Source organism: Crotalus tigris, unplaced genomic scaffold (genome assembly GCF_016545835.1).
Source record: "Crotalus tigris isolate CLP2741 ecotype Arizona unplaced genomic scaffold, ASM1654583v1 scf7180000020245.1906669, whole genome shotgun sequence".
NCBI classification, from domain to species: Eukaryota; Metazoa; Chordata; class Lepidosauria; order Squamata; family Viperidae; genus Crotalus; species Crotalus tigris.
The window spans coordinates 1,447,121-1,584,691 of NW_024097926.1; the positions used below are offsets into that span (position 1 = coordinate 1,447,121).

At 47.5% G+C, this 137,571-nt stretch overlaps 9 protein-coding genes and 1 long non-coding RNA gene across 23 annotated transcripts in view; 7 read left to right on the forward strand and 3 right to left on the reverse strand.

Moving 5' to 3' along the window:
• Positions 1-602: 602 nt before the first annotated feature.
• On the forward strand, positions 603-2,173 carry LOC120318504. The gene is made up of 2 exons (XR_005559527.1): positions 603-745; positions 1,699-2,173. It is a non-coding gene; the product is annotated as an uncharacterized LOC120318504 (long non-coding RNA).
• A 1,515-nt stretch (positions 2,174-3,688) lies between these two features.
• Positions 3,689-12,589, reverse strand: DRAP1 (DR1 associated protein 1). 2 transcript variants are annotated; one of them, XM_039366198.1, is made up of 7 exons: positions 12,433-12,589; positions 6,866-6,938; positions 5,980-6,073; positions 4,991-5,110; positions 4,751-4,841; positions 4,263-4,348; positions 3,689-3,885 (listed from the first exon to the last, which is right to left on the reverse strand). In XM_039366198.1, the coding sequence occupies exons 1-7, from the start codon at positions 12,472-12,474 to the stop codon at positions 3,735-3,737; spliced, it is 657 nt and encodes a 218-aa protein (XP_039222132.1). In that variant the 5' UTR covers positions 12,475-12,589; the 3' UTR covers positions 3,689-3,734. The 2 variants fall into 2 exon arrangements, with proteins under 2 accessions (XP_039222132.1, XP_039222131.1); XM_039366197.1 differs by lacking the exon at positions 12,433-12,589 and adding an exon at positions 8,809-9,319.
• A 1,502-nt stretch (positions 12,590-14,091) lies between these two features.
• CUNH11orf68 (chromosome unknown C11orf68 homolog) lies at positions 14,092-17,530 on the forward strand. Of its 3 annotated transcripts, none has more exons than XM_039366201.1 (2): positions 14,092-14,524; positions 16,136-17,530. In XM_039366201.1, the coding sequence occupies exon 2, from the start codon at positions 16,151-16,153 to the stop codon at positions 16,886-16,888; it is 738 nt and encodes a 245-aa protein (XP_039222135.1). In that variant the 5' UTR covers positions 14,092-14,524; positions 16,136-16,150; the 3' UTR covers positions 16,889-17,530. The 3 variants fall into 3 exon arrangements, with proteins under 3 accessions (XP_039222135.1, XP_039222134.1, XP_039222133.1); XM_039366200.1 differs by lacking the exon at positions 14,092-14,524 and adding an exon at positions 14,758-15,028; XM_039366199.1 differs by lacking the exon at positions 14,092-14,524 and adding an exon at positions 15,035-15,265.
• A 2,639-nt stretch (positions 17,531-20,169) lies between these two features.
• RELA (RELA proto-oncogene, NF-kB subunit) lies at positions 20,170-36,574 on the reverse strand. 2 transcript variants are annotated; one of them, XM_039366131.1, is made up of 11 exons: positions 36,283-36,574; positions 31,095-31,136; positions 27,400-27,551; positions 26,921-27,069; positions 26,708-26,799; positions 26,428-26,559; positions 25,634-25,738; positions 23,768-23,980; positions 22,795-22,875; positions 21,983-22,150; positions 20,170-21,091 (listed from the first exon to the last, which is right to left on the reverse strand). In XM_039366131.1, the coding sequence occupies exons 1-11, from the start codon at positions 36,335-36,337 to the stop codon at positions 20,496-20,498; spliced, it is 1,785 nt and encodes a 594-aa protein (XP_039222065.1). In that variant the 5' UTR covers positions 36,338-36,574; the 3' UTR covers positions 20,170-20,495. The 2 variants fall into 2 exon arrangements, with proteins under 2 accessions (XP_039222065.1, XP_039222066.1); XM_039366132.1 differs by having other exon boundaries at positions 22,076-22,150; positions 36,283-36,573.
• Positions 36,575-36,679: 105 nt separating this feature from the next.
• KAT5 (lysine acetyltransferase 5) lies at positions 36,680-49,462 on the forward strand. Of its 4 annotated transcripts, none has more exons than XM_039366134.1 (15): positions 36,680-36,858; positions 37,802-38,014; positions 38,107-38,173; positions 38,940-39,008; positions 40,515-40,651; positions 41,001-41,171; positions 44,018-44,098; positions 44,895-44,969; positions 45,078-45,329; positions 46,026-46,115; positions 46,344-46,484; positions 47,176-47,269; positions 47,847-48,006; positions 48,474-48,555; positions 48,670-49,462. In XM_039366134.1, the coding sequence occupies exons 1-15, from the start codon at positions 36,850-36,852 to the stop codon at positions 48,802-48,804; spliced, it is 1,776 nt and encodes a 591-aa protein (XP_039222068.1). In that variant the 5' UTR covers positions 36,680-36,849; the 3' UTR covers positions 48,805-49,462. The 4 variants fall into 4 exon arrangements, with proteins under 4 accessions (XP_039222068.1, XP_039222070.1, XP_039222069.1 ...); XM_039366135.1 differs by having other exon boundaries at positions 36,681-36,858; positions 45,081-45,329; XM_039366136.1 differs by lacking the exon at positions 41,001-41,171.
• Positions 49,463-50,407: 945 nt separating this feature from the next.
• Positions 50,408-59,912, reverse strand: AP5B1 (adaptor related protein complex 5 subunit beta 1). Of its 7 annotated transcripts, none has more exons than XR_005559518.1 (7): positions 59,856-59,912; positions 58,557-58,717; positions 55,440-58,022; positions 52,930-53,071; positions 52,221-52,333; positions 51,751-51,870; positions 50,408-50,554 (listed from the first exon to the last, which is right to left on the reverse strand). XR_005559518.1 is itself a non-coding variant. In XM_039366129.1 (4 exons), the coding sequence occupies exons 2-3, from the start codon at positions 58,707-58,709 to the stop codon at positions 55,455-55,457; spliced, it is 2,721 nt and encodes a 906-aa protein (XP_039222063.1). In that variant the 5' UTR covers positions 58,710-58,717; positions 59,856-59,912; the 3' UTR covers positions 50,408-50,554; positions 55,440-55,454. The 7 variants fall into 7 exon arrangements, 2 of the variants coding, with proteins under 2 accessions (XP_039222063.1, XP_039222064.1); XR_005559520.1 differs by lacking the exon at positions 59,856-59,912 and adding an exon at positions 59,809-59,841; XR_005559519.1 differs by lacking the exon at positions 59,856-59,912 and adding an exon at positions 59,170-59,585.
• Positions 59,913-75,290: 15,378 nt separating this feature from the next.
• Positions 75,291-89,233, forward strand: OVOL1 (ovo like transcriptional repressor 1). The gene is made up of 4 exons (XM_039366283.1): positions 75,291-76,213; positions 84,461-84,651; positions 85,399-85,585; positions 87,467-89,233. Exons 1-4 carry the CDS (start codon positions 76,117-76,119, stop codon positions 87,772-87,774), a joined length of 783 nt encoding a protein of 260 aa, XP_039222217.1. The 5' UTR covers positions 75,291-76,116; the 3' UTR covers positions 87,775-89,233.
• Positions 89,234-98,170: 8,937 nt separating this feature from the next.
• LOC120318539 (solute carrier family 22 member 6-A-like) lies at positions 98,171-110,942 on the forward strand. The gene is made up of 10 exons (XM_039366264.1): positions 98,171-99,191; positions 101,065-101,168; positions 101,884-102,038; positions 103,004-103,172; positions 103,757-103,880; positions 104,485-104,600; positions 106,347-106,561; positions 107,896-108,004; positions 109,208-109,411; positions 109,916-110,942. The coding sequence occupies exons 1-10, from the start codon at positions 98,796-98,798 to the stop codon at positions 110,010-110,012; spliced, it is 1,689 nt and encodes a 562-aa protein (XP_039222198.1). The 5' UTR covers positions 98,171-98,795; the 3' UTR covers positions 110,013-110,942.
• Positions 110,943-112,608: 1,666 nt separating this feature from the next.
• LOC120318545 (solute carrier family 22 member 6-A-like) lies at positions 112,609-123,249 on the forward strand. Its single transcript, XM_039366285.1, has 10 exons — positions 112,609-114,176; positions 115,241-115,344; positions 115,731-115,885; positions 116,161-116,329; positions 117,341-117,464; positions 118,118-118,233; positions 119,076-119,290; positions 120,878-120,986; positions 121,206-121,409; positions 122,295-123,249. The coding sequence occupies exons 1-10, from the start codon at positions 113,799-113,801 to the stop codon at positions 122,383-122,385; spliced, it is 1,665 nt and encodes a 554-aa protein (XP_039222219.1). The 5' UTR covers positions 112,609-113,798; the 3' UTR covers positions 122,386-123,249.
• A 3,989-nt stretch (positions 123,250-127,238) lies between these two features.
• The window catches only part of LOC120318500, a 21,793-nt gene continuing 11,460 nt past the window's right edge, over positions 127,239-137,571 (forward strand). The window contains exons 1-10 of the mRNA XM_039366195.1: positions 127,239-128,147; positions 128,621-128,724; positions 129,766-129,920; positions 130,777-130,945; positions 131,182-131,305; positions 132,777-132,892; positions 133,659-133,873; positions 134,130-134,238; positions 134,644-134,974; positions 136,813-136,951. Coding sequence (XP_039222129.1) covers positions 127,743-128,147; positions 128,621-128,724; positions 129,766-129,920; positions 130,777-130,945; positions 131,182-131,305; positions 132,777-132,892; positions 133,659-133,873; positions 134,130-134,238; positions 134,644-134,974; positions 136,813-136,951 — 1,867 coding nt within the window. The 5' untranslated portion in view covers positions 127,239-127,742. The remainder of the gene's footprint in view (positions 128,148-128,620; positions 128,725-129,765; positions 129,921-130,776; positions 130,946-131,181; positions 131,306-132,776; positions 132,893-133,658; positions 133,874-134,129; positions 134,239-134,643; positions 134,975-136,812; positions 136,952-137,571) is intronic.

Below are 137,571 nucleotides of genomic sequence, written 5' to 3' on the forward strand. Positions count from 1 at the left end.
TAAGGGAAAGACTATCTTTAGTGACCTGTGGTATCGGCGTCCTTTTAAATAACACACCGTTGAGATATTACAGCCACCGCTGGCCGTTTTACTTCTAAAGAATACACGCCAAGGTTAAAATTACCACAGGTGCTCCCCTTACTCCGCGAGAATAGGCTATTAAATTAGCTAAATAACCCACGCTCCCCTCCGTATCTTACAACGTAGAAAAGTCTCAGAATTACCTCAAAAGCTCAAAAGGCCCTGCCCGGCCTCGAGCTCGAGGACTTGGGCCGCGGGAGCGCCGGAGAGAGACATTTTTGCCCCCCCCCGGCGCCCCGCAGCATCGTCTCTTTTGAGGAAAAAAGGACGCGGTAGCGGCGTCTGCTGCCTAAGCAGCGCGCTCGCTTTTCTTTCTGCTCTCAGCCTTTGAGGAGCCCGCCGACTTTTTAAATGCCCCCGCCTCTCGGAGAGGAGAGAGGCCTCTCAGCCAATCCGAGCGACGGGTTTTCGCAGCAGCCAATCACGGTCGAAGCTGGCGCGGAGAAGAGAACTCGACAGGAGGTCCCTGGGCGGCCCCTGGCGGGACAGGGAGCGCGCTCGCGCTCCTGCGCACGCGCACACAGTGGGCGCGCGCCGCTGTTTTTCTCTCCCCCCCCCCGCCAACCTCGCAATCCGGGCCCGGCCGCGGCTCCCGGAGCGGTTGCCATGGAAACGGCGGCGCGCGAGGCGTCTCATCACGGCCAGGTGGGCCGAAGCTGCTCAGGTGAGGTTGGCGGTTGCGACGTTGTGTGTCAGTGTGTGTGTAATGCCTTCTCCTATCCAGGCATAAACCCGCAGCCGGTTGTGAACTGAACGTGGTCATACAAGTCCTGCGGAGGTGATAAGAAGCCCAATACCAAGAAACAAAGCAGTCAGAAGAGAAACAATATATTAGCAATACAATCTGATGCAAGACAAAAGGGATGCCTTCCTTCAAAAATAAAATTTGTTGAGAATGAACTTGGAACAGGCTGTGTGTTTTTCCTGATTTTAGTTTTAAGCTAGTTTCCAGCAATGACTGGCTCTTTTGTACACCAGCAGAAACATGCCCAAAGGAAAGAATGTAGAAACCATCAAAGGCGTATTTTTAAAAATATTAAATACCAACATATATTTGGGGCACTGCTTTCATTAGTATCCATCTAGGAGAATAGATTATGCAGAAAAAAAGCTTTTTGCATTCAGAGCATAACCTCAGATCTTACTTTCATTTTTTTTCCTTCCTAAATATTAAACAGTTTGATCTCTGGTTTTATCTTTAAAAAAGTAGCTACTACTTTGCTGATGCAGAGGAGACAGTCATCTTACAATCTACGCTTGTTATTAGTGGCAAGGTAGGTAACGGAAGCAAATTATCAGGGCAAACACTGAAGGGATTTCTGGAGCGGATCCTGCTACTTCGGAACTGTAAAAGCAGCAGCTAACATCTGCTAAAGTGTTTATGCGCTGAAGGGGAACCACAGCTTCCGAAAAAGGCATGCAGTGAGTAAGCAAAGTTGGAGGTGTAAAACTAGGCTGTCTTCTAATTGATTTCCCTTCTTATGAAAAATTAGTGCAGGGCAGGTTAATATTTTGGAAGTAAGCCGGTTTAAAAGTTGCTGACTTCTCTTGTTTTACAGTGAAGCAGCTGCTCAATTGGTGATGCCCTGCTAAAGCCCTGCGTTTCTTTCCTTGCAGCTTTTTGCCTTGTGACATGCAGAGGTCTGTGCAATGAGGAGAGGCCAGTCACAGAAAACATCCCTTGGGAATCCACAGTTGTCTCCGTCCCGTGCTCGGAGTACCAAGGTCTCCTGCAAGTGCCCGTAGGTCATCGTCTCCACTGAACAGGAGAAGGGATCCACCAGCCAACTGGGCGAAGATATCAAGGAGAGGTAGATCAAGAAAGCGATACAGTTATTGCAATAATCCGTGAGGGATATAATAAAATGTTGCAGCTTTCCTTCAAGGACTTTGCTTAGAAGATCTAAATAATATTATGATTGATATTTATATGTATTTGTATGTAAGGGTGTAGGTATATGCATATGTACATAGCATGTTTATATGTGAGTTATGCATGTATTACACTTTTGAGAGGCAGAAAACAAATTAATTTTTAACGTGCCATTGTGCTCACAGTAAAAAAATGACAATAAAGATTATCTTATCTGGACATGGCTTTTTAAGATATTTTTTTTTGGGTAGAATATACACTCCAGGTAGTCCTTGACTTACAACCGTTCATTTAGTGACCGTTCAAAGTTGCCAAAGCACTGAAAAAGGTAACACAACCGTTTTTCACACTTAGGACCATTGCAGCATCCCCAAGATCACATAATCAAAATTTAGACACTTGGCAACTGACTCATATTTATGACGGTCACAGCATACCGGGGGAGTCACACAATTCCCTTTTGTAACCTTCCGACAAGCAAAGTCAGACTCACTTAACAGCCATGTTTCTAACTTAACAACTGTAGTGATTCACTTAAAACTGTGGCAAGAGAGGTTGTAAAAGGGGGACAAATTCACTTAACAACTGTCTTGCTTAGCCACAGAGATTTTGGGTTCAGCTGTGTCGTCCCTGACCAAGCCCCCTTTTATTTTCCTCCACCTCTAAAAATAACCAGAAAAAAAAAATCATTTTTGCTCAGGATCAAACCCCGGCTCTGCTTGCTCTCAAGATGTAATTTTACTATTTTACAACCATATAAAACTAAGAGGATGAGGAGCTCACTAAAAGAGCTGCTACATGGTGGCCATCTTGTCTCGCGGTTGCTAAGCAAATCCGGCTTACTCCATTGATTTTCCTGTGAAGGCCGCAAATGGCGGTCACAAGATCCAGGGATGCTATAACTGTGTTAAATTACATGCTGATAGCCAATCAGCAAATTTGTTTTTAAAATAGCTTACTTTTTCTGACCGCTTTTTCTGGAGGTCAGGAAAAAGCCCGGCTTGCAAAAAAAGGGGTCAATGAAAGCTGTATTTGTAGTTTTAATCCGGCCGATTTCTTTCTGCCCGTGTGGTTTAACGTCGGTTGCAAAGCCAGCCGGTTGGGTAAGTTGATGACTCAGTGTGTTTGTGAACGTGGCAAAGGGGGCTGAACCACAAAGCAGGTTGAACGTGTTGTGCTAATGGAGTCGTTACTCCCTAACTTGTTGGGAAAAACATCTCCAATTTTACGTTGGCTCGAATTGTTGATTAAAAAGAGAGTAGGCCCATTAGAACAGCTGTAGTATAGACAGTCCTCGACTTACAACTGGCTAATCACAATGGCATGGAAAAAAAGGGGCTTGTGACATTAACACCCACTGCAGTATTTCCAGGGTCACATGATCAAAATTCAGACGCTTGGCAACTGATTCATACTTATGACGGTCGCAGCGTCCCGGGATCTCCTTTTGCGACCTTCTGACAGGCAAAGTCAATGGGGAAGTCAGGCTCGCTTAACAACCGTGTAGCGATTCACTTAACAATGGTGGCAAGAAAGGTCGTAAAATGGAGCAAACGTCACACTCGGCAAACAGAAATTTTGGCCTCAATGGTGGCCGTAAACCTCTAATTCCTCCTGCCATTCCCAGGTGTGTGAAAAAAAAAAAGAACCCATGATCACCTCTTGAAGACTTTTCTCTTTTTTAATAAATTTAAGAACAGCCCCTTTCAAACCCGCTAGGATCCCCTCCCGCCCACCCCCCTCCCACCCCGAATGGCAGCAGTGAAAACGGAACTGGGTGTTAAGAGTCATAGTCTTCCTCTTCACCTGCCTGCACCGGCGCCAGGGATGCGGGCAGAAGTGCAATTGGGACTGTTCCTGTTGGAGCCGGTACGGGCAAGGGGACAGCGGATACGGGAGGGGGTGTAAAATGTAGATAGGGTGCAGGGGGTCTGTGGGAAGGAGAGAAAAAGAGAGAAGAATCAGCCATGTTTTAGGCGCCACCCGCCGAAAAATCAAGATACTCGTCCCTGTGGGATTAAGTTAAAAGAGCCATTTGGTCTAGTGGAGAAGGCCCGTGGTTAGAAAGTGGGAGACTGTGAATTCTAGTCCTATTTTAGCCATGAAAGCCAGCTGGGTGGCTTTGGGCCAGACACCAGGAGACTGTGAATTCTAGTCACACCTGAGGGATGAAAGCTGGCTGAGTGACTTTGGGCCAATCACCAGGAGACGGTGAGTTCTAGTCCTGAATTAGTCAGGAAAGCCAGCTAGGGGACATTGGACCAATCAGCAAGCGACTGAGAAAAAAAATGAGAAAAATGTTAATTACGAAGAGAGATGTGTAGCCGGTTGTGTAGAGGGGATCGTCTGCATAGCTTCCTCTTCTCCGTTGCTTTCGCTGTCTTCTGAATCGTCCTGTAAAAAAAAAGAACAGAACAAAACAGAATAGCAGAGTTGGAAGAGACCTTCAAGGTCTTCTAGTCCAACCCCCTCTATACAGGTAGTCCTCGACTTACACAAGTCATAAAAGGGCCAAATTTGAAGACCCCCGCTTTACAACACAGGATACATTTTATCAATGGCGAGAAAAACAAGAGAGAGAAAGGAGTTTAACACGTATTAGTAAGCTAAATTTTGGAACCCAGGCAACATATTGCGGATAAAATATGAAGGATTTGTGATTATAAAAAATTAATAAAATCTGGTTATAAAAATAACAATAATAATAATAATAATAATAATAATAATAATAATAATAATAAAGTCTTCAGTTTTATTACACAGATTCTGCTCTTCCACGCTTTGCTGCCAACTTACATCCTGCTCTGAGTCTGTGCCAGATTGCTTGGCATCTTTTCCTTTGCCCGCTGTGCCGCCGTTCCTTCGTCCACTGCCAGCTTTCCGTCCCCTGCCGCAGAAGAGGGGAAAAAAAAAGTTTTATTAAAAAAGGTGGACAAAAACAGGTAGTCCTCGACTTACGACCACAACGGAGCCCCAAATTTCTGTTGTTAACTGAGACATTTCACGATTTCCCTTGCCTTGATTTTCGCCACCTACCTGCGAGAAACCTTCTCCCCTTCCAGGTGGTTGTCCTCGGCGTCGCCTTGCATGTCGGGGACGGAAGCCACGAGATCCTTCAGGAAGTCAAACTGCTGCTCCTGTTCTATGCATTGTTTCCTGCAAAATTCACAAGGTCGCATTACCCGGATTTGGCCCACCCAAGCTGGCAAGGTTGAGAAAGGAGGACTATGCTTTTTAAATCTGCAGAGATCTGCTTCCCATTTTGGAGGAGGGCAAGGGGCTTGTGGCACCCCCCAGGAAGCCATCCGTTATCAGTGAACAGTGAATTCCAAATGATTTATGTATTATGTATTTCTAATGACAGGCAGTCCTCAACGTACGACCACAATTTGAGCCCAAAGTTTCTGTCGCTAAGCGAGGCGGTTGTTACAGTGAATTCTGCCCCAGTTTTGCCCCATTCTTGCCACAGCTGTTAAATGAATAACTGCAGTTGCTAAATGAGTCACACGGCCATTCCTGTTGCCTGTGCTTGTCAGACGCTCACAAAAGGGGGTCGTGTGACCCCCCCAGGGGCATTGCGACCGTCATAAATACGAGTCAGCGGCCAAACCTTTCCATTTTGACCATGTGAGCCCGGGAACGCTGCAGCAGTGGCGTGAAAAAGGGTCTGAAATTTTGATCACCCGATCGCGGGGATGCTGTAAATGTAATAACGGCCGTTAAGTCATTTTTTCCTCCAGGCCGATCCCATCATCCCCAGCCAACAGAGGTTGGAGAGGGCCCATGGTTAGCCTGTACTTAATTCTGGAGAAAAATAATATATGTTGCCTTGTTCTACAACCAACCAGTGCCCTTCCCTTTGAAGCCTCAGATAGGATTCTAGTCCTCATGGTTACAAAGAAGGGAGACCCCTGATAGTTCAGTCCCTTGGCGCTCAGCAAGGCCTACAACGATGGCAGTTGCTCTGACGAGCGAGGGGGCATCTGTTCCTAAAAAGAGAGGGGATCTGCAGCCGACATACTCACAGGTGAGACGTTGTCATCGTTTTGGCGTTCCTGGACTGGGTGACGTGACAGGCGGTCTTCAGCAGCGACTCCAGGAACAGCTCTAGCGCCCGCGCTGCAGCCCAGAGTTAAGGGGGACAGCAAGACCGACCCCATTCCCTCCTCCAGTCAAGGCAGACGGTTTTCATACCATCTTTACCAACTAGGTAACATCACCAGTACGGGAAGGGAGTGGGGTTTGCTGTCTACAAACACTGATGATGTTACCTAGTTGGGTCAGGAAACGTCTGCAGGAAAACCACCCACCTCAGAGAGCCCCAAGGACCCCACAATCCTCCTGCTCCTCTCTCCCCTACAGACCCCACTCCCTTCTGCCACTGATGATGCTACCTAGTTGGATAATGAAAATTTAGAAAAAAAACAACAACCAAGCTCAGACAGCAGAAAAGACCCCACAGTTGGAGACCGCCTCCTCCTCCTTCTCCCTTCCTTGAACATCCCACTCTCTTCTAACACTGATGATGTTACCTAGTTGGGTCATGAAATGTCCTCAAGAAAACCACCGAGCTCAGAGAGCCCCAAGGACCCTACAGTCCTCCTCCCTTCTGCAACCCCAAGCACTGATGATGTTACCTAGCTGGGTCATGAAACGTCTGCAGGAAAAGCACCAAACTCAGAGCATCAACGACCCCCACAGTCCTTTTCCTCCTTCTCCTCGTCCTCTTCCTCAAACTCCCCTCCCTTCCAGCACTGATGATGTTACCTAGTTGGATGGCGAAACGTCTGCAGGAAAACCACCAAGGACCCCCCCCCCAGTCCTAGAATGTCTGCAGTTCCAGAACACAGAAGACCTCCTGCTACCCCCATCACTCCCCCCATCCACCCCACAGGACTGCAAAGAGGATACAAATGATCACTGGGACTGCAGCGGCCACTTTGCCAATTTCTTCATCCGTCTGCATGATCTTCTTGATCCGAGCCTTTAAAATGGGGGGGGGGGGGAGAAAGAGGAATGGGGAGACGAGAGAGAAATGTTTTATTAACTGGTTCTATAATAAACAAGCTTCGAAATAGGTCAAGTACAGGTAGCCCTAGACTTCCAATTTGTTTAGCAACCGTTCAGAGTTCCAACGGCACTGAAAAACAGTGACTTAGGACCCCTTTTTCACACTTACGACCGTTGCAGCCTCCCCAGGGTCAGGTGATCAAAATTCAGACGCTTGGCAACTGACTCATACTTATGACGGTTGCAGTGTCCCGGGATCCCCTTTTGTGAGCTTCTGACAAGCAAAGTCGACGGGGGAAGGCAGATTCACTTAACAACCGTGTTGCTAACTGAACAAATGCCAGAACCGTGGCAAGGAAAGTCGGGAAATGGGGCAAAACTCAGTTAACGACGGTCTCCCTTAGTCGCAGAAAGGTTGCGGGTCAATTGCGGTCGTAAGCCGAGGACTGCGTGTGTGCACAACGAGGGAAAGACGAACGGATTCTCACAGTGGAAGAACGGATGATCAAGAGGATGGAGACACGTGAGATGGCAAATTGGACTTTAATTAAAAAGAGAAGAAACTTAATTTAAGTTTTCCTTTCTACTTGAAAAATGGCTTCTGGCTTTTTGTCCTTGAGACTGAAAAATAAAAGAAAAATAGATGAAACTCTTGTTTTGAGGTTATGATGACCAGAATGACTGGGTTGTTATAGAAATGGTTTCAAGAGCGAGAAATATAAAGCAGAGGTTCAAGGCTATGCCCTGAGGAAAAAAATAAAAGGAAAGTCACTCTTTTTTTCTTCTTCTTCATCTCCCTTCTCCCTTCTTTCTCTTCCCTGGCTTCGGTTTCTATTTCTATTTAATCTCATAATAAACTTTTTTGTTCTTTTTAAAGCGCATTTTTCAGCCCTGCCAACCAGCTGTTTTGAATCAGCGGATTCCTGTTTTAACATCTTCGCTGTGCTCAAAATTGGAAACCCCGGGTACAACGGGCAACAATAAAGCCCATTACAGTTACTCCTCGACTTACGACGACAATTCAGCCCAAAATTTCTATTGTTCAGTGAGACATTTGTTAACTGCGTTTTGCCCCACTTGACAACCTTTCTGGCTGCCGTTGTTATGCGAATCACTGCAGTGGTTAAATTAGTAACCTGGTTGTTAAGTGAATTGGGCTTCCCCATTGATTTGGCTTCTCCAAGGGTCATAAAAGGGGATTACAAGACTCCAGGACGCTGCAACTGTCATAACTGCGAAGCGTCCGAATTTTGATCATGTGACCACGGGGATGCTGCAACGACCGTAAGTCTGAAAAAGTATCCCCAGTTACTTTTTTCGGTACCGCTGTACCTTCGAACGGTCATTAAACGAACCGTTGCCAAGTTGAGGACTACCGAGAATATTTCTATTTATTTAATAAGAAATCAAACAAAATAAGGATGACAAACTCTCCCCCAAAGAGTGATTTATGTCCAATCTGGCCATTATTTAGCCTTCTGTCCCCAAACCCACAGAAATAAAAGATCTATTTTCCATTTACAAGGTAACCGGGCTCAGCAGTTGCTAAGAGATACTTTCTTTAAACAAAAAGGAATTGTCATTTATTCACATAGTTAGTGGCCAAAATTGTGGAAATCTTTTGGGAAAAGTGTATTTTTGAGGTTTGATGGCTAATAACACCACTTTTTTTGGAGCAACACTATAAAATTATATATCAATGGAAAGATAATTTAATCAAGAATGTAATGCAATAACTTTTAGGAAGGATTTGCTGTTAGAATAGCAGTTACAAAGAAGAAAAGTGAAACATGCAGAAAAAAGCGAGATATACAAAAATGATCACCATGTCAGTTAATACTTACAGTAACATGGGTTTTAGCCCAGTTTACTCCTTTCAAGCTTGGTTTGACAGATATAGGTGGCTTTTTTCGTGGAATTCTAGATTTTAGGCCAAATTCCTGCAGCCTGCGCCGAACAGTCCTTGCACTCAGCTTCACACTGCATTGCGCCATTTCATCCTGTATACACCCCGATGATTTTCCTCTGTCTCGTAGGCACAGCCTCTTAATTCTTCTATCGTCCTTTGCTGTTGTGCACCTTTTCCTGCCTTTGCCAGTGTGGTTTTGTAGTGACTGAGTCTTCTTATACCTCTTCAAAAACTTAGAAATGCCACCTTTGGTTATGTTCCCACCCATTTTTCTACTAATTTCTTTGTAGCTGTAGCCTTGTTCGCTTAATAATACTATTTTACATCGCTTGCTGGGCGACCAGTCAGCTCTTTGCACCATGGCTTTAATTTTATGACGTTTTGCAAGCTCGCTAATGGAAAGAATACAAAAAAACCCCCCACAACTTGATAGCGATCACATCACACACTGACAAATGTCCTCCGCTCAGCTGCAATGCAATACGGGACATCGATAACCGAATCCTACTGTGATCTGATTGGCTCATCGGCAAAACAAGAGGACACCCGATTGGCTCTCTAAACACCCATGCTCATTGGCTAACGTCAGATGAAGGAAAGCTACCTGAGATCAACCTAAGCAAGTTGTGCTTCCTTTTTCTGGTTCTTTGGCTGTAACTTTTCACAGAATACAGATAATTGAACAAACTTTGTTGCATTACATGCTTGATTAAATGATCTTTCCGTTGCTATATAACTTTATGGTACTGCTCCCCCCCAAAAGTGGTGTTATTAGCCATCAAACCTCACAAATACACTTTTCCTGAAAGGTTTCCACAATTTTGGCCACTACTGTATGGAATAAAGCAGAAAAGCTGGCACACCAGGAGAGAATACAGATAGTCCTCGATTTACAGCAATTCATTTAGTGACCGTTCGAGCTTACGACAGCAGCGAAAAACGCGACTTACAACCAATTTCCACAATTATGAGCATTGCAGCATCGTGATCAAAATTTGGACGTGGAACTGGCTCCTATTTATGACGGTGTGCAGGGTCCCGGGGGTCACGTAACCCCCTTTTGCGACCTTATGACAAGCAAAATCCAGGGCGGGGGGGGGGAAAGCTGGATTCACTTAACAACCACGTGACTAACTTAACGACTGCAATTGATTCATTTAACAACGGTGGCCAGGAAAGGTTGCAAAATGGGAGGAAATTCACTTAACAAATGTCTCACTTAGCCACAGAAATTTTGGGCTCAGTTGTGGTCGTGTGTTGAGGACAACCAGAAGAAAAATCCGTGCGGGTTGCCTTTTCCAAAATAAAAAGCATTTTTGATACCACGATGACCTGGATGACGGAGAATCTTCCTAGACATCAACTAGATAGAAGGGAAAAAAATCTTTTTACACCTTCAGAAAACAGAGGTATAAAAGCTAGTATTGGAATTAAAATGCAACCAGGTTGTTTACAGATCCTGCAAATGTATTTATTTTAAGGTGAGTGTAAACGAAGAAAGATGGACAAACATAAAGAGAAAAAAACCAGGTTGTATTAAGGAGAGCCAAGTGCTCTCCGAAAGGCCCATGGCTTAACCTAGGTTTGTTGACTTAACCACACGTCGGTGGATGGCACAAGGCACTCTGACACGAACCACAATTTACACACCGAATGTTTAACTCGGCGTAACAGCTAAGCCACCAATGAACTACATTATGGCCCAATTCAGACGAAGCCCAAGCGATTGAAGTTCCCGTAGTAAACCAGAGCTAAAACAAACCATAGTTTAATACACACCCATAATAACATCCTAAGGATGGGAAATAAGGTTTTCCAATAAAATGGAAAATGAGGTTCCCCCCCTTTAAGCTACTGGAAATAAAAACACAATGAGTCGTAATACAGGTAGTCCTCAATTTACGACCACAATTGAGCCGAAAATTTCTCTTGCTAAGCAAAACAGTTATTAGGTGAGTTTTGCTCCCATTTTACGGCCTTTCTTGCTACAGTTGTTAAGGGAAATCACCGCAGTTGTTCAGTTAGTGACACCGTCGTTAAGTGAATCCAGATTCCCCACTGACTTTGTTTGTCAGAAGGTTGCAAACATGACCCCGGGGCGAGTCAGTAGCCAAACATTTGACTTTTGACCACGTGATGCTACAAAGGTCGCAAGGGCGAAAAACGGTCACGTCACTTTTTTCAGTGCCATTGTAAGTTCGAACGGTCACTAAATGAATTGTCATAAGTTGAGGATTAATGGTAGCCTGACCGGGATCAGCAACAAACAAGAAACAGCAATCGTGCGGTAGAAGGATTACTAAAAACATCAGCATTATCCAATGGGAAAGAATTCAAAGGTACCGTAACACCAAAATATATTTAGTGTCCTAATAGGTAGCAAAATAAAAAAAAAAGATTATTATAGGCAGGGACAGTGAAGAAGACAGCCTAAGTAAGGTGAACATTATCAAAATAATTTGAGACTTTAAATGGCGCTGGACCATAATCCTTATAATCTCTACCTGCCATCGCAGGGTGCAACGCCCATAATCCCCAGCCAGGCTGATCGATTCTACTGCTGTCTAGGAAATGACAGGGGTTACCCAAAAACAGCACATCGGGAAGGCGATGTGCTATCCTGAAGCCATAAACCATAGTTTACCTACCAGGGCAAGACAGCCAATAAACCAAGTTAAGGATTCGCCAGAGGTGGAAAGACCCTTTATGGGGGCAGTGAATGCTCAGCTTGGACCCTGGAGGAAGGGGGGCAAGGGGTGTCTCCCCCCCCATTGCAAAAGAGTCTCCAACATCTGTTTCTGCGAGGGGGGGCAGCTTAGAAAACCCAGAGGCAAGGAACAGCTGTTGCAGCAGGGATAGTTGCAAGACAGGGATGAGGAGGGCAGAAGAGGGGGAGGGGGCTGGCTTTCATGACCCCCCCCAGGAAGCGCAATGGGGAAGGGGCCCATCACTCCACAGAAGTGGAGGTGGGGGCGAAGGAAACCCTGCGGAGGAGGGGGGAGAGTTCCTGGATCCGCTGCAAAAAAAGGAGCACGACAGAAAGAGGGACAGGGGCCGCAAAAAAGGGGGAGGGGGTACCAAAGGGGGGGGAGGCATCTGCAAGAGGGGAAAAAGGGGCTTGCAAAAGGAGGAGGGGGCGGTAGCAGAGGAGGGGGGGCTCGCGAAAGGAGGGCTGCAAAGCGGGAGTGGACGGGGGTCCCCAAAGAAGGAAGGGGTGGCAAAGGAGGGTCCTTTAAAAGGGGGCTCCAAAAGGAGGAGGAAGGGGGTCCCCAAAGGAGGAGGGGGTCGCCAAGGGGGGGGGAGAAAGGGGAGCTTTAAAAGGAGGAGGGGGCTGCCCAAGGAGAGGAGAGAGTTTGCAAAGGGGGTTAGGGGGCTGCAAAGCGGCGGAGGGCGCTCCCTAAGGAGGAGAGGGTCTCCCCGGTTGCAATCAAGCCCCCTCCCCTCGTTTTATCCTTCCCCCTTCCCCTCCGGGGAGAGGGGGGGCGCCCAGCCCGCCCGGGGCGCCCCAGCTGGGCTAGGGGGGTGCAATTGCGTCCCGGGGGCGGGATCGGGCTCTCACCGGGGGGAAGCGCGCGTTGTACTTCTTCTTCTTGCTCGGCATCTCGCCCGTCGCGCCGGCTGCAGCAGCAGCAGCAGCGGCCGCTCCGCCCGGGCCTGTCGCGAGCCCCGCACCGGACGAGGCTCCAGCAGCGGCGGCGGCCTGGGAGGAGCCGGCCGCCCCCGCGCGGTCCTAGCGCCGCCCACCTCCCTCCTCCTCCTCCTCCATCCGCAGCAAGGCGGCCTGGAAGGGCCTCCGTTCATCTGCAGACCCGGACGAGGGCAAAGGTTAGGGTGGGTAGGAGAGAACGCGTCCTCTAAGCATGTGCAGAGGGCCCTGGGGTGCAAGCCGCTGGAAACCTCTAACCTTGCCCAAGCTGGCCCGAAGAACAGAACTGGAAGGGACCTGGGAGGTCAACTTGGTCCAAACAGAAGGGGTGGATGCTCCAACGTGGGAAGTTTTTAAGAAGAGACTGGACAGCCATTTGTCTGAAATGGTATAGGGTCTCCTGCCTGAGCAGGGGGTTGGACTAGGTGATCTCCAAGGTCCTTTCCAGCTCTGTTCTATTCTACTTCAAGATCCCTTCTAACATTATTATTATTATTATTATTATTATTATTATTATTATTATTATTATTATTATTATTATTATTATTATTATTGATCATCGCACAGTCAGCCAGATGTTCAGACTGGATTTGGCATTTTGTCTACCTATCCTTACCCAGGACCTGGGATAGGCAGATGTGGATGTTTGATGGTATTACAGATATCGTCGCAGGATGGAAGCAGTTCCTAGTAAGGCCGCCTTTTGCAATTGACTAATAGTGAATTTGTTGTTGTTGTTATTATTATTATTCCTATGCTCAAGCAGGAGACCCTATAGCAGTGGTAGGCAACCTTGGCTCTTTTATGGATTTCAACTCCCAGAATTCCTGAGCCAGCCTGGCTCGGCTTGGAAACCTCTCCCTTTTCCCTCAGCATGGCTAGCTCAGGAATTCTGGGAGTTGAAGTCCATGAGTCATAAAAGAGCCAAGGTTACCTACCCCTGCCCTATACCATTCCAGAAAAGTGGCTGTCCAGTCTCTTCTTAAAAGCCTCCACTGATGGAGCACCTACAACTTCTGGAGGCAAGCGGTTCCACTGCTTAACATAATAACAAAATTGGAAGGGACCTTGGAGGTCTTATGGTCCAACCCCCTGCTCAAGCAGGAGACTTTACCATTTGAAACAAATGGCTGTCCAGTCTCATTTTGAAAATCTCCAGGGATGGAGCATCCACAACTTCCGGAGGGAAACTGTCCCACTGTTTAATTGTTCTTATTGTCAGAAAATTCCTCCTTAGTTCTGGGTTGCTTCTCTCCTTGATTAGTCTCCATCAGTTGATTCTTGTCTTGCCTTCAGCTGCTTTGGAGAATAGGTTTTGAGAAATGTTGGTTTTGTACAAGAGGAGTAACTTGGTTGTTGGAGTAAAGCTTGGTTGGGTCTTTGCAGTCCTTTGAGTTGGTTTGAGCTTTGATCCAACCTTGCAAATTTAAGATAGGAGGACTTCAACTCCCAGGATTCCACAGCCAGCCTGCTCTAAGATGGGTGTACTTCAACTCCCAGAATTCCCCAGCTAGAGTGCTTTAAGATGCGTGGACTTCAACACCCAGAATTCTCCAGCCAGCATGCCTTATGATTGATGGACTTCAACTGCCAGAATTTTCCAGCCAGCATGCCAAATGTGAAATATTGTGACTTACAGATGTTTATATTAATTACACATAACCTTGATGGTTCAGCAATCATTCCATAACTGGAACATATCCCAAACCATGCTATTTTCATCCTTTGTTTCATATCTTCCCTTTCTATTTCTTTTATGGCTTGGGTGAAGCTATTGTGTGAAGCTAAGGTAGAGAGAATGTGCTATTGTCATAGAATTGTCCGATTTACATTTTATTTATATAGTATTTATATTTTTACTCCTTTATTTCAGGAAGATATGTTATATCGCCTTTTGCTGGCTGCGGAGAAGAAAGAAAGAAGGAATTGTTACATAGATTTTAACCGATATATTTTGTTTTCAAGAGCTGAGACCAGCATTTTCCAACCATAGCAACTTTAAGAGGTGTGACCAGGGAATTCTGGGAGTTTAACCTATTTCTTAAAGTTACTATAGTAGGGAAACATTGAGTTTCATCAGCCTGAACTTGGCTCTTCCGCCACTTCCGTTTCACAACGGAAGTGCCTCCCACTCCATGTGGAAACACATGGATGGATGCGTGGGCTGAGCTATTGGGCGTGTCAAATCCTAGAGCGGCGGCGCTCCACGCGCCCATAGAGAAATGGCGACCAAAATGGCAGCGACTGGCTTGACGGGCCTTCTTCCCGTTCTTTCATGTCTCGGCCGAAGTGGATAATTCTTAAATATGCAAAATTCATAATGAGAAGCATAAACAAAGTAATGCTGAGGCCAAATAGAAGGAATAAAAATAGAGGCAAAGTAGGGCGAGGCGGCTTACTCCGCCGCATTTCAGTTCCTTAGGCCTTCCGGTCCATCACTATTTTGGTCCCCCGTCCACTTCCGGGGTGTGCGCGTTCGTTCTTCCGTTGGCCCGGGGCCGTTGTGACGGTAACGGGGGACGGGATTGTGGAAGACTAAACTGGAGGGCGGGTTTGGGGTACAGGTGGGGGGGGGTTGACCCCCGTTATTCGGTTCCCCTCCCTCCCTGGGCCGGCCTGAAAATGGGAAGGGGTGTATAGAAATGGGTCCTCACGAATGGCGGCCGTCGTAATCCCGCAGGCTCGGTAATTTTGCCCTCCCGCCGTGGAGTCTCCTGCCTGCTTTGCTTCACCACAGCCTTGCAAGGTAGGACGGTGCCATCCCCGTCCTTGCTGTAGTTTTATTTTTATATGACTTTTCTCGTGCAAGAGGGCGAAGGGGGCTTGTCTGAGGGAGCAGAGATGAGGGAAGATTGATATTTTCATGTTTTGAAACGCTGTTTAAAAGACTTAATGTGTTCCCCAAGCTGGTGAGGCGTTATTACGATTATAACCGGTGGTTAGTATATTATAGCATTTAATACTTTAACAATGTATTAAATACATTAAGCCTCCCAACAATAATACTAATGCCTAAAGCAGGGGTCTTCAAACTTGGCCCTTTTATGGCTTGTGGACTTCAACTCCCAGAATTCCTCAGCCAGCTATTAAAATTAAGAGGATTTAAGAATGATCTATATATCCTAAAACTCTCGTTCCCATTCACTTGAATGACACCCATTTTTCTGCATTGTTTACCCCCTTCAAAAGGTTTTACAACAATTTTCTGCCAATAGGTGTCTTCTTGATATTTTGGAACTGCGGTTTTCATAATTCCAGCCTTTAAGTCTAGTTCCTAGGCTTTTTTTAAAATTGCTCCTCCTACAGTTTCTGTAATTAAGTATTATAGACCCTTGTGAGTTGCCCAGCAATTTTGAACAACTTAAATCTAAGCCCAATTACAGATGGATCTTGGCCATGAATGCAACTTTTAAGATGATTCCCTTGGGAGTGTTCTTAAGGGAAGAGTAAATGGGGAAAGTAATCTCAGGATTAAACCTGGCTTACAATAGGAGTGTACAGAGTGCTGTGGAAACCCAGGTTAAGCTGAAAAGACCAAGTGCCCATTTAGACTTGGCTCCCAGCGGTGGCCTGAAGTGGGTTGATCCCTTTCTGATTTTAACATTTTCCCCATCAGGTGCCTTGCCAAACCATGGCTAGCCAGCATGACGAGACTGGGAAGGATGGGTGTTTTGCCAGTGAGGATTTGGCTGCCGAAGCCATGGCCGCAGACATGGATTCCTGGGTGGTCTTTGACGCCCGCAAGACCCCCAAAGCTGAATTTGAGGAATGGCTCCAGACCTACCAACCATCCCGCGTCTCTCGCTATGGAAACCCGGAGTGCAACACCGAGCCGGTGGGCTGGATTGCCATCTACAGCCCCAGCTTTTCTCCAGAAGCTGGCGATGTCATAGGGCTGCAGGAGGACTGGGAACACTTACAGCTGAGCGGGCGCCACGTGACTTTTGAGTCGATCAAGGAACTGGCCCTTAACCGGCGGGTCCTGACCGGGAAGTGGCTGATGCACCTGGACAGTGGCTTCAAAGTGGACCACGCCTGGTGTGGCATCGCCCGGGCAGTCCTGGAAGGGCGAATCAGGGTGGCCAAAGTCAGCCCCTGCTGCCCCGACTCGGATCGCAAACACGTGATCTGCGTGTACACAGACGATTTCACCAACGAAGAGCAAGTGCTGATGGCCGATTCCGTGATCCGGACCACAGGGGTCAAGTGCCTGTTATCCTACAAGCCTGATGCTTACACCTATCTGGGCATTTACCGCGACAACCGTTGGCATCTCTGCCCCACCATTTACGAAAGCAGGTTTGATCTGGAATGCGTCCCTCGGCGCTCCCGTATCACGAACAAGGTGAGCAACAGCGAAGTGACTTAAAACTCCCGTTCTTGAGCGTGTTAACGCTCCCACACTAAGACTGGGGACGACACAATCCCACCGTGCAATGTTGACTCTCTTTTTCTCAGAGGTGGTAGATTTGCCCAACCGCAGGCGGGCTGGATCAAAGCTTGCCTCGATGGCATTTCTGCCTCCATCATGGGGCTGTTAGTTCTGGCTGAGAAGCTTAAAACCCCATTTTTCTGACAACTACGAGTGGACCTCTGCATTTACCATTTGAACCACTAAACTGTGTGCACTGCACAACCTTGTGCGAGCCGATCGGCTTCGGAACTGTCTTTTTATTGCAGCAAGAGCCCAACAGATAATCCCTACCAATCTTTTCCTGCAAAATGGCTCGCCAGCAGTACAAAGAAGTAATTGGCTGCGGTGTCCAATTTCTGGTATCTAGGAAGGTGTTTGGGAAGCGCGGGGGGGGGGGGAGATATCAAAATCCAAATGCAGCATCAGAGGGAAAAATAGTACTAAGTTTTGACGGATGCGTGAAGTGGAAAAACGCTAGGCAAGAGGTAGGCTAAATATTTCTTTCCATCTTTGCTCAGAAGTAATTGAATTTTATTTTTGTGATTCTTGGCTGTGCTCACCTGTAAACTAAACTGAAAATAAAAGGCATTTTCCCCACCCCTCCCTCTGAGAGTTTACTTTTGAAATTTATAGATGAAAAGCACCTTTAAGTTGAACCCAGGTTGCGAAAGGTTTGGGGAAGTTCTCAACGCTTTTGAGTGTCGGAAAGTAAAGCTCTTTGGCTGTTCCAGGAGCAGAGGGAACAAAGAGGCCCTAATGTTTTGCATGGAGGGAACATAATGCTTTCCTGAATTTAGCTTTTAACGGCCTGAAGAGGGTAAAAACTGAAATGTTAAAGTGGAAATCAGGTCCCTTTGACTATCGCAGCTCTGCTATAGTAAGCAAGTAAGCTCTAGAGTTTAGCAACCGTAGCAACTTTTAAGATGGGTGGGCCTCAACTCCCAGAATTCCCCAGCCAGCATGCTTTAAGAGGGATGGGCCTCAACTCCCAGAATTCCCCAGCCAGCATGCTTTAAGAGGGATGGGCCTCAACTCCCAGAATTCCCCAGCCAGCATGCTTTAAGAGGGATGGGCCTCAACTCCCAGAATTCCCTAGCCAGCATGCTTTAAGAAGGGTGGACTTCTACTCCCAGAATTCCCCAGCCAGCATGGGGAGTTCTGGGAGTTGTGGTCCATGGATAGTGGCGGAAGAATTCTTTCCTGCCACAGTTAAATGAATTGCTGCAGTTATAAGTAACACGGTGAAGTGACTCTGCCTTCCCCATTGATTTTGCTTGTCAGAAGATCGCAAAAGGGGATCACACGATCCCCGGAGACTGCAAGCATCATAAATCCAGGCCAGTTGCCATTGTCTAAATTCTGATCCCACAACCACAAGGATGAAATAATGGTTGTAAGTGTAACAGTCTTAACTCACTTTTGTCAGTGTTCTTGTCATTCCGGCCACTGAACTAACCGTTGTCAATCAAGAACTACCTGTAAAACCTTGGAGAACCCCCAAAACACACACCTTACTACACAGCAGTGCTGAGGCTTTAGTTTATTAGAACCTGCTACAGTGAGGAGAAAACAAAACGAGTACGGTCAATTTACATTACCAAAACAAACAAACAAAGAAACGCATTAAAGTAACAGCAGGTTAACTATGTTTTAAACATCCACTCCCGCTTTAAAAAAAAAGAATAGTTGCATAGTACAAAAAGAAATAAGGCAGCAGGGTTGTGATGCAGCTCCCTTCTTTGCACCCTGCAGGAGTGGTGTGTGGGATGCCATCAGAATCCACACAACGAAGGGGAGGTGTAGGTTGTTCCTCTCCATTTGGCTTAAACGGACGAACTTTGCCACTCTCCTAACTGGGTTTTTGCTCAAGCCAGAAAGCAGGCAGGAAAAAAAAAAAGCCGCTTATCCTTTTGGGGTGCCAGCTGCATTCACACAACGCCCTCTATACCTCAGATATTTTGAGGCTTCGGGTGTTGTGTTCACCCAGCCAGCACGGTTAGTAGAAGCGTTGACACTTCTACAAAGCCAGATTCCCGTTAATCGAACTCAGTGCATTATTACGTGAACGAAGTCCCTTTAATTTTTTTTAGGGTGCCTGAACATCAGCCAGCCGTTCCTTCTGTGTCCTCTTCCATTGTCTGCTCTAGTCTTGTGGCTGATCTAAGGAACACACAATCAAGCAGGCCTGCTCCTCCCAACACACAGTTGCAAAGCCCAACAAGGACCATTTCAGGATTCTTGTGCCTTTGTTTAAAAACATCACATCCCGCTCTGGGGGGAGATTCCAGCATTTAGTTCGGCCCGTCAGAAAAGCTGCGACAGCATTTTTAAGGCGCAAAACGAGTCTGTGTACAAAAAGGCACCCCGATCAAAGTTCCCGTGCCTTGCCAAAAACAACGGGCATTGTGTCAGTCCTATACAGGTAGTCCTCAACTTATGACCACAGTTGAGCCCAAAATGTCTGTTCAGTGAAACATTTCTTAAGTGAGTTTTGTCCCATTTTTCTTGCCAAGGATCACTCCAGTTGTTCACTTAGTAACACGACTGTGAAGCGAACTCGGCTTCCCCATCGACTTTGCTCGTCCGAAGGTCGCAAAAGGGGGAAATCACGTGGCCCTGGGAGACACCACGACCGTCGTAACTCTGAGTCAGGTGCCAAGCACCCAAATCTTGGATCGCGTGACCTTAGGCCAGTGATGGAGAACCTTTTAGAGACCGAGTGCCCAAACTGCAACCTAAAACCCACTTAGGCATCGTCGGGTGCCGGGTGGATGTGGCCCATTGGGTGGGTGTGACCCATTGGGTGGGTGTGGCTGTGGTGGTAACAGCAGACTGAGTGGGACTTAAAAGTTCAATCAATCAATTCCAACTTTGCAAGATTGAAATTGACTGATTGATTGAACCTTTTTTTTTTTTTGCACACGGCGGAGGCCTAAAGCAAAAAGGTTTTACAAAACCCAGCTGAAGGCCTAGGACTGGGGCGACAACGCGCGTGCCCACAGAGAGGGCTCTGAGTGCTGCCTCTGGCACCCGTGCCGTAGGTTCGCCATCACTGCTTTAGGGGAATGCCGCAACGGTCATAATGTGAAAAATGGCCATACGTTTACTTTTTTTCCCAGTGCCGTTGTAACTTCGGACGGTCCCAAAGCGAACGGTTGTAAACCGAGGACTGCCTGTATGGTGATTTCTGCCTCATTAAAGGCAAGGGAATTATTACAAGGTTGTTTTTTTTTTTTAAAAAAAAGGGGGGGGGGGGCAACGTGGGCCAGCTGAGTAGGAAAAGGGGCAAGCGGGGGACAAGAAGTCGGATCCTCTTTTGTTTTTAAACCCGCAGTATTTAAAAAAATGTCTTCAGCTCCCCAAAAAGAAGGCATACGGGGGTTTTGGGGGTGACCCAGAACATCTCATCCAATTTGCAGAGGCCTAGCCCACCCCCACCGCCTTTGAAGGCTGACCCTTCCCACCACGTCCCCAAGAATAGCCGGAAGCGCGCCCCTGTACGCTGAAGAGTGCACTTGCGAGTCTCCAATCAGCCAGACCAAGCGGGCCACCTCTGGGATCCTTACGAGTTGAGAATCGAGTTCAAATCCAGGTCAACCATGGACGAAAAGCTGTCCTCGGTGGGAAGGGTCCCCAAGAGGCCATTGAGGAAGCTGTTGTCGGTCGAACCGGCGGGGCCCCCACCGTCCCCGGCGGGCTCCCCGCCCGCCCTCCGCTGGCTGACCAAGCGAGTGATGGATTCTGGGTAGGTTAGCAGAGTCGCCTGGTGGTCCCCCGGCAGCGGCATGGGGCCGGCTCCTTCGTTGAGCAGCTGCCGGAACTCGGTGGTGTTGATGCTCTCCAGGCTGCTGTAGGGGGCGTCATCCAAAAGGCCCCCCAGGGGATCCCCACCTTCGAAGTGGAGGTGCAGGAAGGCGTCGGCGATGCTGCTTTCGGTGTCCATGGAGGAGGGCGGTGCCTGTGGGGAGACGCCCAGGCACGACAGGTCCTCCATGTTGACGGTGCTGAAGCCGGAGGTGGCAGCGGAGGCCGCCGGAGGCGGCGGGGTGGAGTGGCTGGACCCGACAAAGAAGCCAGCAGGAGGCTGAGCCAGGATTTGTGGCTTTTGAATCGGGCGCAGAGGTGACTGGCTTGATGCGCCTAGAAAGGCTGGCATGCCTGGAGGAAGAAGCAAAGCATGGCTTACTTAGGAATTTGGGCTGTGGTCAAAGCGAATGAGAAGCTACAGGGGCTTTCTTCAAAACTGGAGACTGTTGGAGAGTTTCGAATCCTACATGAGCGACGGCTGAAATTTGCTCACTGTGCCTAAAGCGGAGAACTGACCCATCTCGGAAACCAGGCCCATTTGGGTCTTTCCGTCCCCAGCAAGAAAAGAGAACTGGAATCAAGCAAGGAGAGAAAGGGGGGGGGGAAGAGAGGGAAAGAAAGAAAGAAAGAGAAAGAAAGAAAGAAAGAAAGAAAGAGAAAGAAAAAGAAAGAAAGAAAGAAAGAAAGAAAGAAAGAAAGAAAGAAAGAGAATACAGAATAATAGAGTTGGAAGGGACCTTGGAGGTCTTCTAGTCCAACCCCTGCTCAAGCTGGAGACCCTTACTGAATAACAAGAGGTGGAAGGGACCTTGGAGGTCTTGTAGTCCAACCCCTGCTCATGCAGGAGACCCTACACCATTCCAGACAATTGGCTGTCCAATCTCTTCTTAAAAAAACCTCCAGCGATGGAGCACCCACAACTTCTGGTGGCAAGCCATTCCACCGATCAATTGTTCTCATTGCTAAAAGGGAGTGGGGATTGCCCCTCCTAGCACTGATAATGTTCCCTAGTTGGGTCATGAAACGTCCGCAAGGAAACAATCCAGCTCAGAGAGCCCCAAGGACCCCACAATCCTCCTCTTTTTCCTTTTCTTCCTCAAAGCCCCCTCCCTACTAACACTGACGACGTTCCCTAGTTGGGTCATGAAACGTCTGCAAGAAAACCACCCAGCTTCAGAGAGCACCAAGGGACCCTACGGTTCAACCCCTTAGCTACAAATATTCTCTTGTACAGTTGCATACTTCCACCCAAATGCGGGTTTTCAACGTCTTCCGAATCCTTCCAGACCTCTCTCGGCGGTGTCCGAAAATATTTGGGAACGAGGTGGAACTCACCACCGGTATTAGGCCGGCCTGCTCCGTGTTTTGGAACGGCAATGCGGCGTGGAGACTGTGCTTCTGTGGTTCCTACTGTTGAGGAAAGAAAACAACGGGCTTAAACCGTGAATGTCGGCTTCAGAAATGCTGACCTTTAAAAATAAGCCTGTTTTGGTGGTTTTGAAAGGAAAACCACCGTTCCCTTTGAGTTGGGCTGAAAGGGCAAACATCTGGACTGCTTCACGGCCTCCGTTTTCCTGTCTCCTTTTAGCTCTGTTTCTAAACCTGGGGTGTCCAGCTTTGGCAATTGTTCAGACTGGTGGACTCCAGTTCCCAGAATTCCCCAGCCTGCACCAGCATCCCCTGGCGATTGGTCTAAATCACTCAGCTGGCTGGGGAATTCTGGGAGTTGAAGTCCACAAGTTGCTGAGGTTGGACATCCCTGTTCTAAACCTTTATTTTAACAGAATAACAGCCTTTTTGATCACATTACTCCTGAAATCAATGAGATCCTTACGTCTCATCAAGGTCCCATCCATGACTTTATTTGCCTGACATACTAGACCAGGTCTGAGTTGATGGGCATTGTAGTCCAAACCCCCTGAAGGATATCCTCCTCACCTGCCTAGCCCCAACCAAATCCAAGAGGCTTTCCCCACTTCCCAGGTTAGCTCTTTCAAATGGAGTTGACCCCCCCTTCTCTCTCTTTCTTTCTTTAAACGTTGCCAACTTTTTACCTGCAAAAGGTGTTTTCTGTACAAAGTTCTTGAACGTGCCCAGTGTTCTTTTGCGCTTCTCCTCGATTCGATGGAAATCGCCTGCCAAAGGGAAGAAGTGGGGGGGAGAGTCAGTTTAGATAGACTAGGATATTATTTTGTTTATTATGCCTTTATTATTTTCAGAACTGACTTAAAGCACCTAATGTTCCTTCCTCTTTTTCTCCCAACGACAACAACCCTGTGAGGTGGGTCAGACCCAGACTGGCTGGCCCAAGGTCCACCAGCTGACTTTCATGCCAGGGATGGGACTAGAATTCACCGTCTCCTGGTGATTGGCCCAAAGTCACCCAGCTGGTTTTCATGCCTAAGGCAGGACTAGAACTCACAGTCTCCTGGTGATTGGCCCTAAATCACTCAGCTGGCTTTCATGTCTAAGGCGGGACTAGAACTCACCATCTCCTGGTAATTGGCTTTCATGTGTAAGGCGGGACTAGAACTCACCATCTCCTGGTAATTGGCCCAAGGTCACTCAGCTGGCTTTCATGCCTAAGGCAGGACTAGAACTCACCATCTCCTGGTGATTGGCCCTCAATTAACTGGCTTTCAGACCTAAGATGGGACTAGAACTCACCGTCTCCCGGTGATTAGCCCAAAGGGACAGAACTGACTTCCATGCCTAAGATGGAACTAGAATTCACAGCTTCTGGTTTCCATAACTACTAAACCAACTTATTTTTTATGGATAGAAAAGATTTCCCATAATTATCCTGCACTCAGTAGACACTCAAAGGGTCAACAACCTACTATATATATGCTCGCCGATAAGCCAAGAATATGCCAAAATATACCTCTGAATGGATTGCGCCCAGTTTACACACTCCTCCTATGACACAGCTGTAATATTCCCCCCACCCACCCAAGCTGGCAACAGACTAGAGAGATTTTCCCCTGATCTTCCCAACAGCAAGTAAACATTTTAACGAACGGATACCTTCGTCCGGGAGATAACGGAATTCCATGGAGCCACTAACTTCCTTGTCGGAGGGACGGTGCAGCTGCATCTGGACCGTCACGGGTTCGCGGATGGCCTGGTCCGCGTAGGGCGGGGTCTTGAAGACAATGGCCACTTGCCGGTGGACGTCGGCCTGCGAGAAGGAGCCTTTGGCTTCCCAGGAATCCTTGAAAAAGCGGACTTCGATGTCCTCTGGAGGAAAGAGAAGCAGAGAGGTGGAGAAGCAATGGAAGGGAGGACGCGCCTCTCCCCGGACTGACCAACCGCTTTCAAAACATGATGCCGGGCGTCGGAAAATAAACACGCTCGGGAGAGAGAAAATGGGCAATAAATAAAACCCACATTCTGGAAGTTCCCAAAAGTGGTTCCCCCCCCCCCCGAAAGGCAACTGGGCTTTCTTCGTTTTTCCTTGAAGGCGTTTCGCTTCTCGTCGAAGGAGCTTCTTCCAGTTCTGACTGAATGGTGGAGGGTGGAAGGATCTATATTCCTCGCAGTCATCTGGTCCTTAGTACTCCCTCTGAGCATTGTTGAGGCCACTCGGAGGTTTACCTACGCCAGTGATGGTGCACCGTTTAGAGACCGAGTGCCCAAACTGCAACCCCAAAACCACTTATTTGTCGCTGGGGGCCAGGTGGGCGTGGCTGTGGTGGTCATGGCAGAATGGGTGGGGGTGGCCAAGGTGGGCGTGGTCACCTCGATGTTGCTGGTGGGCAGGGACGCCTGTGGGGGCCGGACACGGTTGGGGGAGATCCAGGGGGTCTCTGGTGGGTGGGACAGTGGGAAAGAGGCTCATCCTGCGGTGGGGAGGCGAGGTGGGGCGGGGGTGCTATTGTCACAGGGCAAGGCGATGCAGGGGCCGGGGAGGCTGACACCGTCGGCCCCCGCACACAGAGGCCAGCGAGCGCATGGGGGCCGACGGTATCCGTCAGCAGCCACAGCCTGCCGGCCTCTCAACCGGCACACTCTAGGGCTCTGCAGCCCGCTGCCAGCAATTCAGAGAAGCTGCCTCTGAGCTCGACGGCTGGCCAATAGCTGAGGAGGGGATGCAGTGGGTCGTGCCCGGGAAAAGAAGAGCATGTGAGGACAGGAGGGAGGGGAGGGGGGAGGGAAACCAGCCGTGCTGGGATGCATCCGGCCACGTGGGACCTCGGTGAGTTAGCGCGCGGCTGGTTGAAGAGGGACGGTTGCCATCTCCGAGGCATGGCGCGCGTGCCCCCAGAGAGGGCTCCGAGTGCCGCCTCTGGCACGAGTGCCATAGGTTTGCCGCCACTGATCTATGCCAAATAACGCAGATGGGTGTAGGGCAGTGGTTCTCAACCTTTCTAATGCCGCGACGCCATAATACAGTTCCCCATGTTGTGGTGACCCCCCAACCACTTATACATCACCGGGTGCCAAGGGCGTGGCCAAAGAAAAGGGGAAAAAAATGGCGGACAGCCTTGTTTGGCGACCCCCGTGAAATGGTCGTTCGACCCCAAATGGGGTCCCGACCCACAGGTGGAGAACCACTGGTGTAGGACCTTCTTGGAACTGCTGAAAGGACCGTTCCACACCCGTTTGCACTACTCAGGTGACCCCGAGGGCCCAGATAAACCTCCAAGGGGCCCCCGACGGCTCTCAGAAGGAACACTAAGGGCCAGATGACTGTGAGGAATCGAAACCCTCCACCACTCAGTCAGAACCGGAAGAAGCTCCTTCGATCAGAAGCGAAACGTCTTCAAGGACAAAGGAAGTCCAGTGGCCTCCCCCCCCAAAAAAGCACCTTTGGGAAAACGGTGGCCTGGATGACGGAGAATCTCCGTAGGACTTTTAAACGTTTCCGAGGGGTGTCGGGAGAAGGCCTACCTTTCTGCACTTTGTCGCAGAGAAGGAAGATTTCGTCTCCCCCCACGCAGGTCCCTGAATTGCGGTTCACACGGCAAATTTTCAGCTCGGCTGTATTGGGCGCACCTGCAGAAAGGTTAAAAAAAAATAAAGGACGGGTTGTTGTTGTTGCGAAGCCGTGTCTGAACTCTCGCGACCCCACGGACAACGTTCCTCCAGGCCTTCCTGTCCTCTGCCATCTTCTGGAGTCCCTTGAAGCTCACGCCTGCTGCTTCAGTGACTCCATCCAGCCACCCCATTCTCTGTCGTCCCCTTCTTCTCTTGCCCTCCATCTTTCCCAGCATCAGGCTCTTCTCCAGTGAGTCCTTCCTTCTCATTAGGGGGCCAAAGGACTTGAGTTTCAGCTTCAGGATCTGGCCTTCTAAAGAACAGTCGGGGTTGATCTCCTCTAGGACCGACCGGTTGGATCACCTTGCAGTCCAGGGGACTCTCAGGAGTCTTCTCCAGCACCAGAGTTCAAAGGCCTCCATTCTTTGGCGCTCGGCTTTTCTTATGATCCAACTTTCACAGCTGTACATTGCAACTGGGAAAACTGTGGCCTTGACTCTACGCACTTTTAAAGGACAGGTAGTCCTCAGCTTACAACCATTCCTTCAGGGGCTCTTCGAAGCGACAACAGCAATGTATAAAAGTGAGTTATGCTTGGTCCTCACACTTATGACTTGCTGGTGGATCTGCCACTCAAGTCTCTTCCCCTAAACCAAGCGACGTCCCCCTCCCCTCCCCCCCGCCCCCCGCTTTTGGCCATCGCTCACGGTTGTCGTAGATTGGTTGGGAGACCACCAGGGGCAGCTGAATCAAGTGCCCCGTGCCCGTATCTCGAATCCAGACCTGGAAGCAGAGTCGGACCGCATTCAGGTCGTAATCTTTCAGCTCCTCCTTCGGCACTGAGGGAGGAAGAGGAGAGAAAAAGGAAAGGAGACCATCAGGAGATTTAGAAGACCATTAAAGAATGAAGCGGTCGGTTACAGTTTTCCACATTTTTACCACAATTACACATACACACACAAACGCAAATGGCTCAGCCTTCCTTACCGCTGAACGGGTTGTTCCCGGTCTCGATCCGCTTGGTCACGGCCTTTTCCAGATCCCGTTTCCGCACGCACTGGATTCCCAGGTTCTGGAAGCTGGGGACAAAGGCAGGCGTGAGTGCGCCACTCGGAAAAGGAAAAGAGACCAAGAGGTGATGTCCTTCCAATTTCTACCTCCCAATTCCCGTGAAAGAAGCGCCAAGCCCCGGGGACGCACCTGTGAATGGAGCGCTCCGGAGACAACTCGGCCTCGTAGTAGCCTTCTTTGCAGTCCTTGCCCACTAGGTCGTGGGGATGAGGCCGATGGGGGGCTTCCTTTGTCACCAGAGAGATCCGGACCCTCCCCGGACCCTGGTAGTTGTGAATCTGGGGGCACAAGAAGGAAAAGACTTGGACGGAGGCCAGGCAAACGGGTCTCAGGGTTGCTCCTCCTCCCTGAAGGAAAGGTTGGGTTTCATGGGGGCGCCTTCGCAAAATGGCTGCCCACCTGAGTGAGCATGTCCAGAGGGAACCTTCCCACCCAGCTGGATAGCAGGAAGGATGCTCACCATCCCCATCTATAGGGCAAACCTGCTATGACATCCCGGTAAGTTTTCACTCGGCCCGGACTGGGTTTTAAAAGCCCCCCGACGCAAAGGCTTCTGGGAAATGGGTGTCTTTCTGGGCAGGTGGGGAAGAGGAGCAGGGAAGGCTGACCTTGATGGTGGGGTGGGTCTTGGTGGTGTCGGTGCTGCGTTCCCCCGGGATGGAGCCGGCCAAGCGGCCCTCGCACTGGTAACGGAAGCGCATGCCACGCTGTTTGGGCTGCTCGATGATCTCCACCATGGGGGCGCTGCTGGGAGCGGGTTCTTGGAGGGAGGGAAGGAGGGAGAGAAGGAAAAGAAGAAGGGAAAGGAGAAAAAGAGCGTGGGAGAGGAGGAAGAGGAGGAGGGAGAAAGGGAAGGGGGAAAAGAAACAGGTAAAAGGAAGGAGAGAGGGAGAAGGGAGAGAAGGAAAGAAAAAAGGAAAGGAAGGAAAAGAATTGAGAAAGTCGGGGAAAAGGGAGAGAGAAGGAGGGAAGGAAGGAAGGGAAAGAAGAAAAAAGGAAGGAAAGGGAAGGAAGAAAAAGAAAGAAAAGGAAGCAAAGAAGAATAGAAAGGAAGGAAGGAAGGAGATGGGAAGGAAGAAAGGAGATGAGGAAGGAAGAAAGGAAGGAAGGAATGGGGAAGGAAGAAAGGAAGGAGGTGGGGAATAAAGGAAGAAAGGAAGGAGATGGGAAAGGAAGAAAGGAAGGAGATGGGGAAGGAAGAAAGAAAGGAAGGAGATGGAGAAGGAAGAAAGGAGATGAGGAAGGAAGGAAGAAAGGAAGGAGATGGGGAAGAAAGGAGATGAGGAAGGAAGGAAGGAGATGGGGAATAAAGGAAGAAAGGAAGGAGATGGGAAGGAAGAAAAAGGAAGGAGATGGGGAAGGAAGAAAGGAGATGAGGAAGGAAGAAAGGAAGGAAGGAATGGGGAAGGAAGAAAGGAAGGAGATGGGGAAGGAAGAAAGGAAGGAAGGAGATGGGGAATAAAGGAAGAAAGGAAGAAAGGAAGGAGATGGGGAAGGAAGAAAGAAAGGAAGGAGATGGGGAAGGAAGAAAGGAGATGAGGAAGGAAGGAAGAAAGGAAGGAGATGGGGAAGAAAGGAAGGAGATGGGGAAGAAAGGAAGGAGATGGGGAAGGAAGAAAAGGGAAGGAGATGGGGAAGGAAGAAAGGAGATGAGGAAGGAAGAAAGGAAGGAAGGAGATGGGGAAGGAAGGAAGGAAGGAGATGGGGAGAAAGGAAGGAAGAAAGGAAATGGGGATGGAGGGTGGAAGGAAGGAAGGATTAATATTGTAGGAGACAACCCCTTTCCCAGGCCAGCACACTGCATGATTCATTTAATAACTACAGCGATCCGCTTAGCAACCGTTGGCAAAAAAAGGTTGTCAAATCGGGTGCAATTCACTCAACCACCTTACTTAGCAACAGAAACGCTGCTGCTTCCGATTGTGCCTGTTAAGTCAAGGACAACTTGTACCGCATTCCCATATACCAGCGGAGTGTCTATTCCATCACAAATCAAATCAATCACAATGATTGAGTTGAAATCAGTGCCTCTGATTCCCCCCATCCCCCCAGGAGGAGGTAGGTAAAAATTGGGAGGGAGGGGAGAAAATGGAGAAAGAAAAACAAACCCAAAGAACAAATTTCCCCTAAGAGATTTAAAAAAAAAAACCACTCTGGTTTGCAAGAGGCCTCCTCCAGTGTCCTTCTCCAGATAGTACACAATGGCACAATTTTCTTAGCAGGCCAGGCCTTGCCTCCTGCTTGACAACGGGGGATTTCCTAAATCCCAACTTTGAGCAATATTGGAATTTTTTTTTTTTTTTGGCCTCTCTTGAATAACCTGCCGCTAAATCACCAGCTCAAGGCCTGGTCTGGCTGCCCTATGCAGCCAGCTCTCCTCCTCTTTGCATTGTTTGGAAGCCAAAAGAGAAAAAGGAAGCATTGAATCACCTGGCCGAAGAAACAAACAAACAAAAAAAAGAGAAACACTCAAAAGCAATCTCCACAAAGGGAAATCCCCGAAGCTGGCTGAATCTACAACCGATGGTCATGAATGAGAGAGGCACAAAACACTTCCTGGCAAGGAGATTCCTCCCCTGCCCGCGACAGTGAAAGAACCGGCGGCTTCTCCATCTCTTTGTAAGCAGAGCTTGGATTAAGTAAGTCACGTCTGAAAGAGGATTTAATTGGCTTTCTTCCCCCTTCCAGGCAGGGGATGGGACTACTGTAAAACCAGTGTTTTGCAACCTGGTCGACGCTAAGGTGGGTGGACTTCCACTCCCAGAATTCCCCAGCCAGCATGCTTTAAGAGGGGTGGACTTCAACTCCCAGAATACCCCAGCCGGCATGGTTTTAAGATTGGGTGGACTTCAACTCCCAGAAGTTTCCCACCAGCTTGCTTTAAGAGGGTGGACTTCAATTCCCAGAATCCCCCAGTCAGCTTGCTTTAAGATGGGCGGACTTCAATTCCCAGAATTCTTCCACCAGCTTGCTTTAAGAGGGGTGGGCTTCAACTCCCAGAATCCCCCAGCCAGCATGCTTTAAAATAAGTGGACCAGCTCCCAAAATCCCCCAGTCAGCTTGCTTTAAAATAAGTGGACCAACTCCCAGAATCCCCCAGTCAGCTTGCTTTAAGATGGGTGGACTTCAACTCCCAGAATCCCCCAGTCAGCTTGCTTTAAAATAAGTGGACCAACTCCCAGAATCCCCCAGTCAGCTTGCTTTAAGAGGAGTGGGCTTCAACTCCCAGAATCCCCCAGTCAGCTTGCTTTAAGATGGGGACTTCAACTCCCTCAACTTAGTGACCGTTCAAAGTTACGACGGCCCTGAAACAGTGACCATTGTTCACACTTACGACCGTTACAGCCTCCCCGCGGTCACGTGCTCAAAATTCAGACGCTTGGCCACTGACTCATATTTATGACGGTCGCAGTGTCAGGTGATCCCCTTTTGCGACCTTCAGACAAGCAAAGTCAAGGGGGAAGTTGGTTTCACTTAACAACCGAGTTATTAACTTAACAACTGCGGTGATTCCATTAACAACTGGGGCAAGAAAAGTCGTAAAATGGGCCAAAGCTCAATGAACAACGGTCTCACTTAGCAACGGAACGTTTGGGCTCAATTGTGGTCGTTAAGTCGGGGCTCAGGAATTCTGGGAGTTGAAGTCCACAGGTCATAAGGGGGGGTGTAATTCCCCCACCCGTTTTAAAACATTGATTAGCTCCAAAACATTGCTTTCTTTTCTATTTAATTAAACTTCTATTTAATTTCCTCCCACCACTACAATTGAGTTCTAATATCCCCACTGAACATGTTCTGAATTGCCATCAAACCCCGAAGCCAACTTTACCCTGGGTTAAACTATCATTTATTTACAATTATGCAAATGTCAGAATTACGCAACAACTGCACATTTTTCCAAAACTAGAAATGCAATGAAACATTTGCGGCTGTGTCCTATCAGCAAGAATGTAAACACAAAAACATTATTATTAAAAATAATCAAATTATATCATTTGTTCCAATGCCGTCCACAAAAAACCCTATCATAAATAGATGTAAAAGATCAAAATCAATCTAGGCACAAGTTTTAAATTCCCGGAGGTTTGCTTTTTAGCAAGGGGCCCCTCCCAACAGGAAAAATCACAATCCCATCGAGCCACATTAAAACCCTTCCAAAAATTCAGTATTTCCTGTCAATTGCTTGTGGTGACTGACATTTCAAGATGTCTTTATATGGATTGGATAATGCATAGGCATTATTTGGAGAAGGGTTTTTTTTAATTATTATTATTTAACAGAACCGTTGGGATGTGCAACTTACCATGAAGACTCCAGCTTGTTGGAAAAAGCAGAGGAAGAAGATCTGAAAGAAACAAAGGGGAAAATAATAGTGTTTTTTTTTATGTTTTGGTTTTGCCACACTTTAAATTTAAATTCAATGGAGGTCCAATCAGCAGGGGCCTAGCTACTTTCCTCCTCCACCCTCCTCCTTCTTAATTCACAGATTGTGAGCTTTCCCCAGCAACCTCTGGGCAGTTTAAATGCAATCTTTATTTAAACCATCATTGGTTGAATTAAGCCAGCATTACTGGGTTTGCAAATCCCAAGCCACCATGAACGGTATTAAATATGGAGCTTTCCATGAGTCCAGAGAGGGTTATTCCTCAGCCAGATTTCAACAAGTCTGAGGGGATAATAAATGAAAGAAATAAAGAAGGACGCTAGTCCTCATGGTTGAAAAGATTCTGGTAGACACCTGGAATGCAGGAATACCTTTTACCGAGACAAACTATCGCTCCATTATTGTTTTTTTTCACAGCTAGCAACCATTGCATTTCTCAACCTGGGTTTAGGTATTGTCAGAACGTTTGCAGGGGAAAAAAAAATCAGCTTTTTTTTTTTTTTTTGCTTTTAGCCATAAAATCCATTCCCTCTGCCCCGTTTCAGGTCACCCTTGACATACAACCCTTTGTTTAGTGACTTGACGTTAACAACAGCACTGAAAAAAGTGACTTAGGACCGTTTTTCACACATACAACCATCACAACAGCATCCCACAGTTATGTGATCCAAATTTGGAAGCATCCTGGGGTCACATGGTCATGTGCAACCGTCCCAGTTAGCTTCCGGTAAGCAAAGTCAATGGGGGGAAAGCTAGATTCGTTTAAAAACCCCGTGCCTCGCTTAACAACCCCAGTGATTTGCTTAACGACAATGGCAGAAAGGTCATAAAACAGGGCAAAATGTACTTAATGGCTGCCTTGCTTAGCAACAGGGCTTGCTACGTCAAGGACTACCTGTGCAGACCACTGAAAAAGGGGATTTTGAAAAGAGAAGCAGAGACGTTGTTGCTGAGCCGAAAAAGGAGGAAGTCGGAGAAAAAATGTCGCTTTCAAATATTTCACAGACTGACAAGCCAGGGTCAGAGGTGAAGGGAAATAATCAACCGTAAGAACTTCAACGGTCTTAAAAGAATGTTTTTTTTTCCCACCAGAGTTGCAGCAAGTTGCTGCCCCAATTAATACTTTTGAAATTTGCTCTTGTTTATTTACTCCTTTGAATGGACTCTACAGAAGATCTAGAGTTGGCTGGGAATTCTGGGAGTTGAAGTCCATCCATTTAAAGCAGGCTGTTGCTGGGAGTTGAACTCCATCTATTAAAGCAGGCTGGCTGGGGAATTCTGGGAGTTGAAGCAGGCTGGCTGGGGAATTCTGGGAGTTGAAGTCCACCCACTTAAAGCAGGCTAGTTGGGGAATTCTGGGAGTTGAACTCCATCTATTAAAGCAGGCTGGCTGGGGAATTCTGGGAGTTGAAGTCCACCCACTTAAAGCAGGCTAGTTGGGGAATTCTGGGAGTTGAACTCCATCTATTAAAGCAGGCTGGCTGGGGAATTCTGGGAGTTGAACTCCATCCATTTAAAGCAGGCTGGCTGGGGAATTCTGGGAGTTGAAGTCCACCCATCTTAAAAGCTCTGGGATTGGTTCAGAAGACTGAGAAGACGACCTTAACGTGGAAATGAAGATGGAGAAGATATTCTGCTGAGGTTTTTCACCCCATCCAAGCATAGGTGAGTATGTTAAACAATCAGAATTGGATTCTTTATCAAAATGTTGGCTTCTGTCAGCAAGCAGGTTCCAGCATTAAAGTCAAGCTAGAGCTCTGGAACCGGATTCCTCAACCCCCCCCCCCCCAAAAAAAACCACTTTTTTTTTTCATTCAGTCTTTTGCATCTCAATTTCTAGCAACAGAAACCCGGAGGAACGTCGGATCTCTTTGCAATGGAGCCAGGGAAGAGAATCAGGGCTTCTTCCTTTTTATCAAGCAGTGTTAAACACAGGTCAAATATCTCCCCAACAGCATTGTTTTTTATCCTTTTGCAAGTTGACTTCTGTCCTTCTCTTTTTAGCAACTGGGGACGAATGACCCAAGGGGGTCACGACCCGTGTAGCCCTTTTCCTCTCCAGGTCCTGGAAATCCTGGAAACTTAACATCCCAACCTGGTTCGAAGTCACCAGCTTCCAAAACAAACTAGGGGATGTTGACATCTTAATTTTGAGCAACTCATTTGCTTTTCTCCCAGCTCCATGTTCTTCCCAGTTCCCCATGTCCTAATCCACGTTTAAGCAGCAACACCCATTCCCCATAGCTCCTTTGAGTTGTGAAATTTCAGCAGACATTGTCGTCTCCGTTGGGGCTGTAACTTGAGGACTAGTATACTTCCAAAGCCTCCCAGTCTGTGTGCAAAACTATTTTCTTTTCATCTCTTTTCTATCTTCTTGATTTTGCATAAAGGTGGACTTTTTAGGCAGAGATTTATGGCACGCTCATTACTTTGATATTACTTAGTTACCAATTTGTTTTATTTCCTGCCTCACCCTATTACTGATGAAAAGATTTGATAGATTTTTTTTATTACAGTCACCAGCTTAGCATTTATGCGCGTTGGGCGAAAACGTCTGTTTTAATCTGGAATTAAAAGCGATCCGTTCGGAGGACAGCATTATCATTTAAATTCCTCGATATTGTTGAATTTTGGCACGGAATCATTGAGAGTCAAGCAGCATGTTTAATTTATTATTATTGCTAGTATTATTATTTTACATGGATTTTAGTGGCAGTTGTGTAGTCAACAGTACAAAACGAATTAAAGAATCATGAATGCTGGCTGATGGGAAAAAAATGGGACAAGATTGCTACTGTAATTTTATAAATATGGACCTACAGATAATGTTCATTATATTTTAAACTATTGTTTTTCTTGAATTATTTTAAGGTATCCAAAGTCACTGAGAATTCAGGTAGCCTCTGAATTAACTAAACAAACATGTTCCAACTTCTTTAGGCATGGTCCTAAAGTTACCGAGAGACACAGCACAAAAGGAGAAAAAGAACAAAATCACACTTATTTGCACACACGTATGAAGTCACAACCCTCAGACCTCACACAGGCCTTGGGAGGAGTAGAACCTCCAAGGTCAGCCACAGTCTATCTGTGACGATAGGTGATTTACACGAAGAACACTTTAGATAGATATAAAGATACACATACCCCTTTTACACGCACATATACATGTATAGACCATAAATGCATGTGTGTCATATAAATAAATGCATGTGTGTCATATAAATAAATATATCGATATACACATATAAATATATTGATATATGCTGTAGATATGTAAACATCCCTGCTTAAAAAAATAAGAGAAAATCAGAGCACAACTTCGCGGAATAATGAAATTCCTAAATAAAAAATCAGGAATAAAAATTTTGGCTCCATGCTTTTATTCACCCATTTGCTCAAGAGCCAGCAGCTTAAAAACCCATTGAAACAGTCCCCCCAAAGTGAAAAAAAAAACACAAGAGATTCAAACAAGGAAATAGCTAAGTACCGGTAAAGTCAGAATCTTTCAAAATGCAACCTGTCAGATGATTTTCCCCCCCCAAGAAGCCACACATCTGGTGCATTTTTTAAAGGCAGACACTAAATGGGTTAAAGCGAGGAGGCATGTGTTGTGTTTTGTGGGTGTGTAAATCACTCAAGCTTGATTTGAGGATATTGTTAACATTTTTTCAAGTGCTGCTTTTCAAAGAGGCACAAAAGGCCGAGTTAAAATAAGAACTTGAGTGTTGTAAAACCGCCTTCTAGGAAAAAACGGAACAGTCTGGAATGGAGAATTCCCACAATTCCTAGCTGCTGTTCCCATTTTTTTCCCCCTCCTAGGAATTCTGGGATTTGCAGTTTCCCAACGCACCTGCACAGCCTCAGTTAAGCACAAAGAACCCAGATTAGGATGGCAAGATAATCTTTTGAAGCGATTGCAAAGGTCAGGGCGAATCAAGAGACCCTTCCAGATGGTCTCATGGGGTCCCTGCCTGGTCTTTCTTTACATCCCCCAGAAAACCCACAATTCGTTTACAACAGTTGCAGCACCCCAGGAGTTGTGTGATGGTCTTTTGCAGACCTTCCCAGCCCAATTTGACAAGCAACATCAACGGGGGGGGGGGGGAATGGCAGACTCACTCAAAGACCCCCATGATCCACTTAACAACCATAGTACAGCCCCCTCCCCAAAAAAGGTTGTAAAATCCAGTGGGACCCTCTTGACAATTGCCTTGCTTAGCATCAGAAATTCTAGCCCCAATTATGGTCCTAAGTGATGTGTACGTGTGTGTGTTTGTGTGTGATGGTGATAATGAACCTGCCCATTCATCTCATCATTTCCTGAGGGGGGGGGAAATAAAGGAGGGGGGGCAAAAAGGAGGAATATAAATGAGGGAGAAAGTGAAAGGGGGCAATTTTTGGGGGAAGGGGGGTCAGAATTTCTAAATAAATAAATGGAAGCCAGCAAGACACTTTCTCTGGTGTAAAGAACAAAGGGGGGGGGGGACTGTAACAAGTTAAGGCCTCATCCAAACTGCAGAACAGGCAGGCCCTCTTTTTTTGGGGGGGGAGGTCTGATTCCCTCCCTCCATCAAGGGAGGGGAGAAAACAAGGTATGGGGAGAGGGGCTAAAAGGAGAAGGGGGTCCCCTCCAGCTCAGACACAAGTGCCTGGGTGGGAGGGGCAAAGCCCCAAAGGGAGAGATGGGGGGCATAGAGAGGGGGAGGAGGGGGGAAAAGGTGGGAAACAGAGGGGGGGAATCCAAAGGAAGGAATGTGGGGGTACGGGGGGGACAGAGGGGGAAATGGGGGGACTCTGAGGGGGGGGCAAAGGGGGGACTCCAGGGGGAGGGATGTTGGGGGACAGAGAGGGGAAACCCCGAGGGAGAGGGGGAAATGGGGGGACTCCAGGGGGAGGGATGTGGGGGGGACAGAGAGGGGGAGAGCCCGAGGGAGAAATGGGGTGACTTCGAGGAAGGGAGAAAAGGGGGGGACTCCAGGGGAGGAATGTGGGGGGGTCAGAGAGGGGGAGAGTCCGAGGGAGGAATGGGGGGCCTCTGAGGGAGGGGGAAAGGCGGGACTCTAAGGGGGGGACAGAGGGGGGAGTCCGGGGGGGGCTCACTCACCCTCCATGGTGGTGGAAGGCAGCGCAGGCGGCATCTGGGGCAGGGGGTCCCCCATGGCGGGCGCGGGAGGGGCCCAGAGGCCTTCGGCAGCCACGCAGCAGCGGCTCGGAGGGCCCGGAGCCCCCCTCGACGCCAGGCCGGCGCTTCCCCGAGGCCCGGGAAGACGGGCCGGGGCTCTGGCCCGGTTCTCTGGGCCGGCGTCGGGCAGAGGGAGCGGAGGCCGCGGCGACGACGGCGACGGCTGCTACAATGTATCCAGCTCAAAGGAAACACCCTGGCCCACGTGACGCGACCGCCTGCTGGGAAAGCCACGCCCACCTCCTGCCCACGCCCCCTATGCAAATCGCGGGGGCGGAGGGCGGGGCGCGAGTTCCTGACCCAGGCATTTTTTTAAAAAAAGCGCCGACGACGGACTGGATCGCGTGTCTTGCTGCCGGGCGGGTTCAGACGATGCGCGGTGGATGAGGAGTCCGCCTCTTCCCCGCGAACGAGTCGGCTTGGGCCGACACGCAAGAGGCCGCTCCGAAATGACCTGAGTCTGCAAGTCGGTTTCGGCTGCTCGTGGGAATGCGGCTGGTAGGTCCGAACGCGGCTGAAAGTCGCGTGCACCAGCTCTTGCGCTGGGCTAGCCCAGGAATGGCGTGCATGCAACCGGGCCGAGTCTCAAGTTGAAAGACTTGCCAGTTTCGCGTATTGTGTGAATGCAGCTTTTTAAAATGCTTAGCTGTGATGCCTCGCCGGTCAACCCGTGTCTCCTCCCTGGGCGTATGAATGCTTTTTGGAGGTTGGGCAGCCACTTGTCTGAAATGGGATAGGGCAGGAGTCTTCAAACTTGGCCCTTTGATGACTTGTGGACTTCAACTCCCAGAATTCCTCAGTCAGCGTGCCTGGCTGAGGAATTCTGGAAGTTGAGGTCCACAAGTCATAAAAGGGCCAAGTTTGAAGACCCCTGGTATAGGGTCTCCTGCTTGAGCAGGGGGTTGGACTAGAAGATCTCCAAGGCCCCTTCCAGCTTTATTCTGATTGAATTGATTGAAATGAGTCCTGTGAAGCAGCCTTTCTTCCTACCGATAAATGATTATTTGGTTTTTTTCATTCTGCAGTCGGATGAAAGCGTCCTGTGCGACCTTGCAAGCTTGCTGCGTTTTTCGCACCCAGACCTCCTTGCAGCTGCAAGGTCAGCCTGGCAACGTCTAACAACCTTCCTGGAATAGCTGCCCACTTTGTCCTCGCAGTTGGCACCTACCCTGGAATAAATCCTTATTTTGTCAATTCTATAACCGCTAGAACGGTGTTTCACGGCCGTGACAATTTTACATTGTGTGGACTTCAACTCCCAGAATTCCCCAGCCAGCCATGCTGCTGACTGGGGAATTCTGGGAGTTCAAGTTTACACAACTTAAAAAAGTGGTCAAGGTTGAGAAACACTGCACTGAGCTCCATTGCAAGAGCCTCAAAACATTTGAACTACCCACATCCGGGTCTCAACTGTACCGGCTGACTTCCGCTTCACTTCCAGGCTCTTCCTGGCGAGCTAGGCTGCTCCTCTCTATGGTACGCCCACTCTTCTACCTCGGCTTCGCCGCGACGTCGCATCATGTTGGGACTCCAGAAACCGGAAGTAGGCCTGAACAGATACCGGAAAAAGTGGTTCCGCTCTCGGGAAGTAGTTTCGGCAGATGCCGGAAGAGAAGGCCCCGGCAAACGGCGAGAGCCTAAGATGGCGGAGGTGGTGAGTGCGGAGCGGAGGGAAGGGGAGAGGAGCCGGGGAGGGTACACCGGGGTGGGGGCCTCGAGCGCCCGCCTAATTTCCCCTTTTTGCAGGAGGAAGTGACCGAAGGGTGTAACCTCCCCGTCTTGCGCCGTAACCAAGAAAACGAGGACGAGTGGCGTGAGTAAGGGGGGGCGGGTTTAAAGAGGGAGAGGCGGGGCTTGAGAAGGGGTGGGGGGGCTTGTGCGGGAGGGCGGGGCCACGTGAAACGGTCCCTTGAGACTACAAATCCCATTCAGACTTTGTTGGAGGAAGGATTTAAAGGGAGGGGGTGACTCTCACTGGAGGGACCCCCAAGATTAGAACCAAGGTAGTGCGGGATAGTGGTGAGAGCACGCTGGACCTCTCTGTTCTTCATTTAAATCCGGGGTCTTCCAACTTGGCCCTTTGATGACTTGTGGACTTCAACTCCCAGAATTCCTCAGTCGGGCATGCTGGCTGGGGAATTCTGGGAGTTGAAGTCCACAAAATCATCAAAGGGCCCAGTTTGAAGTCCCCGGATTTGAATGTATTGGCTGCCCAATTCCAGTGGGAATTGCACAGTACGGGTGCCCCACGACAGTTCATTTAGTGACAACTCGGAGTTTTAAAATCTTCCATCTGTGCGGTTTTAATATTTTAATCATTCTTCTACCTCTTATATCTTTAAGCTGCCCAGAGTCACCTGATAGGGAAGAGGGGCCGCATAAGAAAAAATTAATGAATAAATAAAATACAGGGAGTCCTCAATTTGCAACCACTCGTTCAGTGGCCAATTTTACCTCTTACGCCTGAATTCTTCACATCCTGGTTGTGAAGTGTTTTCTGGGGTACTTCAGAGTTTTGTAAACCTTATCAAGTTTGTTTTCTCTTAAAATAATCTGCTTTCTCTCTTTTCATTTCGCAGCACTGGCTGAAATCCTGAGTGTTAAAGACATCAATGGCCGAAAGCTTTTCTATGTTCACTATATTGATTGTGAGTAAACGAAACAGACGTGGAGCCATTGAATAATTGGGAAGGAAAATATTGCCGCCGTCTTTTCCAGATGGAGATTATAGAAGTGAGCGGAGGGCCCTTAGAATCCTATCCGGACCACGATGAAACTGAAGTTAAGATAATTGTTCAGCCCTCGACTTGTAACTGTTCATTTAGTGACTGAAGTTACAAGGGCACTGAATAAAGTGACTTATGATCGTTTTTCACACTTGTGACCGTTGCAGTGTTCCCCCTGTGGTCACGTGATCAAAATCCAGACGCTCATGACAGTTGTGGTGTCACGTGGTACCCTTTTGGGACCTCCTGACAAGCAAATTCAAAGGGGAAGCCTTGGCTTGTTATCAAGACACCCGTTCCGGTGTCTAGATCGGTCTTCCCCAGTGAGTCCTTCCCCAGACTGCCCCACACATCTGGAGGGCTGGGGATAAATCTGGGCTTTTGCAGTTTGGTCTGTTCTTGGCTATGCGTGTGCTGTTTAGAAAATATTGAGTAGTCACCTGATACGAGAAGCACAGAGAAGATTGAAGAAAGGGGGGGGGAAACCAAGATATTTATGAATGTCTTGCTGGAGGTAGAACTTTTTTTTTATTTTTTATTTTATAACAGTTTCGCCGACGAAAGCTTAGTAACTTCTTATTTATATGCTTGTTTGTATTAAACAGTCTGGCTTATTTTATCCTGGTGTTCGCTTTGAATCTGTTTATATATGTATATTTTCTGCCTTTATTATTTCTACAACTAAGATGACAAACATATCTAATATTCCTTCTTCCTATTTTGCCCGTGACATCAGTCCTGTGGGTTGGGTTGGGCTGAGAGAGAAGGACTGGCCCAAAGTCCCCCAGCTGGCTTTTGTGCCGAAGGTGGGACTAGAACTCCCTGTCTCCTAGTAATTGGCCCAACATCACCTAGCTGGCTTTCATGCTGGACTAGAACTCACCGTCTCCTGGTGATTGGCCCAAAGTCACCCAGTCGGCTTTCATGATTAAGGCAAGGACTAGAACTCACCGTCGCCTGGTTTCGAACCCCTAGAGCAGGGGTTCTCAACCTTTTTAATGCCGCGACCCCCCCCAACTGGTCGTAAGTCGAGGACTACTCAACCGGTCGTAAGTCGAGGACTACTCAACCGGTGCAGCACCGTTTGCAGAATGGGACTTTTGGCGGGCTCAGCAGGGCAGAGACAGCCTGGACAATTCCTATTGGCTTTGTAAAGCCAATAGAATTAGACTCTATTCAAGAGAATCTATTCTATTGGCTTTCAAAAGCCAATAGAATAAAAGCGAGTAGCACAGCTAAGGAAAAGGGGGGAAAAAATGGCGGACTGCGTTGTTTGGCGACCCCCGTGAAATGGTCGTTTGACCCCAAGTGGGGTCCCGACCCACAGGTTGAGAACCGCTGCCCTAGAGTAACCAAACTGGCTCTTGACCACGGCGAGCCTTTTCCTAAAGCAGGACTAAACCTCCGTGTCTTTCCTTCACCTCCCAGTTAACAAGCGGCTGGACGAATGGGTCACTCACGACCGGCTGGACTTAAAGAAGATCCAGTTCCCTAAGAAGGAAGCCAAGACCCCCACCAAGAACGGGCTGCCGGGATCCCGGCCCAGCTCCCCGGAGCGTGACGTGGTACGCCCTGCGGGCCTTTGGGGGGGAGGGCCGAGGTGTTGACGGGAAGGGCACGCTGGGGAGGAGGGTCCTCGGATCACCTTTAGCCATCCCGGGGGCCGAACGTCCATCCCACTTGCCCAGGCTGTAACCAACCCAGGTTAGGGAAGCTTCTGCGATGACGTGAGAATGGGGAAAATGGATAGCATTGATGGATTTCTTCTGCTTTTTCTCCCCCACGCCGAGATCTCGGACTGCAAGTTTGGTCTGGAGATGGAGGGGCCGCCCCATACGCTCTCCCCCCCAGCCCCGAGCAGGACTTGCGTCCTTTCCCCACCTGTTGGTAATGCCCGTCTTCCTCTCTACTCAGAGGAAGACCTTGGATCTACAACCGGCCACTCCATCCAGCGGTAAAACCCTACCCATCCCGGTGCAGATAACCCTCCGTTTTAACCTATCTAAAGAGAGGGAGGCCATCCCTGGCTCGCCCGACCAAGCCCTCTCCTCCAGCTCCTGCGTCCAGCCAAACCATCGTTCCACGGTACAAAAACTGGCGCTCGGCCGCCACGGCTTGTTGCTTTGATGTCTCGTTTTTGCTCGGCCCGCTTCTCAAGAGGCCGCACCAGCTGGGCGGGGTTGAGTTAGGTCTGGGCTGGCAAGGGAGACCTCCAGGGAGGGAGGGGAAGGGTGGCCAGGAGCGTTGTGGCCTTTCCTTCCAAGCCCCCCCCCCCAAAAAAAACACTCTTCCCTCCTGAGTCGAGGCAGGGCAGACCATATCCCACCGTAGAAGAAAACAAGATTTAAAAGAGGCCGGACCTGGCTAAAAGCTTGATATTAAGTTTAAACCGCAACTATGAAAAGCGTTAGACGGTTGTAATAGCTTTAAGCCACCAATGAAAAGGGCTAGACCAGGGCTAGGCAACCTTGGCTCTTTTATGATGGGTGGACTTCAACTCCCAGAATTTCTGAGCCAGCATGGGGGAAACTGTGGCCCCTTCATGACTCATGGACTTCAACTCCCAGAATTCCTGAGCCAGCATGGCTCAGTATGGAAACCTCAATTTCCCCTCAGCATGGCTGGCTCAGGGATTCTAGGGTTGAAGTCCACCAGTCATAAAAGAGCCAAGGTGGCCTAGCCCTGTGTTAAGACAGTTATAATATCTTCAAGCCCCAAATGATATGGTGCTTGACCCCTGATTGAAGAATTAAATTGGTAGTGGCACAAATGGTTAGAATGCAGCCTTGCAGGCTGACTCTGCCCACTGCCAGGAGTTCGATCTTGACGGGCTCAAGGCTGACTCAGCCTTCCGTCCTTCCGAGGTCGGCAAAACGAGAACCCAGACCGTTGAGGGCAAAGATGCCGACTCTGTAAACCGCTTAGAGAGGGCTGTGAAGCAGTAGATAAATCTTAAGTGGTATCACTAATAATAAATAAACTTTATTGTCATTGTATGTGTATACACAGTACACGCATACAACGAGATTTACGTGACACCCAAAGACCAGGGTCAGATGAGGCCTCTAAAAAGGTGTGGAAGATGGTGCCTTTTCCCATTCTGTGCTGAAAACCCTCCGTATTTAGCCCAGTTTGAAACTGGTTTTAACTAGAGAGATTGATGCTTTACCCCTTCTTGGCTCTGTGAGTGAACCCCGGACCAATCGCTCATAAACTTGCAGGATCGTTTTGTGAAAAAACATTAAGGCAGAAGAAGCCATAACTGAATTTCCATCAGCGATAAATAAAGAAGTCGTATTAGAGACGGGGAGACTCCACTTTTAATCCCTTCTCAGCCACAGAGCAGGATTTGGGTCAGCCCTTCCCTCCCAGCCCACCAGTCAGGGGGTGGCTAGATGGAGACGGGGCTGCACTAAGAGGCCGGAGACCCGGATTCAAATCCTGCCCAACCAACGAAGTTCCCTGAATGACTTGGATCCAGTCACACTTCCTTATCCCAAACTGCTTCCCGGTGTTATGGGGGGGGGGGGAAATCTGGCAGGAATCCAAGACGATCTGTGTGCCTCTTGAGCTGCTGAGAGGGAAGCAAATATAATCTGTAGGGCCAGATCCCTCAACCAACATCACGGTTCCCCACCACTCTGACCAGTGGGGTTTAGCGTTGGGGGGTCAAGTAAGGCTTCTGAGTGGGCCTGGTACACCCCTTATTTCTTGAACCAAAGCGTCTGCAACTCTGGAAAGGGTCTCTTGGCCTTGTTTTGAGAAGGAGATGGGTTTACGGGTAGTCCTCGACTTAACGGCCACGGCTTCTGCTGCTGAGACATTTGTTAAGTGAATTTTGCCCCATTTTACCAAGCTTCCTTTCCACGGCTGTTTAAGCGAATCACAGGGGTTCTTAAATGAGCAACCCGGTTGTTAAGTGAATGCCGCTTCCCCACTGAGAAGGTCACAAAAGGAGATCATGTAACCCCGGGACACTGCGACCGTCATAAATACGAGCAGGTCGCCATGTGTCTGGATTTTGATCGTGTGACCGTGGGAACGGTCGTACATGTGAAAAATGGCCACCACTGTTTTCAGTACTGTTCTACCTTTGAACGGTCACCAAAGTGAACGGTGATAAGTCGAGGACTACCTGTATGCTGTATAAAACAGCTTTCCTAAGCCACGACCGATCAATCAAAGTTGGGGTTGTAAAAGGATTGGCTTCTACCAGGAGGGCCAGGGCCCCATCCCTCTTCCTGAAGCTTTAGATCAGGGATCTTGAGACTTGGCCCTTTGATGACTTGTGGACTTCAACTCCCAGAATTCCCCAGCCAACATGGAGACTGAAGAATGCTGGGAATGGAAGCCTACACCTCTTCAAGCAAGCTGGCTGGGGGATTCTGGGAGTGGAAGCCCACCCATGGTAAAGCCTGCTGGCTGGGGAATTCTGGGAGTTGAAGTCCACCCTTCTTAATGCTGCAGAGCGATCCCGCCAATCAAAGGCCTCCTATGACCCCTCTTCTCATCTCCAGCTTCCTTCACCTGGACCAGGGGTAGGCAACCTTGGCTCTTTTATGACTGGTGGATTTCAACTCCCAGAATTCCTGAGCCAGCATGGGGGAAAATTTGGCCCCTTCATGACTGGTGGACTTCAACTCCCAGAATTCCTGAGCCAGCCTGGCTCAGCTTGGAAACCTCTCCCTTTCCCCCTCCGCATGGCTGGCTCAGGAATTCTGGGAGTTGAAGTCCACCAGTCCTAAAAGAGCCAAGGTTGCCTACCCCTGACCTGGACACTAGTTGCAGAGGCTTGGGCTGGCCAACCCATCTCAGGCCAAGTCTCCCCATCTTTTGCAGGCTGGAAAATTGGGGAGGGGGGGAGGAGGAGGAAGAGAAGGAGGAGGAGGCAGGTGGCCCCCCTAGACCTTCTTTGCTTTGGTCTCTTCCAGAAACGGAAAGTGGAGGTGGTCTCTCCAGCAACCCCCATCCCCGTTGTGACCGAGACGACACAGGCCTCGGTTTTTCCCCAGGTAAGTGCACGAAAAGGAACATAGGAAGTCCTTGATTTACGACGGTGACCGAGCCCCGAAATTTCTGCTGCTAAGCAAGATATATTTTTTTTCTTTGGTCAAGCGAGTTTTGCCCCATTTGACGACTTTCTTTGCCATGTTGGCGAAGCGAATCGCCGCAGATGTGAAATTAGTAACCACGGTTGTTAAGTGAATCTTGGCTTCCCCCTCGACTTTGCTGGTCAGAAGGTTGCAAAGGGGGACACGGCAACGGTCCTAAGTAGGAATCAGTTGCCCAGCGTCTGAATTCTGATCACCTGACCGTGGGGAATGCTGCAACGGTCGTAAGCATGAAAAACGGTCGTAAGTCCCTTTTTCCGGGGCCGTTGTAACTTGGAATGGTCACTAAATGATGTGTCGCAAATCGAGGACCGCTTGCTTGGCTGACCGTTTGAAGTTACAACGGCACCGGAAAAAGGGACCTGGGACCGTGTTTCACATTTACGACCGTTGCAGCATTCCCCCGTGGTCACGTGATCAGAATTCAGACGCTTTGGCAACTGGCATTTATTTAGGATAGTCGCAGTGGCCTGGGCTCCTGTGATCCGATTTTGTGGCCAATGGAGAAGTCAGATTCCGTTGAACAACCATGTTACTAACTTCACAGCTCCAGTGATTCACTTAAGAACCGGGGCAGGAAAGTTCGTAAAATGGGGTGTAGCTCAGTTAACAAATATCTCAGCCAGCCAGAGGAATTTGGGGCTCCATCGTGGTCGTAAGCCGAGGACCCCCTTGCAATGCCCTCTCTTTTTTCCAGAATGGCTCCGCCCGCCGAGCTGTGGCTGCCCAGCCGGGCCGGAAGAGAAAATCCAACTGTCTTGGGACAGATGAGGTATACATCAGGGGCGGGAAGCTGGAGGTGCCCATTTTGGGTGCCACCCTGGAGGGGAGCAGGCCTGTCCTCCCATCCCGGACGGTCCCCCCCTTTGATTCTCGCAAGCAGGATTCCCAGGACAGCTCGGACGGGATCCCCTCGGCGCCCCGCATGACGGGCAGCTTGGTCTCCGACCGCAGCCACGATGACATCGTCACCCGCATGAAGAACATCGAATGCATCGAACTGGGGCGCCACCGCCTGAAGCCCTGGTACTTTTCGCCCTACCCGCAGGAGCTCACCGCCCTGCCCGTCGTCTACCTCTGCGAATTCTGCCTTAAGTATGTCAAGAGCCTTAAGTGCCTCCAGCGGCATCTGGTAAGGGCCCTTCCTTCCTCCCCCCCTTCCCCACCAACCCCCCCGATCAAAGGGGTCCCAATCCCTTCTGCAGTCCTTCCTTCAATCAGGTGGAAGACTCGCTCTCCCTTCGTCCCCAGCCCACCCCACTTTGGCCGTCTGTCTCTTAATTCTGGTTTCCTTGCAGTTTTTAAAACCTTCATCTCTATACAGGTAGCCCCTGACCTGCAACAGTTTGTTTAGTGGCCGTTCAAAGTTCCAACATCACTGAAAAAAAAGGGACTTAACAACCGTTTTTCACACGTACGGCCGTTGCAGCATCCCCACAGTCACGAGGTTTACGTTCGGATGCTTGGCAACTGGTTCATATTTATGACGCCTGCAGCATCCTGGGGAAGCCAGAGTCACTTAATAACCGTGTCACTCATTTAACTAAAGGGGCAAGAAATGTTGTAAAATGCAGCCAAACTCACTTCACAAATTTTACACGTAGCAACATAAATTCTGGGCTTTCAATTCTGTTCGTAACTTGAGTACAGCGTGTCGTTTTCATCTTTTAATCCTCCTCCTCGTTTTATAATTTTAAGCGGTCCAGAGTCGCCTTATCAGGTAGATGGGCGGCATAAGAATGATAAATCCATTCAGCTAGTCCTCATCGTGCAAGCGTTCCTCGGTGAGAAAGACATCCCAACTCTTGTGGTTTTTCTTCTCTTGCAGATGAAGTGTGACTTAAGGCATCCGCCAGGCAACGAAATCTACCGCAAAGGAACCATCTCTTTCTTCGAGATTGACGGCAGGAAGAACAAGGCAAGAAAAATATCCTTACCACGGGGGTCTTCACACGTGGCCCTTTGACGACTGGCGGACTTCAGCTCCCAGAATTCCTCAGCCAGGCACGCTATGCTGAGTCAGGAATTCTGGGAACTGAAGTCCACGAGTCATAAAAGGGCCAAGGTTGCCTGCCTTCGCCCCCGAATTTCCTAATTGACCCTAACTTCAACAGTTGGTTCACCCTTTTGTTCTCTCCTTTTCCAGAGTTATTCTCAAAATCTTTGCCTCCTTGCGAAATGCTTCCTGGATCACAAGACCCTCTATTACGACACGGATCCCTTCCTTTTCTACGTCATGACCGAGTACGACAGCAAAGGCTTCCACATCGTCGGCTACTTCTCCAAGGTGCGTCCTGGCTCGGCTCCAAAAATTGGGGGGGGGGTTCCCTAGTTTTTAGGTGATGGAATCCATGCCGAAAAGACAGGGAGGGAGGGGAATTATTTAAGGGGGCAGGAAGGCGGGGATCCTTCAACTCCGCATTGCATTTGGAAGCTGAAGAATGGCTTTGCGGTCCTAAGGGCTAGGAACTTGGATTTAAAGCAAAACTGGAAAGTTAACCAGTGCTAAATTCTGGATGACTGGCGGATGGATGGATTTGTTGATTGATAGCTTGCCTTTATTACTTTTATAATTAACTCAAGGTGGCAAACACACATAAATAACGATAACCCTGTGAGGTGGGTTGGGATGAGAGAGGGACTGGCCCAAAGTCACCCAGCTGGCTTTTATGGCTAAGGTGGGACTAGAACTCAACGTCTCCTGGCGATTGGCCCAAAGTCATCCAGCCGTTTTTCGTGCTTATGGTGGAACTAGAACTCTCGTCTCCTGGCCTTCACCACTAGACTAAACCGGCTAATTTGGCTCCTGATCAAATCGCCAGGACTTTGGAAATAGTCTCTTATTTGAAACTTTTTATACAATAAAAACCCGGGAATTTTGGCTCTCAAGCTGATCTGTGTTTGACCAAAAATCTTGGCAAGCTCGGAACAGGAAGGGCCGAAGCCTCACTCTCCATTTGTTTTGTTCTCCCTTGCAGGAAAAAGAATCCACCGAAGATTATAACGTGGCATGCATTCTGACATTACCCCCTTACCAAAGACGGGGTTACGGCAAGCTGCTGATTGAATTCAGTAAGTGACTTTCCTGTTTTGCAGTAACTATACAGTCATCTTCAATTTAGAAGCATTCGTTTAGTGCCGGGGTCTTCAAACTTGGCCCTTTGATGACTTGTGGACTTCAGCTCCCAGAATTCCTCAGCCAGGCACGCGTGGCTCCCCTCCCCAATACAGGTAGTCCTCCACTTACGACCACAATTGAGCCTGGCATTTCTGTCGTTAAGCGAGATGTTTGTTAAGCAAGCTCTGCCTCCTTTGGCGACCTTTTTCCATCAATGGTTGTTAAGTGAAGCATTGCAGTTGCTAAAGGTTGTTAAGTGAGTCAGGCTTCCTTGTTGATTTTGCTTGTCGGAGGGTCGCAAAAGGGGATCACGTAACCCCCCCCTCCCGTGGACACCGCGACTCGTAAATGTGTCAGTCGCCAAGCGTCTGAATTTTGACCACGTGCAACGCTTGTGTGAAAAATGGTACTGTGCCACTTTTCTCAGTGTCACTAAACGAACTGTTGTAAGTCGAGGACCTTCTGTGCTCCTGGATTGCCTTAAAATCCCAGGCAGTTCTGCCTTAACTTGGTTCCGTCTTTCCCCGCCAGGTTACGAGCTGTCCAAGGTGGAAGGAAAGACGGGCACGCCGGAAAAACCCCTCTCGGATTTGGGGCTGTTGTCGTACCGCAGCTACTGGTCCCAGACCATCCTGGAGATCCTGATGAACCTCAAGCTGGAGAACGGCGAGCGCCCACAGATCACCATCAAGTGAGGGCGAAACCGTAGGAAGGAGGGTTTGAATCCCCAAAAACCGAGAGTGACCTTTGTCGATGGGCATTTTATATATATATATATATATATATATGAGGGCTTCCCACTGACCATTGGCAAATTGTGGTGTTTGGGGGGTAGTTCTGAAATACAGAAGGGAGGGGTTAGACTAGATGACCTCTGTTTAGCCCCTTCCCCCTTTGGGATCTTATTCGTTCTATCTGTTCAGCTGTGTTATTTTTTTTCCCCCCCTTCTGGTTGCGGATTGGGCAAAAAAAAAAAAAAAGCATGTTTTACTTAGCCTTCTCCTGTTTGTAAATGGGAAAAAGAGGGACTTTGCCCCCCAAAATATAAGCAGCAGAATTGCCCAGAGATTCAGATCTCCAGTTTCTTCTAGGTGGGGCAGTTTTTCTTCCGGTTCAGCATCTTAATTCCGTTTTCTCTCTCCCCCCCCCCTTTTCCAGCGAGATCAGCGAAATCACGAGCATCAAAAAAGAAGACGTGATCTCTACGCTTCAATATCTGAATCTCATCAATTATTATAAGGTAAATAAAGGCCTCGCTCCGGAGGCCTTTTATCGTGGTTTGTGGAGAAGCAAGGAAAACGGGCATGGATTGCCCCTTGCCCACTCTTGTCTTTTCTGTTATTCCGTTCTCCAGGGCCAATATATTTTAACGCTCTCCGAGGACATTGTGGACGGGCACGAGCGGGCGATGCTGAAGCGGATTCTGCGCATCGATTCCAAGTGTTTACATTTCACCCCCAAGGACTGGAGTAAAAGGGGGAAGTGGTGATTTCCAAAGCCCAGCCCTTCGAACTGGCAGAGGGGGGCTTCCCCAGACCTCAGTGTACAGCAGGATCAGGATCAGGCCGAGCTCCCACCTGCCCCGGACTCCTAACAGCCCTGCGTGTCCTAGATAGCCTTTTCCAGACGGGACTTGCAAGTCTTCGTGTACAGTCGTTGGAAAGCACAGTCGGATTGTGCTCGCCCTGCTTGGAGATACATACATACATACATACATACATACATACATACATACATACATACATATATATATGTTCAGACATTCCTGAATGCCCTCCATCTTCCTGAGTCCCAGGTTGGGGGGGGGCTGAGGGGTTTCCGTGGGGCTGAGTCCCAGGATGCTCGGGAACAGGAGAGAAGAGCAGATTGTGGGGTGCTCCTTCGGCGTGGCCAGAGAATGGATGCCTTCCAGCAGCTGATTTGGGTAGGGGGGAGATATAGTGCTATGGGGCAGAACCTGGGGGGAGGAGCAAGGCAGGAGCCCTCCCACCCACGTCTCCAGCTCAGAGGAGACGGGGTCTTATGGGCCTCTTCATCCGGGAAAAGCCCGGAGAGCCAAGGAAAGAGACGCAAAACTCTTTGCAAACATCACCCGATGTCTTTGATCAGAATAAATGAACAAAGTTTTTTTTTTTGTAAGTAAGAGACCCCCCTTGTTTTGTGATTATTTCTGTATTTTTTTTTCTTTTCCTTTCTCTTCCCGCTTTTTTTCTTCTCCCTTTTTGTCCTTTCCTCCTGTCCTTCTTTCGTTATTTCTCCATTCATTTTCCTTCGTTTTTTCTCTTCTATTCTTACCTCTCTTCTTTCCTTTGTCCTTTTTTCTTCCTGTTTTTTCTCTTCCTTTTTCTATTCTTACCTCTTCTTTCCTTTGTCCCTTCCTTCCTTTCTTTCTTCCTTACTTTTTCCTTCCTTCCTTCCTTCCTCCCTCTTGGTATGGAAAGCAGGATCCAAAGAAAATGGATTTACAAAGCAGAGTTGTTATTTTTTCTGAACTGCAATGAAAATCTCAAATTTTCAAGGTTTGACCTTACAAAATGAAAAAGCCATGTGGCGATGCTAATTTCTCATAAAAATTTAGGGGTTTTGGCAGCCTCCCTTCCCCCCATTCTGGGCCTGAAAGAGTTGACTCCAGAGCTCAGACCACCGCTAGTTTTGAAATGAAGATTTTATTATCTTTTTAAAATGCTAGCAGCACTAGAAGCACCCAGCTGGCATCAAAAATTTTAAATAGAATCTTTTTCGTCTGCAGTTGGAAAGAAGATGTGCTCAAATCACTTTGGGAATCAAGCCCTTAGAAGCAAAAAAATAAAATAAAAATAAAAACCCTAAAAATAGTTAAAACTCAACCCAAGATTCATGGGAAGCGGCAGTTTTTCCCAGAGGCTGTACAATATTATAAATTGCAAATTTAGTTTGGAAAGAAAATGAGTAAGCTAAGGGTCTTCAAACTTGGCCCCTTTTAGGATTTGTGGACTTCAACTCCCAGAATTCCTCAGCCAGGCATGCTGGCTGAGGAGTTCTGGGAGTTGAAGTCCACAAGTCTTAAAAGGGCCAAGTTTGAAGACCCCTGGAGTAAGCGAAGCGACATTCTTAACGCAGCAAAGAGAGGCCGAAGTTTATTCCGTGTTCTTTTCCACCCAAGTCCTCATTTTAAGTCGGAGCACAACGTATTTTCTCGAGGACCACTTCGGACAATGCTGTGATCTTCCTCACTCCTCCTCCGTCACGGGGGCATGGAGCTGCAAGCAGACCCACACAGAAAAATCAGTGGCCTTACTTAGCTTGGGCCAAAATGCATACAGGTAGTCCTCGACTTAACGACTGTTTTAACCCCTGTGAAGTTCCATCACTGGAAAAAAAAAAAGTGACTTATGACAGTCCTCACATTTACGACCATCACAGCATCCCCTCAAAATTCAGGCATGTGGCAAGAGGCCTCCCAGAGCCTCCTGGTCCACATTGACACATTTTCTCACATTTCTTGCTTCAGCCAGATTTGCTTCACGATCACGACGCAAAAAAATGTCATAAAATGGAGCACGGTTCCCTTAACAACCACATCCTTTAGCAACAGAATTTCTGAGTCAAATTCTGCCGTTAAGTTGAGGACTGCCTGTAATCTTCGGAGCAGGAATGAACTCCTATAATCCTAAAGTAAAAAAACTGAAAATCTAGCAGATGCCCGGTAGACAAACGCCTTCAAACTAAAATCAAGTTTCTAGCTCTCAGTATCACGGCTCATCCTCTGCTGGTTTCCTGCATCCATTTTGTCTCTTCCGGTGTTGTATTTTAAGCGGGTTGCTACCGTTTGCATTACCTATACAAGTCAAAACTGGGGGAAAAAAACAATCCCACGTGGCTTTACGTGGATTGCAAAATCAGTTTTTTCGATTCCGTCTCAATCCCATTTCACAGTTCTGGATCAAACTCCCAGAATTCCTTCAGTCTCCCTGAGACTTCTGGGAGTGGAAGTCCGCTTTGGCTGGAAGGCACCCAGGCTTCATTAAGCTAGCTCAGGGGTAGGCAACCTTGGCTCTTTTATGACTCATGGACTTCAATTCCCAGAATTCCTGAGCCAGCATGGGGGAACTATGGCCCCCTCATGACTCGTGGACTTCAACGCCCAGAATTCCAGAGCCAGCTTGGAAACCTCTCCCTTTCCCCTCAGCGTGGCTGGCTCAGGAATTCTGGGAGTTCAAGTCCACGAGTCATGAAGGGGCCAAAGTTTCCCTCATGCTGGCTCAGGAATTCTGGGAGTTGAAGTCCACGAGTCATAAAAGAGCCAAGGTGGCCTACCCCTGAGCTAGTTCATAGTACCTTCCAGCCAGAGCGGACTTCCACTCCCAGAATTCTCAGGGAGACTGAAGGAATTCTGGGAGTTGTAGTCTGGAGGACTCCCCTCCCTCTCTTGATGACGAAGTCAACCAACACTCACCCCTTGAGCAATCTTAGGCCAAGCAAGAGCCATGAGGATCTCATCACTGTTAGTTGGTGCCTGTTCCAGGTTCCACACGGTCAGGGAATCAAAAGTTGATTTCACACTTACTTCGCGTTCCTGGGTACGGGGGGTGGGGGAGAAAAAGGGGGTGTTGTTGGCAGGGAGCACTGGATCTATTTCTCCACCCTGGCCAAGTATGGAAGTGTGGGCCTCGCGGATAAGCATAGGAATCACAACTAGATGAACTAATTCTATCTTACGGTAAAGCTACATTAAAAGGTTATTGGAAGTTTGAAAGTACAATTTTCCCGCCATCTTCTTTACAGCCTGAGAAACAAGGAAAGGTCCCTTCTGAGACTCTTTTCTCCATCCATTGTGCAGCTGAGGGCTCAGCTGTCTCTTATCTGACTATTCCCGGGCAGTGTCTCTTTGCCTCGTCTTCCCCACACACCATTCCTGGAACAAACCTTCAACGTTAGGTCTAAGTTGGCTTCTTCCAGCACTAATCCGACATATCCTTTGGGAAGACGGCTTTCCTTGCCCTTTAGGCTTCGGCCACGGAAGGACACGGAGGCCTCTCCTGAATGAGGACGGACAGGGAGGAGAGAAACCACTGCGATGAAACTCAAGCAGGGTGCGGCTGCATTCACAAGACCCCTTATTTTTTTCCCATAGCACACTAACCATACAATAATAAAAGAACTGAATCAAAACATCAGTAGCAAACTAGAAATAACAGGCGTACTAATTAAATTACAAAAAACACACGATAGGGTGTTTGTTGTTGTTGTTGCAAAGTCGTGTCCGACCCATCGCAACCCCATGGACCACGTTCCTCCAGGCCTTCCTGTTCTCTACCATCTTCTGGAGTCCATTGAAGCTCACGCCTACTGCTTCAATGACTCCATCCAGCCATCTCATTCTCTGTCGTCCCGTTCTTCTCTTGCCCTCCATCTTTCCCAGCATTAGGCTCTTCTCCAGGGAGTCCTTCCTTCTCATTAGGTGGCCAAAGTCCTTGAGTTTCAACTTCAGGATCTGGCCTTCTAAAGAGCAGTCGGGGTTATTATTAGGTATTATCTTCCTAATTATAATTCTCCAAAATGAAAATCAAGTGGATTCATACTAAACACAAGGATTCAAAAGCTAATAAAGCACAAAAAATAAATCAAGATTAACCTTCATCTGTTCACTGCGTTGTGTGGACACAGCTCCAAGTTGCACCTATAATTTTCACTTCTGGTACTCTTTCACATTCTGCAGGTTAACAAATACTTCTGAAGTGGGGGTGAAACTGATGGTCCAAATCTTGGGGACCCTCCTTTTAAAAAAAAAAAAAATTCTAGGGGTTGGTTTTGAGCCGGGGAGCAGATTCTACAGTGAGACAATTAACATCCCTTGCATCTTATTAAAAAAATGCAATAGGCTGGCAAATGGACAAACACCCCAAATGTCTCAAGAACAAAATTCTGAAACAGTAGGCAAGGATTAAATTTAAAACCTGCATACAAAGGAGAAATTCTCCCACTAACCCAGTTTTTCTCAAGCTTGGCAGATGGAAGATGGGTGAACTTCCAGGTCCCAGAATTTGCTGGCTGGAGCACTCTGGGAGTTGAAGTCCACCCATCTTCCGGCTTGAGAAACCAATTTGAAGACTTCCAGGTCCGATTCACACAACACAATAACCCCAAATTCACAAGGCGGGTTCTCCGAAGGGCTGATGTCCCAGCTCTCATATTGGATAGCACCCTTTCTGTCCTCGGCGACCAGCCAGGCAGAATGGGAATTGTAGTCCCTCTGAATAGCAGCACTGCAGTATTTGAGGGGCTGCCACAAAGAACAGGGGGGTCAATTTATTCTCCAAAGCATCAGAAGGCAAAGACAAGAAACAATGGTTGGAAACTGACCAAAGAGAGAAGCCACCTGGAATTAAGGAGAAACTTCCAGACAGTGAGGACAATTAACCAGTGGAACAGCTTGCCACCAGAAGTTGTGGGTGCTTCATCACGGGAGGCTTTTAAGAAGGGAATCGACACCCATTTGTCTAAAACGGTATATAGGGTCTCCTGCTCGAGCAGGGGGCTGGACTAGAAGACCTCCAAGGTCCCTTCCAGCTCTATTCCGATTCTGAACTGGGGACGAGGGCTTGCAACGCTCTCCAAATCGGAGGGCGCCAGGTTGCAGAAGGCTCCTTCCGGGCATCATTCCGCGCCCTGCGCTGGTCCCCTCCTTGCGCGCAAGGAAGAAGGGAGGGGGGGGGAGGACCGGGGTTCAGGATTGCTTTTGCAGCTTGTTGCGGGTCCGGGCCGGACCTTGCTGCAGCCCGCGTGCCTACCGTCTGGCGCCTCTGGGTCGCGTCGGACGGCGGGCGCAAAGTAGCGCGCCACGGCGGCGGGGCCGTCGTGCTGGATGGAGCAGGGGAGCAGATGCAGCGGCTCCCGGGGCGCGCCCGGCAGCGAAGCCAGCACCAGCCGCGCCGCGCTCGGCTCTTGGGCGGCCATGGCGAGCCTCGCGCGTCTTCCCGCTCTCCGACGGCCCCGCCCCGGCCAGGGATCCACCCCTGGGGGGGAGGGAGGAGGAGATCCTCCCTCGCTCAGGGATCCACCCCCGAGTAGGAGGGTGGGAGCCTTAAGATAACTTAAAGGAGACCCCCTAGCGCTGGAAGGGACCTTGGAGGTCTTCCAGTCCAACCCCCTGCTCAAGCAGGAGACTCTAGACCAGGGGTCTCCAACCGTGGCCACTTTAAGTCTTGTGGACTTCAACTCCCAGAATTCCTCAGCCAGCTTTGCTGGCTGAGGAATTCTGGGAATTGAAGTCCACAAGTCTTAAAGTGGCCACGGTTGGAGACCCCATCTCCCCTAGATCATACTAGACCCATGGCCCATTTTTTTTTCTCTTGAAAACCTCGTGTTGGAGCCTCCACAACTCCTGAAGGGAAGCGGTTCCACTGATTTCTTCTGTCACTCAATCAGATCAATCAATCAGAACAGAGCTGGAAGGGACCTTGGAGGTCCTCCAGTCCGACCCCCCTGCTCAAGCAGGAGACCCTTAAATCAGGGGTAGGCAACCTTGGCTCTTTTATGACTGGTGGACTTCAACTCCCAGAATTCCTGAGCCAGCCACGCTGAGGGGAAAGGGAGAGGTTTCCAAGCTGAGCCAGGCTGGCTCAGGAATTCTGGGAGTTGAAGTCCACCAGTCATAAAAGAGCCAAGGTTGCCTGCCCCGGCCCTAGACCATCCTAGACCCATGGTCCAGGTTTTTTTTCTTGAAAACCTCCAGCGTTGGAGCATCCACAAATTCCTGAAGGGAAGCGGTTCCACTGATCGTTCTGTCAATCAATCAGAATAGAGCTGGAAGGATTAGTCCAGGGGTCTTCAAACTTTGCCCTTTGATGACTTGTGGACTTCAACTCCCAGAAATCTTCACTCAGCATGGTTGTTGGCTCTGCCCCCAGCCAGGGATCCGCCCCTGGGTCAGAGGGAGGAAGAAATCCACCCTCAGAATTCTAGGAGTTGAAGTCCACAGGTCTTAAAATGCCAGAATGCACGGCCTCCCCAAATATATTCTTCTCTCCAATTTTGGGGTTGCAAACGATACATTTTTATTGGGGACATTTCTGAGAATTTTAGAATTCCACCCAAAAGCACGCGAGAGGGACTCCTGTCCCCACCATCCCTCCCTTCACTCACTGGAGTGTTTCAGTGTCAGCCGGCCTTCACCAGACTCTGCAAATAGTGGTTAAGCGAAGGCAGGAGTTTCCAGTTGTCGGTGCGAATGGTCACCCGTGCCGAATCGTCCACACTCCGCACCTGTAGGAGGATGTGATCCCGAGGCGGTAAAGTCAGGGCGATCCTATACTCGTCGGCTTGCTCAGCCAGGATATACCTGCCAAACTGGTCACGCACTAAGCCTTCTAAGGATCGGGGCGGCAGGGGCCACACCGTGAGACTCTCGGCGTGCGCCTCTTTGGCGTTGGGGTGCAGGCACTGCCAGAGCGCATCAAAAAGCTGGCAAAGTTTCTCTGAAGACCAGGCGGGGACTGGCAGGGGGAGGAAAAGATCGGGAAAGGACACCTCCAGGTGTTCTAGCTGACTCCAACGCGTCAATCCGTCTTGCGTTGTATACAGGGCAGAAACGTTCAGCTGGGTTGGGTACGGGCAGCGCGGCTGCAGCGTCAGCCTCACCGTCGGGGATGGCCGATGCGCGGCAAGGCACGGAATGCAGAGTTCGGGCACTGGCTCGTAATGCCGGCTGGTGCAGGAGAACCGAAGCACCACGCAGAGGAGCAGGTCGTAGGGAGATGTGCCAGGCCCCGCGTGGATCAGCCGGTACGCCAATCTGAGCCACGAGGGAGAGCGGGCCGCCAGCAGCCACTGGCAGTGCCCGTCCACCTCCTGCTCGGCGGGAGGAACCACAGGGGTGTCCCCTGTGATCTCGACACGCTGCAGCCTCAAAGGGGCCGGATCCACCGGGTGCACCGTCAATGCAGCCACGAAGCTTTCGCTGTCGGCAACGATGGACGAGGAGAGTGACCGAGTCTTGACGGGAACTACGGGGACCAGCACGGATCTTAATTTTTCACTGGACAGGTTGGTGAGTAGTGTGTAATAAAAGCCAGCCCGGTCTTGGACATCCACATCTGTGTGGCCCAGGGAGATGGCATGCAGGAGGGCTGCCAGCTGGGACAAGGCAGGCGAGGGATGACGCACCATCAGGTTACGGCAAACGCTGAGAAGGATCTGGCCAGAACACCAGTCTCCAAGTTTCCCCGAGGCGACCAGACGAGCTAAGAACTGCATGGTGCTGGCTTGGGGAACTTCGTTCTCCTTCGCCAGCCGGGCTAAAATCTTGAGATGCCAACTCAGGTCTTGCTCTTGCAAGGGGATGCTCACAACAAATTCTTGCAGGGCTTGGGCGAGACTCCTGGCCCAGTGGGACTCATCCGTTCTCCATGTCTCATCCAACAGATTGATGATGTTCGGGGCTAAGGTGCAGTTGCGACGGTAGAGATCCAGCAGGCACCGGGTGAGTTCTGCCATGGGCTGGGCCTGAGAGCCAAAATATTGGGCAAAAATGAAGGCTGCTTGGAAAAAAAGCCGGGTGGCATCCAATCCTCCGTCGCGGGCCACGAGGCCTCCGAGGGCCAGGACGTGCTCCAGGAGGTAACCCGCCCCACGTTCGGCACTGGGCCCCTCGTTCTCCACGCACACGAGGCACAGTAAATTCATCCGGGCCAGGACGGTCCCCTGATCTTGGAAGAACCCTGGAAAAAGACCCGAGGTAGCGCGCGGCGTGAGCAGAACTGGCAGCCGTTCGTCGGTTCCCGAGACCAGCGGCCGGTTTTCGGGGAAGTGCAAAAGGCAATCCAAGTGGAAAAGCTTCACGGCATCTGGGAGGGCCGGGTGCTGCGCCAGCCCCACCAGGTGCCGCAGGAGGAAGGACTCGTCCTCGGCCGTGAAGAGGCTGTCGGTGAAGAGCGATTTCAGCTGCAGGATGGCGTGTTCCAGAGTCACGCTGGACGTGCCGAAGAGACGCGCCAGCTGGGCTTTGAAGATCACCGGCGACTGGGTGCGCACCACGCTCACCGCCTGAGCCAGATGGCACAGAAGGTGGCTCTGTGCCGCGGAGGTGAAGAGATAACTGCTCTCCAGAAGAGCCGAGAGCACCAACTTCAACTCCTTGAGGTCTGCGGCGGACGGTAAGAGGACCAGCTGGTCGAGACCCGCTGGCGAGAGCTTGCCAAGTTCCTTCGTAGCCTCCCACATCAAGTCTCCGTTGCTGGCCAGGAGGTCTCCCAGGCACCCTTCTCCACTCCGGGCCAGGAGGAAGACGGCGTTCCGCAGCGCCACGCTGTACAGCAGGGTGTAGCCCTGGTGGACGCTGGAGACCTCTTGCTGGTGCAGAGACCGCAGGATCTCCAGCCGGTGCAACAGGAACCCCGAGTAGCAGCTTTCGAGTTCTCGCAGGCACTCGCAAGCTGCGGCACGGATAGGCCGTTCGGCGACTCCCCCACGGCTGTCATTCGGGTCGGACACCAGATGGAGCAGTACAGACAGCAGCTCGTGCGAGGTCGGGCAGTCTTCGCCCAGGCTGTCGGTCGCCACCAGGACCGTTTCCGCGGCAAAGAGCAGGGAACACCGGAGGCTGACGTTTTTGGGAGAGAGATTCAGCTGGGCAAAGAGGGAGAGGAGAGAGGCGGCCGCTTCCCGACCCGCCTTGGCATCGGAGCACAGCAGGGTAGGATATTCCAAGAAGAGAGACAGGATGGAGAGCTGCAAGGCGGGAAAAAGAGGGGAAGATGGTGAAGGAATGTGGAGGCAGCCAGAAAATGGTGAGCCTCAATTCTTGAACCTAAGCAGCTTCAAGAGAGGTGGTCTTCAATTCCCCGAATATCCAACTAGCCTGCTTTAATATGGGTGGGCTTCCAACTCCCAGAATCCCCAACTAGCCTGCTTTAAGATGGGTGGTCTTCCACTCCCAGAATTCCCAGCTAACATGCTTTAAGATGGGTGGACTTCAACTCCCAGCTAGTATGTTTTAAAAATGGACTTCCAACTCCCAGAAAACACTAGCCAGCATATTTTAAGATGAGTGGTCTTCAACTCGTAGATTTCCCAGCTAGCATGTTTTAAGATGAGCGGTCTTCAATTCCCAGAATTCCCTAGCTAGTACGCTGACCCAGGGTCTTAATTCCGGGAGCTGAAGTCCACCCTCCTAAAGTTGCTATCTTTTGTAACCGAAAAAGAGGGCGTGTATATATATATATATATATATATATATATATATATATATATATATATATATACCTTGACTGCTTCCCCCAGCCTTTCGCTCCGTAGTTCATTCAACAGGTCAGCCCCAAAGGTGTCTCCGGTCCCGTGGGATAAGAGGAAGGCCGTGGGGGACAGGCGGAAAGCCTCAATGGTGGCAGCCCAGGGCTCTCCCCCTCGTGACCCCATAGCGAAACCTGGGAGAAACACATGAAAAAAATCGGATATTGTTATGCTCAAAGTACCGTCACCAACACAATCAAATTCACCACTACGGATAGTTCTCGATTTACATCCATTCGTTTAGCGACCGAAGTTACAACACCCTGGGGGAAGTGACTTAGGGCTCCTTTTCACACTTAATGACCGTTGCAGCCTCCCCATGGACATACAAACAAAATTCAGATGCTTGGCAACTGACTGGTACTTATGACGGTTGCCATCTCCCCTTGGGCCACTTCTGACAAGCAAGGTCAATGGGGAAGCTGGATTCACTTAACAACCGGGTTACTAACTTAACAACTGCAAGGATTCACATAACAACCGTTTGCCAAAAAGATCGTAACAACGGGGCAACAGTCGCTTGACCACCCCTGTCCCGCTTAGCGACAAACGATAGGCTCAGTGGTGGTCTTAAGTCGAGCACTACCTGTACTCGGTTTTGATCCGATCCAGCCCAATTCGATGCCAGGGTCCCACTCGGGTGGTCTACTGGAGGTCCCTCCCAGCGATGCTGGGTCCTACTTCAGGGGTCTTCAAACTTGGGCCGTTTGATGACTTTTGGACTTCAACTCCCAGAATTCCTCAGCCAGGCACCTGAGGCATTCTGGGAATTGAAGTCCAGAAGTCATCAAAGAGCCAAGTTTGAAGACCCCTGTCCTACTTTAACCCGGTTTCGGATCTGTTTGCAGGGACGATCCACTCAAGGGAGGAAATGGATCGCGGAAGGTCCGCGCATGCGCCCCGCCGGGTTCAGCGGGAGTCAGGGGCGCCCGCGGGCGCCCAAAGCTTCCCAAGCAAAAGCAAACCAGGTTTGGGGACGGCTCAAAGGGGCGATAGGAGGCCCAGGGTGCCTCCCCCCCCGCACCTCCTGGCCCCCTTCCCAAGCCCCCTTCCCGGCTTCAGAGCCATTCCCCGCTTCTCTGGACCTCTCCCAGGCTCGGGGACTCCCCGAGCGCAAATCCGCGCGCCCCGGGGATCTCCAAGCACCGCGCTCGCCCTTGCAATGCAGCGCCCGGCCCGGGAAGACCCCCGAGGCCCGCAGACGCCTCCCGGGAGCCCGATGCACCAAGGCCAGGCTGCTTTGCTCGCCCACCGCCCCTAAAAGCCACGCACCGCCCCGACTTGGCCGCCCCCGTCGCCGCCGGTGCTCGCTTTCCAGCCCGGCGCCGCTTCCGGGTTCCTTTCGTGGCGATCCCGCAGCGGCCGCCAGAGGGCGCGCGAGGAACGAAGAGCCGGCCAAGTCGGATTTGCCCGGCGGGTGTTAATTCGGATTTAAAAAGAACAGAACAGAACAGAACAGAACAAAAAAAAAGAAAGAATAGTGGTTCCCCCCGGCCTCAGTTCCTGCTTGGCTTGCAAAGGCATCGCTTGTGGCAGGAAGGCCGCCCTACTAAACATTAACCCGAGTTTATAAAAAAAGCCAACACAATGCTGGGCTGCATTAACAGAAGGATAGAATCAAGATCACTGAAGTGTTAATACCACTTTACAAGGCCTTGGTGAGGCCACACTTGGAATACGGCATCCAGTTTTGGTCACCGCGATGTAAAATAGATGTTGAGACTCTAGAAAAAGTACAGAGAAGAGCAACAAGGATGATCAGGGGACTGGAGGCTAAAGCATATAAGGAACGGTTGCTGGAATTGGGTATGTCTAGTTTAACGAAGAGAAGGACGAGGGGGGACATGATAGCAGTGTTCCAATATTTGAGGGGCTGCCCCAAAGAAGAGGGAGTCAAGCTATTCTCCAAAGCGCCTGAAGGCAGGAGAAGAAGCAACGGATGGAAACTAATCAAGGAGAGAAGCAACTTAGAACTAAGGAGAAACTTCCTGACAAGTTAGAACAATTAACCAGTGGAACAACCTGCCTCCAGAAGCGGTGAATGCTCCAACCCTGGAAGTTTTTAAAGAAGAGACTGGACAGCCATTAGCCGGTTGCCAAAAGTCTGAATTTTGATCACGTGATCATGGGGATGCTTGCAATGATTTTAAGTAGAAAAATGGCATCACCAGGAGAAGCCAGGGCTAGGAAGGTTAAGAAAGCATTTCGGAAGAGAAGTAACAACTTGCTTTTGTGAGTTTTTGAGAAAACCACACCGACGTGCTGCTCGGTTGCTTTACCTCATATTTCAGGTGGAGTTATATAAATATTAATCAGCAATTTTGCAACCTTGCTTTCCTACAAAAATTAAAGAGCATAATGTATGTATGAAGCTTTCTTTCAGAGTCATTTCTATGCTAGCCTAAAACCTTAATAATCACTTTAATTCATTGGCTTCCCAGTTTGTGTCTTTTTTGAATGCCACGCCTCTGTTTATTTCTCGCTGGCATATTCTGCCATATTTTATTCTGTTTCAGACTTTGCCCATCACATTTCATTACGCAATTTAATGGCTTTGCAACCCAGAAACCGCACATTGCAAACGATTGCTTGTTTAACTGTGGTCTGTCCAATGACCACAACTGGCAGGGTTACCCTAATGTCCTAGACTTGGATGGCAGTCCTTCACTTACAAATGTTAGTTTAGAGCCGGGGGGGGGGGGTCCTTCAAACTTGGCCCTTTTATGACGTGGCTGAGGAATTCTGAGAGTTGAAGTCCACAAGTCATAAAAGGGCCAAGTTTGAAGACCCCTGGTTTAGAGAGTGTTTGAAGTTATAAGGGCACTGAAAACAGGTTAACTTACGGCTGTTCCTCGCACTTACGACCATCCCCACAGTTGCATGATCAAAATTTGGGCGCTTGGCAACTGTTATGTATTTAACAGTTGCATCCTGGGCTCGTGTGATTCCTTTTTCCAGCAGACTTCCGACAAGCAAAGTCAATGGGAGAAGCCGGGTTCGCTTAACGACCTCATGATTCACTTAATGACTGCCGTGATTGGCTTCACAACGGTGGCACACACCAAAAAAAAAAAAAAAGATCGTAAAATCAGACCTGACTTTATACACTTTTTCAAAAAGATGTCTTTGTAGGCCTGCTGGAACGGAAAAGACTCTCCCAGGGCAGCCTGGGCATGTGCAGAGTGCAAACCTCGGCCTGCTAGAGCCAGGACAGCCCTTGTGTGCCTGGGGTTATTGGGAAGGAGGGGGGAGGGTTGAAGCAAGTGAAACGGTTTTGTGAACTGTTAGCAGGCTGTACGCAACGAAACTGCTGCAAGCCACGGCTTGTTCTGTCGTCACCTGCACCCGGGCCCAGGAGGCGTTGCAAGTCAACTTCTCCTTCAGCCGTTGCGCCGGTTTTAATCATCAGCCGGAGCCCGTCTGCCTGGCACAGCTCTTGCGGCAAACGGGACCTTCGCTCCGTGCAAAACGGTTTTCCCAAAAATCTGCATGCAGAACTGAGGCTCGGCTGCACAGATGTTCCCCGTGGCTGGGGAATTCTGGGAGTTGAAGTCCACCCATCTTAAAGCGTTCTGGCTGGGGAATTCTGGGAGCTGAAGTCCACCCGTCTTAAATCAAGCTGGCTGGGGAATTCTGGGACAAGCTGGATTCACTTAACAACTGTGTTATTATCTGAACAACCGCAATAATTCACTTAAATGTGGCAAGAAAAGTCATAGAATGGGGCAAAACTCACTTAACAAATTTCTCACTTAACAACATAAATTTGGGCCTCCATTGTGGTCGTACGTTGGGGACTGCCTGTACTAGTGCCCCATCCACTCAAGCCAGTAAAAGGGCTATCTTCCCACCAGGAATCTTAATTCGGCTTAATTGTGGTCTGTGGAATAAGCTACACCGAGTGAGATTCCTCCAAATCGGAAGCCGCAGAACCAGGTTATATAAACCGCTGGATCTACCCTCTGTGTGAGAGACAGCCAGGAACATTTCTTGTCAGTGACAACTCCACAACACGCAACCCAACTCCTAAATGACTCAGGCTGGCTGAGGACTAAAGGAAAACAACAACACACAAAAGAACACAATCCACCGGAAGACCAAAATATCAAACAAAGCTCCAAGAGATTACGGCAAAGCAAACAAAACTAAACTCCATTTAACCAGGCGTTTCAGCTTAGCAAGTTGCATCAATCTAGCCAGGGTTAGTTTCTGGAGCAAATTACGGTTAAGTAAGTAAGCCACGGGGGAAAGGTACTTTGTGTCCTGAGCTTTGATGGCTTGGCTTACACAACACAGAAAGAGAGTAGCAGTTAGTCAAAGGTTTCTCAACTTTGGCAAGATTTAAGATGGGTGGACTTCAACTCCCAGAATTCCTCAGCCAGCATGCTTTAATACAAGGGTCTTCAAACTTGGCTCTTTTATGACCTGTGGACTTCAACTCCCAGAATTCCTCAGCCAGGCACACGTGGGAGTTGAAGTCCACAAGTCATAAAAGGGCCAAGTTTGAAGCCCCTGCTTTAATATGTCTGGTCTCCTATTATCACTTAAATTGATTTCCCCCCCATAAAATAAATTGAAAGCATGCTGGGTTGGGAATTCTGGGAGTTAAAGTCCATCCATCTTAAATCAAGCTAGCTGGGAATTCTGGGAGTTGAAGTCCATCCATCTTAAGCTAGCTGGGAATTCTGGGAGTTGAAGTCCACCCATCTTAAAACTTGCTGGCTGGGGGATTCTGGGAGTTGAAGTCCACCCATCTTAAATCAAGCCAGCTGGGAATTCTGGGAGTGGAAGTCCACCCATCTTAAGCTAGTAGGGGAATTCTGGGAAGTAAAGTTCCCAGAGTTGAGAAAACACTGTTAGCCCGATGGTTTGCTAGGAATGGTTAAAACAAAAACAAAAAAGAAAGCCTGGCTGTGTTTAAAGCCCTTTTGGGGACCCAAAGCAGCTGTGTTGGCGAAGTCGCTGGTGTCTGATCTGAGCTGCACCCCGTTTGACCCACCTCCGTTTTGGCTTCTCCATCGCCTGCCGGTGTGGGACCCGCCTTGCAACTGGTCCCAAGACCAGTTTTCCAAGCCGGTCCCCACCCATCCTGCCTCCAAGATTCGGCTCCAGGCGAAGGCAAGGACTTCCAGCTTGGCTTAACGCCTCTGTCCATCAAAACAAAGGTGTCCCGAAAGCAAAATGGAGAAGGGGGGGGGGAGGCGGGAAGAGAGGAATGGCCCTACCGTTTTATTTTTGGGGTCCCGTCTCCAGGACGGGGGGCCAGGTTTATTTTTAATTTATTTTCAGGCAGTCCCTGACTTACGGCCACAGTGGAGCCCCAAACTCCCTTTGTTAGGTGAAATTTTGCCCCGTTCTACGACCTTTCCAGCCACAGATGTTAAAGGAGTTGCACCAGTTGTTAAATTAGTCACATGGTCGTAAGTCACTTTTTTCGGTGCCGTTGTAGCTTTGAGCAGTCACTAAGCAAATGGTTATAAGTCGAGGACTACCTGTATTTTGTATCCCACCTTTGTTATGTTTATAACTCAAGGTAGCAAACACAGCTAATGTTCCTTCCTCCTCCTCCTCTTCGTTTCCCCAACACCACAACCCTGCGAGGTAGGTTGGGCTGAGAGAGGAGGACAGTCACCCAGCTGACTTTCATGCCTAAGGCGGGACTAGAACTCCCAGTCTTCTAGTGATTGGTCCAAAGTCACCCAGCTAGCTTTGATGCCTAAGGCGAGACTAGAACTCACCATCTCCTGGTGATTGGCCCAAAGTCACCCAGCTCACTTTCATACATAAGGCGGGACTAGAACTCACTGTCTCCTGGTGATTGGCCCAAAGTCACCCAGCTGGCTTTCATGGCTAAGGCAGAATTAGAACTCATCATCTCGTAGTTTTGGGCATGGTGTCTTCACCACGGGTCCATCATAACTTCGAACTGGTCGTAAGCCAAGGACTACCTGAAACAAATTGGAGGAAACCATTCAGATTTTCAACCTGGCCACTTTGAGCTGTCATCCCCATGTAGGGAGATCTCCTCTCTGGTCAACCCTATGCACTAACCCTGATTTGTGGTTTCCTGAGTTCTCCTTTTCCTCGGGCAGATTAAATGCAACCTGGTTAGATTTCCATATCCTACTGGGCCACAGACGAACTGATCCTGTTGTGACCTCAGGGGTTATGCAAAACCAGCCTCTGGGTTTGTGTTACACACTCCCCTGGGGTTTACTAACAGTGGTTTACTCCGCAAACGCAACAGTCTGTGTTTGCACAACCCTCCTCACACAGATTTGGGTTGACAAGACAAGGCCAATGAAGCTAACACGGGCCTCGTTTGCCGGGCGTATTTCACTTGTTTCAGCCCGAGGACTCCTGGGAAACAGTGCCTCTGAGGATGTGCAGAGTGCTTTCTCTTTCTGCCACTCACGTGCAAACCCCCAGGGTTAGCCAATGATCTGCTAAGGTTGTAGTGGGCGTAGTATTCAAAAAGAGAACATCACGCATATCTTAAATCGAGGCCAAACCTATTATTGTGTTTGTGCAAGCCATTTGGGAGCAGGGACTGACGCAACAACACACAGCATTGTCCTGACAAACGCCTGACACAAATTGAGGGGCTCGCTTATCGTCACCCAACCAAGAGCAGAGGGCATCCTTGGTCCAGATTTCCCCACGGGGAACAACGCATCTACAGCCCCAAGTTTCTAGTCCATAAGGTGAAAAGAATACAGATAGTCCTCGGGTAACGACCGCAACTGGGCCCCGAATTTATGTGGCTAAGTGAGACATTTCTTAAGTGACCGTCATAAATGTGAGTCGATTGCCAAGTGTCCGAATTTGGATCCCGTGACCCTGGGGACACCGCGACGGTTGTTGAGTGTGTGAACAACAGTCATAGGTCGCTGTTTTCAGTGCCGTGGTAACGTCAAACAGTCACTAAACAGACTGTCGTAAGTCGAGGACTACCTATAGATACGACTTCGAAGCTTTTCAGGTTTTCAGCCCCAAAGAGGGTCCAGTTTTTCCCTCTTTCTTAACTGTCCAAGGCAAACTTTCTTCCTGCGAGAATTCGGCCGCCCAAGCTGGGGATGATGGGCCCAACGCCTCTAGAAGGCAGGCCCGGCCAGGCAAGTCTGAAACGGTGAACCCTTCAGCTTTCTCCTATCCTGGCAGGATTTGGGGTTTAGCCCGACGCGGCACAAAGTTGCTGAGCCTTCATTTCTTTGGCCTGTTGTTTTGGCCGCCCTACCTGCCTGCCTGCCTGCCTCAGTTTCCCTCCTGCGGAGCGAGGCTAATTGCACACCTCCCGTCCCCAAGGAGGGGGCGGCAGTTTCGCTAGCGAACTCAGGCGAGGCCAGCCGCAGATGAAAGCACTTGGGGAGACAAGACGCACAGCGGGTTGTTATTAAAGTAATATCACCTGGGACACCCGGATGCGGATCCCGGCCCTCGCCAGCTTTGCGCCTGGAAGCCGCGGGGAGGCTCAAAGGAGGCCCCGCCACCTCCTAAGGAGGGGGGAAGGTTGGCAGCCACCAGCCCTCCCTGCTGGCTCCAAATTTGGGGTGGGTGGGTTGCAAACGGGGGTCTTTGTATGTATTGGCTTAGTGTTTCTCAGCCTTGGCTACTTTTAAGCTGGGTGGACTTCAACTCCCAGAATGCCCCAGCAGCCAGCACATTCCCAAGCACAGACTCCCAACATGCTGGCTGGGGCATTCTGGGAGATGAAGACCACCCATTTTAAAAGGAAGGCAGGAAGGCAGAAGGAAGGAAGGAAGGAAGGAAGGAAGGAAGGAAGGAAGGAAGGATACCAAAAGGGAGGGAGGGAGGATGACGGTAGGATATGAAAAGGAAGGAAGGAAGGAAGGAAGGAAGGGAGGGAGGGAGGGAGGGAGGGAGGGAGAAAGAGGGAGGGAGGAAGGGAGGGAGGGAGGGTGGGAAAGAAGAAAGGAAGGAAGGAAAAGGAAAGGAAGGAAGAAAGGGAGGGAGGGAGGGAGGGAGAAAGAGAGAGGGAGGGAGGGAAAGAGGAAAGGAAGGAAGAAAGGAAGGAAGGATACCAAAAGGAAGGAAGGGAGGAAAGATGAAGGAAGGAAGGATATGAAAAGGAAAGGAAAGGGAATGAAGGAAGGCAGGCAGGAAGGGAAGGAAGGAAGGAAGGAAGGAAGGAAGGAAGGAAGGAAGGAAGGAAGGAACTGCCAGAGGAGAGGAAGGGAGGAAAAGGTGAAAGAAAATATAAAAAAAACAATAAAATGCCTTCCGCCCTTTCACAGTTTCTACGCCCGTTTCCGCCCTGAAGGGAAAACTCCCCCAAGCCAAGACGAGGAATTGTGAACGCGGAATCCTGTTAACTTCCCAGCTGTGCCCACAACCTCACATGCCAGCCTTTGTGTTATTCCTGTTAGTTTTCTCCCTTTCTCCTCCTCCACCTGGTATTTGGAAGAACCTGTTACTCTGGAGTCACAGCTAAGCTCTTCGGGGAGGAGCTGCGTCCACCACCACACCACATTTCTGGCTGACAGGCCCTGTGCCGGGTTGGGCTGCTGGGGGCAGGAAGTCAGGGCACGAGGGGAGCGACAAGCAGACTGGAAGCAGAGCAGCCCCCCCCTGCATCCTTGCCCCCTCCCATTTAAAAAAGTTCTTTGCCTGTCCTGAACTGATCCGGGCTGCCAACATCCCGAGAACCACCAGAGGGAGCCAGAGGGGGAGCAGTTCTGCCTCTCTGCGCCGCCCTCTGGTGGCTGTCTGGAGCTTTGCAGCCAAGCTCATTAAATTACAGGTGAGAAAGGTGGTAAAATCCGGGCACGGCTCTGTTCACAACTGTCTTGTGTAGCAAGATCAATTCCGGCCCCAATTGTGATCGTAAATCGAGGGTTATCTGCACTTCAAATCGATATTCGTAGGTATAAACTGCTCCTAAACAAGGAGTCTCCACTTAGATGGGATTATTAAAGGCGGCTGAGTTTTCACAATAGACTTGACCTACCATTCATTTAGTGACCGATCGATGTTACAACGGCGCTGAAAAAAGGGACTTACGACCATTTTTCACACTTAACGACCGTTGCAGCATCCCCACAGCCACAAGAGCACAATCCAGACGCCCGGCAACTGATTCATATTTATGACGGTTGCGGTGTCCCGGGGTCACGTGATCCGCTTTTGGGAACTTCCGACAAGCAACGTCAACGGGGAAGCCGTATTCACTTAACAACCGTGTGACTAATTTAACAACTGCAGCGATTCCCTTAAGCAATGTGACGGGGAAAAGTCGTAAAATGGGGCAAAACTCCCTTAAGAAATTTCTCACTTAATGAGATAAATTTGGGGCTCAACTAACCTAAAATCTCCTTGGCTTTTAAAGGATGATGTGGTTTGTACCCTGTGCGAAGATAAGAGTGGCGTTGACACCAAACCACCGACAACTGATAGGTGCAAAACCGGCCTTAGAGTGATGAATCTTTTGTTCCCTTTGGAGGCTGACAGTGAATGGCCACATCTTGTGCCCGTGAGTTCCAAAGATTAACAAAGGGGTGAGTCAAGGCTTACAATCCCTGTTGACACTTGTGACTGGCTTGAGCAATCCACGTTTTATGCCTCTGGGATAGGATCGGATCCAGGGAAGGTTTCTGTTGTGTTTACAGAGAGTCCTTGATTTACAACGGCTCGTTTAGCGACGGTTCGAAGTTACGCCGGCGTTGGGAAAAAAAAGACTTTTCACCATATTTCCTACGGCCGCTGCAGCATCCCCATAGTCACGTGATCAGAATTCAGACGTCAAAAGGTCGTAAAATGGGGCAAAATCTCACTTAACAACTGTCTCGCTTTGCAACAGAAATCTGGGGCTCAGTTATGGTCGTAAACCGAGGGCTATCTGTACTTGGGCTCAGCTGCTAAGCTTGTTGGAGAATCCTGTCTATGTTTAGAGGAAGCCTTGTACTCCCCAATTTATGACAACAATTGGGTTTGGACTTTCCGTTGCTAAGCAAGCCAATTAGGGTTTGGCCAGTCTAAAGAAAAGAAGAAATAGGGGCGACATGATAGCCGTGTTCTAGTATTTGAGGGGCTGCCATAAAGAAGAGGGGGGTCACATTATTCTCCAAGGCACCAGAAGGCAGGACAAGAAGCAACAGATGGAAACTAATTCAAGGAGAGAAGCAACCTGGAACTAAGGAGAAACTTCCCGACAGGACAATTTACCAGTGGAACAGCTTGCCACCAGAAATTGTGGGCACTCCATCACTGGAGGTTTTTAAGAAGAGACTGGGCAGTCACTTGTTTGACATGGTATAGGTTGCTTGACTGGGGGGCTGGACTAGAAGACCTCCAAGGTCCCTTCCAACTCTATTCTATTCTAAACATTTTTCAGGGCCGTTGTAACTTTGAACAGTCATTAAACGTACCGTTGCAAAACCTGAGCAGGGGGCTGGACTAGAAGATCTCCAAGGTCCCTTCCAATTCTATTCTATTCTGTTCTGTTCGATTCATTTTTAATTGAGTGGTGCCCGATTTTATGACCTTTTCGCCACGCTTGTTAAGCGAATCACTGCAGTTGTTAAATGAATCAAATGGTCATTAAAACAAACCCAGCTTCCCCCATCGATTTTGCCTGTCGCCAACCAGCTGGGAAGGGCACCAATGACGATCACATGATCCTGGGATGCCGCAAACGTTGCAATTACACCCTGGTTGCCAAGCACCCAGATTTTGAGCACATGACTGCAGAGATGCTGCGGTGGTCATAAGTGTGAGGACTCGTTTTTTCAGTGCCATTGTAACTTTTTTGCCGCAGTCGTTCAAGCGAATCATTTGTTAAGTTAGCCACACAGTGTGGTTAAGCGACTTGCTCCCCCACTGACTTGCTTGTACGACGGTCGCAAAAGGGGATCACGTGCCCCCCCCCTCCCGGGACTCTGCCGCCGCCGTAAATAGAGACCAGTTGCCAAGCGTCCGAATTTTGATCGCGTGACCACGAGAGACGCTGCGACGGTTGTGAAAGTGTGAAAAACCGTCACGGGTCACTTTTTTCCGTGCCATCCGGACGGTCACTAAATGGACAGTTGTAAATCAAGGACCCGCTGTATTTAAAACACGCCAGCAAAGTCTGAAATCCTGCTGTCTTTGATTGTGTGTGTGTGTGTGTGTGTGTGTGTGTGTGTGTGTGTGGACCAAAGCCTGAACAGGTAAGATGCTACAGGACCTTGATCTGCTATTTCCCCCTCCTCTCCCCCCCCCCCCCGTTCAAATGGACGGCAGGTCAGGTGAGGCCACAGGTGTGTAAGCTGAGAGCTTCTTCTTCCCTCTACGATTGCCCAACAGAGTTGGTGCCCACGTGCAGTGAGAAATTGGACATCTCCCTTTGGCAATTTCTAAGGACTGGCCGCTGTTTCAAAAGACGCCCGCAATGCTCTCGCAAGGCAAAGCAAGCCACGGGCCGAGTTGCATCACGCACATAACCAAGTCACCGTTTGCTTCATCCAGGTTTCTCGGAGAACGCCCCAAACGGCAAGGCTGGCACCACGGCGGTCAAGTTGCCGCTTACAAACCGGAGCGATGAGCTTCGAGCGAAGGGTTAAGCCGTAAAGGAGCGAAGCGTTGATCAACAGCGATAAGGATGCATCAGATTTGGCGCCCTTTCTTTTAAACCGTGGCCTGTCACCGTAACGTCGGATTACAGCTGCCCTCCATCTCAGCCAGCTTACCCTCACTGGCCAGGAGGATGGGAGGTGGGGTGCAAGAGCGTTAACATGGTGACCCCCTTTTGGGAAGTTACATCATCGCTTCAGTTGTGAAATTGTAAATTCATCGGCTGAGTTGGTTTCTACGCAACAGTGCTAGGTTGCTCCCTGACAGCTAATCTAGGTTAATACTGAGCAAGTATTGAATGTCAGGGTTCAAAGGGACTTCGGAGATCATCTAGTCTTGTTCGAATTTGGCAACTTTAAGAGGTGTGGACTTCTAGGCGATTCTAGAAATTCAGGCTTCTTCAAGCATGCTAGCTAGGGAATTCTGGGAGTTGAAGTCCACCGATCTTAAAGTTGCCAAAGCTGAAAAAACAACATTTTACTTAATTTCATTATGAGTTACACAATGACAATAATTCTTTTATATTCCATTCCAGTCCATTATTTCTCTTCTCTTCTCTTCTCTTCTCTTCTCTTCTCTTCTCTTCTCTTCCCTTCCCTTCCATTATTTCTCTTCTCTTCTCTTCTCTTCCATTCCATTCCATTCCATTATTTCTCTTCTCTTCTCTTCTCTTCTCTTCTCTTCTCTTCTCTTCTATTCTATTCTCACCCATTCTCTGTTCTATTCTATTCTATTCTACTCTACTCTACTCTACTCAATTCTATTCTATTTATTCCATTCCATTCTTATTTGATTTTGCTCAGATCAGGATATCTGGGCAGCTGGTCATGTCCAAGGAGACCCCAAATCAACATTGCCCCCACTGCCAAAGAGAATAGATTATCAGGGGTTCATGAAATATATGATAACCAAATCCATGCATCGGGATACAGTAATGGCTGGATTTTCCCATTTCATCCTAGCGTGTTGTACATGCTCGCTTTTCGAATCAGCCAACTTCAAAATCAAACCTTAGTGACACACCTGGCCTGTTTCCACATTGTCTTGGCACTGGCCTAGTGGGCTATTTGGAAGGTCAGGATGGTGAACAGAACTTAGAACCATTGGGCTGGAAGGGACCTTGGAGGTTATCTAGTCCAACCCCCTGCTCAGGCAGGAAAGCCTATGTACCATTTCAGACAAATGGTTTTCCAGTCTCTTCTTAAAAACATCCAGTGTTGGAGCACCCACAACTTCCTTCCACTGATTAATTGTGCTGTCAGGAAATGTCTCCTTAATTCCAGATGGCTTCTCTCCTTGATTAGTTTCCATCCATTGCTTTTCGTCTTGGTGCTTTGGGAAATAGGTTGATCCCTCCCCTTCTCTGTGGCAGCCCTTCAAATATTGAAAGACAGCTATCGTGTCACTCCTAACCCTTCTCTTCGTTAGACTAGACATATCTCTTTCCCTCATCATGAGTTAGCCTCCAGAGTCCTGATTATCTTTGTTGTTCTGCTCTGCACACATTCTAGAGTCACAACCTCTTTTTTGCATTGTGGTGCATGGGGTGTTCAGGCAGGCCAGCTGCAAATTAACTCTTCAAAATGCCAGCTAACAGAGTCTAGGGTGCACCTGAGTCTCCAGTCTGTACAACGATGCCTACAGCACATTAACCGAATAGAATAGAATAGAATAGAATTAGAGAATATAAAGAATAGAATATAGAATAGAATAAGAGAATATAAATAGAATAGAAAAGAATAGAAGAATAGAATAGAATAGAATTAGAGAATATAAAGAATAGAATATAGAATAGAATAAGAGAATATAAATAGAATAGAAAAGAATAGAATAGAATAGAATAGAATAGAAATAGAGAAGGAGAACTGTGGGGTCCTTAGTGCTCTCTGAGCATGGTAATTTCCTTGCAGATGTTTCATGACCCAACTAGGTAACATCATCAGTGCTAGAAGGGAGAGGAATTTCAAGAGAAGGAGAAGAGAATGAGGGAAAGGACGGTGGGATTCTTGGTGCTCTCTGAGCTGGGTGATTTTCTTGTAGACGTTTCATGACCCAACTAGGTAACATCTTCAGTGGTAGAAGGGAGGGGGGGATTGTTGCAAATGTCCCTTCTAGCACTGATGATGTTGCCTAGCTAGGTCATAAAACATCTGCAAGAAAACCACCAAACTCAGAAAGCACCAAGGACCCCATAGTTGAACCCTGAGCTACAAAGATTCTCTTCTATTACTATTATTAAAGTTCTATTCTATTCTATTCTATTCTATTCTATTCTATTCTATTCTATTCTATTCTATGCTATTCTATTCTATTCCCCTGTTTCCCAAACTGCCAGAAAAAAAATACGTTAACCCAGGCTGTGAGTAAGTGAACGAAAACTGGTGGGAGGGAGGGTGGGGAATTTAAAGCGGTTGTGTGTACTTCTGAAAAAAATGACAAAGATCTGTGTATCCTTAGGAAAGAGAGGAATCTGAGGGCCACGCCTAGGTGTGTGAGTTGAGTGTGCAAGAAACAGCATTTCAAAGGCACCAGGGCTCCCAAATCCACGCATCAGACTGGAAAGGCTACCTCAATTTTTTTTTTTTAAACCCGCCCAGCTGACTTACACCTGGGATACTCTCCGCCAGCCGCCTCCGGAACCGGGGGCCACAAGGAGAAGACGTCCTGACACACCTTTCTCCTTCCGTGGTCCCTCCACCCCTTTCCCTCGGGCACTTTGCAGAGTTTGCTCCTTCTCCTGGGAGGCCCCACTAAACACACACAGATACACACACACATGCGCACGCACACCTGGGGCTGACTTGACCCAAAGGCTCACCTCCAAGCAGCCAGCCACACACCTCAACCCCCGGCAGCAGGAGTGAAGCCTAAAAAAAAAACGCAGCGAGGGAAAAGAAAAAAAGAAGAAAACTAAACTCACTTTTCTAAAAAAATCAGTCCAGCTATTCAAAGGGATGAGAAAGGCTTCTGAATACGCCAGCGAGACACGCGCATGCACGCATGGCCAGGCTGAGGGAGCAGCGGGGGAACATTTTTTGCGTTATTTGCAAAAAATAGTAGCAAAGAATTGCTGGGATGGTGGCCTCCAACCCGAAGGTAACTGAACGGAGGCTTGTTTGATGAATTTGGGTTTATTGGTTATGTGAACCCAACCCATGACCCAATCCAAGGAAATGACAAGGCCTTCAATTCTGGATTTAATGGTCTTAAACTATTTCTGGATTTAGTGCTCTTAAAACATTTGCTTCTTCCATTTGGTTTGTGTTCTGACCGGGTCCATAGCAGACACTAAACCCCGGTTAGCAGACACAAGATTAACCATGGTTTACCAATCATCGGAGCGGTTCCCACGACCCAGCCAGCAAATCTAGTTGTGCAAACCCATACCTGGCCAGCGATGGCTTGTCCAAGTCAACTCGATTCAACAAACCACAATTTGGCACTGGCACAGCCCAAAACCTCTAGGAAACAAAGAGAAAAATTGAAAGTTTTATCTCGCTGATTCTGAAGGCTTCACTCTTTGACTTTACGTCAACGTCTCTGATCCTTTTGGATTTTAGATCCCAAAAGTTTGCAAAAGAAGATTGTAAACGCCAAGGCGGAAGAACGAACACAACACACTCACTCACACATCAGCTTGACAATGGCCATCAGAGTTTGCAGGTTAGGGAACCAAAAGGCTCCTACTGAAAAACCAGATGGAGGAGTTTTTTCCCCCTTCATTCTCTCACATTTTTAATGCCTTTACTTTTGTTTTTCTCAATTGTATATTCAGCCCTGGAGGTGAGCAATCCAATCAGAGTAATCTACCCCCCCCTTAAATCCAGGGGGAGGGTCCATAGATAAACGGTGTGGGGGTGGGGGTGATTTATTCCCTATATCCAATTTTCTCTCTTCAAGGCAACTTTATGAAGGCTGTTGGGGCAGGGCCAGCCGCCCCCCCACCACCACCAGGGTGGGATCGGCACCAATTGTCTATCTGCTGGCCCCTTCCCCCTTGTTTGCTAAAGCTTTGTTTGCCCTGTTTACTAAGTCTCCCATTCCGGGCAGTGAGGGGAGGGCACAAAAATCAAAGCTGCCCACCCCTTTCTTTTTTCTTCCGTAGTTTCAAAGAATGCGCCTTTTTAAATGGATTTAGTTCCTTATATGTTCTTCCTTAAGGATGATATGGAAGGCCTGATCCAGATCCCACCATTTCTCTCTTGTTAGTTAGACCCCGGAACTAAGATCAATTAATTAATTAATTAGACCTGGAAAGACGGGGGGGGGGGAGGGACGGGAAGCAAAATAAACAAATATAGGCAGTCCTCGATTTTACAGTCGCAGCTGAGCCCCAAATTTAAGTCGTTAAAGTGAAACATTTGTTCAGGAAGCTTTGCTCCGCTTTACGACTTTTCTTGCACACCGCCGTTAAACGAATCCCTACACTTAACTTAGTTATCATGGCCGTTGAGAGCGAAGCTGGCTTCCCCGTTGATTTGGCTGGTCGGAAGATGGCCCAAGGGGATCGCCTGACCTTGGAGACACAGCGACGGTCGTAAGCACGAGTCCGCTGCCGAGCCTCTTGAGTTTTGATCACGCGATCATGGGGGTGCTACAAAGGTTATTGCAGTGGTTCAGTGAGTCACCCCGTTGTTAAGTGAATCCAGCTACCCCGTTGACTTTGCTGGTCCGAAGGTCGTAAAAAGGGGATCAGGTGACCCCAGAACGCTGCGACCGTCATAAATATGAGTCAGTTGCCAGGGGGCTGAATTTTGATCACGTGACCGTGGGGATGTTGCAACAGTCATTGTGTGTGAAAAACGGTCATAAGTCGCTTTCTTTCCCAATGCCGTTGTAACTTTGGACACTCACTAAACAAAACGGTTGTAAGTCGAGAATTATCTGTATCTAGAGGTCTCCTAATATCCATATTTTCCTAGGTTTCCCCAGAGCTGGGGTGTGCCCGTTTTCCGGAGGGGAAAACAGGAGCCGATTCAGAAGTCGTGGGTGTCAAAACTGCCATCTCCTCCTCCTCCTCCTCCTCCTCCTTCTCCTCCCCCCCTCCCACCGCCGACCTTCCCAAACCGGTTTAGCAAGCAGGTAAAGGCGAAGTAAAGACACCGTTATTTCCAAACGCATGCGCCATCCGCACCACGCCTCCCGACAGCAGATCAAATTAAGGAGCTGGGCCGGAGGGACGAGGTTGACTGTCTTCCTGGCTCTTTTAAAATGATGATGATGATGATGATGATGATGATGATAATATAGGACTGTTCCCTTTAATTTTGGAGGGAGCCGGTGCAAGAGCACCGCTTCAAAGCGCAGCCAGCGCGCGCCGGGAGTGTAACGCGAGGAAAGCGAAGCGAGAGAGGAGGAGGAAGGGGGGGAAAAAAATCGGCGCCTCGCCTGTTGCTCACCTGGTGGCCGCTCCTCCCGTTCCCTTCCTTCCTTCTTTTCTTCCTTCTTTTCTTCCTTCTTCCCCCCCCGACCCGCCTTCCCCTTCCTTTGAACCTTGGTCCAAGTTTGAGCTCCGCGCGCCAGGGAAAACTGACCGGGAGAAAGTTTTGGAACGTTCGCCCAGAACGAACGTTCCAAGGATCGAACGTTCGGGGCGCCAAGGTTCGTTCCAGCGCGGCTCAACGTTCCATCGGGCGCAAGGAGCACAGAACGGCCGGATCCCTTATGGACGATTCGGAACTGGCGTGTGGTTTGGATTGATTATCGGCCCTTTTTCTTTCTTTCTTTCTTTCTTTCTTTCTTTCTTTCTTTCTTTCTTTCTTTCTTTCTTTCTTTCTTTCTTTCTTTCTTTCTTTCTTTCTTTCTTTCTTTCTTTCTTTCTTTCTTCTTCTTTCCCCTCTCTTTCTTTCCTGTTTCGTTTTCTCTTCTTCTCCTCCTCCTCTTCCTCCTCCTTCCCCCGCCCTGGCGAGGGAGCAAATTTGGGAAGTTCAACGTCGGCCAGACTAGCTGACCTCGAGCACCCAAAATGCCCAGAGCTTTCCTGGTGAAAAAAACGTGCGTTTCGGGCCGGAGAAACTGGAGCGAGCTTCCCGACGAAGAACGAGGAGAGATTTACGTGCCAGGTGAGCCTCCAGGCGGGCGGGGGCTGGAGAAAGAAAGGCAGGAAAAGTGGCAACGGGTCTGGATTTGGAACCATTGTTGTTGTTGTTGTCGTTAACAATAACACAACGACCTCGCGCTTGGGGACGGAGCGGGGTCTTCATCCTGGGTTTTTGCGCCTTGAAATAAAAAGAATTGGGTTCGATCCGTGTTGGGAAAACGCGTCTGAAAACCATTAAACGAGTAAAGCGGATGTCCCACAGTGGATTGGGCCCTACGGGGGCGGGGAAGGGGGGGGAGAAAATGGGGAAGAGGCCGAGGGGGGGTGAGTAGGGGCTCCTTTCTCGGGCCTGGGTCGTTTCCCTCCATAGCCCGAGGCTCCTACACGCTCCACCTTATTTTCAAGACGGGAGGGGGGGGGGCGATGGCTAGGAAAAGTCCGTTATCAGAGGCATCGCTCGAGAGAGGAATTCTGGGCTCCTGGGTGTTTTGGGGTGGGGGGCGGGGGGAAGTGGGAAAGGGGTGGGGGCGAGGTTGAAAAACTGCTAATCACACCTGCCCAGCGATCCCATTGTCTCTCCCCTCCTCCCGTCCCCCCCCCCCCGGCCTGGGAAGCGCAGTTAAGCGCAGCCTACCCCGCCTTGTGGAATGTTTGAACGCGCCGGCAATTTAGTGGTGCGTTGAGTTGGGGAGGCCGGAGGCGCAAATGGGAAGAGAAAAAAAAAAAAGAAATAAAAAGAAAGGAAGGAGAGAGGGAGAGAGAGAGAGAGAGAGAGGAGAGGGAGAGAGGGGGCTCTGGAAAAAGGGGAGGGCCCGCTTTCTTTTCCTTTCTTTCTCTTTCCTTCCTTCTTTTTCTTCCTCCTTCTTTCCTTCCTCCCTTTTCTCTTTCTTTCTTTCTTTCTTTCTTTCTTTCTTTCTTTCTTTCTTTCTTTCTTTCTTTCTTTCTTTCTTCTTCCTTCCTTTTCTTTCTCTCTCCCTCCGTCTCTTTTTCTTTTTCTTTCTTTCTTTCTCTTTCTTTCTTTCTCTTTTTCTCTTTCCTTCCTTCCTTTTCTCCCTCCCTCCGTCTCTTTCTTTTTCTTTCTTCTTCTTCTCTCTTTTTTCTTTTTCTTTTTCTCTTTTTTTTCTTTCATTTCCTGGCATAAGTTAGGATGGGAAGTTGAAAGTGAGGATCAGGGTCAAACAAGGCGAACTTTGCTCTTTCTGGATGCTGGAGATGGTTTAAAGGGGCGGGGGGAGAAACTGTTTGGTCTGTGTAACGTTTTCATTCTTAATAATAAGGCCGACAGCTAGAATAACAAGTAGCAATAAAAAAAGAATATTGAATGAATTAGAATAGAATCGTGCTGGAAGGGACCTTGGAGGTCTTCTAGTCCAACCCTCTGGTCAGACAGGAGAACTTATGTACCATTTCAGACAAGTGGATGTCCGGACGCTTCTTAAAAACCTCCAGTGATGGAGCACCCACGAACTTTTGTAGGCCGGGGTTGACATGAGGGATCCTTGGTGCTCTCTGAACTTGCGTGTTTTCTTGCAGATGTTTCATCACACCAAATGGGTAACATCAAGAAAGGAAGGGAGTCGTGGAAAGGAGAAGGAGGATTGTGGGGTCCTTGATCCCCCTCTGAGCTGCGTTGTTTTCTTACGGACGTTTCACGACTCAACTAGGGAACGTCATCAGTGCTACAAGAGAATGGGGCATGCTTTGTTTATATGCAGTCCCTTCTAGTGCTGATAACATTTCCTAGTTGGGCCACGAAAGGTCTGCAAGAAAACAAGCAAACACAGAGAACACCCAAGAGCTCTCATAGAAGATTGGAAGGGACCTTAGAGGCCTTCTAGTCCAGCTCCCTACTCAACCATTATTATTCTGGACAAATGGCTGTCTAGTCTCTTTCTTTAAAAAACCTCCAGTGATAGCCACTGGAAAATTCGCTGAGAAAGGTCTAGAACAGGGGTAGGCAACCTTGGCTCTTTTATGACTGATGGACTTCAACTCCCAGAATTCCTAAGCCAGCCACACTGAGGGGAAAGGGAGAGGTTTCCAAGCTGAGCCATGCTGGCTCAGGAATTCTGGGAGTTGAAGTCCACCAGTCATAAAAGAGCCAAGGTTGCCTAGCCCTGGTCTAGAAGGATAACAAATAAAAGCATTTAACCCAGATTAAGCTACATGCAGAGTTAAGAGTCCCGTTTAAAAGGGGTGGGGGTGTGGGGGGGGGTTGTGATGGACTGGCTGGTTGAAAGCCAGTCCTCTGGGTTAGCTCAGAGGATAGCTGATTGTGGGAAACGGTTCCTTCCTTTCTTCGGTGTGACTGCAGCCTCATGATGGGTGTGTGGCTCAGGCCAGGTTTAACTGGTTTAGCGTATGAATTGTGGCTGGCTGGATTTGCTGACCAGGCTGAGGCATAGCTTGTTTACCCATCACGTCTCCTCCTATCTTTGGAACTGCCAGCTAGCCAGGTGCAATCCGGGGTCCCTTCCGTGCCCAGAATGCTTGGCAGCCCCCGGAATTTTTAGCAAATGGCTTGGCGAGCTGGAGAATTCTGGGAGCTGAAGTCTTAAACCTTTGGAAGTGATCCAAGGACGGGGTGCCTAGACATTTTCAATAGGAGTTGATGAGTTCAACTCCCATTTTAGCCATGAAACGCGGGGTGACTTTGGGCCAATCACCAGGAGATGGTGAGTTCTAGTCCAATCTTAGTTATGAAAGCCGGCTAGGTGACTTTGGGCCAATCACTAGGAGACGGTGAGTTCTAGTCTTCTCTTAGGCATTAAAGCCAGCTGGGTGACTTTGGGCCAATCTCACTGTCTCAGCTCACCCTACCTTGCAAGGCTGTCGTGGGGAAAATAAGAGGAGGACCGTTGGTTTGGATACCTTTCCCGCCTTGAGTTATACATAATAAACATAATAAAAAGCGGGATACAAATAAAAAAGTAAACATTACCAAAAAAATAATAATAATCTGGAATCTGGCAACTTTGACGGATCCTTGTTGTTTGCTTCTGACCGAGGAGAACCTAATGGCTTTCTGGCTTCTTTACTTTTTGCCAATGGCGTTTATTTATTTATTTTTTTAACCATCCCTAAATACAGAATTTCCCGCCGGCAGTGGGGTTACGGAAGAAGACCATCGGAAGGATCTAGATGTGGTTTTTAGGAGAGGTTGATAACGTTTGGGGTAGAGCCTGTTGTACATTAGCACTGACTTCAGCTTAGGACTCTGTAATTATCATCTAATTAATCACGCTGGCAGCTGGCTGCAGGTTTCTGCCATAGATGCCAGGTTTGTGAGTCGAGAGGTGCATTCCCAGAATGATCCAAAATGCAAAACGATGCACCCTAACGTACCAGTTAGCTGGCACACCGAGGCACCTCTTTTGAGAAGGGCAATGACAACGATAACAATTTTAGATTTAAATCTTGCCCTTAAGTCTTGTACTCTTTCCCTTTCTTGGCTTCTGGCATCCTACAAACAGCCCTGCGAGGTAGGCTGGGCAGAGGGAGGGAGAGAGAGAGGGAGAGAGAGAAGAGAGGGGGAGAGAGGAACGGAGGTAGGCTGGGCAGAGAAAGAGAGGGAGAAAAGGGAGGGAGAGAGGTAGGTAGGTTGGGCAGAGAGAGGGAGAAGAGAGAGGGAGGGAGAGGAATAGAGAGGGAGAGAAGAGGGGGAGAGAAAAGAGGGAAGAGAGAGGAGAGAGAGAAGGGGGAGGGATGGGAGAGAGAGGGAAGGAGAGAGAAGACAGGAGAGAGGAGAGAAAGACAGGAGAGAGGGAGAGATGGCGGGAGAGAGGGGGAGAGGGAGGGAGAGAGACAGAGAGAAGGGAGAGAGGGAGGGAGAGAGAAAGGGAGAGAGAGGAGAGAGGGAGACAGAGAGAGAGGGAGGGAGGGACAAAAACACACCCACACCCACCCACCCACACACAAAGGTGTGAAGTTCAAGTGAAAACTGAGTTGATCAGGCAAGGCAAATACAGGTACTTCTGTAAGTCTCACAACTGAGCTAAAATTCCTGTTGCTAAATGAAACACTTGTTAAGTGAGTTTTGCCACATTTGACGTCCTTTTTTGCCCCCGTTGTTCAGTGAATCACGGCAACCGTTAACTTAGTCACACGGTTGTTAAGTGAATACGGCTTTCCCCATTGACTGCTTGCCGGAAGGTCGCAAGAGGGGATCACCTGACCCCGGGGATGCTGCAACCGTCAGAAATACGAGTCAGTTGCCAAGTCTCTGGATGTTGATCACATGGCCCTGGGGATGGCGCAACAAGTTAAGTGTGAAAAACGGTCCTAAGTCCCTTTTTTCAGCGCCCTTGTAACTGTGAACGGTCACGAAGTGAACTGTTGTAAATTGAGGACTAGCTCAGTTAGTCCTCGGCGTACGGCCACAATGGTCGCACAGCCATGTGGTTTTTAAGTGAGCCACGATGGATTTTACGCCCATTTTTTTCTGCAAGGTTGCAAAAGGCGACAAGGTGAGCCCAGGACGATGCAACGAATCATAAATACCTGCCAGTTGTGCCAGGCACTTCGAGTGTTGCTGGTGTGAGCACAGGGAGGCTGCGACGGTCATCCATGCGAGGACCAGTTGTCGGTTTTTTTTCCCCCCAGCGCTGTCGTCATTTTGAACGGTCGTTCAACAAACGTCAACAGCTACCTGCAGTTACAATAATGTTGGCTTCCATAGGTAGTACTCTTCAAGGTGAAGCACAGAACAGAATAGCAGAGTCGGAAGGGACCTTGGTGGTCTTCTAGTCCAGCCCCCTGCTCAAGCAGGAGACCCTATGCCATTTTATCCACTCTCTTTCTGGAAGGGACCTCAGAGGTCTTCTAGTCCAACCCCTAAGTCATTCGGGACTAATGTTTGTTCAGTCTCTTCTTAGAAACCTCCAAGGTTGGAGTGCCGGACACAAAGAGCTTCTGTCATTTCCAATTTTTGGATTCTGGTTTCTGTCTTTCTCGTCCCTGGCCGGGCTGACTAGGGACGCTTGGATTTGAAATCCAAAATGTATTTATTTGTATTTATTGATTTCCATTTCAAAAGGTTGGCAAAACATCCACTTGCTAACTCCAGTGAAAGATCTGTGGATCAATCTCTCTTTTCCCCCCAGAAAAGCTAGGAAATATGATGGAATACAGGGAGTCCTTGACATACGACTTTTCATTTAGTGACCGTTCGAAGTTACAACGGCGCTGAAAGAAAAAGGACTTAGGACCATTTTTCACACTTACGACCGTTGCAACCTCCCCAGGGTCATGTGATTAAAATTCAGACATTTGGCAATTGACTCACAGTTATGACGGTCGCAGCGGCTGGGGTCACGTGATCCCCTTTTGCGACCTGCTGACAAGCAAAGTCAATGGAGAAGTTGGATTCACTTAACAACACAGGAAGGCTGTAAAATGGGGCAAAACTCACTTAACGACCGGTTAGCACTGGAAATTTTGCGCGCCAAATGTGGTCCTAAGTTGGGGACTCGCCGGAGAACTCCAGGTGTGATTATTATCTGCAGGACGAGCAAAACAGTTCTTCTGTCCAGTTTCTCCTATTAATCTTCCCAGCCGCCTTTGATAGAAAGCTGGTATTTCTTCAGTTCTTTGCTGGGAATGCAGTTATTTTATTTTATTTTTATTTTATTTTTTGGCACAAAACGTTGCCTATTCGTTTTGATTTTAATTAAAAAAGCGAACTTAAAAAGGCAAATAAAACTGCTGACAAAATTGACAGGCCTGGGCCTTGCCAGTTCACTTCGGGCTGTTCCATCTAAAGGAAAGCGAAACAGAAAACTAATTTGGGGCAAAGAATGCGGATTGATTGTGGAATGGTTTTGTTTTATTTTGTTTTTTTGTCTAGATTGGAAAACCAGTTAGAATTAGACATTCACCTGTCTGAGATGGTATAGGTTTTCCTGCTTGAGTAGGGGGCTGGACTAGAAGACCTCCAAGGTCCCTTCCAGCTCTATTCCATTCCATTCCATTCTATTCTTCATTCTTCCATTCCATTCCATTCTTCATTATTCTATTTTATATTCTATATTCTCTTCTCTTCTCTTCTCTTTTTTATTCGACATTCACCTGTCTGAGACGGTATAGGTTCTCCTGCTTGAGCAGGGGGCTGGACTAGAAGACCTCCAAGGTCCCTTCCAGCTCTATTCCATTCCATTCCATTCTATTCTTCATTCTTCCATTCCATTCCATTCTTCATTATTCTATTTTATATTCTCTCTTCTCTCTTCTCTTCTCTTTTATTCGACATTCACCTGTCTGAGACGGTATAGGTTCTCCTGCTTGAGCAGGGGGCTGGACTGGAAGACCTCCAAGTTCCCTTCCAGCTAATCCTATTCTATCCTATCCTATCCTAAACATTTTTCCTTTGAACGGTCACTAAACGTACTGTTGTAAAGCAAGGACTACCTGTCCTTAGGCTGAGTTGATTCCCCCCCCCTCCCCTTCATACAACGGAGTTGTAAAGAATGGGCCAGCCTTTGTCCTGTTCTTTGCATGCACTTCGGGGCAATTGCGACACGCAGCCGCCCACTCCACCTTTTCGGAGGCAGGCAATGGGCTCTTAAAATGTGGCGCCAGCCCCGGAAACGCTTAATTAACTCCCAGGGTTGGGCCCTGCTTTCCAATAACATCCCGGTGAACCGGTTCCAGGCTGTTTACTGCTATTGCAGCTGGCCTTGGGTCCCGATAGAGGGACGCCGAAGGAGGGGACGGGTTTGCTCAGGGGGCGGGGAGGGGATGAGTGAACCCCGTGTTTGTTCCAACCGTTGCCGTCATGAGGACTAGCATCCTGGCCATCCTTGCGAAACTGCCCTTGTGCTCAGCAGAGGCTGTGTTTGGCGTCTGCCTCCTTTTATTTGCAACCTGGGCTGGTTTCCTCAGGTATCTGGAGGTGAACCAGTTGTGAAAGGCCTGGGGGAAATAAACCCCGAATGAGGCTTTTGATAAGTGTTCCTAGAATCCCTGTTTTTTTTTTCCCCCGAGTCAGGAAAGGTGGCGCTGATTACCAAGCGGTGCCACTGAATTTTGCTCTGCTCGGATATTATCTGGAACAGGGCCTCTCCTGTCCAGAGGAGAACCACCAACTGTCCAGAAAGACAGCAGCTAAGGATTTGGGGAAAAACTGTGGACAATGAGATCCGGTAGCATGCAGCGGCTGGGTTCTTTGTGATTCAGCCTATTGTGTGAATGCAGGCATTGTCTTGGACTCCTCGCTGTAAGCCTTGCTAATTAGGGCACTTTGGACTCCAGAAAGCTGGATGAAATTTAAACCAATGACAAATTAGAGAGATGGGCTTTGAATTAAAGCAAAGGTTTTGCTGGGTGTTCCGTTCAATCCAGCAACTGTTTCATTGCAGCTTAATCCTGGCTTAGTATCAGGGGTGAACACAGCCAGAACTGTGCTGTATGGCCACCCTGCAAAAGTTCTGAAATCTCTCACAAGCCACAAATCCTGGTTCTATTTTCCTGCATCCGGCAAGAGGGTTACAGGAAGTCCTCGACTTACGAGCACAGTGGAGCCCAAAATTGCGTTGTTAAGTGAATTTTGCCTCAGTTTACCACCTTTCTTACCACAGTCTTTAAGTGAATCATTTCAGGTGTTCAGTTAGTAACATGGTTATTAAGTGAGTTTAGATCCCCCCTTGACTTGGCTTGTCAGAAGATCCCAAAAGGGGGTCACACAGACACGGCACCCGTCGTAAACATGAATTCATTGCCAATCACCCGAATTTTGACCACGTAACCCTGGCAACGGCCGTTAAGTGTGAAAAAGGGGCTTAGGTCACTTTTTTCAGTGCTGTTGTAGCTTCGAACGGTCACTAAATCAACTGTTGTAAGTTCAGGATTACCTGTAGTCTATAGGACCTCTAGGAACCCCATCCCCCCTTTTAAAAAAATCTTCTCTTCTCCAGTCTCCCTGTACTTGTAGTCTATAGGACCTCTAGGAACCCCCCTCTTTTAAAAAAAAACCTTTTCTGTTCTTCAGTCTCCCTGTACCTGTAGTCTATAGGACATATAGGAACCCCATCCCCCCTTTTTAAAAAAAAATTCTTTTCTCCACTCTCCCTGTACCTGTAGTCTATTGGACCTCTAGGAACCCCCTTTTTTAAAAATAAATCTTCTTTTCTCCAGTCTCCCTGTACCTGTAGTCTACAGGACCTCTAGGAACCCCCCCCTTTTAAAAAATCTTCTTTTCTCCAGTCTCCCTGTACTTGTAGTCTATAGGACCTCTAGGAACCCCCTTTTTAAAAATAAATCTTCTTTTCTCCAGTCTCCCTAGGTGGATATGCTCTCTGGAAAGACCCCGAGCCCTCGGTGGCCGAGCAGCCCTCATTCCCGATGCCGCTGGACATGACCCTTCGCAACTCCGTCTACACGGCAGCTCAGCCCCACGGCACAGTCCACGTCTCCAGTGGGGGACGGCAGGAGACCGAGTCTGACTTCTCCCCCTCCACGGTCAAGGTATAATAACCCGACTGGCCATTTGTGCCCCAGTTTCTCGTGGGCTTTAGTGGGGCTCCCCGGAAGCAAATAACAATAACGAAGGGGTAAGGTGTGATTGTGTCGAAGCCACCCCTGGGCTGAGCTTGATTAAATCAGGGGTGTGGGGTACAGATAACGGGCAGGGGGCCTGGGATGGGTGGGCGATTGTTGCGGGCGCACTCACAAAATGGTAGTGGCCGGGTGCAAAACATCGGTGCCTGTCTAGTTTCCGGGGCACCTTCATTTTTATCGCCTAAGAAATGTCCCAGATTGGACAGGAGATTTTGGGTTTTTGTTGTTGTTTTTTTTAATGGAGGGGGCCTTTTCCTGCTTTGTGTGGGAAAGCGGTCATAAAAGTCGCTTTTTTCGGCTCTGTCGCGACTTTGGTCACTAAATGAAGCGGTCATCGGCCAAGGACTTTCGAAACGGGACGGGCTATTTCCAAATGGGAGTTCGGACGCACTGCAGCTGCCAAAGGATGGGGTTGGGAAGGCTTAGTTAGGGTCTCCCATTTTGAAAATCCCACCAGTTGGAAGTGCCATCGGGTCCAACTAGATGGGCGCTGCCCAAATCTGGCCACTGAGCAGCCAGGAGGACTAGGAACTTAACTTCGCTCTGAGAGGGGAGGAGCACCTCTCGGGGCTGAATGGCGGGTTAGGATGTGGCCAGTCCAGGCAGAGCTCATACGGAAACTGTTTCTCTTGCCCGCCCGCCTGCCCTCCACAGGTGACCCCGGCCGACGGTCCCGTGGAGCAATTTTCCTGTCCGTTTTGCCAGAAAGCCTTCTCCTACCAGCGCATGCTCAACCGCCACCTGAAATGCCACAGCGAGATCAAACGTCACCTCTGCCCCTACTGCAACAAGGGATTTAATGACACCTTTGACCTCAAGAGACACGTTCGGACGCACACAGGTGAGTTTCACGCTGGACGGCCGGTTGCACTGCGCTTTTGTTCCCGTGGGGCTGAGATCGATCGATCTGAGAATCGGTGCCGGGAATGGCGTTTCAGATCCGGCTGGGGATGATAGTCCCGTAAAAAAAAAGCAGGTCTATAACTCGGGGTCTTTCTTGGACCCAGATCCATGGATGCATGGGGGAGGGGGAGATTGTTCCCCCCTCCCCAGCTGTCCTTGGCGTACGATGCCCAAAATATAGGTGTTAACAGCAAGGATGTGTCCCCGGTAGATCAAAAAAGGAGAAACAGTGGTTGCGCCCGCAGGATCAATCCTCTGTTCTGCAGGTGGTCCTCACGTTACGACCACAACTGAGCCCAATATTTCTGTTGTTAAGAAAGAAAGTTGTTCAGTGGGTTTCCTTATGTGTCAAATTCCTTGTGGGTCCAATCACACCTGGCCAATAAGTCTATTCTATTCTATTCTATTCTATTCTATTCTATTCTATTCTATTCTATTCTATTCTATTCCATTCTATTCTATTCTATTCTATTCTACTCTACTTTACTCTACTCTATTCTACTCTATTCATATTTCTATTCTATTCATATTTCCATTATTCTATTCATATTTCTATTCTATTCTAATTTCTATTCCATTCCATTCTATTCTATATTTCTGTTCTATTCCATTCTATTCTATGCTACGCTAAGCTATGCTATGCTATTCTATTCTATTATTCTATTCTATTCTATTCTATTCTATTCTATTCTATTCTATTCTATTCTATTCTATTCTATTCTTCTATAACATTATTCTATTCTATTATTTCTATTCCATTCCATAATTCTATTCTATTCTATTATTATTGTTATTGTTATTATTATTATTCTATTCTATTCTATTCTATTCTATTCTTATTTTATTCTCTTATTTCTGTTCCATTCCATTCTAGTCTATATTTTTGTTCTATTCTATTCCATTGTATTCTATTCCGTTCTTATTCCATTCTTTTCTATTCTTTTCTATTTTCTATTCCACCCTATTTTACGAACTTTCTTGCCGCTGTTCTTAAAGTGAATCATTGTAGTTTTTAAGTTAGTATCACGGTTGTTAAGTGAATCTGGCTTCCCCATTGACTTTGCTGGTCAGAAGGTCGTAAAAGTGGATCGCATGACCCCGGGACATTCCAAAACCATCATAAATGTGAGTCAGTTGCCAATTACCTGAATTTTGATCACATTACCCTTGGGGATGCCACAGCCGTCATAAGTATGAATCAGTTGCCAAGCATCTGAATGTAGATCACGTAACCCTGGGGAGGTTGCAACGGTTGTGTGAAAAAACGGCACCGGTCACTCTTTTCCAGGGCCGATGTCACTTCGTACGCTCACTAACTAAAGGAACTGTTGTAAGTCTGAAGGTGCGAACATGCCTAATATTCTCTCCTCCGGGAGGAATCTGGGCTCCCTTCCCAACCAGACGGTCCACTTAATGACCAGGGGCGATTCGCTTAGTGACTGTGGCCAAAAGAAAACTCATAAAATCTGGTTCAACGGCCTCGCTTAACAACAGAAATTCTAGTCACGCTGTGGTTGTAAGCTGACCACTACCTGTAGCCCAGGGCACTAAGACAGGTGTAGAGGGTTGTCTGGACTCAGAATCAGAGTAGAGCTGGAAGGGACCTTGGAGGTCTTCTAGTCCAGCCCCTGCTCACTCTGGGTCCCTCCTCCTCCTCCTCCTCTCTTCCTCCTTCCCTCCTCCTCCTCCCCCTTCCCTCCTCCTCCCCTCCCCCTCCTCTTCCTCCTCCTGCTCTACTTCCCTTGCTCCTCCTCCTCCTCCCTTGCTCAACCTCCTCCTCCTCCTCCCTTGCTCATCCTCATCCTCTTCTCGCCTCCAGGTGTGCGTCCCTACAAGTGTGAGCTGTGCGACAAGGCTTTCACCCAGCGCTGTTCTCTGGAGTCCCACCTCAAAAAAATCCACGGGGTGCAGCAGAGTTACGCCTACAAGGAGCGCCGGGCTAAACTTTACGTCTGCGAGGATTGTGGATCGACGGCCGACAGCCAGGAAGCGCACCTACGTCACCTGCAGGAGCAGCACCCCGACAGCCCGCTACTCCGCAAAGCCTCGCGCAAAGTAACCACCACCGCCCTTCACGGCATCCTGGGCCCGGCGAGCATCCTGCAGGGCGCTGGTCCGTGTTCCTAAGCATCCTGCCCCCCTTTTGGGGGGGGGGGTGGCTGGTGCTCCTTTGAACTTGAGAAGACCGCCCTTCTCCCTTGACCCGGACCAAGGACCCGAGGGCCAAGTTTGGCTGCTGGACCGACCGCCAGATCCGGTATTTTGAATCCGGCCCTGGGAAAAGAGACACCGAGAAAAATTCTCCGTGAATCTTTCATGAAGCACTGGGAAATGATTATTATTTTTTTTAATCTGGATCGGACTTCCGGGTAGGATGACGGTAGCTTTGAACGTTAGAAAGGATCTATCTTGGCTGCGTGGCAGACCAAGCCTTGGGTGGATGGGGGTGGGTGGGATTATTCTCAGAGGTCACCTAGACTGACCCCTCCCACTGGCCAATGCAGGAAGAGTTATTGACGAAACCTGGGGCTGTTTCCAGGCTGCCTTTAAATCCTCGCTCAGGGTAGTACCAAAGCGTCTTTGAATCCTGGATTTAGAATCATTAGATACCCTTCTCTGAATCCGTCGCCTATTTTCTCGCACCCAAGCCCGAGGAGATTGTGTAACGGTGTGAAGATGCCTTGAAAGTCAAGGCAAAAATAACAAACAACGTTTAGCAATTGATCCCGTCACCAAGAAATGGTGGCTTCCTCTTTCACTGGGTATGTGAAACTCCAGAGGCTTGGAGTTCGAGAAGCGGTGGAATGGATTCCCGCCCTGATTAAGCAGGGGGTTGGACTAGATGACCTCATGGCATACGCTCTGTACCTCTATGATTTTTTTTTGTGTCTTGGGGCCCAAACAAACTAGTCTGACCTTAGAGATTTAAGTGCCTCGGCGTGTTTCTCGGTTTGAATGAGAACGACAATCTAGTTTTGAAACAAGAATAATCTCAGGACCGGCGCTAAAACTGGGGGTGGTCTGGATGACATTATGCACCCCTCTTTTTTCTGCCCAGAATTCAAGCTCTGACATTCTGGAATCCGGTGAGTTTTTTTTAATGATCGTTTTAACCAATGCAAAAAATGTATTATTTATCCAGTGTCGGGGAGCTACGGATTTTGAGTTTTATGAATATATTTTTTTTAAAGATATACAGTATTGGATTGCTGATAGGACTGAATTATTTCTGGCCAGAAGGCCTAGCCTTTTTGGAACAGGGCAGAACGATGAATTATTAGCAAGTGCAATGGTTTCCAAAGACTATCATAAGGGGTATTTTTATTTAATATTATTATGAATGTGTGAAGACGTGCTTGCTGCCACGGCGTGGCGAGACACCGAAGCTATTTTTTGGCATCTTATAGGAAAGAGGCATTACGCCAAACGCCAGGGTGTGGATCTTGTTTACATATCGGCCGTGTTTTGTCTCGACTTTGGGGGAACAAACTAGGCCCGTGAACTTTTAATGTTATTATATTATTCGTAATTATTATTATTCTCCTCCTCCCTGTTAATTAAAATAAAGGAACTGGATTCTCTCTGATAAAAGTGGCACGTCGTTTGAATTCCAAAGTGGTGTCTCGGATGGGACCTAACATGACTTTAGGAAGTTCAGGAGAAACAGCTAACTGGGAACCAGGAAGCTGGGGCATGTCGGAAACCAGTTCTAACTTCCCTTAGCAGGTTACAGGTAGTCCTCGACTTACGATGAGATTTGGGAGCGGAGTATCCGTCACTAAGCCAGGCGGTTGCGAAGGGACTCGTGCCCGATTTCATGAGCCTTTTTCGCCACTGTTTTTAAGCAAACCCCTGCGGTTGTTAAGTGGATCAGGGGGTCATTAAGCGAATCAGGCTTCCCCTATCAACTTTGCGTGTCGGATGGTTGCATACGGTGATCCCGTGACCCTGGGATGCTGCAACCGTCGCAAACCCGAGTCAGCTGCCATGTGCCCAAATTTTGATCACGTGACCACGGGGATGCTGCAATGGTCGTAAGTGCAAAGACCAGTCCCGAGTCATTTTTTTTCCAGTGCTGTTGTAACTTCGAAAGGTCGCTGAACAGATGAATGCAAGTTGAAGTAGTCCTTGCTTAACATCCGGTGGCTCAAAGTTATGACGGACCTGCCAAAATGTACTTATGACCCGTTCCAGAGTTCTGATGACAGCCCACTCGCGTAACTGTATTGTGAGTGCTTGGCAACTGACTCATATTTATGGCTGTTTGCAGTGTCCCGCGGTCATGTGACTACGATTTTCAACATTTTTTGCCTCTTTCTGGCTTTACTTAACAGTTTCTGGCAAAAAAAAAAAAAATGTCCATTGGGTAGAATGGATTTGTTTCACAAGCCTCACAAAAATTAATGACAAAATCGTTCCCGCGGTGATTCATTTAATGACTGTCATTTAATGACTGCCACCACCTACAACAGTTATTCCAGGCTCTTATTACAGTTGTAAATCAAGGACTACCTGTATATCCATGATTTATTTACATTTGTTTACAGATGAAGAACGGTTTCAAGAATTGGGTATGTCTAGTTTAATGAAAAGGTAATAAGGACTAGGGCTGACATGATAGCAGTGTTCAAATAGTTGAGGGGTTATCACAGAGAAGAGGGGGGGGGGTCAAGCTATTCTCCAAAGCACAACAAGGCAGGACGAGAAGCAACGGATGGAAACTAATCCAGGAGAGAAGCAACCTGGAATTAAGGAGAAACTTCCTGACAGTGAGAACAATTAATCGGTGGAACTACTTGCCACCAGAAGTTGTGAATGCTTCATCACTGGAAGTTTTTAAATAAGACACTGGGCAACCATTTGTCTGGAATGGTACAGGGTCTCCTGCTTGAGCAGGGGGTCAGACTAGATGACCTCCAAGCTCCCTTCCAACTCTGTTATTTCTATTACTTATTTATTTAGATTTCCCATTATTGGGGCTTGGCTGGGAAAAAGCTAGTTGCCAGCCAGGTCTGTCTCCCTCTTCAGCATAAGGTGGATGAATTAAGGTTGGAACAATGAGTGGCATATGTCAAAAAAACTGCCTTACGGAGTTTCTCAATCTGTTCCCGTCCAGTTCGATGCAAGCGAATTCTCTCTCTCTCTCGTCTTTGGGAGAAGCTACACAGCCAGCAGGTGTGAACGTACCATCTTGCCTTGCACAATCCTTTTTTTAAAAAAAAAATTGGCAGGCCTCCTAATTCCCACCTTCCCGTTTCATTGCACGAGAGAATGAAAATGCCGTTTGATTCCCACCCACCCCCAGATCAAGAACTGTGGTTAGTTTGAGAGGCTGCAAAGCCATGGACAAATATCCGAGCAAAACTTGACCTGCATTCCGACAACCGGATTGGAGAGCAAAACACAAACAATGGCGGGAAGTCCCGCAACGGCCACAATTCAGGCTGAAATTTCCACCGCTAATTGAGCGGTGCCTTGTTTTACAACTGTTTTTTCCACTGTGAAGCAAACCACTGCGGTTGTTAAGTAAATCACACGATTGTTAAGTAAATCTGGTGCACCTCATTGAGTTTACTTGGCGAGAACTTGCGGAGAAAGTCACAAATGGGGATCACTTGATCCCAGGGGCTGCAACCGTTGTGAATACAATCCTGTTGCCAATGGCCCCAATTTTGATCCTATGACCGTGAGGGTGCCGCAAAGGTTGTAGGTGTGTGGATTGGTTGTTAAGTCAATTTTTTTCAGTCCTGTTGTAACTTTGAACGGTCGTAAAATGAACCTATTTAGTGGTAACAGTGACGGTTGCAGTATCCCGGGATCACGTGATCCCCTTTTGTGACCTGACGGGCAAAGTCAATGGAGGAAACCAGATTCACTTCACAACTAGTGTGACTAACTTAACAACCGCAGTGATTCAAGAAAGGTCACAAAATGGGGCACTAAACTCCATTAACAACTGTCTTGCTTGGCCATGGAAACGTTGCGCTCAATCATCATAAACCGAGGACTGCCTGTAACTGCATCGATAAACGACAGCAATGTCGGCAGTCCCCGTTGCTATTGTTATGAGGAATCGTTTGGCTTGTCGGAATCTCGTTTTTTTTTCTACACTTCTTCAGACCGAGCGGAAAAATTTGCCCAACACGCTTAACCCTGGTCAGTAATTAACCCAGTGATTGCTTTTGCAAACGGGCTAGGATTTATGAATTTTAACTTTTTTGCTTTTCAAGGGTTGTTTTGCCAACCCCTCTGGGGTTTTAATTCCTGGTTCAGTGCCCTGTGTAAACTCCCCCCCCCAAAAAAGAGGGGGGGATTAATTCAAGAATCCAATCCAAACAAACGAGACATGGATTAAGTTAGAACCTGGTCCTCAGATTAAGCAGAATTTTGATAAAAAGGAATCTTTGTAGCTCAGGGTTGAACTGAGGGGTCCTTGGGGCTCTCTTGCAGACGTTTCATGACCCAACTAGGGAACATCATCAGTGCTAGAAGGGAGGAGGAGGAGGAGGAGGAGGAGGAGGAGGAGGAGGAGGAGGAGGAGATGGATGGATGGATGATGATTGTGGGGTCTTTGGTGCTCTCTGAGCTTGGTTGTTTTCTTGCAGACGTTTCATGACCCAACTAGGGAACATCATCAGTGCTAGAAGGGACATTTGCCAGAAATCCCATTTGCTTCTAGCATTGATGATGTTACCTAGTTGGGTCATGAAACATCTGCAAGAAACAACCAAGCTCAGAGAGCAAGGACCCCCCCATCCCCTCCTCCTCCCTGCAAATACCCTCCCATCCCATCACAATCTAACAAATCAACGAAAATCCCTTTTCTGCTTATCCAACGCCTTCATTTCAGCAGCAAAGGGAGCAGAGTTGTCCTGTTATTGTTCAACAACTGAGAGTTGCAAAGTGGCTGATAAAAAAACAAACAAATCAAAACATTGCTCTAAAGACCGACTGTTAAATTTCCTGCCCCACCAGAGAGAAATAAAGGAAGTTTATTCCATCTGAAGCTCTCTCACCCTTGGGGGGGGTCCGGATAATTTTTGGCACGCCCAAGCTTTGCTTAGATTTTGGCATAAACACCTCTAATGAAGTGGGAAGCAAGAGACAACAGCTTAGGTAATGCTGAATTTAATTACCTGAAAGATTAATTAAGACTTTAAATTAGATTTGCTGCCTGAAATATTGACGGTGGCCACCCGGGGGCGCAAAGGGATTGCGGGTTAGCAAGGCACCTCTTTCCCAATGAAAAGTTTCTCATCAACAGTTTGCAAAGAAAATCATTTTTAGCCTGGTTTGGAAACTGTAAAAATTGCAGGTCTCGGAGATGAATAAGGGTGAAATATCCCCTAACCATTTCTGCTTCTCGAAGATTTGTTAATTATCTCATGGCTCCTGCAAAGCATCAGAGAAATACTCTTAGCTACCCACCCCTGGCTGGCGCCTTTCCAAAAATTGCATTCTGCACAGCCCTTGTAAACTTGCAGAACCTGGTTAGGAAGAAAAAAAGTAGGCTAGGAGCAAAGATTCAAGAAATATAACGACTCTTGGGAGGCCCCTGTTGAATACAGTAGGGACGGGAGAAGATTTCGGCTTTGGCCTGCCTGGACTACAACTCCCAGCAGCCCCAGCCAACCTGATCCGGAATGGGGATGCTGGGATCGATTGGACACCGAGGAGGAATAATGGAAGAGACTCCCTGGATCAAATCCTCGTTCAGTTCTCTTGGACCGCACGTGCCAGTCGGCCTGGCCTACCTTGTAAGGTTGTGGTGAGGATAAAAGGGAAGAACAGAATTCCTGCCAGGACCAACGGATTAAGGATCAAGTTAATTTAGACTTTAATTTAGAAATGTCAGGTTGAGCCAGGAGGGTCTTGTTCTAAAATAGATCAACTCCCCTGGGTTGTAAGATGTTTTTTTCTCTGCTTCGGAGATTCGAAGCTTGGAGAATGCACATTCTCGACTTAGATCACAACAAGAACGGGGAAAAAAAAATCATCATTAAAGTGCGGTCGTTAAGTCAGGCATTGCACGACCATATGACTCGATTTGATGACTTTTTTGCAATAATCGTTAAGTGAATCACACGGTCGCTAAATGAGGCATGTAATAGCCACTTGCAAGCTTCTCCTGTCGACTTTGCTCGTCGGAAGCCGGCTGGGAAGGCCGCAAATGGCGATCGTGTGACACCCCCCCCCAAGAGCTGTAATCCTCAGAAACACTGGCTGGTGGCCAAGCGCCTGAATTTTGATCGCGTGACCATGGGGACACTGCAATGGTCATATGTGTGAGGACCAGTCATTTATTTCAGCGCCATCAGAAGTTAAACAAGTCAAGTCAAGGACTGCCTGTAAGCCCTTTGGCCAGTTCTGCTTTCCAATAAAGGAGAATATTCGTAGCTCAGGGTTGAAATGAGGGGTCCTTGGTGCTTTCTGAGCTGGGTGGTTTTCTTGCAGACGTTTCATGACCCAACTAGGTAACATCATCAGTGCTAGAGGTTTGCAGCAAACCCCACACTCCCTTTTGATGATGTAACCTAGTTAGGTCATTAAAAGTATGCAAGAAAATAACCCAGCTCAGAGAGCACCAAGGACCCCACGCTCCTCCTCCGCCTCCTCCTCCTCCTCCTCTTTCATTCTGCAAACCCCAATCCCTTCTAGCACTGATGATGTTACCTAGTTGGGTCATAAAACGTCTGCAGGAAAACCACCAAGCTCAGAGAGCACCAAGGACCCCACAGTCCCCCCTCCTCCTCCTCCTCCTCCTCCTCCTCCTCCTCCAACCTCTCTCCCTTCTAGCACTGATGATGTTCCCTAGTTGGGTCATGAAACGTCTGCAACAAAACCACCAAGCTCAGAGAGCACCCAGAATCACGGGGCACAAGGTTTGGGGCTTTTGACTTTTTCTGAACGTCGCACACGTCGGGGAGCTGACTCAGTCCGAGATGGGAACCAGTGGAAGAACTTTCTGTACCGCTGTAACATCTGGGAACATCGGCACGCAAGAAGAACACGGTGAACTAGCCAGCTTGTCTACCACCAGGCGGAGGGGAGTCGGTGTGAGGAATGTTGATGGTGAAAGGCCGGGTTTAGTTTAACGCTGAAAGAACAGCCCGGAGCAAAATGTGCTTGCCAAATTCAGACAGTTTTGAACTTGCTGAGAAACAAGTATCTATGATGTACTTACTTCCTCGGGTTTCGAACCAGGGTTTTCAAGGAAGGGACAAAGAAAAAAGTCTTTTAGGAAAGGAAATGTTTTTTTGGTTTTTTTTTTAGGTGGCTGGGTTTTAAACGTAAAGAGCCAGGTTTCTAGTCCTTGGGATGGGTTGGAGAAGGAGTCTGAGCATTCTCAATGTGGGCGACTGGGGTGGACTCTCATCGTAATGTGTTAAAATCTCTACCCCTCCCCCCCCATTGCCAGCGTTTAGAATACTCAGATTCACACATGACTTTAGATTTTTCTGATTCACCCTGAGGACTAGAAACTTGACGCTTGGCTTTTAAAAAGGGCAGCTGGTATAGGGTTTCCTGCCTGAGCAGGGGGTTGGACTAGATGACCTCCAGAGTCCCTTCCAACATTATTATTATTATTATTATTATTATTAATATCTCTCTATCATTCATATCTGTCTCACTCTTATTCATTCATCTATCTTTTATCTCTCTTTCATCTCTTTCATTCATCTCTCTCACTCATTCATCTCTCTGTCTCTCATTCATCTCTCTGTCTCTCATTCATTTATTCATCTCTCTATCTATCATTCATCTCTCTCTCATCCATTCATATCTGTATCTATCATCTATCATTCATCTCTCTCTATCATTCATTCATATCTCTCACTCTCCTTCATCTCTCTCTCATTCATCTCTCTCACTCTCCTTCATCTCTCTCTCTATCTCTCATCTATCATTCTCTCTCATCCATATTTTCAAACAACACAAATGCCCATTTTAATATCTTTTTTTCTTTTTTTTTGCAACAGATGTAGATACCCCCCATCTCTTTTAAGGCCAGCTTCTCTCCCCAGCCAGATTTTAAAGGTGGCACCCTAGAACCCACTGCTTGAACCCTGGGCACCCCTGTCTTTGGGACGCAGCCGTGTCTGAGCTGTGCAGCCGCCCCTGTCTTTGGCTAAAGGTCATTTCCATTTACGACTCGGACGTCTGTCCTGTCCCTTTCTGGCATCTGAAAGTTCTGGCTGGACGGTTAGAGCAGAGTCCACCTCTCGCTGGCTGATTGCCTGCCCGCCTCTCCATTATAATGCCAACCTCTTGCAACTAATGAACTTGTCATTGCAAAATGTTGACATTTAATTAGCGAGGCCTCGTGGCTGGAGCCGAACGGTGACTTTGCAGGCTGCTGGCTTCCCGGACGAAGCCATGTTCTTCCCCCCCCCCAGGTGGTTGGCAAAGCTGACTTTGAAGTGTAGGGTAGCGAGATCGAGGTGATGACGCCAGGCTGCTTTCTGGGGACTGGCACCCACGAGCCCTACTTGGAAGCAAACGCCTGCAATAACCGGAGGCGTCTATTTTCTCAGAAGATGGTAAACAGCGTAACAGTCATCCTAATAATAGCACTATTATGCATCGGCTAAGTTGCAAATAACATATAAATGAATGCAGGAAGTCCTTGACTTATAACAGCTCATTTAGTGACTGAAGTTACAATGGCACTGAAAAAAAGTGAATTGGGACCGTTTTTCACACTTACGACCATTCCAGCATCCCCCATGTTCATGGGATCAAAATTCGGACGCTTGGCAATTGGTTCCTATTTATGACGGTCGCTGTGTCCCAGGGGATCATGTGATCCCCTTTTGTGATCATCTGACCAAACAAAGTCTACGGGGGAAGCCAGATTCACTTAACAACGACGGTTTTTGGGGGGCTGGAAATTGATATTTACTTCCAGTTTCCAGCAAAAATACCTCGTTGCAGACGATGATTTCGCTTCACGACACTGCAAAAATGTCATAAAATGAGGTTGGTCACGTGATACCCCACCTAACAACCTCAATTGCAGTCGTAAGTCGAGGATTACCTGTAATTCAGTATCACAGGTATGCTGTAGATGCCCAAACATGTCTTCACAGCAGCAAAAAAATAATTGGCAACAGTGTTTTGCCGTTCTCTGTCTCGCCTAGAAATTGAATACTAGAAATCTAACCGATGTGCCCTGAAAGAATTTTTTTTTTTGACATTAGTCACCGAACCTGTGATTTCCTGGTGGCCTTCTCTCCATGTCTGAGCAGTTGATGGAGAGGTGCTGCTGCCCCCTGGTGGCTGTAACTCCCAAAGGGCTGGGAAAAATTTCTGGACCAGGCACGAATTAGCAAGCCCGACGATGCAAAAAATAATAATAAAAAAAAAGCCTCTGCCAACGATGAGTCAGGTTCAAGTTTTGCTTGCTGATTTCATTGCTTCAAAGAGGCAAGTTACAAGCCCGGGTTGACGGGCGTTAATTAACTGTCTCTTGAGATTTCCTGAAGAGCCAGCCTCCAGAAAAACAAGGTGCGTTATTTTGCAGCCATGCCAAAGGTAAGCCTTCATCACCGGAGAAGATATTCAAATATTAATGGTGAAATCGGAGACGCTTCGGCTCAGAAGACAATGCAGCTTGGCTCGCTTGCCCGAGCCAGCTACAGTTGTCTTGTTTTCCTTGGCTCCCCGTCTTCCTCTTTAATCTACCACAGTGTTGACTTAACAGTCATGGACCACCACAAAATAGGTCCTGAGTCCAGATCAATGATGTGACCTGCCCATTTCATGAGTGTCACAAGTTACGACCATAGTGGGTAGGTTCCTTTACAGTCATAACTCAAGGACTGCCTGTCTGCTATCCCACTGACAGTAATGGAGCTAATGAAGGTAGTCCTAGTAACCATTTGAAGTTACAATTACACTGAAAAAAGTGGCTTATGAATGATTTTCACGCTTACGACCCACGGTCACATGATCAAAATTCACATGCTTGGCAACTGACTCGGATTTATGATGGTTGCTGTGTCCTGGGGTCACGTGATCCCCCTTCCAATGAGCAATGCCAGTGGGAAAGCCAATTTCACTTAACAACCGTGTTCCTAACTTAACAACTGCGGTAATTCGCTTAACAACGGTGGCAAGGATGGTCGTAAAATGGGGCAGAGCTCACTTAACAACGGGTTGTGGTCATCAGATGAGGACTTAACCTGTATTCCGGAGGGAGAAGCAGCGGGATTTGAACTCCAGCCTCAGGAGGTAAATAGTTGATGAAACGAACTTTTGCTATTTCTACGAAAACATTTCTGCTAAAAAAAAAACAACACTTTGTTCTTCTATTTTGTGTGCCACATGCCCCACCCTTAAATTGCCTACTTCACCCTTGTTCCCTCCTGCAGTTTGTGTACTTTTTTCCCCTTTAACCCAATCTCTCCCCCCACCCCCCCTCCTCATTTTTTTCTTCCAGTTGATCCCCTCCAAACCAGTGTAAAACGTTAACCAAACCAGCTGCTTCCTGCTTTTCATAAATAATCCACGCAAACAGCAATTTCAGGACAATTTTGCTTAGCGGGGACCCGTCACCTCCCTCGGACTTGGCACCAACAGGGCAGTTCTTCGTTTTCTTTTCAATGTGGGGCAGTGCCAGGAATCTCAATATTTTTTCGCCCGCTCTTCATTGGACAGCAGATTTCTGGACTCAAAAAAACCTCCGCCAGATCCTCAACTCTCCCCCAGCGAAAAGGAGACTCAATCGCGTAGGGACGAGAGAAGGGGAAAAAAGGAGATTAGGGATCCTGACACACGCACGGACAGGTCCTCTCCTGCACTGCCAGACCAGGGAAGAGATGTGCTGATCTTTTTAGACTCCATTTTTAGGAAAATTAAGGAGAAAAGCAGTTGCTTTCCAATCTAGGGATCTGCTGGCTCTAATTCTTGAAACCCCCCCAAAGCCTGGATCTTTGGATCTTTCTTTCTGCAGGAATTCTATTTCTCAAGTTCGGCATTCTTCTTTCTTTCTTTTCCTCTTTTCTCTTTTCTCTGTCCCCGTCTCTCCATTCGACGTTTTGCTTTATGAGAAGAGAAATTGGCGTGGGAACAAGATTTGGCCCCTAGATTTTTTTAGAGAACCCTCTTTTTGTGGTTGTTGCTGCTGAGATCTTTTCTGGCTCATCATGGCGTTTGGCGAAATCCTGGAGCAAATTGGTGGCATGGGACGTTTCCAAATGATTCACACGATGCTGCTCACCATTCCGGTCTTGTTCATGGCTAGTCATAACCTTCTCCAGAACTTCACGGCCGCTATCCCAGGACATCATTGCCAGGTGCGCCTCAGTCCCAATAGCAGTGAGCACCCCAATGTCACTCATCCGCTAGGCGCTGGCCAGCTTCTCAGGGTCAGCATCCCCCTGGATAGCAAGCAAAGGTTGGAAAAATGCCGACGCTTCACGGATGCTCAGTGGTATCTCCTCAACGCGAGTGTCACCAGGGAGAACCAGACGGAGACGGAGTCGTGCGCCGACGGATGGTTTTATGACCGAACTCAGTTTACGTCCACCATCGTCAGCGAGGTGAGTGGCAATCCGGAAATGGATGAATTAGGAGAAGCATTATTTAGAGCAAAGGAAAATTGGGATAGGCCAGGGAGAGATTCTTGGATTTCTGGCTTGTTTTAATAATCACAGAACAAAATAGAACACAGAACAGCATCCGAGTTGGAAGGGACGTTGGAGGTCTTCTAATCTAACCCTCTGCTCAAGCAGGAGACCCTATACCACTCCAGACAAGTGGCTGTCCAGTCTTTCCTTAAAAACCTCCAGTGATGGCTTCTGGTGGCAAGCTGTTCCACTGGTTAATTGTTCTCACTGTTAGGAAATTTCTCCGTGGTTCTAGGTTGGGTCAATTGGAAAAGGCAGCTTGACTTGGGGCAGCTTATATCCTGCAATGGGACCTTTAACACCATCAAACCACCACATCTGTCTATCCCAGATCCTTGGGAAGGATTCGAAAGGTGGACAAAAAAGCCAAATCCAGTCTAAAGATCTAGCTGACTGTGCGATCAACCCCAATATTAGCATAGCATCTTGCTAGGATTTTAATTCAACTGGAGGCTGTCACCCTTTTGAATCCAGGACTTTCTTGCTTGCCCTGTTGCATCCCCAACTTAAAGACACCTCAAAAATCTAGACAGGTTGTGATTGCCACCATCCAGCCTGGTCCTTAGGAGCTGTTTTAGTAGGGATGAAACCAACCGATCTAGTGGTTTTTTTGTTCCAGCAAACAAAGGAGTTAAGTTGCACAAACTGCAGGAGATGTTTTCAGTTGGATGGGCAAACCGGTGTGGAAATGGGGGGGCTTGTTCCCCCCCAGTCCTAATGCAATCTGTGTCCTGCTGGGCACAGAAAAATCCCAAAACAGTGGGACATATTTATCTGGCACCAGTTCTAAGAGAAGGACTGGCAAAAATGTTGTTCCCAGCCTGTCTTCCATCTTCTTTTTCTCCTCCCGGAGGGGGGATGTTCTATCTGCCCCCGATTTATGTTTTTCTTCTTGTTCTCCCCCGCCCCGTCACCTTCCCAAGCTTGCAAAGTCAGGTAACCAGAATGCAACTTGGATTCTTGCTAAATAGGCAAGATTTGCGTGGCAGTGTGCTTGCTTGCTTCTCGTTCCCAAAAGATCAGCCTCTGAATGCCTGCATTGGGAGCAAAATCTGTTTTAAAAAAAAAAAAAGATCACAAGAAAAGCAAGCAAGTTTCTAGTCCTGTAGTTCCAGAATTCTGGCAGTTGAAATGTTTTCAAACTCGCTAGCGGGCGATGCGAACAAGAAAAGTGGTTCGTTTAACTCTGAAGCGATGTTTGTGACATTGACTTTGTTGCCCAGTCCGTTATAACTTTGAGCGACTGTTGTCTGTAAGTTGCAAACGGACCTTGATCTGCAGAGACACATACACACACGCACACACACAACACACACTGTGTTTCCCTCCATCACATCATCCAGGTCCTGAAATGCCAGCTAGGTGTGATTCCACACACACGCCTTTTAATTGTGAGGTCCTTGGTGCTCTCTGAGCTTGGTGGGGTTTTTTTGCAGACATTTCATGACCCAACTATGTAATATCATCAGTGTTAGAAGGGCATGGGGACTGTGGAGAGAAGGAGGAGGAGGAGGACTGTGGGATCCTTGGTGCTCTCTGAGCTTGGTGGGGTTTTTTTGCAGACATTTCATGACCCAACTAGGTAACATCATCAGTGCTAGAAGAAAGGGGAATTTGCACTCTATGAGCACTGATGATGTTACCTAGTTGGGTCGTCAAATTCCTGCAAAAAAACCCACCAAGCTCAGAGAGCACCAAGGACCCCACAGTTCAACCCTGAGCTACGAAATATTATTTCCTGTTAGTACACCTTTTAATGCAACGCAAATATTTTCTTCTGTGACAGTGGGACCTGGTGTGTGACCAGCGGAAACTTCGGGAGATGGCGCAGTCTGTTTACATGGCGGGGGTACTGATCGGTGCACTGGTGTTAGGCGGGCTGGCGGACAGGTATGTTGGTCAGCAGGGGGCAGCACTGCGAGAAAGAGGTGAGAAGCGGGTGAACTCCGATGGTGAGGGCACCACTTCGCGATCAAATCACGTTTTCATCCCACCAGGAGGCTGAGAAGTACAGTTTAGATGTTGGTCACAAGGGGGCTATAACCACTTCTCGCCTCTCAGATCTGGATCGCCAGTGGATCAAATCTTTCCAGATGTTGATTAATCATTGCTGGAAAAGCAAAACAGCCAATATACAGCTAGTTTGTGGTGCAAGATGGATGGATGGATGGAGATTGATTGATTGATTGATGATGATAGATAGATAGATGATAGAGAGAAAGAAAGAGAGAGTAAGTAGGTAGAGAGAGAGAGAAAGAGAGAGAGGAAGATGGATGGATGGATGGATAGATAGATAGATGACAGAGAGAGAGAGAAAGAAAGAGAGAGGTGAATAGGTAGGGAGAGAGAGAGAGAGAGAAAGAGAGAAGTAGATGGATAGATAGATAGATAGATAGATAGATAGATAGATAGATAGATAGATAGATAGATAGATAGATAGATAGATGTCAAGGACCATTTGTATTATTCCAGAGAGCAATCTGCATCTCCCAACACATACAAACACAAACAAACATACACACAAACAAACCCCAATTTTCTTTCACGCCTGCCATGCTTATAAGGAGCAGGGAGGTGGATGATGGTCTCTTTATCCTTCCCACAGGTTTGGCCGCCGAGCGCTCACAATCTGGTCCTTCTTCCAAATGGCGGTGACGGGGGTCTGCACAGCTTTCTCCCCCAATTACGTCTCCTATTGTGTCTTCCGCTTCCTGACCGGCATGGCGCTCTCCGGATTCGGCCTCAGCATTGCCTGTTTGAGTAAGACACTCAAGCTTCTAGAAGGGGCTCAAAGGGGGCTTCAAGAGAAAGTCAAAGCAAATCCAGCTGTTGGTTTGGATGGGTGCCCTGGGCTCCCCTGAGAAGGATTTCCAAGTTAGAAACCAAGAATCCAAGTTAGAAATTCAAGTTAGGCCTGAGATATCTTTTATCTGACTGTGGTCCAGGCTGCTGCTCTACCTCTTCCTGTCTCCCAAGCTCATCATGGCTGGCGAGATTGATTGATTGATTGATTGATTGATTGGTTGATTGATTTCTTTCTTTCTTTCTTTCTTTCTTTCTTTCTTTCTTTCTTTCTTTCTTTCTCTCTCTCTCTCTCTCTCTCTTTCCTTCCTTCATTCTTTCTTTCATCCCATCTTTCTTTCTTTCTTTTTCTTTCTTTCTTTCCTTCCTTCTTCCTTCCTTCCTCCCTGTTCTTTCTTTCTTTCTTTTTTCTTTCTTTCTTTCTTTCTTTCTTTCTTTCTTTCTTTCTTTCTTTCTTCTTTCTCTCTCTTTCTTCCTTCTTTCTTTCATCCTGTCTTTCTTTCTTTCTTTCCTTCCTTCCTGTTCTTCCTCCGTTCTTTCTTTCTTTCTTTCTTTCTCTCTCTCTTTCTTCCTTCCTTCTTTCTTTCATCCCGTCTTTCTTTCTTTCTTTTTTCTTTCTTTCTTTTTCTTTCCTTCCTTTCTTCCTTCCTTCCTCCCTGTTCTTTCTTTCTTTCTTTCTTCATCATCTATCCATCTACTTCTCTATAATAATATACTATAATAGCCTTAATAATGATATTAATAATAATATTAAGAGAGGAATGGGTCTGGAGTACAGTTTCTTCGTGTTAAGTTGTCCGATGGTGAGTTGGCACTGGCGAGTGAGCCGTGGCAAGGTGGCCACAGTGAGTTGGCCAGGGCAAGTTATCCTAGAGAGAAGTGGGTGCTGAGTGGTTCCTAAAATGGATTCCTTCTTTTTCCAGTTGTGGAGTGGATTCCCACCCAGTACCGGACGATCACCATTGCCCTCACCGGGTTGGCTTATACTTTGGGGCAAATCGTTCTTGCGGGCTTGGCCTACGCCATCCGGGACTGGCGCTGGTTGCAAGTGGCTGTTTCGGCTCCTTATCTTGTCTTTCTGCTTTATTCCTGGTATGTATGGGGATGATGGGTCCTGGGTTTCTCCACCCCCCCCCCTTTCCCAGAGGGCTGAAGTTTCAGGAAAGCAAATGTGGTGGCGACAAGTCAAAGAGAAGAAGAGGGGTGTTGCGGCTTTGTGTAGAAGAGTACATGCAGTCCTCAACTTACAACAGTTCATTCAGTGACCGTTTGAAGTTACAACAGGACTGAAAAAAAAGGGTCTATTTTTCACACTTACAACCGCTGCTACCTCCCCGGGCATCAAAAATGAGATGCTCGGCAACTGACTCATACTTATGACGGACATAGTGTCCCGGGGGTCACATGATCCCCTTTTGCAACCTTCTGACAAGCAAAGTCCATGGGAAAGCTGGATTCACTTAACGACCGGGTTACTAACTTAACAACGGCAGTGGTTTACTTAACAAGGGGAGGGCAAGAAAAGTCGCAAAATGGATCTGTCATTTAACAACTGTCTCGCTTAGCGACATAAATTCTAGACTCCCTAGTGGTGGTAAGTTGAGGACTACCTCTAGTTTGGCAGGTGGACTTGATAACCTGTGGAACTCAGGGCCACTTGGATTTCTATCTTGCAGGTGGTACGCTGAATCGGCTCGCTGGCTGGTCCAGTCAGGCCAGGCCAGTAAGGCTGTTGGTGTTCTCCAGAGAGTGGCCAGGATCAACAACAAGCAGGAAGTGGGTGCAAAAATCACCACAGAGGTATGGAGGAAACGGGGGGGGGGGAGACTCACCAAGCAGTTGTAAAAACTTGCCGAAGTTTTGAGGTTGTCCAGATCAAAGTGATAAGTGAGCTGTCAGACGAGGAGACCCGAATTCATTGCAATAAACAAAGACATACACTCAATTTTGCAACTACCGTACTAAGATTGTTGGCTGAGCAGGGACAAAAACAGCCAGAGAAGTGATTAGCCTGGGAAACAGATCCATCTGTCAATCAACAGGAATGCTGATTTATCACCAGCTTATCAAGGACTTAGGAGGGGAGGGCTTGGCAACACAAGGAAAGAACAAGCAACTACTTAAGAGTCAGCCATCAACATCCCAATCACCATCTAAAAAACACACACACACAACAGGCATCATATAAACACCACCCACAGAATAGCCCAAAACACACACACAGCTAGAGAGAAGTTCCCAGAGGATGGACACCAGCGTGAGTCTGAAAGATCGGAAGACTAAGCTTCTAGTCCTGATGACCGAGCCAGATTGGATCTTGCACCATTATCCTGGGACACTTACCTTCTCCTTCCTTCGTGATAAGTTTCCGCACTTATATATATATATTTTCCCTTTCTGGTAGGTTCTGCTTTCCAGTATGGAGAAGGAATTGTCTTCGTGTAAATCCTCATACACCATTTCTGACTTGGTGCGCACGCCGGCCATCCGTCGCATCTTCTTCTGCCTCTCCATGGTGTGGTAAGAGGGTCAAGCCGAAGAACAGAGCCCTTAAAGACACAATCCAATGTTGTTGGTCAGCTCTCCAGGATCAGAAAGAGGGAGGGGTACGGTCTGCAACCGAAAAGCCCACCGTTAGATCCACAGTCAAACGCAGGAATAAAGCAAATGCTTAAAGCCTTTTCAAGGCTGAATTGCATAGAGTATTCTTTAGCGAGATTTATGAAAGCGAACGGAGGGAGTGACAGAGAGTCCTCGCCTTACAACCAGTCACTTCGCGACTTTTGAAGTTATGACCTATCTGAAAAAGAGAACATGACCCAGATTTGAAATTCTGACAGTTTCCCCCACCCCTCTCTATGGTTACGTGACCACACTTTGGGTGTTCGGCTTCACACCAATATTTAAGGATGTTTGCAGCGTTCCCACCGTCACGTGACTATGTTTTACAATGGTTTTGCTAAAAAATGGTACTTATTACTGGTTTGGGCAAAACCACACCCTAGTGAACAATGAATTTATTTATTTTATTTTATTTTATTTTATTATTTTGTTTTATTTTATTTTATTTATTTTATTTCATTATTTTGTTTTATTTCATTATTTTATTTCATTATTTTATTTTATTATTTTATATTCTTATTTTATTATTTTGTTTCATTATTTTATTTATTTTATTTTATTATTTTATTGTTTTATTTTATTTTATTATTTTATTTCATTATTTTATTTTATTTTATTTCATTATTTTATTTTATTTTATTTCATTATTTTATTTTTATTTTATATTATATTATTTATTTTGTTTTATTTCATTATTTTATTTTATTATTTTTATTTTATTTTATATTCTTATTTTATTATTTTGTTTCATTATTTTATTTATTTTATTTTGCTATTTTATTCTTTTATTTTATTTTATTTTTTTACTTTCTATAGCTGCCCATCTCTGCAAACGAAATCTGGGTGGCTCACGATTCAAAAACATCCATTACGGTTACAATCTTGCGAGCATCTTAAATCAATAAACCCAGCGAAAACCACTAAAACAATTTTAAAAAAAATAAAAATTAAAAAATATATATTATAATTAGGAACCTTAGTGTTCCTTAACGACCATAGCATTCACACTCATGACTGCCATATTCGTTTAACGACTGCTGCAAAAAAAAATCATCGTAAAATCGGGTTAGTCGTTTAAAAGACACGTTTGATGACCGTTACAGCTAGCGGCCGTTAACGGACAGGCTGCATTACCGACATAACTTGAGGGTTACCTGTACAAGAACTCCAGCAGCTTTAGAACCAAGGATGTCATTGAGGGAGATGGTGAGGTCTAGAAACATGAAAAATAAATAAATAAATATTTCTTCCTCTTTTGAGATGGACGTCTAATAGAATAGAATACCATACTTTTTTTTTTTGAAAAGGATGGGATACAGAATAACAGAACCACAGAGTTGGAGGGGACCCTGGAGGTCATCTAGTCCAACCCCCTACTCGAGCAGGAGACGCTATGCCATTTCAGAGAAATGGCTGTCCGGTCTCTTCTTAAACCCCTCCAGGGATGGCACACCCACAACTTCCGATTTGCTTTCTGCAGTTCAGCAAGGAAAGCCTGTTTCTTAACCGAGAACGGTGAAACCTGATGCTTGGTTGTTCTTACCACAACATCTTCAAAACTCTGCGGAAACAACTGTCACACCACCTTGACCGACAGCAATTGTGTTTTAAAAAAAATATAATACATGTGTTTGTGTCGTTCAGGTTCTCGGTCAGCTTCTCCTATTACGGGCTGGTCATGGACCTCCAGAATTTTGGGGTCAGCATTTACCTCATCCAGGTAATTTTTGGAGCGGTGGATTTTCCCGCCAAATTGGTCGTCACCATCACCATGAGCTACATTGGACGGAGGGTCAGCCTCACTGCCTTCCTGGTGACCGCCGGCACCATCATCATCACCAACTTATTTGTGCCCTTTGGTGGGTATTGACCGGTCTGCCCATTGGGTTTCTTGCTTCCGTTCTTATGTCAGTCTTCATCGTGGCCAGGTCTTAGGTGGCCTCCTCAGGTGTCCTCCTCAGAAGAACAAGGAACCTGTCCAGAAGACTTGGACCGGGCCCAGGGTCATGTTTTCCACGGGAAAGCCGAACTGTAGCATGTTTATTCAGGGTATCCCACCCAGAGATCAGAACTCTTTAACCGAAATGTCTATGGCAGGGTTAGGCAACCTTGGCTCTTTTATGACTGGTGGACTTCAACTCCCAGAATTCCTCAGCCAGCATGGGGAACTATGGACCCCTCATGACTGGTGGACTTCCAACTCCCAGAATTCCTCAGCCAGCATGGGGAACTATGGACCCCTCATGACTCATGGACTTCAACTCCCAGAATTCCTCAGCCAGCATGGGGAACTATGGCCCCCTCATGACTCGTGGACTTCATCTCCCAGAATTCCTGAGCCAGCATGGGGGAATTATGGCCCCCTCATGACTCGTGGACTTCAACTCCCAGAATTCCTGAGCCAGCCTGGCTCAGCTTGGAAACCTCTCCCTTTCCCCTCAGCATGGCTGGCTCAGGAATTCTGGGAGTTGAAGTCCGTGAGTCATAAAAGAGCCAAGGTTGCCTACCCCTGGTCTATGGAGAAAAATCATCTAAGTCATGGCTGTCCCAAAGGTGCTTTTTCTTGTTTTTCCTTGAAGACGTTTCGCTTCTCCTCCAAGAAGCTTCTTCAACTCTGACTGGAGGTGGGGAATGGAAGGATTTATACTCCTTGCAGGCAGCTGGTTATTTGCATCCTTTTTAGAGAGTCGTTGAGGCCACTTGGTGGTTTACCTGCATCCTCAGGGTCACCTGAGTGATGCAAATGAGTGGGGAGCCTTCCTGGAACTTCTGAAAGGACTGTGTTGACGACTGGAGATATTTATGTTGCTAAGCGAGGCATTCGTTAAGTGAGTTTTGCCCCATTTGATGACCTGTCTTGACGGTTGTTAAGTGAATCACTGCAGTTGTTAAGTTAGTCCCACGGTCGTTAAGTGAATCCAGGCTCCCCCATGGACTTTGCTGGTCAGCTGGTCGCAAAAGGGGATCACACGACGGACTCTGCAACCCATTGTAAATACGAGCCAGTTGCCCATTGTCTGAATTTTGATCAAGGGACCGCGGTCGTAAGGGTGAAAAACGGTCCGAAGCGGCTTTTTTTCAGCGCTGTCGTAACTTTGACGAAAGGTCACTAAATGAACCGTTGTAAGTCGAGGACTCTCTGCAATTACATGATTAATTTCGTTCTCTGTCTCCCCCCCTTTTCTGCCGGCAGAAATGCAGACTCTCCGGACAGCGCTGGCGGTCATCGGCAAAGGCTGCCTCTCGGCGGCTTTCAACTGTGTGTTCCTCTTTACGACCGAACTCTACCCGACCCCCATAAGGTGAGGAGAGCTGCCTTTCAAGGACCCTCTTCTTCCTTTTTCGAACTGAAGATCAGAGGTGGAATTTCGCCCCCCCGGTCCTGGGTTCGATTTCTCCCCATCCCCAAGTACAGGAAGTCCTAAATTACGTCCATTGGTTTAGCAACTGTTCAAAGTTACAAGGCACCCCCAAAAATGATAAACGATGATGACCGATCCTCACACTTATGACCGACTCAACATCCCCACGGTCACCTAATCATCAGCCTGCACAGCTAATCCTCGACTTACGACCACAAGGGAGCAATAAAATGTATGTTGCTAAGCGAGAAATTTGTTTGAGTTCTGCCCCGTTTTATGACATTTTTTTGGGGCCATGTTTGTTAAGCAAATCACTGCAGTCGTTCAATGACATTGTTGTTAAGTGAATCTAGTTTCCCCATTGTCTTTGGTGGTCAGGAGGTCGCAAACAAGGGGGTCACCTGACCCCGGGACGCTGCAACCGTCATAAATGTGAATCAGTTGCCAAGCGGTCGAATGCAAATCACATGATCATGGGGATGTTGTAACGGTCGTATGTGTGAACAAATGATGGTAAATCACTTTTTTCGGGGCTGTAACTTCAAACGGTCACTAAGTGAACTGTTGTAAGTCAAGGACTACCTGTATTTACAACGGTGGCAGCATCCCTGGGTCACATGATCGCCCTTTGCAACCTTCCCCAGTTGGCTTCTGGGTGGGTGGAAAAGACTGATTTGGTTAACAATCAACTAGGCCCAAAAAAGTTTGCAAAGTCAGACACAACTCACTCAATGACTGTTGCTTAGCAACAGAAATTCTTGTCCCAATCGTGGTCGTTAAGTCGGGGACCGCCTGTTCTTTGGGAAACCAAACGTTGGCTGTGAAAATTCCCCACTAAACAGCTCAGCTGCTGTTGGAAGCCTCAAGGAAAGGGCAGCTTTACGGCTTGGGCTATCCTGACACCCATCTGACACCCAGTTGTTGTGTTCACACAACTAGCCTAGTTTGGGTTAATCGTGGCTACTGCCCTTTGGAGGTTTTTCTGAGCCGGGCAAAAGCCAACCTGTGGTTTAGAAGTCAGGACGAGCCCTTGTGCCAAAGTCGAAATAAGTTGAGGACTATTGGGGAGAGGGGTCCCGGGGTCCTTGGAACCCCCAATCTCACTGATCTTCTTTGCCCCTTCCTCTCCTTTGCCCTCCCCAGACAGACCGGGCTGGGTTTTGGCAGCACGATGGCCCGAGTCGGGGGCATGGTCTCCCCACTGACCAACATGCTACAGGATTACTACCCCTTTCTTCCCCCCATTGTGTACGGAGCCTTCCCCATCTCAGCTGGAATCATCGCTTGCCTTCTGCCGGAGACGCTGAACGTACCCTTGCCAGACACGATAGAAGACGTGGAGAACAGGTGGGCGACCATCACTGGAGTGAAGTCTGGAGATCTGGGCCTAGCTGAGCTTTGCAAATTCTTTTTATTTAAATCATTTTTCTAATTGCCTCTGACGAACAAATGAATGAATGAATGAATGAATGAATCTTTTAAGTAAGAAGATAAGGACTAAGATACATTAAAATAAAGTAAATTTCTGGCTGGGCAATTGTGGGAGTTCAAGCACAACCATTCTGGGTGGGAAATTCTGGGAGTTGAATTGCACCCATGCTGGCTGGGGAATTCTGGGAGTTCAAGCACAACCATGATGGGAAATTCTGGGAGTTGAATTGCACCCATGCTGGCTGTGGAATTCTGGGAGTTGAAGTGCACCCATGCTGGCTGGGGAATTCTCGGAGTTCAAGCGCACCCATTCTGGGTGGAAAATTCTGGGCGTTCAAGTGCACCTACCTGTTTATTGGATGATACGATGGAGATGCTTTTCAGCTGAACTTGGATTTATTCTTTTCCTTTCAACCTCAGATGCAGAAAGACGAAAAAGAAGAATGAAGAAGAGATTGCTCAGGAGAAAATCCTGCTTCAGAGACAGGAAAAAGTTCTGTTCAAAGAGACTTGCTGAGCTGGCTTACCATTTGATTCTGGAAATAAAGTTCTTAGAGCTCATTTTTGGATCTGCATTTAGCCAAGATGGAAGATGTGGTGTTTCTGGACGTGTTTTAGTTCTTTTCCCCCTTGTTTTTGTATTCTACTAGGCCCCTTAGTCAAGGGGAGTGGGGGGGTCTCTGAGCTAAGCCAGCCTCACTGGGAGGATTCAGTGTTGTGATCATAAAGATGTGGAGGGTCTTCTGAACATGTGCAGAGTGTATTTTCAAAAACGACTCTGGAATTGTCAGGGATTTCTTCCTTTAGACAGGCGCTCCAAGCCACACCATTATTTTCTGCCAATCTGTAATTCTTACCCTTTTTTTCTTCTTCTTTTTTGGAGGGTCTTCCCAAGTCACAAGTTTAGAAGTTTTTCCTGCTCTTGTTATAAAAGTGGTTTATTTTTTTTATTTTTTTTTTGCAATTTTGAGTTTTGCCTTCAGGAGCAACTTTTGATAATTTCATGGAGGTATTTTGGAGGTAGTTTAGCTAATTGTTTTCTTGGATTTTTTTTTTTTTAAAAAAACTTCCCAGATGAGTCCTTCGTGATCATCCATTCACAATTTAACCAAGTTTAGCTCTGCTTGGCTTTTGCAAAACACGAATGCTTTCAGGCAGCAAATGCTAGTTAATTGTTCAGGACCAGTTATGGGACATATCTGGTGATGTCAACCATAAATAAACTTACATCTGTTGCTAGTTTGCCATCATAGCTTCTAGGCTGCTAAGGGGAAGAAGGGGGGGGTCTCCATCTTTTAAATATGGCTGGGATATACCAAGAAGGCATCGATCGGTCATTTGTCCTTGTGGAAATTTTTGCCTCTTTTGGCAAGCAGAAAAGTTAATAAGTTGTTCTTTTGTCTGGTCTGGAAAAATAAGGAGAATAAAGTCCATGGTTCAAATCACACTGGTGTGGTCGCAATTCGGGGTGTTGCGCAGGGGAAAAAAAAATGTGTGCTTGTGTGTCAGGGGGCAGCCTGTGGTACAAAGCCATCAATTCCAATTAGATGGTGATTTGGAGGATTGTAAAAGAGGGAGGCGTTTGATAACCAGGTGAAGAGCCAGGTGTAAATGCACCACCTGCCTTAGACAGGGGTGGCTGAGATGCAGCCCTGGAGACAAACCTGGCCCAGAATGAGGGCTACCTCTGGCCCTGGAAGGCTACCCCACCTCCTTGGGCCCCACAGTTGCCAGGAAATCTCACTTCGAGTCAAAACGAAAGAGAAGAGAGCAAGGAAATCCCACCTTGCATTTTGCAAAAGAAAACCAGATGTTAAGTCCCCCCCTCCAAAGACAAGGAAAAGAATAGGAAGGGGAGAGATAGGAAGGGAGGGAGGAAGGAAGGAGAAGGGAACAAGGGAGGAAGGAAGGAGAGGAGGGAGGAAGGAAGGAAGGAAGGAAGAAGGGAGGGAGAGAGGGAGGAAGGAAGGCAGGAGAAAGGAGGGAGAGGGAGGAAGGAGAAGGGAAGGGAGGGAGGAAGGAGAAGAGAGGGAGGGAGAGAGGAAGGAAGAAAGGGAGGAAGGGAGGAGAAGGGAAGGAGGGAGGAAGGAAGGAGAGGGGAGGGAATAAGGAAGGGAGGGAGGAAGGAAGAAGGAAAGGGAGGAAGAAAGGAGAAAGGAGGGAGGGAGAGAGGAAGGAAGGGAGGGAGGAGGAGGAAGGAAGGAAGGAGAAGGGAGGGAGAGAAGAAGGGAGGAAGGAAGGAAGGAGAAGGGAGGGAGAGAAGAAGGGAGGAAGGAAGGAAGGAGAAGGGAGGGAGAGAGGAAGGGAGGAAGGAAGGAAGGAGAAGGGAGGGAGAGAGGAAGGGAAGGAGGGAAGGAAAAGGGAGGGAAGAGACGGCGGAAGAAAGGAATGGGAGGGGAAGGGAGCTGGGTGGTTCAAAACTGTGAAAAATAAAATAAGAGGAGGGAGGGAGGAGATAAGGAAGGGAAGGAAGGAAGAAAGGAAGGAAGGAGGTAAGGGAAAGGAAGGGAAGGAAGGAAGGAAGGGAGCTAGATGGTTCAGAACTGTGAAAAATAAAATAAAATAAAATAAAATAAAAGGAGGAAGGGGAGGGAGGGGAGGAAAGAAAGAAAAAAGGAAAGGGGGGGGGAAGGGAAGAGAGCTGGGTGGTTCAAAACTGAATAAGAAAAGAAGGAAGGGAGGGAGGAGAGAGAGAGAAGGAAGGAAGGAGATGGGAAAGAGAGGAAGAAAGGCTGAGCTCCATTTTTAATGCAGTGCTCCGAGGCTATTGCAATCTCCACCTTTTCCAAAAGAAGTAAGTCCAGTTCTCTCTACTCTCCCGGGTGCCGGGCCCAGGCTTGCCATTTCCTCCCTTCCCCTTTACTCAGTCCTTTAACTCCCCCTCCGTGCCCCACCCCCCCAGGCTGTCTCTGTCCTTTAGATCCGGAAGGGCCACTTCCAAAACTTCCCTGTTTCCAAAATAGGTAAATATCCCACCCAAAATATAATGCAGACGTGCACTTGCAAAAAAAAGAGAATGTTTCTTTCAAACTTCTGAAGCTTTAACCGGAGTCTCAAAACCGGGGCAACTTTAAGACTTGAGGACTTCAACTCCCAGAATTCTCCAGAGGTCGCCCAGCTGGAGACCCCTGCTTTAAGATACTGGAGATCGGAGATGGGGCGACATTGTGAAAATATCCTTCGGTTGGAAGGTCAACAAGAAGCACAGTTTTAAAGTGTCTTCCCTCGTCCATTGTCTTGGAAAATCTTCAAACCAGAGCTGGTGGTCAGGAGACATCACCGTGGCCTCCTGCTCATGGCTGGCCAGATTCTCCATGACCATCAAAAAACGTTGGACCTTCTCCAAGGGCAGTTAATTTCTAACACCTGCCATGGGAATGATACACCCAACCCCGGGGTCAAGAGGCTTCATCTCTTGCGTGAAGTCGGGCTGAAAAGTCACACCAGGAGTTCGCTACCTCGGTGTCCCTTTTCACACTTCATCCCTGTGGTGCTGTCACACTTTAACCGGGAGCTCAACTAGAACGTTGCCTCTGTCCTGGTTCGGCTTCTCAGAAGCACTATAAAAAAAAAAAATTCTCTTTTTAAAAGAGAAGACCGCTTTTGCTGGATGGAGAATGGCCCGTCCCACCCAGATTAGGGGAGGTGTTATATTTATTCCTTGATTCCAGAAGAAAATTCCAAAACCGCATCCTTCATTTTTTTGTGGCGTCTGGAAAAGACCTTCTGCTTTTCTGGATGAGGAGGGACTGGTTGAAGATCCTTTGGAGAAACTGGTTGAAGGTCCTTTGGAGATCTAGTTTAAGGTCCTTTGAGACATGAGTTGAAGGTCTTTTGGAGATCTGGTTGAAGGTTCTTTGGAGAAACTGATTTAAGATCCTTTGGAGAAACTGGTTGAAGGTCTTCTGCAGAAACTGACTGAAAGTTTTTTGAAGATCTAGTTGAAGGACTTTCGGATATCTGTTTGAAGGTCCTTTGGTGATCTAGTTGAGAGTCCTTTGGAGAAACTAATTTAAGATCCTTTGGAGAAACTAATTTAAGATCCTTTGGAGAAACTGGTTGAAAGTTCTTTGGAGATCGAGTTGGAGGAATTTTGGAGATCTGGTTGAAGATCCTTTGGTGACCTAGTTGAAGGTCCTTTGGAGAAACTGGTTGAAGGTCCTTTGGAGGAACCAGCTTAAGGTCCATCCTAAAAAGCCGTGTTAACGCAAGGCTTTGGTAAACCTCTAACAGAAAGGGATCCAATTGCTCCTCCACCTTCTCCCACAAGGTCCTCCAGCTTTGATCCTTCCAGCCGTCCACCATGGGCTTCACAGAGATCTTAGAACATGTCGGCAGCATGGGGCGCTTCCAAATCGTCTATGTGACTCTGATCTCCATTCCGGTGCTTATGATGGCTTGTCATATGATGCTGCAGAATTTCACCGCAGGGACGCCGGATCACCACTGCGCCACCAGCCTCAATGCTGCTCCCAGGAACCGGAGTGCCGAAGATGAGGCTCTCCTTGTGGTGTCCCTTCCCATGGAGAACGGAAAGCCGGCAAAGTGCCACCGTTTCCATCAGAAGGAGGGGTGGCTTTTGAACGGCACCATGGAGAACGAAACCCAGATGGAAACTGAACCATGTAGAGACGGATGGGTGTACAACCAAAGTGTCTTCCACAAGACCATTGTGACAGAGGTGAGATAGTCTGGATTCGGAAGTGACCTGTTTGGGCACATCCAGCTTCTCAAACTGGGGGGGGGAGTCTCTTGGGCACTGTATATGTAGTCCTCCACTTACAATCATTCGGTTAGTGACTATTCGCAGTTACAAGGGCATTGAAAAAAAGTGATGTATGAACGTATTTCAGACTTTTCAACTGTTGCAGCATCCCCACTGTCAGGTGATCAAAATTTGGAAGCTTGGCAACTGGCAAGTATTTACGACGCTTGCAGCGTCCCAGGGTCATGTGATCCCCTTTTGCGACCTTCCGATAAGCAAAATCAATGGCGAAGCCTGATTCACTTTACAACCATGTTACTAACTTAACGACTCAGTAATTCACTTAACAAATATGTTACTAATTCAACAATTCAATGATTCACTTAACAACCATGTTACTAACTCAACAACTCAATGATTCACTTAACAACTGTGTTACTAACTCAACAGCTCACCGATTCACTTAACAAATATGTTACTAACTCAACGACTCAGTGATTCACTTAACAACCATGTTACTAACTCAACGGCTCAGTGATTCACTTAACAAATATGCTACTAATTCAACGACTCAGTGATTCACTTAACAATCATGTTACTAACTCAACGATTCAATGATTCATTTAACAACCATGTTACTAACTTAGCTGCGGCGATTCTTCCTCCACCTTTTAGAAGCGCAAGTTGCTAAAAAGAAGCGATAGATTTATTTCTCGCCCAGCCCTAGGGCCCAGGGAGATTGATTTTATCTTTACAAGGGCTTGCCCACAAATGCACTTATTGTTTTAGAGTACGGTTGTGACCCTACAAAGCCCAAGGAGGGATGGAAACGCAGGACCCCCAACTGCAAACTGAGAGTTGGGACACTCCGTGCCGTGATGGAAGATCCGGATCATGCCTGGTTCTTTAGAAACCTCTCTTTTCCCCATCTCCACCTGGAAGACAAAAACCTATTTTTGTTGGGGGGAAAAAACCAACGGCTTTAAAAATGTATATATTTTCTCTTTTTTCCTTCTGCATGACCCCAAATCTTTCGGCAGTGGAATCTGGTTTGTTCCTCCCGAACACTGAAGCAAATGGCACAGTCGATTTATATGGCTGGAGTTCTAGTCGGCGGCATCTTATTCGGAGGCCTCTCGGATAGGTGAGGGACTAGAATTTTGACATCCAAGTTAAAAATGTTGTAAAGGAGAAACTGCTATCGCTCTGCTCAGCTCGGCAACACGAGATGTCTTTGAGTGTGTGCAGAGTGTCACGGTCTTTCTGTATTAAATGCACTTAATTGCAATGTTCTTGGCGCAGTGCAGGCTCGGGATAAAAGTACCAATTAATGTCGTAAGGGGATCATTAACTGGATAACTTTGCAACGGAGCTAGGCCTCTGGACATGTACAAAGTGCTCAGGATTTTCTTTATTAAATGCATTTAGCACGCACCAACACCAGAGGTGATAGTACGTGCTGTCCTTCCCAATATTCACTCTCCTCCCCACTTTTCTGTTCTGACGTTCCCTCCTTTTCTGTCCCTGCAGATTCGGTCGCCGGCCGATCCTTTTGTGGTGTTACCTGCAGCTGGCCACAACTGGCACGGCAACTGCCTTTTCTCCCAATTTCAGCATCTATTGCATCCTTCGCTTTGTCACTGGGATGTCTTTCTCGGGCATCGTGATGAACGGCGTCTCTCTGTGTGAGTCCCTGGAATCATCCCCTTGCCACAGGGATCCATCTTCCCCAGTTTGCACCAGTCTGGCGTTGACTGATCTGCGAGCCGTAAATGGAGCCTCCATAGACAGGAATAGTAGTCCCTCGAGTCACTGTTATTTTGGGAGTGTGGTTTGTTTCTTGTTAAGTTTATCTTTTGGCAGCCCTGATGGTTTCCATTTGCCAGTTTGAACTTTTTCCTCCTCTGGGCAGCTTGAAAGCCCGAAAGACTTTGAATGCTGGTTTTGCTCTTCCCAACAGGTGTGGAGTGGACGCCCACCAAGACCCGTCCGGTGCTGGGGGCCCTCAATGGCTGTGCGTACACCACTGGGCAGCTGGTCCTGGCTGGCCTGGCGTATCTTTTCCGAGACTGGCACCACTTACAGCTGGTGGTCTCTCTGCCTTTTTTCTTATTCTTCTGTTATTCTTGGTAAATAGGACACGGGAATAAGTCTTTCCCATAGGGATCTCAGAGTCTTAGCGGACCATCACTTAAATGTAAGCCAGCCGTGTGCTGCAGCTGCCAATAAACCAATGCAACCCTAGGCTACATTAACAGAGGGATAGAATCAGGATCACGGGAAGTGTTAATACCACTTTACAAGGCCTTCGTAAGGCCACACTTGGAATACGGCATCCAGTTTTGGTCACCACGATATAAAAAAGATGTTGAGACTCTAGAAAGAGTACAGAGAAGAGCGACAAAGATGATCAGGGGACTGGAGGCTAAAGCATATGAGGAACGGTTGCTGGAATTGGGTATGTCTAGTTTAACGAAGAGAAGGACGAGGAGGGACATGATAGCAGTCTTTCAGTATCTCAGGGGCTAGAATAGAATAGAGCTGGAAGGGACCATGGAGGTCTTCTAGTCCAGCCCCCTGCTCAAGCAGGAGAACTTATACTGTCTCAGACAGGTGAATGTTGAATAGAATAGAATAGAATAGAATAGAATAGAATAGAATAGAATAGAATAGAATAATGGAATGGAACGGAATGGAATGGGATAGAATAGAATTACAGAATAGAATAGAATAGAATAGAATAGAATAGAATAGAATTACAGAATAGAATAGAATAGAATAGAATAGAATAGAATAGAATTACAGAATAGAATAGAATAGAACAGAATAGAATTACAGAATATAATAGAATAGAATAGACAGATTGTAGAATAGAATAGAATAGACAGATTGTAGAATAGAATAGAATAGAATAGAATAGAATAGAATAGAATAGAATAGACAGATGAATAGAATAGAATAGAATAGAATAGAATAGAATAGAATAGAATAGAATAGAATAGAATAGAATAGACAAGTGACTGTCCACTCTCTTTTTTTGGCTGATTTGTAGAGCTGGGAACCATAGTATTAACTTGGTAAGCCTCAGTGTGAATCTCCTTGTGGGGTTTTTTCCTTTCTTCCAACCTTCATCCCCACAGGTGGCTTTGTGAATCGGCTCGCTGGCTGATAACAGCTGGGAAGCTCGACCAGGCCGTGACGGAGCTCAAGAAGGTGGCCAAAATGAACAGAAAGCAGGGAGCTGCTGGAACGCTAAATGAGGAGGTGAGCCCGCCAAAAGACGCCAAGATTAATTCTGTTTATTTGCATAATCGTGCCTCCTTTTGGTTGTGGGGATGTGGCAATGGTCATAAGTACAAGGACCGGTCATCATTTCAGTGGCATCGTAATTTTAGACAGTCGTGAAATGAAGGATCGTAACTCGACCTCTACGTAGGATTTAACAATGCAGCTAGTCCTCAAGTTACAACTGCAGTGGAGGCTGGCAATTAGGGTCATAAATTGTGATTGCTGTAAGGCAGCTCCCTGCGTGACGAGACCCAATTTTACAACCTTTTTTTCGTGGTCATTAAGTGAACCTGGCGGTTGTTAAGTGAACCCATTGTTCTCGCTGGATTAGTTTTTGCCAGAAACTGGATGGGAAAGCCAATTTCTGGCAAAACGGTTATAAATTGGAGTTCTTTGACTGCAGGGTGCTGCCAACGGCCGTAAATCCTGACTGGCCAAAATGTGGTCGCATCACCACCAGGGTGGGTGAGGGCAACATTCAAACTTGGAACAGTCACTAAGGGAACCGTCATAATTCGAGGACTACTTGCACCTCACACCAGGTTTTCGAACTCGCTCCCTTGAGTGCCATTAGAAACACCCCAGATTTAAAAACTCAACCAGGCTTTCCAATGTATCCCCCCCTCCAGTTTTTGAGATCCAAGATGAAGGAGGACCTGGCCTCCATGACGTCCAAGACTTCGCTGCTCGACCTGGTCCGGACCCCAACCATGCGCCGGATCTCCCTCTGCGTCTGCTTCGTCTGGTGAGTTGCGTGGCGGAAAACTCCGGAAAGAAACCTCTCTCCCCGCCCACTTGGCAAGCTTAATTTGATTTGATTTAATTTAATTTAATTTAGCTTTTATTATTTTTTTAATTTAATTTTATATTTAATTTTGTTTTTATTTTATATTTTACTTTATTTTATTTTTAATTTTATTTTATATTTTACTTTATTTTTAATGTTATTTTATTTTACATATTTTATTTTATTATTCTATTCTATTTTAATTTAATCATGTTATTTTATTTTATCATTTTATTTTATCATTTCCTATTTTACATTTTTTTATTTTTTATTTTATGATTTTTTATTCTGTTCTATATTATTTTAAATTATTTTATTTTATTATTTTATATTTTTATTCTATTCTATTCTTTTACTTTATAATTTTATTTTATTTTATATTTTACCTTTTATTTTATCTATTTTATAATTTTATTATTCTTTTTATTTTAAATTATTTTATTTTATTATTTTATATTTTTTATTCTATTCTATTATTTTATTTTATAATTTTCTAATTTTACTTTATTATTTTATATTTTTCATTTTATTTTATTTTCTTAATTTATTAGTCTATTTTATTTTAAATTATTTTATTTTATTATATTTTTATTCTGTTCTATTATTTTATTTTATTATTTCATTTTATTTTTTATTTTACATTTTATTTTATAATTTTACTGTGTTGTATTTTATTTTATTTTACATTATTTTATTTTATTATTTTATATTTTTTATTCTATTCTATTGTTTTATTTTATTTTTATTTTATAACTGTATTATTTATTCATTTGTTTTTTTTCGTCTGGTCCCCTTCCAAGGTTCTCCACCAGTTTCGCTTACTATGGGCTGGTGATGGATCTGCAGAACTTCGGGGGCGACATCTACCTGATCCAGCTCTTTTTCGGAGCGGTTGACTTCCCGGCTAAGTTTATTTCAGTCCTCACCATCACCTACATTGGGCGCCGGTTCACCCAAGCCATTGCCCTCACCTTGGCTGGGTTAACCATCCTGGCTAACATCTTCATACCTCAAGGTGAGGAAGACCTTGGTTCTCAGTAGCACAATTGTTGTTAGTTGCGAAGTCGTGTCCGACCCATCGAGACCCCATGGACAACGTTCCTCCAGGCCTTCCTGTCCTCTACCATCTTCTGGGGTCCATTGAAGCTCACGCCTGCTGCTTCAGGGACTCCATCCAGCCACCTCCTTCTCTGTCGTCCCCTTCTTCTCTTGTCCTCCATGTTTCCCAGCATCAGGCTCTTCTCCAGTGAGTCCTTCCTTCTCATTAGGTGGCCAAAGTACTTGAGTTTCAACTTCAGGATCTGGCCTTCTAAAGAGCAGTCAGGGTTGATCTCCTCTAGGACCGACTGGTTTGGTCGCCTTGCAGTCCAGGGGACTCGCAGGAGTCTTCTCCAGCACCAGAGTTCAAAGGCCTCCATTCTTTGTCGCTCAACCTTTCTTAGGGTCCAACTTTCACAGCCATACATTGCAACTGGGATTGCAATACTGGAATCCAAAGGTTATGGGGATGCTTGCACAAGGTCTCTGATTTTCTGCCTTGTGCTCAAGGAGGTTTAGACCTTAGCTTTAAAGTTTTAGAGGGATGGACTTCAGCTCCCAGAATTCCCCAGCCCGCATGCTGGAAGTTGAAGTCCACCCATCTTAAAATCTGCTGGCTGGGGAATTCTGGGAGTTGAAGTCCATCCCTCTTCATGTTGCCCAGGTTGAAAAACAATACTTCAGGGTCCTTTGGATTAAAATACAAAGGAGAGCAAGTAATAATGGCTAAGCACCTGATTGGAGATGTGACAATAGACCAAGATTGGCTGTGAGGTGGTGAGCAAAGTAAAAAAAAAAAAAAAAGAGAGAGAGAGAGAGAGAGAACCAGATCTTTTCACAAACAGAACCCATTCTTCCATCTGGAAACTGGATCCGATGGATCGGTCCATTCAGAACCACGGACAGCATCCCTGGATCAGTGGATCCTGCTGCTAAACTAGGCTGTTGTTTCAGCAACGTTCTGGAGATAATTCTATGAAAATCGGACATGTTATCCCCCCCCCCATTATACAACATACAATAGCAGAGTTGGAAGGGACCTTGGAGGTCATCTAGTCCAACATCTACCATTCTGGACAAATGGCTGTCCAGTCTCTTCTTGAAGACTTCTGAGGGGCTGCCTCAAGGCAGAGGGGGCCAAATTGTTCACCAAAGCACCAGAGGGAAGGATGAGAAACAATGGTTGGAAAGTAATCAAGGAGAGAAGCAACCTGGAATTAAGGAGAAACTTCCTAACAGTGAGGACAATCAATCAGTGGAACAGCTTGCCTCCAGAAATCGTGGGCGCTCCATCACTGGAGGTTTTTAAGAAGAGACTGGACAGTCGCCTGTCTGAGACGGTATAGGTTCTCCTGCTTGAGCAGGGGGCTGGACTAGAAGACCTCCAAGGTCCCTTCCAGTTTCTATTCTATTTTAAAGAGATGGAGTGCCTAAGACTTCTGGAGGCGAGCCTGGTTAATTAAAAGCAATGAGTTGGTGGGCATCCACATGACCGCCCTCGCCATGAATGGCTGGGTGCTCCAGACAGCGTGGTCCTCACCCTAGACCTCTCCCCTCCTCCCAGATATGCAGACGCTGCGGACCACCGTGGCTGTTTTCGGGAAGGGCTGCTTAGGCGCCTCGTTCAACTGCATCTATTTATACACCGGAGAACTTTACCCCACGGTGCTTCGGTGAGAGACCAAACAAGGGGGAACCACTGGGCAAGTGACTTTGAAAAGATAGCTTGGGCCCCGGTGGGAGGGAAAGACAGGAAAAGTGGGTGGAAGATAGCTGCTTGTGGGGGTGTCGTTGAAAAAAAAATACAGGGGTTTAAATTGAGCAAAGTACCTCCGTGAGGTCAAGCAGCATGACCAATCCTTTTGCTTGGGGGGGGGGGTCCGTCTGTGCAGGCAAACCGGAATGGGTCTCAGTAACACCATGGCCCGCATAGGAGGCATCGTGGCTCCAGCAGTGAAGATGACAGGAGAATATATCCCATTTCTGCCCAATCTTATCTACGGTGCGGCTCCCATCATATCTGGAATCGTGGCGGCCTTCTTGCCGGAAACCCGTAACATCCCCTTGCTGGAAACAATAGAGCAGGTGGAGAACAGGTGAGGAAAAAACGTGGTCCTGGATTTTTGCATTCCTCCTGGAACCTTAAAGGGCAGTCTCTTTCCCTGCTGATCCTTCTTCTTTAGCAAGAAAGCCCAACTTATGGGTTGAATGATTTCAAATAATAATAATAATCTATATCCCATTCAAACTCTCATTGTCGTGGCCTCCAACTGCTGCATGATAGGGCAACAGTTTTTGAACCAAGATACTTCGAATGGGCTAACTTACAGAATGCTTCCAAAAATCAGGACCCATAAGTCTTGAGGAAATGAAATCTGGGGAAAGTTCTGGCTGCTTCAGAGCTACTGACTGCTGCTGCATTGCTGGCGTGCTGCTGCAGTCACCGGATCTTCATTGTTTTGTGACAGTTTCCCAGTCAGTTTAGCAATCCCTTGCTTCCTCCCCTCACTCAACAGCAGCCACTGATCTGCCTGCTGAAAAGGGAAGGAAAAAGGAAGGAAGGAAGGCAGGAAGGCAGGAAGGAAGGAAGGGAAGGGAAGGAAAAGAAGAGGGAGAGAGGGATGAAGGAAGGATGGAAGGAAAGGAGTAGGAAAGAAAGGGAAGGAAAGGAAAGGAAAAGAAGAGGGAGGAAGGGAGGGAGGGAGAGAGGAAGGAAGGAAGGAAGGAAGGAAGGATTTCCAATGCTCCCTGCCACATTCCCACAAGAAAATTCAATGGGGAAGCCTGCAGGAAGCTGAACGGGGAACAGGTTATCTAGCAACAATTTAAAAAGCGAAGGATACAGACATCAAACCTCATCCATCTGAAGCTTAAAACCAACTAAGTTTCAGTAATGTAACCGAGTCAATCGCTCGTGCATCAACTGAGTTGGTGAAGCCCCTTTGCAAACTCACTTAATGGCAATTTCCCTCCACACACAGATCACGGAATAAGAGCCAGAAGCTGGACTCCCAGCAAACAGAGGGCCTCTTGGTCTGCAGTAAGCCCGAAGGCAAAAAAATCACTGCTTGAGGAGAGAAAAACATTGTGTTCCCAGGACTTACAGAATACGGAACACAGGAAGATCTGTGAGGACCAAGAACAGCATCACACTTGGGAAAATTGCAGAAGTGACCACGGAGATAATATTCTGGATTTACAGAGAGAGAAAATAGAATATTTGGAAGATATTCTACTCTCTGTACGTTCATTCTGTCTGATTTCTTTAAAAGAAAAAAAAAAGCTGGATCCACTTGTTTGCAAAGCACACATCTCCCGCCCAATATGCTAGCCCAGGCCAAAATGGGCATGGCTATTACATTGTTTGATGTGTCACAGGAACCAATACCTCAGCCTGTTGTTGAACGAGGATTAACTTCTTAAATTTTTAAGAAAAGTCCATAAAAGATGGTCGTTAGGTGGCAGTAGTGAGACACCAGAAAAAATAATTTTGACTTACACTGGATGATGTTTCTCAACCTCGTTAACTTTAAGCTGTGTGGACTTCAACTCCCAGAATTCCTCAGCCCGCATGTTTTAAGACCACATGTGTGGACTACAATTCCCAGAATTAAACCAAGCTGGCTGGGGGATTCTGGGAGTTGAAGACCACCCATCTTAAAGCAAGCTGGCTGGGGGATTCTGGGAGTTGAAACCCACCCAGCTTGAAATTATCATGGTTGAGCAACACTGCCCTAGATCAATCTAATTTAACCCCTAAGAACCCAAATTATGGGCTTGTTTGTTTATTGCACACTTTGTACATACCAGCCTGGGTTTCATTAACATAAGCTTCGCGTGTTTTGTGCACCCAACTCAAGATATCTACTCTGGATAAACCATTCAGGGGCTCAACTTTTCCTCTATAAAACGAATTAAAGTCCAGATTTGAACAACTGAGTGTGTCCACTTTCATTTTCTTTCTCCGCCCTTCTGGATTCACACAATATGCTTCATCACATCAACTAAAAGCTGGGTTCACAACTCAATGCAGTGGTCCAGTTTAAAATTTGAACTCATTGCCTCAATCCATAAAACGTTTATTTCATAACCTGGTTAAATGCAAATAAACCCAGTCTGGATAAACCCGACCATTGGTCTGTCTGTTTGTAACTGATTGGTCCATCTCTGGATTCTGCCAATCGCTAAAGTGGGTCTGTTTGAGGATTGGGGATCAAGTTTGAAAAACCCCAGCTGCTTCCTCTCAGGCTGCAACGGTTGTAAGTGTGAAAAATGATCCCGGGGTCACTTTTTTCAACGCTGTTGTAAGTTTTGAACGGTCACTAAATGAACGCCTGTAACGCCACGAAGCTGTTGCAGCAAAGTTGTTCACAACCAAGCAGAAACCAGAGCCCTCTCCAATATTTTGGGAACCTGCCCCTCCCAGCTCGCCAACGAGTAGAATGGAAGCCCCGCCTCTCCATTTAAACATCTGCAATCTGGGTTAATTTTCTATCAATCCACACATGATGTTTGCACACCACACTTCACCAACGTTGGCATAACTGAAGTGGGATTCATTTTAATAATAATAATAAAGTTGGAAGGGACCATGGAGGCCATCTAGTCCAACCCCCTGCTCAGGCAGGAAACCCCTATACCATTTCAGACAAAAGGCTGTGCAGTCTCTTCATAACAACTTCCAGTGTTGGAGCATTCACAGCTTCTGGAGGCAGGCGGTTCCACTGGTTAATTGTTCTAACTGTCAGGAAGTTTCTCCTTAGTTCTAGGTTGCTTCTCTCCTTGATGTTAGCTCGGGTTAGTCACGGCGTGCCGTGTTGTGTCGTCAAACGCCCTTAGATAATTGGGGGTCCAGGTAGCTGGTACAGATCCAGAAAATGAATATGAATAGAATACTGGAGTTGGAAGGGACCTTGTGGGTCATCTTGTCCACAGGCCCCCAACCTTTTGGGCACCAGGGACCAGTTCCGTGGAGAAAGGTTTTTCCGTGGACCGGAGCGTGTGTGGTTTTGTGTGCTTCCTGCATCCCGCGGATGGGGCTGTGCTTGTTTGTGCGGACCGGTTGCTGGCATGCCATGGCCCAGTACTAGTCTGGGGGTTGGGGACCCCTGCTCTAGTCCAACCCCCCGCCCAAGCAGGAGACCCTACACCATTTCTGACAGATGGCAGTTCAGTCTCTTCTTGAAAGCTTCAAGTGAGGAAGCTCCCACATCTTCTAAAGGCAATTTCAGTTCCAATGGTTGATTGTTCTCACTGTCAGAAAATTCCTCCTTAATTCCAGGTTGAATCTCTCCTTGAGGGGTTTCCATCCATTGTTCCCTGTCTGGCCTTCAGGTGCTTTGACACCCCCCTTCTTTGTGGCAGCCTCTCAAATATTGGAACACCGCTATCATGTCACCCCCGGTCCTTCTTTTCATTAAACTAGACATGCCCAATTCCAGCAACCGTTCTTTATAAGAACGGTCGCTAAACAAGGAGTCGTAAGTGCATTAGCATTTATAACTCTGGCTTCGCATCCCTAACGTCGGATGCGTTCTCGCCTTCTTCTCCCTTGCAGTAACATCACCTTCTTCCAAACTTGGAGGAGAAAAGGGCTGAGTCTTAATTTTCCTCCCTGCCCTAACCAGCGATCCGCAGAATCAGCCCTTCGTTCCCCTTGAGCAGTTGAGACCAAGCCAGCTGGGTGAAGCTTCACCGTGCTTGGTCATTGCGCTTGAATCTCCAGCTCTTGGCTGATCTGCTTGCCAGCAGATCGGCTGCCAGCGGTGCTGAGAGGGCACCGGACCTTTGCCCGCGATGATCGGGAAAGCGAATAATCAACCAGTTCTGTGGAATTGGGATCCCACCCAAAGTTCCACAGGTGCCCTCCAGAGAGGGCACGGGGATGGTTTCAGACTTGAAGGACTGATGCTGGCCTGTAATTGGAGAAAGCCGAGCTGGAAACGGCTCAACCCACTGTTCTGGGCTGGTCAAGCTCTTGTCCTATAAAACATCGTGGAATTTCAGCAAGTAGAATAGAATAGAATAGAATAGAATAGAATAGAATAGAATAGAAAGGGACCTTGGAGGTCTTCTAGTCCAGCCCCCTGCTCAAGCAGGAGAACCTACACCATCTCGGACAGGTGATTGTCTTGTCTCTTTTTGAAAACCTCCAGTGATGGAGCGCCCACGATTCTTGGTGGCAAGCTGTTCTACTGGTTAATTGTCCTCGCTGTTAGGAAGTTTCTCCTTAGTTCTAGGTTGCTTCTCTCTTTGGTCAATTTCCAACCATTGTTTCTTCTCCTGTCCTCTGGTGCTTTGGAGAATAATTTGACCCCCTCTTCTTTGTGGCAGCCCCTCAAATACTGGAACACTGCTATCATGTTGCCCCTATTTCTTCTTTTTTTTTTTAGATTAGCCAAGCCCAAGTCTCACAGCCGTTCTTCGTATGTTTTAGTCTGCAGGCCTTTGATCACATTAGTTGCTCTTCTCTGAATTTTTTTCCAAACTCTCAACCTCTTTTTTGTGCTATGGCGACCAAAATTGGCTGCAGTATTCCCGGTGTGGTCTTAGAAAGTAGATAATCAAGAAGGTTGGGGTGGAGAGAAAAAATCTGCCACTACCGTAATCAGAGGCAGATGGAATAGCAGACTAGCCCACCTCAAAGTTGGATTTTCCGAAAATAGTCCTTATTAATTATCTTAACCACATTACAGGTAGTTCTCGACTTACAACCATCCATTTAGTAACTGTTCAAAGTTACAACAGAACTGCAGAAAGTGACTGACAACCAGTCCCCACATTTACAACCGATCTCTGTCTGTCTGTCTATCTCTCTCTCTCTCATCAGTCATCTCGCCCTTTCTCCATTGTTTCTGTCTTTCTGTCTATCTATCATCTCTATCTGTCTGTTTTTCTGTCTATTATCTCTCATCTATCTATCTATCTATCTATCTATCTATCTATCTATCTATCATCTTTCTATCTATCTCTAATATCTATGTCTATCATCTATCTTATCTATGTATCTATCTATCCCTCCCTCTATCTATCTATCTATCTATCTATCTATCTATCTGTCTGTCTGTCTGTCTGTCTGTCTGTCTGTCTATCTATCTATCTATCTATCATCTAGCTAGCTACCTATCTCTCTATCCCCCCCTTTCTCTCTCTCTATCCACCTACCTACCTACCCCTCCATCTACCTTCCCAGCTATCATCTATCTCTCATCTATCTATCTATCTACCTACCTACCTACCTACGTATCTCTCTATCCCTTTCTCTCTATCTATCTATCCACTTAACTACCTATCCCTCCATCTACCTTCCCAGCGATCATTTATCTATCTCTCATCTCTCCATCCATCCATCCATCCATCCACCTATCTATCTCCCCCCTCCTTCTCATTTTATTACTTTACTTTGCTTCACTTCAATTCACTTCACTGGAAAAAGTTGCCAAATCTGTCAAGTTTCAAACCTGCACTGAACTCAGTGTATACAATGATACTTTGAAGTGTTGCTTGCACAAAAGTAGAAAATTAAACTAGCTTATCTTAATGGTGAAATTAACTAAGTGCTTCTGAAATTAAAAGATCCACTTTTCCCCAGCATGGCGGGCAATGTAACTGATTAAAAATGGGGGGGGAAGGTGTCAGGGAACACCCAGGATTCCTCAGGCAGCGTCCTTTAAGATGGATGGACTTCGATTCCCAGAATTCCTCAGCCAGCGTCCTTTAAGACAAGTGCAATCCTGGGAGTTGAAGTCCAACCATCTTAACGTTACCAAGCTTGAGAAGCACTTCTTTAAACACTATTTTTTAACAAAAATTGCCCCCAAAAGAACAGACATGCACCCTGTGAGAGTATCGGTTATGGACGGACAAGTGTCGCGTCATTTTAAAAGAGCGGAAAGAAACACTTTTCTGAATTTTTAATGCTCTATAGCTTGGCCACTTTTCCACAGAAGCACCCAGATTTCTCCACAAGGAGCTGGGATCGGCAAAATAAAATCTGGTGGAGGGAGGGGATAAAGAGGGCTAGCCCATTGGGGGGTTTCTTTGAGGAAAAATGCAGCCAGTGTTCGGTGACTCTCAAGCCACCCGCCATCTTGCCCATCCCTGCCCAATGACGCATTCTTAAGTTCATTTTCCAGGTCACTTGCTTCTTGATCCATTCGCGACCTCTTTGCTATCCAGGCCACTGGGGAGGAAATTTCCTTTGCAGTAACATTTTAACTAGCCCGGCCGAAGTTTGATATAAAGCTGGATGGGCCTCATCCCAGAGAGTAGTGCCGACAGGGTATTTGTTGGGAAAACAGCAGAAGACCTGGAGAACTGAGATTGCCAAACTGCAGAAAATATTTGATAGGCTCCATCTGCTTGGCCAAACTGCAAGATTATAAATTTCCAGAAACCGACGCCACCGTCTCTCGTCTCTCCGCGACGCCATGACTTTTGCTGATATTTTGGACAATGTAGGAGGAATGGGCCGTTTTCAAACGATGATGGTCACCTTCCTAGCCATCCCTCTCTTGATGCTGGCCAGTCAGAACCTCCTGCAAAACTTCACCGCCGGCATCCCGCAGCATCACTGCCAAATTCGCATCGCCTCCAATGCCACTCGTCAAGGCAACGGCACCGTGGGAAATTTGGGAGCCGATCAGCTCCTGAGGATCTCCATCCCGATGGACACGAACCGACAGCCTGAGCAATGCCGGCGTTTCGTGGCCCCACAATGGCGGTTCCTGGACCCGAACGCCAGTCTTGGCAGCCAGACTGTATTTGACACCGAAGCGTGTGAGGATGGTTGGACTTACGACAGGAGCTTGTTCAGCAACACGATTGTCAGTGAGGTGAGAAAGAAACTTTTTTTTTTTTCGATTTTAAAGGGATGAGAAAAGTTTAAATGTCCCCAGACTGACATTTTCTAGAGTAGTGTTTAGCAACTTTAAGATGGGTGGACTTCAAGCCCCAGAATTCCCCAGCCAGCATGCTTCAAGATGGGTGGATTGAATTCCGAGAATTCCCCAGCCAGCATGCTTTAAGATAGGTGTCCTTCCATTCCCAGAATTCCCCAGCCAGCATGCTTTAAGATGGGTGGACATCCACTCCCAGAATTCCCCAGCCAGCATGCTTTAAGATGGGTGAGTTTCAACTCCCAGAATTCCCCAGCCAGCATGCTTCAAGATGGATGGACTTCAACTCCCAGAATCCCCCAGCCAGCATTGCAATGAGGCCTGATTAGGTGCGACATGAGACCCACAAAAATTCTCAATGGTTTTGTTTTTCTCTGCCCTGAAATCTTCCCTCCCCAATTATTTTCCAGTGGAATCTAGTGTGCGAATCTCGGTCACTGAGGCAAATGGCTCAATCCCTTTATATGGCTGGCGTATTGATTGGATCGCTCCTGATTGGAAATCTCTCAGACAGGTGAGCAGGGAGAGGCAGCGTGGTGCAGTTGTTAGTGTTCTGGACCAGGAATGGGCGTTATGGTGTGTGCAGAAGACCTTGGGAGACGGGGTGAAGAGATGCTGAGCAAGAAAAAGGTCAGATAAGAGGCAGCTGAGCCCTCAGCGGCATAATGGATGCAGAAAGAGGGTCAGAAGGGACCCTCCATAGTTTTTCAGGCTGTAAAGTGAGGGTAGAATCTAGATCTATGGGAAGAATAGAATAGAATAGAATAGAATAGAATAGAATAGAATAGAATAGAATAGAATAGAATAGAATAGAATAGATGGAAGGGACCTTGGAGGTCTTCTAGTCCAGCCCCCTGCTCAAGCAGGAGGACCTATACCATCTCAGACAGGTGAATGTCTGATAATTAGAATAGAATAGAATAGAATAGAATAGAATAGAATAGAATAGAATAGAATAGAATAGAATAGAATAGAATAGAATAGAGCTGGACCCTTTTACGGCTTTACCATTAGTGGATTATTCATCATGACTGCTGTTTATAGTTATTTATTTAGTGGATATTTTTGTGGATTTTTTCAAATTGTTTTCGTTATTGTATAATTTTAGAATTGTAAATTGCTTGGTTGAGTTGGGCAGCTATAGAATACAGTAGAGTAGAGTAGAGTAGAGCTGGAAGGGACCTTGGAGGTCTTCTAGTCCAGCCCCCTGCTCAGGCAGAAATTGACGTTAAGCCAGTAACCCGGTTGTTAAGTGAATCCGGCTTCCCCATTGACTTTGCTTGTCCGACGGTCGCAAAAGGGGATCACGTGACCCCGGGACACGGCAACCTGTCATAAACACGAGTCAGTTGCCAAGCATCTGAATTCTGATCACGTGATCCCGGGGGGATGCTGCAACGGTCGTAAGTGTGAAAAATGGCCATAAGTCCCTTTTTGGAGTGCTGTTGTAACTTTGAATGGTCACTAAATGAACTCTTGTAAGTCGAGGACCACCTGAAAAAAGTCAAAATCTCCGGTCGCAGGTCAAAACCTGACTCAGGTCTGTTTCTTACAGGTTTGGCAGGAAATCCCTGATCATTTGGTGCTACCTGCAGATGGGCGTGGCCGGAGCTGGCACCGCCTTCGTGCCCAACTTCTCCATTTACTGCGTCCTCCGCTTCCTGTGCGGCATGGCGATGTCGGGCATCTCTCTCAACTCCGTTTCTCTCTGTGAGTCTCGGGCGTCTCTCTCTCTCTCTCTCTCTCTCTCTTGCCTCCCCCCCCAATCAAAGCCCCCCAAATCTTTTGCTTGTCTTGTTTTCCAAAATGTGTTTTTTCTTTTCCCTTCCTCAATCAGCAGCTCTCAATCTTTTTTGTGAGGCAGAATATTCAATGCAGCAGTTATTCTGTGGCACACCACAAAACTATTCACAACACATAAACAGTTTTTTTTTTTAAGTGTAAGACATGGTTTGAGGGGAAGATATACATTTTTTTAAAAAACTGCTTTGTATTGAATATAGAGATTATATGATAGATAGATAGATATACAGAGATAGAGATAGATAGATAGATAGATATACAGAGATAGAAATAGATAGATAGATAGAGAGAGAGAGAGAGAGAGAGAGAGAAAGATAGATAGATAGATAGATAGATAGATAGATAGATAGATAGATAGATAGATAGATAGATATCTGATATATATCCTGATCTCCTTCTATTCTAACTCTGATGACGCCGGCAGTTTTGGCCGGACGAAAGCTTAGCCTTAGTGACTCTTCTTAACCACAGGCTTGTTTATATTAAACAGTCTGGTTTATTATATCCTGGTGTTCATTTTTTCTTTTATTTGGTTAACATAATGCCCAGGATTCACATTTTTAGTATTTTAAAAGAGATAGATAGATAGATAGATAGATAGATAGATAGATAGATAGATAGATAGATAGATAGATAGATAGCAAGATAGATAGATAGATAGATAGATATATAATATATGGATAGATAGATATAGAGAAATAGGTACAGAGATATAGAGATAGATAGATACCTGTAGTATTTTATGTTGTGTCTCTTTTTACAGGCATGGAATGGATTCCCAGCAAATACCGGGCCATCGTTGGCACAATCAATGGCTACAGCTACACAACTGGGCAGTTCATCCTGGCTGGCATGGCGTACCTCATCCGCGACTGGCGCTGGCTGCAGCTGGCCGTCTCCCTCCCTTACTTCGTCTTCTTCCTCTATTCCTGGTAGGTGGGCAAAGTAAAAAAAGAAAAGAAAAAAAGAAAGAAATATTCTATTTTCCTCACTGGAATAGTTGTCACTTAGGAATAATAATAATTATTGGAAGGGACCTTGGAGGTCATCTAGTCCAACCCTTGCTCAAGCAGGAAACCCTATCCCATTTCAGACAAGGGACCGTCCAGTCTCTTCTTAAAAACTTTTTTTAAAAAAACCCATCTTGATTGGGGTTTGTCTCCTGCAGGTTTTTCGTCGAATCTGCCCGCTGGCTGGCCATTTCGGGGAACCAGGATAAGGCGGTGAAGGGGCTGAAGAAGGCTGCCTGGATCAACGGGAAGAAGGAAGAGGGGAATAAACTCAGCGTGGAGGTACGAGGCTGGATTGTCCCACCTGGACCCCTTTTACAAGATGCAATAAAAACTGAGGAAATCCACGTATTTTCAAAGGCTGCCGGGTTATGGATTTTTAGTGAGCTTGGCCCTGCGATGCAGAATCAAGAAGGGCAGAGCTGAACGGAACAGAACACTTTGTTTGACCAAGTGTGATTAGACACACAAGGAATTTGTCTCTGGTGCAGAAGCTCTCAGTGTGCGTGCAAAGCAACATCATCTTCATTATAGTAATACCAATACTATAGTAATACCAGTACCAGTTAATACTAATAACCGTCTGGAAGTTTAAATCTTAAATAATAATTATAATACCAATAAAAGAGGGAGTAAAGAAGATATAAGATGGATATTATATAATAATACGTCAGCCATACTACATGGGTTAATGGACATTACACGGCACTGTGAGAACAGTGGGATGGCCCGAGGGAAACAACTGTCCTTGTGTCCAGTTGTCTTGACATACAATACCTATAGTCCTTGACTTACAACAGATCATTTAGTGACTGTTCTAAGTTACAATGGCAATGAAAAAAGTGACTTATGACTCTTTTCCATTATTTACGACCCTAAGGCTCTATGACTCTATGATTCTATAACTCTATGATTCTGATTCTATCTTTATGATTCTATGATCCTGTGATCCTATGATGGTGATTCTATGATTCTATGATCCTGTGATCCTATGACTATGATTCTATGATTGTATGATTCTGACTATGATTCTATATGACTATAATTCTATGACTGATTCTATGTGTTTAAATGATTTGATGACTATGACTCTGTGACTATGATTCTATGATTCTATAACTATGATTTTATGACGCTATGATTCGATGATTTAATGACTCTATGATTCTGACTGACTATATGACTGATTCTATCATTCTATGACTGTGTGGTTCTATGATTCTATGACTCTATGATTTGATGATTCTATGGTTGATTATGACTGACTATATGACTATGATTCTGACTATAATTCTATGATGATTCTATGACTATGATTCTATGATTATATGACTATGATTCGATCATTCTGTGACTATGATTCTGACTGACTGTATGACTCTATCATTCTATCATTCTATGACTATCATTCTATGATTCTATGACTATATGATTCTATGATTCTATGACTATATGATTCTATGACTCTATGACTCTATGACTCTATGAATCTATGATTCTATGACTCTATGATTCTATCATTCTATGATTCTATCATTCTATGACTCTATCTGCTCTCTTGCACTCTGTAGGAAAGTTTCCCCAATAGTCAATAAAGGAGAAAGCCACAGAGATATAATAGCATTCTTTGGAACAAACAATTTACCGATTCTCGTTCCAAGAATCCCAGTGTTTCCCCCCAGTTTGCTTTGCTCCTTCAGGGATGGACCAAACCCTGCACTGACCCACGGGGTTGTCTTCTCCTCCACTGCAGGTTTTGAAAGCCAGCATGCGGTCTGAGGGTTCTTCCACCAAATCCAGCCACAGTATGGCCGATCTGGTGCGGACGCCAGGCATGCGTAGAATCTCCTTCGGGGTCAGCTTTTTTTGGTAAGAGTCATTTCTGCTCTCTGCTTTTCCCAGATCTGTGGCTTCTTTTCCTTCAAACCTGGTTACTGTACATTTGGAATGCTGGGTCACCAAGAAAGAAAAAAGATGCCGAGGTCCTAAAAAGTGTGCAGAGAACAACAACAAAGATGTCTGTGGAGATTGTCACTCATCCAGGTCACAGTTGTGCTTTTGCAGGAGGCAACTGGATGCTGTTTTTCCAAAGTCCAGTTGCCTTTTGAAAAAGCACTTTTGGAACGACCACAGAGATGGGGACCGGATGCTAAACCGTACGATGAACAGTTGAGGGAGTTAGGTATGTCCAGCCTATTGAAGAGAAGAACTGGGCAACGTGATATAGCTGTCTTTCAATATTTGAGGGGCTGTCACAGAGAAGAAGGAGTCAAGCTGTTCTCCAAAGCCCCAGAAGGCAGGACAAGAAGCAATGGATGGAAACTAATCAAGGAGAGAAGCAACCTGGAACTAAGGAGGAATTTCCTAACAGGGAGAACAATTAATCAGTGGAACTACCTGCCTCCTGAAGTTATGGGTGCTCCATCACTGGTCGTTTTTAAGAAGGAATTGTGCAGCCACTTGACTGGGATGGTTTTAGGTCTCCTGCCTTGAGCAAGGTTGGACTAGAAGACCTCTAAGGTCCCTTCCCTAGGATTCTATTATCCCTAGGGGAAAAGGGTCCAGATCTTTTTCTAGAAAATAATAGCTTTTGCAGGGGGGTGTCAAGCTTTCCAATTCTCTCCTCCCATTCTAGGTTTGCCACCAGCTTTGCTTATTATGGGCTGGCCATGGACCTGCAGAATTTCAATTTCAACATCTACCTGACCCAGCTGGTGTTTGGGGTGGTTGACATTCCCTCCAAATTCATCTCGGTGCTCACCATCATGTATGTGGGCCGACGGTTCTCCCAAGCGCTCTCGCTGATCATGGCTGGACTGTGCATCTTGGCTAACATCTTTGTTCCGCACGGTAAGGGTAGCACCCGGAGTAGACAGGACTGTGGAATTGCTTCCGTCTCTTTGCAGCTGGTCCTCAACTTACAACAGTTCATTTAGCGACCATTCAAAGTTACAATAACCTTGAAAAAAGGGGATTTACACCTGGTCCTCGCACTTATGACTGTCGCAGCATCCTCATAAACACATGATCAAAATTCAGGCCCTTAGCAGCGTTGGGTATTGATGACGGTTGCAGGATTCCCTTATTATGACTTTATCTTTTTTAGATTTGAGCACTCTGAGGATGATATTTGCTGTAATTGGCAAGGGATCTTTGGCGGCTTCGTTTAATTGTGCCTACATCTTTTCTGGAGAACTTTTCCCAACTATAATCAGGTGAGTGAAGCAGAAGGAAAAGCTATTCTCCAAAGCGCCTGAAGGCAGGAGAAGAAGCAATGGGTGGAAACTAACCAAAGAGAGAAGCAACCTAGAACTAAGGAGAAACTTCCTGACACTTAGAACAATTAACCAGTGGAACAACCTGCCTCCAGAAGCGGTGAATGCTCCAACACTGGAAGTTTTTAAGAAGAGACTGGACAGCCATTGGTCCGAAATGGTATAGGGTTTCCTGCCTGAGCAGGAGATTGGACTGGATGACCTCCAAGGTCCCTTCCAACTGTATTATTATTAAGAACAAGAAAGATCCAGTGGCCTCTGGGAAAAAAACACCTTTGGGATAAGAAGCTGGTCCCGATTCAAAGCGTCAAGGAGGGTTGACATGTTTTCTTTTCTCCCTCCAAGGCAATCTGGAATGGGTCTGGGGGGCACCATGGCTCGGATTGGGAGCATGGCCGCTCCCTTGGTGAGGATGAGCGGGGAGTTTTTCCCACCGCTGCCCCTGATCATCTACGGCACGGCCCCCATCTTGTCTGGCCTCGTCACCTGCTTCCTCCCGGAGACCCTGAACAGACCCCTGCCGGAGACGATCGAAGAAGTCGAAAGACGGTGGGTACCAAACGGGTTTCTCCCACCTCATCTTTTCTTCCTTCCGTCTTTTCTTCCTCCCTTCCTTCCCTCCCTTCTTTGTCTTTTCTTCCTACCTTTTTTCCTTCCTTCCTTCCTTCCGTCTTTTCTTCCTCCCTCCCTTCCCTTTTCTTCCTTCTTTCCTTCCTTCCTTCCGTCTTTTCTTCCTCCCTTCCTTCCCTCCCTTCTTTGTCTTTTCTTCCTTCCTTTTTTCCTTCCTTCCTTCCTTCCGTCTTTTCTTCCTCCCTCCCTTCCCTTTTCTTCCTTCTTTCCTTCCTTCCTTCCGTCTTTTCTTCCTCCCTTCCTTCCCTCCCTTCTTTGTCTTTTCTTCCTTCCTTTTTTCCTTCCTTCCATCTTTTCTTCCTCCCTTCCTTCCCTCCCTCTTCTCTTTTCTTCCGTCTTTTCTTCCTCCCTTCCTTCCCTCCCTCTTCTTTTCCCTTCCTTCCCTCCCTTCGGTCTTTTCTTCCTTCCTTCTTTCCTGCCATTCCTTCCTCTCCTCCCTCCCTACTTCCTTCGTTCCCTCTCTCCCCTCCCTCCCTCTTTCTTCCTTCTGTTTCTCTTCCTCTTCGCCTTCCTCCCTGTCTGACTAACAACATCTCTTTCAGACTCTGTATGTAACACATGCCTCCAACAGAGGGCTGCCATTAAGGGGATGCTGGCTTTGGTTGATCCTAGAACTATAGCTTGGGAAAGGACCTCCGAGGTCCTCTAGTCCAACCCCTGCTTGGTACCCCAGTTCTGCTAACGCATTCCCAACCTCTTCTCGAAGATGGGCATATATCCCAAGGCCGTTGTTGGCGAACAACTCTCGGCACCAGGAAATGTCTCCTAATGTCTAATCTGAGTCTACCTCTCAACATCCATTTTAACCAGTGTTTTTCACCATTGGCAACCTGAAGAAGTGTGGACTTCAACTCCCAGAGTTCCCCAGCAGCCGTGGGAGTTGAAGTCTGCACCTCTTTCAGCCGCCAAGGTTGAGAAGCACTGATTTAGACCACTGCCCCAGGAAGTGACATATGCCTGTCTTCAGCAAGAGGTTGGGAATGCTTTAGTACAGTGGTTCTCAACCTTTTTAATGACGCGACCCCCCAACCGGTCATAAGTCGAGGACTACTCAACCGGTCATAAGTCGAGGACTACTCAACTGGTGCAGCACTGTTTGCAGAACAGGACTTTTGGTGGGCTCAGCAGGGCAGAGACAGCCTGGACAATTCCTATTGGCTTTTGAAAGCCAATAGAATTAGACTCTATTCAAGAGAGTCTATTCTATTGGCTTTCAAAAGCCAATAGAATAAAAGGGAGGAGCACAGCTAAGGAAAAGGGGGAAAAAAATGGCGGACTGCGTTGTTTGGCGACCCCCGTGAAATGGTCCTTCGACCCCAAATGGGGTCCCGACCCACAGGTTGAGAACCACTGCTTTAGCAGAATCTCTGTCCCAAGCAGGGGTTAGACTGGAGGACCTCTGAGGTCCCTTCCCAATCTGCAGGGCACATTCACAAATGAAGACAGTTTAAATCTATTTCTACAAGGTTATTGCATCTCAGGCAGGCCTGCTTGGCCAAATCTTGCCTAGCGAAGCCTTCTCCATCCAGACGTTTTGGCCGATCCACATATATATTGGTCCTCAGCCCCAGAACCAGAAGACATGGTTGATCTCATTCAATAGCCAGATGTGGCCTGGGATTCTCAATGGGAGCTTCAGCCTAGCTGCTTCCTAGGAGAAGACGTGTAGGCGTCAGCTCCTAGAATCCTAAGAGTTGTCCATAGATCTTCAAGCGACCAAGGTTGATTATCTCTGATGGCTTCTCCTTCTATGAATTCTCTCTCTCCCTCCTTTTCTTCTCAAGATCCAAACCCAACGAAGAAGACGAGCTGCAAATGAAAGTTCTCCTGTCCTCGGAGAAGTCTGAGCCCCTCAAAGACCAACGCTAAGAGGCAAAAAAACAGACCCTCCTCGTCAACCCCCATCACCATCACCTTAGCCTCCTACTCCCTATAACCAGCTCTCGGATCCTCTTTTTCCGGGACACCTCAAACGGGTTTGCAACGAAGCCTCATCAGAAGAAACCAATGAACGAGGAGACGGGTTGGACGTGAAACTGTTGAATGACATTGTAGAAAGTCCAAACTTAGAAACACACTCTGTTGTGCGCCAGAGGAGAAAACTATGGCCAACATCTGCTGATTATAAACGAATATCCTTCTGCGGTCTTTTCTAAGGGTTTCCCTCCCCCCATTTAAACGAAACTCGATTGATATATCCGGGTCTCGTAGGCCTGCAAAGTGAGACCCGTTATCCATATATCAAAACATGGGGAGGCCTTATCTGAAAATGCTGGACTGTGGCTGTAGACATGAACCTTGAAATGAGAAATTTTCGGACAGCGAGAACAATCAGCCAGTGGAACAACTTGCCTCCGGAAGTTTTTAAGAAGAGACTGGGCAGTCACGGTATATAGGGTCTCCTGCTTGAGCAGGGGGTTGGACTAGATGACCTAGAAAGCCCCTTCCCACTCTGTCATTCTGTAAACCAGCCGGCTGCACTGTGATATGATTTCACCAGTGATATAATTTGGTTTGCGGCCTAGCAAGGATCCGTTTCACACACGTCCACGAGCATAGAATGTAAACTTGCTTTGTTGTCCTGGGCGAGCAAATTTTGCTGGCCATGTTTACGTCGCTTCTATTACAACGAGAGTCACTTTT

What these genes read in the sequence shown, in the direction of transcription:
- OVOL1 (XM_039366283.1), top strand. Translation starts at nt 76,117, where the DNA reads ATGCCCAGAGCTTTCCTGGTGAAAAAAACGTGCGTTTCGGGCCGGAGA. An exon ending in TCTCCCCCTCCACGGTCAAG is followed by an intron (nt 84,652 to 85,398) that starts GTATAATAACCC and finishes TGCCCTCCACAG; the next exon opens with GTGACCCCGGCCGACGGTCC. An exon ending in ACACGTTCGGACGCACACAG is followed by an intron (nt 85,586 to 87,466) that starts GTGAGTTTCACG and finishes TCTCGCCTCCAG; the next exon opens with GTGTGCGTCCCTACAAGTGT.
- KAT5 (XM_039366134.1), top strand. An exon ending in AGCCTAAGATGGCGGAGGTG is followed by an intron (nt 38,015 to 38,106) that starts GTGAGTGCGGAG and finishes CCCTTTTTGCAG; the next exon opens with GAGGAAGTGACCGAAGGGTG. An exon ending in CGCCCACAGATCACCATCAA is followed by an intron (nt 48,007 to 48,473) that starts GTGAGGGCGAAA and finishes CCCCTTTTCCAG; the next exon opens with CGAGATCAGCGAAATCACGA.
- LOC120318545 (XM_039366285.1), top strand. Translation starts at nt 113,799, where the DNA reads ATGGGCTTCACAGAGATCTTAGAACATGTCGGCAGCATGGGGCGCTTC. An exon ending in GATGAACGGCGTCTCTCTGT is followed by an intron (nt 115,886 to 116,160) that starts GTGAGTCCCTGG and finishes TCTTCCCAACAG; the next exon opens with GTGTGGAGTGGACGCCCACC. An exon ending in CTCTGCGTCTGCTTCGTCTG is followed by an intron (nt 118,234 to 119,075) that starts GTGAGTTGCGTG and finishes TCCCCTTCCAAG; the next exon opens with GTTCTCCACCAGTTTCGCTT.
- CUNH11orf68 (XM_039366201.1), top strand. Translation starts at nt 16,151, where the DNA reads ATGGCTAGCCAGCATGACGAGACTGGGAAGGATGGGTGTTTTGCCAGT.
- LOC120318539 (XM_039366264.1), top strand. Translation starts at nt 98,796, where the DNA reads ATGGCGTTTGGCGAAATCCTGGAGCAAATTGGTGGCATGGGACGTTTC. An exon ending in CGTCCACCATCGTCAGCGAG is followed by an intron (nt 99,192 to 101,064) that starts GTGAGTGGCAAT and finishes CTTCTGTGACAG; the next exon opens with TGGGACCTGGTGTGTGACCA. An exon ending in CAACTTATTTGTGCCCTTTG is followed by an intron (nt 106,562 to 107,895) that starts GTGGGTATTGAC and finishes TTCTGCCGGCAG; the next exon opens with AAATGCAGACTCTCCGGACA.
- AP5B1 (XM_039366129.1), bottom strand. Translation starts at nt 58,709, where the DNA reads ATGGGGTCACGAGGGGGAGAGCCCTGGGCTGCCACCATTGAGGCTTTC. An exon ending in GGCTGGGGGAAGCAGTCAAG is followed by an intron (nt 58,023 to 58,556) that starts GTATATATATAT and finishes CCCGCCTTGCAG; the next exon opens with CTCTCCATCCTGTCTCTCTT.
- RELA (XM_039366131.1), bottom strand. Translation starts at nt 36,337, where the DNA reads ATGGGGGACCCCCTGCCCCAGATGCCGCCTGCGCTGCCTTCCACCACC. An exon ending in CGGGAACAACCCGTTCAGCG is followed by an intron (nt 26,560 to 26,707) that starts GTAAGGAAGGCT and finishes TTCCTCCCTCAG; the next exon opens with TGCCGAAGGAGGAGCTGAAA. An exon ending in CCAACCAATCTACGACAACC is followed by an intron (nt 25,739 to 26,427) that starts GTGAGCGATGGC and finishes ACCTTTCTGCAG; the next exon opens with GTGCGCCCAATACAGCCGAG.
- DRAP1 (XM_039366197.1), bottom strand. Translation starts at nt 9,234, where the DNA reads ATGGTGCAAAGAGCTGACTGGTCGCCCAGCAAGCGATGTAAAATAGTA. An exon ending in GGGGAGAAGGTTTCTCGCAG is followed by an intron (nt 4,842 to 4,990) that starts GTAGGTGGCGAA and finishes CTTCTGCGGCAG; the next exon opens with GGGACGGAAAGCTGGCAGTG. An exon ending in GCACAGACTCAGAGCAGGAT is followed by an intron (nt 4,349 to 4,750) that starts GTAAGTTGGCAG and finishes TTTTTTTTACAG; the next exon opens with GACGATTCAGAAGACAGCGA.